This window comes from Vicugna pacos, chromosome 3 (genome assembly GCF_048564905.1).
Source record: "Vicugna pacos chromosome 3, VicPac4, whole genome shotgun sequence".
NCBI lineage: Eukaryota > Metazoa > Chordata > Mammalia > Artiodactyla > Camelidae > Vicugna > Vicugna pacos.
Genome location: NC_132989.1, coordinates 2,216,160 through 2,348,262, shown reverse-complemented (window position 1 = coordinate 2,348,262; position 132,103 = coordinate 2,216,160). Strand labels below are relative to the sequence as shown.

General features: G+C 53.4%; 7 protein-coding genes and 2 long non-coding RNA genes across 25 annotated transcripts in view; 3 read left to right on the top strand and 6 right to left on the bottom strand.

Moving 5' to 3' along the window:
- The window catches only part of IBA57 (iron-sulfur cluster assembly factor IBA57), a 9,270-nt gene extending 6,936 nt beyond the window's left edge, over positions 1-2,334 (bottom strand). The window contains exon 1 of one of the 2 annotated variants that reach the window (XM_031672110.2): positions 1,801-2,334. In XM_031672110.2, coding sequence (XP_031527970.2) covers positions 1,801-2,330 — 530 coding nt within the window. In that variant the 5' untranslated portion in view covers positions 2,331-2,334. Of the gene's footprint in view, positions 1-1,551; positions 1,692-1,800 lie in introns of those variants that run through there. The other variant, XM_072952456.1, reaches the window with a different exon arrangement.
- Positions 2,335-11,205: 8,871 nt separating this feature from the next.
- Positions 11,206-21,980, bottom strand: GJC2 (gap junction protein gamma 2). 4 transcript variants are annotated; one of them, XM_072952414.1, is made up of 2 exons: positions 21,883-21,980; positions 11,206-13,453 (listed from the first exon to the last, which is right to left on the bottom strand). In XM_072952414.1, the coding sequence occupies exon 2, from the start codon at positions 13,433-13,435 to the stop codon at positions 12,146-12,148; it is 1,290 nt and encodes a 429-aa protein (XP_072808515.1). In that variant the 5' UTR covers positions 13,436-13,453; positions 21,883-21,980; the 3' UTR covers positions 11,206-12,145. The 4 variants fall into 4 exon arrangements, with proteins under 4 accessions (XP_072808515.1, XP_072808505.1, XP_072808513.1 ...); XM_072952404.1 differs by lacking the exon at positions 21,883-21,980 and adding an exon at positions 14,780-14,835; XM_072952412.1 differs by lacking the exon at positions 21,883-21,980 and adding an exon at positions 14,780-14,831 and having other exon boundaries at positions 11,206-13,479.
- A 94-nt stretch (positions 21,981-22,074) lies between these two features.
- On the bottom strand, positions 22,075-31,401 carry GUK1 (guanylate kinase 1). 4 transcript variants are annotated; one of them, XM_015251611.3, is made up of 9 exons: positions 31,244-31,299; positions 25,770-25,852; positions 25,250-25,363; positions 25,026-25,067; positions 24,304-24,400; positions 22,971-23,109; positions 22,806-22,890; positions 22,537-22,622; positions 22,075-22,399 (listed from the first exon to the last, which is right to left on the bottom strand). In XM_015251611.3, the coding sequence occupies exons 2-9, from the start codon at positions 25,789-25,791 to the stop codon at positions 22,364-22,366; spliced, it is 621 nt and encodes a 206-aa protein (XP_015107097.2). In that variant the 5' UTR covers positions 25,792-25,852; positions 31,244-31,299; the 3' UTR covers positions 22,075-22,363. The 4 variants fall into 4 exon arrangements, with proteins under 4 accessions (XP_015107097.2, XP_031527975.2, XP_072808528.1 ...); XM_031672115.2 differs by lacking the exon at positions 25,770-25,852 and having other exon boundaries at positions 31,244-31,401; XM_072952427.1 differs by lacking the exons at positions 25,770-25,852; positions 31,244-31,299 and adding an exon at positions 25,966-26,378.
- Positions 31,402-31,436: 35 nt separating this feature from the next.
- On the top strand, positions 31,437-35,429 carry MRPL55 (mitochondrial ribosomal protein L55). 6 transcript variants are annotated; one of them, XM_015251614.3, is made up of 4 exons: positions 31,437-31,594; positions 32,349-32,439; positions 34,572-34,776; positions 35,203-35,429. In XM_015251614.3, exons 2-4 carry the CDS (start codon positions 32,414-32,416, stop codon positions 35,353-35,355), a joined length of 384 nt encoding a protein of 127 aa, XP_015107100.2. In that variant the 5' UTR covers positions 31,437-31,594; positions 32,349-32,413; the 3' UTR covers positions 35,356-35,429. The 6 variants fall into 6 exon arrangements, with proteins under 6 accessions (XP_015107100.2, XP_006218820.2, XP_015107101.2 ...); XM_006218758.4 differs by having other exon boundaries at positions 31,439-31,594; positions 32,352-32,439; XM_015251615.3 differs by having other exon boundaries at positions 31,453-31,700; positions 32,352-32,439.
- A 1,215-nt stretch (positions 35,430-36,644) lies between these two features.
- LOC140689274 (uncharacterized) lies at positions 36,645-37,155 on the bottom strand. The gene is made up of 2 exons (XR_012064166.1): positions 37,041-37,155; positions 36,645-36,877 (listed from the first exon to the last, which is right to left on the bottom strand). It is a non-coding gene; the product is annotated as an uncharacterized lncRNA (long non-coding RNA).
- A 40-nt stretch (positions 37,156-37,195) lies between these two features.
- C3H1orf35 (chromosome 3 C1orf35 homolog) lies at positions 37,196-39,480 on the top strand. The gene is made up of 8 exons (XM_006218759.4): positions 37,196-37,388; positions 37,478-37,628; positions 37,751-37,796; positions 37,892-37,971; positions 38,193-38,265; positions 38,452-38,537; positions 39,071-39,196; positions 39,279-39,480. Exons 1-8 carry the CDS (start codon positions 37,295-37,297, stop codon positions 39,334-39,336), a joined length of 714 nt encoding a protein of 237 aa, XP_006218821.1. The 5' UTR covers positions 37,196-37,294; the 3' UTR covers positions 39,337-39,480.
- A 1,233-nt stretch (positions 39,481-40,713) lies between these two features.
- ARF1 (ARF GTPase 1) lies at positions 40,714-67,872 on the bottom strand. 5 transcript variants are annotated; one of them, XM_072952389.1, is made up of 5 exons: positions 67,730-67,872; positions 42,582-42,766; positions 42,391-42,501; positions 42,161-42,285; positions 40,714-42,004 (listed from the first exon to the last, which is right to left on the bottom strand). In XM_072952389.1, exons 2-5 carry the CDS (start codon positions 42,727-42,729, stop codon positions 41,843-41,845), a joined length of 546 nt encoding a protein of 181 aa, XP_072808490.1. In that variant the 5' UTR covers positions 42,730-42,766; positions 67,730-67,872; the 3' UTR covers positions 40,714-41,842. The 5 variants fall into 5 exon arrangements, with proteins under 5 accessions (XP_072808490.1, XP_006218822.1, XP_031527978.1 ...); XM_006218760.4 differs by lacking the exon at positions 67,730-67,872 and adding an exon at positions 57,787-57,910; XM_031672118.2 differs by lacking the exon at positions 67,730-67,872 and adding an exon at positions 57,741-57,875.
- Positions 67,873-72,715: 4,843 nt separating this feature from the next.
- WNT3A (Wnt family member 3A) lies at positions 72,716-117,753 on the bottom strand. The gene is made up of 4 exons (XM_006218761.4): positions 117,480-117,753; positions 99,528-99,769; positions 80,301-80,566; positions 72,716-74,730 (listed from the first exon to the last, which is right to left on the bottom strand). Exons 1-4 carry the CDS (start codon positions 117,548-117,550, stop codon positions 74,251-74,253), a joined length of 1,059 nt encoding a protein of 352 aa, XP_006218823.1. The 5' UTR covers positions 117,551-117,753; the 3' UTR covers positions 72,716-74,250.
- Positions 117,754-118,290: 537 nt separating this feature from the next.
- Positions 118,291-121,908, top strand: LOC140690516 (uncharacterized). The gene is made up of 4 exons (XR_012065832.1): positions 118,291-118,538; positions 118,932-119,683; positions 119,797-119,897; positions 121,432-121,908. It is a non-coding gene; the product is annotated as an uncharacterized lncRNA (long non-coding RNA).
- The last annotated feature ends 10,195 nt before the right edge of the window (positions 121,909-132,103 follow it).

The window sequence follows — 132,103 nt, the reverse complement described above, 5'->3', positions numbered from 1 at the left end:
TCTGGAAAGAACCACCAAGCACATGCCCGGTGACAAGAGCTGCCGGCCCAGCAGCCAAGCAAAGACGGGCCAGACCAGAAGGAAATTACAACAGAAAAAAACAAAAACCTAGAAACGAAAAAATTGTTTTACACTGTAGGGTGACTCATGAGGATATAAATCCATGATAACAAGAATGCAAAGGCAGAAAGATGTAAAGGCAGACTGGAGACTCAAGGAAGGAAATTTGGGGACCAAAAGATCACTAAAACCATGATAAACTAAAAAGTGAAACGACCAAACTAGAGGTGACTGAAAAGAGGTGACACAGAGCTCAAGATAAGCAAAGAATGCAGTTTTTGAAAGAGATTAAAGCAACTACAGGAAAGATAATTATATATGACAGATCATGACAATGGTTTCTCTGAAACAGGGGACACAGAGTAGGGATCACAAAAGTTTCCTGTAAAGGATCAGAGAGTAAATAATTTAGGTCTGAGGCTAGACGGTGTCTACCACGCTTTTATTCTTACTTTTGCTATTGGAAGGCAAAAGCAGCCACACAGTACGCAAACAAATGGGCACGCAGCATTCCAATCAAACTTTATTTTACAGAAACAGCAAAAGGGCTGGATCTGCCCAAGGGTCGTACTGTAGCAGAGTCATAAAGCCCACCCAGTGCTCAGAAACACGACACGAAAGAAGACCCAAAATACAACACACCACCATGGCACTTCAAGACAACAGGATAAAGAAGAGCCCCCAAGAGCTTCCAGAGGAAAAGTAGTCACACACAAAGCCCCAGAAATAAAAAGGCACTAGGCTTCTTAACAGCAACGCCAGCAGCACCAAGTCATGGCTTCAAAACGTTCAGGGATGATTTTCGGCCTGGAGTTTTATGCCCACCCAAGATACTGGATAAAACCATTTGAAGGAGTAAAAGTATCATACCTCCCAGCAAGCCACTAAAGAACGTACTTCCTCCTCCAGAAGGCAGTACACTAAGGAAGATGCAGATGAGAACCCACAATAAAAGAGGGACATGGGAGTTGCCAAGGCAGCCACAGGCAGAGCAACTGCCTGGAACTGCATGAGAGGTTCTGGAGGAACCAAGTCCGAAAAAGCTCAGCAAGTGAAAACCACAAGTTCTATACGACAAAGGGCAAGGCCACCGACTTGGCTTGTTCTTGTGACCAACACGGACAGTCGTGATAAGGTCGGCAGAGACTGATGTAAACACACGCTAATATTACTGAATACGAAATTTTGGAGAGAAACGCACACCGGAGTGTACACCGGAGAACTCAGTGAGCAGTGGCACAAGCGGCTCCCCGCAGTGTGGCTCCAGGTGCCACGACCCCTTTTCCGTGCAGTGGGTCTGAACAGGAGAAGAGGCCAGGTGCAGGAGAGTCCAGGCCCTCCCATGGGTGAGAATCGCAGGCCCATTCGTGGGTGCCGGCTCCAGTCCACCGATGGCTGCCCTGCCCGGGCGCCTACCCCGAGCCCACCCCGTGTGCAGGTCCCCAAGTGTCCCACCATGGGCGCCCCTCCAATCCGCAGACGCCGTCCCACCTCGGCCCACCCTGTCTGTGCACAGGCTCCCAGATGTGCCTCCAGTGGATGGCCTGCCCTGCTCGTGCTCTCCCGGATGTCCATCCTGGGCCACACGGAGTCTTCCCGTAGGTGCCCCGCCTCTGGATGCCCTAAGCTCCGCCCTCAGCCTGCCCCTCCCCCGTGTCTGCCCACCCGAGAGCCCTCCAAGGGAGCCCATCCCTCAGCCCTCCCCCAACCCCCGGAGCCTATCCCCCACCATGCTCTCACCCGTAGAGAATGACGTCATAGAGCGTGCGTCCCTGGACATTGAGAAAGTGGGCGTAGCTCGCGCGCGCCGGGGCCGAAGCCGAGCCGGCCGCAGGACCCGGAAGTGGCAGCTCATTGGTCAGCAGACCCAGGAGAAAGGGCGCCGAGTCCGGTCCGCGCACGCGCACAAGGGCGCGCTCGCCCAGCAGGAAGCAAGCCCAGGCCGCGCCGCCCTTGGGGCCGCCGCCCTGACAGTAGGCGCCGTGGGCCAGGCGGCGCCTCGGAACCGCGCGCAGCCGCCAGCGCCAGGCCGAGCCGCCGCGCCCTGGAGTTGCGCCCCGGAGCAGCGCCGCGGCCGCCATCTTTGGGGGGAATGCGACGGCGGGAAGGGGCGGCCCGGGCGGCAGCTCGGGCGGGCCCCACAGTAGCTGCTGGAGGCAGGCTAGCGGAGCGTGCGCAGCGGGGCGGTGCGCGGGGTTGGGGGGAGCGGGTACGCCACAACAGCCCTTGGCGGCGGGAGCGCGGGGCGTGGGCGGGGCGTGCGCGAGCATGCGCGGGCCGGCACCGCAGCAGCCCCTCGAGGCGGGCGAGCGGTGCTGGCTAGAGAGTGGCCGGGGTGAGAGTGGGCGGGGCGTGCTCGGGGGCGGGGCCTCTGGCTGTCGGTCACCCATACACCCCTCCGAGGCAGGGGGCTACTCGTGTACTTGGCGTGTCCTCGATTCTCAGAGCTTAGTTTCTGCTTGCTTGATTGTGGTGAGGTGCGCATAACCTAAACTTTACCATCTTAACCATTTTTAAGTACATAGTTTCAGGGGTGTTAAGCGCATTCACACTGTGCAGCAGTCATCCCCATCATCCAGAACTTTCTCATCTTCTGAAACTCGGGCCTTTTCAAACACTGAGCCCTAGCTCCCACCCCAGCCCCTAGGAGCCTTATTCTACTCTATTTCTATGAATGTGACTCCTCTGGGAAACTCATAGAAGTGGAATCATGCACTATTTGTCCTTTTGTGACTGGCTGGTGTCTTCCAAGTACCTCTGTGATGTAGCATGTGTCAGTCTTTCTTTTTAAGGCTGAATAGTATCCACTGTATGTATGTATACCAAATTTAGATTATCCATTCACCCATTGATGGACATTTGTGTTGCTTCCACTCATTGGCTATTATGAATAATGCTACTATGAACACTGTGCAAATATCTCTTTGCAATTTTGCTTTCAGTTCGTTATTGTGTGAAACACACATTGCTGTGTGTCCTATACTTTCACACTACTCTTCACTTCTGACACTTCTGATCACTAAATGTGGGGAGGGGGCGGGGGTAGAATCTCCATTCCACACAATTTTCTGACACCAGTTGGGTGTCTTACAGTTTAACTCAATTCTGAAACCATCTACCTGGAGGTAGCATCAGATCCCATAAGACTGCATGCACACTCACTCGCTCTCACGCTCTCTCTCTCTCTCTCTCTCTCTGTCCCTGTCTCTCTATCTCTCTGTCTCTTTCTTCAGATATCAGTTGAAGTCCAGGTTGTCACCTGTGCTTCTGACCAACCAACTATACATCAGAGTTGCCAACAGCCAACAGCCCACTCCTTAGGTTCAATTAATTTGCTAGAGTGCCTCACAGAGCTCAGAGAAACATATTACTTACTAGATTACTGATTTATTATTGTTGGCGTCACGATATCAATGTACACACACACACTGTATGCGGAGAGAGCTGATGGCTACTCTAAAAGTTTATTAAGCTACACAGGCTTATAAAGCAGAAGAGAACAATCTGGAAAATGTTTAACTATGGTATGACATTTTTATGACTCTCTACAGGCACAGACTGTTTTTAGTTGAAGATCGTAAGATCCTTTGACGTTCTTGATCAGTTATGTTCATCATGGAGCCAGTGAGCCTTACATCTTATCAGGGCGGAACATACGGGAAAATAGCTGCTTGATGATACTCTTTCTGACTCAGGCGGCTGTGCCTGTCTTAGGTTGCCCCCCTCTGGGGATCTTACCCGTCATTGGCTAGCCAGCCCTCACACCTCTGAGTCTGCAGCTTTTTATAACTTGTTTACCAGTCCTGCCCAAGACTCATTCCTTTGTTCACCTAATCGGGGGGCTACAATTATAAAAGGGTATAACTCAGGAACATCCAGGTGGAGGAGATGCATAAGGCAAGGTATGTGGGAAGGGGCACACCACTCTCCCCAAATCTATGTGTTCCCCAACCCAGAAGCTCTCCAAGCCCTGCCCTTTTGGGTTTTTATGGAGGCTTCATTACAGCGATGTGATTGATTAAATCATTGACCGGTGGCTATTGATTGAATCCCCAGTCTCTCCTTCCGAGAGGTCAGGGCATGGGGCTAAAAGTTCTAACCCTGGTTAATCACATGGCTGGTTCTCCTGGCAATCCCTTCTCTCACCCGTAGAGAAAGATGTCATAGCGCTTGTGTCCCTGGACATTGAGACTCTTTGGGTCTTTCCAAAATCGCCTCATTAACATAAATTGGTTGACAAGAGCTTGTTAACAATATCAAGACACCTTTATCACCCTTATCATTTAAGAAATTCCAAGGGTTTTAGGAGCCCTGTGCCAAGAATAAGGATGGAGATTAAATGTATATTGCTTATTGTAAGTCACAATACCACAGGTGTATCCCCGGAAGTGAGACTGCTGCATCATATGGTAATTCTGTGTTCACATTTTTGAGGAACCTCCATACTATTTTCCTAAATGTATTAGCTCAGGCTTCATAACAAATTCCATAGACTGAGTGGCTTAAATGACATTTATTTCTCAGTTCTGGAATCTGGAAGTGTGAGATCCAGGTGCTGGCAGGGCTGGTTTCTGCTGAGGCCTGTGAGCAGCACTGCAGAGGAACAAGGCAAGGGGTTAAGACTGTGCTAGCAAATAGCGTGGGGCTCCAGGGACATCCTTGGGTCCGTGCTCCGTCTCCCCTCGCTCTCACCAGCCTCATCCAGCTGCAGAACTTTCCATGCTATCCACATGCCAACAGGTCCAAACTGATGTGTAGTCCATGCATTTCTCCCAAATCCCAGGCCTCATCGCCTGTTTTGACACTCCTTCCATGTCTGATACTCAAACCGTGCATGTACAGGTGTGACCTTCACATGTCCCCAGTGTCCTGCAGCCCTAGCGCCTGGTAGCCCCCACTGTCCCATACCCGGCACACAGCCTGGTGTTGGCCTCCACACCTCGCATCCTCATGTGTCGCTCCAACAGAATTCAAACCCCCACACTCCCCTCCCATCTCATCAGAGTCAGCTCCAGGGCAGAGCTCCCTCTCCTGGTCTCCCTCCCCTGTTCCCAGCCTCAGCAGAACCCCCAACAGCCACAGGGCTCATGCCTCACCTCACTGTCAGACCCAGATGCCAGCCCCTTACAAAGCCACTCTGACCACCTATGTGTGCGTTTCCCCACTTTTCTATTTGAAACTTTTAACCTACAGAAATTGTAAAAGAATAAACTCCTCAGCCCGCCCTCCTTCACACTGAACACTCCTTAGTTGTCATGCCTCTGGTTTTTGCTCTGGAGTTCCAAAGGCAGGGATCTCTGTGCAGCTCCCTGCTGCATCCCCAGGGCCCAGCACACATCAAGGGCACAGATAATATTGATTAAATAAACAAATCCCTGTCTAGGCGGATCCCTGTAAAGGACCCATCTGAGCACCACAGTCCAGCCTCAGCCAGCTGTCCTCCCGCCACCCATCCCTCTGCCCAGCCTCCTCACCCCTCTCTGTCCAGCTCCTATTTGCCCCTCCAAACCCTCCTCAAGGCTTTGCTGCCCAAATCCTGTGAGGTCCCAGACCCTTCTCAGCTGGGCCTGGCAAGTCAGGACTGACTGCATGATCAGGGCATGGAGGGGCCCAGCCAGAGCTCCCCAGGGTCGCCCAAGCCCTCAGTCCCCCTCCTGGCTGCCTTCCTGGTTATGACCAGCCAGGCTTGGAATGTGGCTCCACTGACCTTTCATGGAGAAGGTCTTCCTCTGCTGGGTCTGTGTTCTGAAGGTGAGCCAGCACCTCCCTGCCAACCCTGTGAGGGCAGAGAGGAAACCACTGGAGGACAACATGGGGTGGGGGGGTGCATTCCTCCAGCCTCACGTCAGCCCATCCCTTGGCCAGCAGAGGAACATGCTTCCCACTGGCACAGCCTGCAGGAAGGGCCAGTAGGCCGACCCGGGGCCACCTGGAACCTCCCCCGACCTTCCAATCCAGTGTCGAGCCCAGCCCGCTTGGCACTGTCCAGCAGGTCCACTGCTGAGGCTGTTTAATGCAGATTAACTCAGATGAAGTCAAGTGAAACTTTTAGCTCCTTGCTGCATGGGCCACACTTGAAATGTCCAGAGCCGCTCTCAGCTGGTGGCTGCGTCCGTGGACAGAAAAAGGAAACATCTCCCACCATCCCAGAATCTGCCAAACAGCACTGCCCCAGGTTCCCTCTTCCGGGAAGCCTTCCCGGATCTCTGCACCAGTCTGGTTACTGCTTCTTCTCAGGTCCCCTCACTTTGTCCACAGGTCTGGATGGAGGGAACTGTGGCTTGGCTTCAAGGAACCCCCCCCATTGGCCTGGGTCCAGCTGGGGACATAGGTTGCTGCTAGATCCCATGTGCAGTCTCCTCCCTCTGAGGCCACAGGCCTCGGAGCTGTCAGGAGGGGTGGGGAGCTGAAAGCTGGAAAATCGGCAGGCATGGGGGTCCCAGACCCTGTTTCCCAGCCGCTGCCAAGCCAGGGGTTGTTTCCTGTTATTCTCTCCTCATGGCCTCCTCCCTTCCCAAAGGCAGAAGAAGGAAACTGCCCCCGTTCTGGGGGTGTTGGAGTGCCCGCCTCCCTGTAGCCCTCCACGATCTCCCTGAGCAGCCGGCGAGTTGGCTCCAGCCATGGAAACGGATGAGAATGAGACGAGGCCATTCTGTCTGCTCCTGCTCCAGCCACTCCCCTGGCCTGGCCCTGCCCCTGTACAAACCTAGGTGGGCCCCACACAGCCAGAGGACCCCACCAGGCAGGGAAGCAGGGATAGGAGACCTGGGCTTGGCCCACCAGCCTGCTCTAGGGCACAGAAGATGGGGACAGGAGGGGTGGCTTTGCACCCCAGTTCAGCTCTCCATTCAGCCACTGAGAGGGTTTGGGGTTTTGGTTTTGGTTTTTTTTAAGTAGCTGAATGAGCATTAAGTGCCAAATTTAGTGGTTGAGTTCCATCTCTGAGGGTTAACAGACTTGAACATCTTAGGTACCATGTCCCAGGTGGGCGATCGACACCCTGTTAGGGTATCAGAGCTCGGGCATGAAATCATGTTATGATGGTTCAGAACATCAAGAAATTGGTGTTGGAGGTAGAAACATGGATGACACAGAGGTTGGCTCCCCTGGCCTGGGAGGGCCAGTAAAATCAGGGTTAGGGCTAGGGCCCTGAGTTCCTGAAGCAGGAGGCCTATGCCTTAGAATTCCCTTCTCCTGTGGTGATTGAGCTTTTGGTTGGGCATCTGCCTTCTATTATGGGCTGCACTGTATCCCCCCAAATTCACCTTTTGGAGTCCTAATGCCCAGGACCTCAAAATGGGGCTGTATTTGGAGATGGGGGTCTTTAAAGGGGTGATTACGATAAGATGAGTTCCCTAGGGTGGGCCCTAATGCAGTAAGACCGGTGTCCTTATAAGAAAAGGAGATGAGGACACAGGCACACACAGAGGGAAGATCATGTGAGGTCACAGGGAGAAGACAGCTGTCTGCACACCAAGGAGAGAGGCCTCTGATGCCAACGCCTTGATCTTGAACTTCCAGTTTCCAGGACTGAGAAATAAATGTCTGTTGTTTGAGCCCCGAGTCTGTGGTATTTGTTACACAGGCCGAGCTGACTGAGATGCCTTCCAGAATAGAGCCTCCATTTGCAGCTTCCCTCACAGCTAGGATGCCCTGTTAATAAGCTCTGGCTGGGATGTGTATTAGTTGGGGTTCTCTGGAGAAACAGAACCAATTCAATATATACAGAGAAAGGTTTATTATAAGGAATTGGCTCACTCAGTTATGGAGGCTGAGAAGTTCCAAGGTCTGCCATCTGCAAGTGGGAGACTCAGGAAAGCCGGTGGTGTAGTTCCAGCCTGAGTCTGACTCTAAGGATAGAAGACCAATGTGCCAGCTCAAGCTGTCAGGCAGGAGTTCTCTCTTACTCCATTGATTTTTTTTCCCCCTACTCAGTCCTTCACCTGATTGGACAAGGCCCACCCATCCTAGGGAGGGCCATCTGCTTTATTCAGTGTGCAGATTCAGTGTCAGTCTCATCCAGAATCACCTCACAGACACACCCAGAATCATGCTTGTTCTGGGCACCCCAGGGCCCAGTCAAGCTGATGCAAATTTAACCATTACTGACTGGAGGCAGAATCACTTCTTCTTTGGAAACCTCAGCCTTCACCCATCACCTGATTGGATGAGGGCCACCCACACTGGAGAGGATGGTCTGCTTTATCAGAGTCCACAGACTGACAGTGTTAATCTCATCTAAAACCACACCTCCCCCACAGCATCTAGATTGGTGTTGGACCAAACCCCAGTGCACTGAGACTCACAGCCTGATCCACATCTGACTTCCGAGTCATGGACACACAGCAAACGGATTTCCCCAGCAGCCCCTGGGCAGAGTTCCCCTCCCATTGACCCAACTACCTTAAATTGTATCTAAACCAATTAGGAGGTGGGGGGGGGTATTGAGATGATAGAAACTGGACAGACTACACTGTGTGGGGTGAATTATGGACTGATATCAGGACTGTGGTAAAAGAAGGGGCCAGTGGTTGCAAAAACCCCAAGATCACGAGCCCCTGTGTGGGGGGAAGGTGGGGGCCAAACAGCTTTCCATGTGGCCAGAAGGGCCAACAGACCAAGGGCCCGCAGAGATTCTGTATCCCATATGCCCTTAAAATTTAACACTGACCCGTTGAGAGGGATCCTGCAGGCCTGTGATTGCTGTGAAGTGAGGTGAGGTGACTTCAGGGCTGGTGATAAGAGTCAATTGGCCTTCGCTGGGTCCTCTTGGGCTGCCATGCTATGAGGAGATTCAAACCGCATGTCTTCCAGGGAGGACGACAAAAGTCCAGTCGTTTGGGGGAAAGGATCAGGGAATGGCCATAGGCAAAACAGGCCTTGCAAACCAAAGAACAAAGCCCTGGGGACCTGAGTCCAAGAGACAAAAAACCAGGCTCACAGGAATAAAAGATTAGCTTTATCTCTGTTCCACTTAGAGTATACCTAGTATGCCACAAGACAAGAAGCTCAGCTCTAAATTTTAACCTTATCTTTCTGTGCCTTCTTGCAGAAATTTCTCATGCATTGCTTTCCCCTCACAGAAGCACTCTCTATTCCTGGTGGCCACCATGTAGCCATCTGCTGCTGATCGAAGAAGGTTGATGATTTCTGGAAATCATCAGTAATCATGAGACAAACCCTCCCTTTTGTTATAAAAGCAACTTCCCCCTTCTACTCAGAGAGCTTCTGCTTAGAAAGCTGGCACTTTTTTTTCCTGCTTTCTCCCTTACGAACAAACTATCTCTTTTAATAAAAAGCTTTGTTTGCCTACAAGTCTTGTGGAAGTGACATTCATTTCTTTGATATTGTTGTCTAAGAATCTGGAAAGAGCCTGTAACAGAGAGACCCCAGCGTAGACCCCTAGCTTGGTGAGCGAGGAAATCTTTGAGCCAGCCCCGGCCCCACCTCCCAGGCTGCAGCTACACCAGGGCCCCAGCCTGAGTTAGGGAGGGTGTGACCCTAAAGTTCTTTGTTCAAGAAGGGCTCAGAGAATGAGGTCCTGACCCCTTGACCTTGACCTAAATCTCCCTCTCCATAGCTGGGAGGAGGCTTCCCTGGACACTATCACAGTGAAATATAGAATGTATTTCTCCAAACACAAACCTGTCCGGGGCCTCCCTGTCTGCTGGTTTCAAGGCTTCTTTTCAGGCAGATGCCGAGGGTCCATGCCCTACCTCCTAGCCCTTGTGGGGCCCTGTAACCAAGGGTGCATTTTGGCCCCAAGATGTGGGAGCACTGACTTACGGATTGAGAACAACCTCTGGGCTTGGCTGGGAGTAAACACCTGCCTTCCTCACCGGCCCTCTCCAGCCATTGGGGTGATTCTGAACCCTGAAGTCTCCCACTGTTCCCCGCCTGGAATGCCCACCTGTGTCCCTGAGGGCCTTGTCCTCCAGGGCCTCCACTGAGAGGACACTTGGCTGTAGGAGGCTGGCCTCAGGGACATGGCCGGGGGCAGGCTGCAGGGAGGCTGCAGAGGAACCAGCCAACAGGGTGTCTTGTAGATGTCTTTCAGCATCTCTGCTGCTCAGTGTCCCCATTCACACTGCTGGGAGCCGGGCGTGGCTGCACAGCATGTTCCCGGCCTCAGAGACCCAGTCTTCCTCACAACGACACTGCCAGCAGCATAACTCAAATTCGGAGCTGCCAGTTCCACGGACTTTGGTCTCTTGGAGAGGTGAGTGGTGGTTCCCTGCTCTGGATCTGGATTGGCTTAGCCCCTGTGGCCCTGCTTCCAGCACTGACATCCAGGACTTTATGGGGGTGGGGCTTACCTGGGGGCAGGGATCACCTGGTCTGGGGCTCACCTTAAAGGTGGAGCTCCCCTGGAATCCAGGATCAGCCAGTCAGACCCGACAAAGGGAAGGGACTCAGCCTGCATTTGGCATCTGACCAGAGACAGGCTGGGTTGGGGTTCATGTAAGGCTTGGAGCTTGGCCCCGGGACCCCAAAGAGAGAGGGTTTGCAGTCTGGAGAAGCTGTCAGGGCCTGCCTTGGGCCTGATGGGGGCTGGGAGAAAGCTGGGGTCACCCAAGTCTAGAGCGAAGTGGCTCCTTGCTGGCAGCAGCTGCTTCCCTTACTGTGCTGGCCTCTGCCCCTCACCAAAGCTATCGCTGCAGGCTCTGGCCAGCATCTGGATAATGCCCAGGCCTGAGACAAGACTGCCCCTCTCTCCTTTGAGCTACCTACCTCTTTGGGCTCCAAGCACACAGGCCTGGCCGTGTTCTTTGTTCTCACCATCTGTGTACTTAGCCATGCCTCTCCCGGCTGGGCCAAGCCAGTGCCTGGCACAGAGTGACACCGACTGTTTCCAAGGAGCTGCAGGGGCTCATCCTGGGCCTTGCTCCCCGGATGGTCCCTGCAGAATGGTTTCCTCTCCCAGCCATCCTAGAGCTGAGCCACGTGTCCCTAGAGGCCAGCAGTGGACACATAGACACGTGTCTGTATGTGCACTCACACACGTGTGCACACATCACACACACATACGCACGCACACACACATGCATGCATACACATTCACATACACACGCGGTTGTAAACAAAAGTTAGTTTTATTTTACTCCCTTTGTTTTAGAGGCTGTGTCTGAATTGGAGATGGGGCTGGAGGGCAGAGGGGCGGTGGTGGGAGCCTCAGAACCCCTTCCCCCAGCATGGCCAAAGCCGCAGCCCCTGACCACCATCCTGTTTGTCAGCGTGGCGAGGGGGCCAATGTCTTTTCGGAACTTCAAGTATGTCCCAGAGGGAGGGGCCACACCAGGCCAGTGCAGAAGCTGGATAGGGCATGGTCCCATCCACACCCTCCAGGGCCTCAGCCCCAAATCCGTGTGGGCAGGGAGCAGGAAGCAGGGCGCAGCCCCACCTGGCAGCTCATGTTCTGGGGCTTAGTGCAGATGAAACAGGAGACAGTGTAGACCTGGGCTGGGCCCAGGGGCCTCTGCCTACCCTGCTCTCTGTTTTCCTTTCTGTACAAGAAAGACCTGGCATTTCTTCCAGCTCCGCAAGAACCAGAAAGTGGGCTAGAGGAGCGTGGCTTCTAGGAAAGGAGCCCCATTTGCTGGGCAGGGAGTGGGGACAAGCACAGCATTCTCCTATACACAGGCCAGGCACCCCTGACAGTCACACATGGGCTGCTGAAGGGAAGCAGGGGTGGAGGGGGCAGAGCTCCCACCTGGCCAACATTTTTGTCCTGAGGTGGCCAGCTGGGTGGCCCTGGGGTGGTGGGTGGGAGGCAATGCCCCAGCCACAGTCCCATTCACCTGTCAGGGTTTATGAATCAGAGCTGGGGACCCTTCATGGTTCCCAGGCCTGCCTTTCCCACCCGACCCTAGATGGAGATGAGGCTCAGGTGGGGAAGCGTAGTGATGCAGGGCAGGCTGGTGCCCACGCCCCCACCCCCACTCTGTCACGAGGTGGGGGGCAGCCAGCTGAGGAGGAGGAAGGTAGGTGTTCTGCCTCTTAGGTGTCCAGCCCACATCCTTCCCCTAGCACACCTCACCACCCTCCCTGGTGTGGCGGGAGGAGGGAGAGCAGCCAGGACAGGGCCTCAGATCCACACGGTGGTCTTACCCTCCCTGCTGCTGCTCGCACTGCCCTTCTCTGAGCCCACCCTGGGTTTGGCGCCTGGCCGGCCCTGGCCCCCAGCCGTGCCTCCGGAGGTGGCACTGCCGGACCCGGAGGCGGGCGCGCCGGCCCTAGGGGGTTCCTGGGCAGCAGCTGGGAGGGCGGGGCCCGGTGGGCCGTCGAGGTCCCCGAGCGCGCGCCGGTCCTGCAGCGCCTGCAGCGCCAGGCTGGCCAGGTCCTGGTCGTGGGCGCGAGCGCGCTCGGCTGCGCGCACCACCAGGCTGTAGTCAGGCGGGCAGGCCAGGCCCGAGGGCGCGGCGGGGAGCGCGCAGGGCGGCTGGCGCGGGGCCGGGCCGGGGGTGGTGGGCAGGGGTCGCCGGCCGCGCACAGCGTCCTGCGCGCTGCCCAGGCCCAGGTGCGCCATCTCGCAGAGATTGAGGAGCAGGCAGAGGCAGCTGACCACGTACATGACCAGCAGGAAGACCGTCTTCTCGGTGGGCCGTGACACGAAGCAGTCGACCACGTGCGGGCAGGGCTGGCGGCTGCACGCGAAGAAGGGCCGCACCTCGAAGCCATACAGCAGGTACTGGCCCACCAGGAAGGCCACCTCGAAGGCAGCCCGCGCCACCAGCTGGGCCACGTACACGCGCATCAGTCCCTCGCGCTGGATGCGCCGCCGCCCGTCATGCTGCCCTGCTGGGCCCGGGGCCCCTGCCGCCTTTGTGTCCCCTCCAGCGCCCTTGGCTGTACCCGCGTCCTCAGCCTCGTCTTCCTCGCCCAGGCCCTCACCCGCCCCTGGCTCCTCGTCCTCTTCGCCCAGGCCCAGCATGGGCTCCTCCTCACCCAGGTCAGCGGGATCAGGCCAGCCCGGGTGGGGCGGCGGGGGCAATGGCAGCGGTGTGCGGGGCACCCGACGGCTCGGGCGGCGGCGAGAGGCGCGGCGGCGCTCGTCCTGAGAGGCGCGGGCCAGGCGGTGCACCGCATAGCCCAGGTACATGACAGAGGGCGTGGAGATGACCACTATTTGGAAAACCCAGAAGCGCACGTGGGACAGGGGTGCGAAGGCGTCGTAGCAGACGTTGTCGCAGCCTGGCTGCCGCGTGTTGCACGTGAACTTGGTCTGTTCATCGGAGTAGATGGACTCGCCACCCACAGCCGTGAGCACGATGCGGAAGACCACGAGCACCGTGAGCCATACCTTGCCCACGAACGTGGAGTGGTTGTGGATCTCTTCCAGCAGCCGTGTCAGGAAGCTCCAGCTCATGTTGGTCATAGGGACCGGGGACGGGACCTGCAGGCCACGAGCAGGAGCTCAACCTGGGGCGAAGGGAGGTCAAGGAGGTACGGGGCGGGGACGGTAAGATACACAGGCTATGGGGAGCTCAACCCCTGGCAGGGGTTGGACAGCAGCACCTGGGGCCAGGGTCCCCTCTGGAACACACATCTTTCACCCCAAGGAGCAGCCGCTTCAGGAGCGCCACCCCCACCCAAAGTCTCTGCCCTGGGATGGATACAGGGAGAGGCCCGGGCCTCTGCAGGCAGAAGACAGGCACTAAAAGGACAGATGACAGGACACCTTGCTTTGGCTGAGCACACGCCCCATCTCCCACCAAGACCCGACCCCAGGTCGCTGCGGCCCGGAGCAGTGCCAGTCTCTCCTGCCCTCCCCTAGTCCTCCAGGAAAGCCTGGCCCAGTGCCAGACGCACTCCTTCCCCAACCTCTGGGGACCCCACCCAAGGCCCTGAGAACTGCAGGGGGTCAGCAGGGTGAGCTGCCTTTGTAGGACAAATGGGGAAACTGCGTTTCACTCAGAGTATTAGAGTGTGGGGGCTGCTCAGCCTCAGCTCAGCCTGCCCCCACCTCTCAGCACCCAGGTCGCTGGAAGGAGTCCCATGGAGACCTGTTTCGGGCAGGCTAGGAGCCCACCAGGGGCTGAGTCCCCAGCCTATCTGTCCCCCCAGCTCTTCAGCCACGCCAGTCCCCCAGTGGCCCGTGGTTTCCCAGGCCCCTAGTCCCAGTGGCCCTCAGCCTCCAGCCTCCTAGCCCCTGGAGCTAACCCCATCAGTCCCCAGACCCCACGGCCCTGTCAGCCTCCAGCCCCTTGTAACCCTCAGCTCCATCAGCTCCAGGCTTCCCAGGACCGGTCCCTCCCCCTACCCTTACCCCAAACCTTGCACAGGGGCTCTGGTCCCTCCGCCTCCACAAAGGATCACTGCCATGCTCCTCTGAGAACCTCCTGCAGGTCCAGTTGTACCAGGGGCTGAGGCCCTACCCTCCAGGCTGCTCCTCCCTCTTGTCCCAACACTCCTGTGTCCTATGCACATCCTGATTGGGGGCCATAAGGCACATGTGCAACCACACTTGGGCACCTGTGACACTCAGAGAGAGCCACCTGGCTGCTTACCATGTCCCAGACCAGTGCCCCTTCTAGATCAGCTACCCCTGAGTGGGCCTGTGCCTAGAAGGGGCTCTGTGGGCAGGACCACATGCCCCTGTACCTCTGCGACTCTAGGCAGGGGGCTGCAGCCTCCCAACACCCACCCTCCCTTCTCCACGGTGAACACCAGTACCTGCTTCTGGATAGTTTGAGTTTGGGGGCAGGAGACCCCTGAGTACCTGATGCTGTTGGCTCCCTCCTTCTGGAACAGGCCTGAGAGGCAGTGTGGGCAGGTGTGGGGTGGAACAGCAGGGGCATTCAGGGATTCAGGCCCTCTTTATGCAGCTGGGCTCTTGGGCGGGGGGCAGGATGAGGGGGCAGCCAGGGTTCCTGGGGAAGTGACCCTACTTCCTCACATCTGTGTGCAGTGCCCCTCTCAGAGCCACAACACTCACAGATGCACACACACACAGTTCACTCAGACATGCACGTGCATACTCGCGTGTGCGATGCACTTGTGCACATGCATGCACACAGGTACACAGACTGGCACATGCCCAGCCAGCCCTCCAGGGCCATCTTTGATATCCCTCTGCTTCAACGGGGGAAGAGCACAAGGGTCCTGTGTCCTAGGCTGGCTTTTTCCTCAGCTCTAACCTGAACTCTTTTCCAGGATCTCTCCCTATTCCTGACCTCTACAGTTCCACACCACAGGAGGCCGAGGCCCACGGTCCCACCAGGCAAGAACCCAGAAAAGGGATGGCAGAGCAACCCCCCTCTTCTCTCCCCTCCAAAACAGATCCTAGAGGAAAAATGGAAGGGAAGGTGAGGGTGCCAGGGCAGGCTTGACCGTTCATGTGTGGTTAGTATTCCACAGCTGAATCTCAGTGGGAAAGCCTTGGTGCAGTGTTTACCGATTCCTGTGGTGTAAAATCCTCCACCAGACCCATAACCAACTTGGGGAGACGTGCAGCGGCGGGGCTCTGAGACCAGCTCTAGCATGGTGCTGGGAGGACCCTGCCCTGGGGTGAGGGGTGGCACTTTGCCCAAGGAGGCTGGCCTGGGTGCAGTTAGAGCACACCCTCAAGAGATGAGTTGTGGAGAAAAGAGGGTGAGGGCCCTGCATGCTGTCAGTTGAGGGGAACAGCCTGGGGAGTGGGAAAGGAGAGGGAGCAAACCTCCTCTCTTCCTTCCCCAAGTGCCAGTAGGGGAGCTCTGGCAACCTCTGGGTGTGGGGCAGAGGCAGTTGGTTCTTCAGACCAAGTGCAGATGCCTGCGTGCCATGAACACGTGTGTGCAGGTCCTGGGTCACATGCGCAGTCACGGCCGGATCATTCTGTGGTCTGGGGGCTGGCACTGACTGACCACTTTCGGCCTGGAAGAACCCAGGCCCTGATCTTAGTGCCATGCATAGGGCCCCCCAAATCCAGACCTCTTGTGCCAGTTGTCAGCTTCACATCAGCACGTGGATTCCGGCAGGCGCAGCAAACCCCAGAGGACCAGACCCAAAAATCTCCCTCCAAAGCAGCTTCCATCTTAGATGGACTTATCCTCGAGCGCTCTCTGCCCAGCACCCGCTCCGCTCCATCAGCAGAAACCTTGAACCAGACCCCGCGGGGCCCCGCCGCTCCCTGGGCCTGCCTCGCTTCTGCCGGGCACCTGAGGACGCCCATCCACCCTTGAGACTCCGCCAGACTTCGAAGTAAGATGCAAAGCACATCTGGCGCCAGCGCACCAACACCCCGCAGGTGGAACGCACCCCTGCGAGCGCTTCTACTCTGCCGGGCCCTACAATGTCCACGCCCCGTCCAGACCCCAGCTCCACCCGCCCCCTCGTCCTGTCCCTTCACGGGGCAGTCCCTGAGACCAGCCACCACTCCCCTGTGCGCTCTCTCCTCTCCGTGCACGCGGACTGAGCCACAGAGGGGCTGGAAATGTCCCAACTGGTCACGGGTTAGCATTGGAGACGTGGGTCTGAACTCACCATCGGCTCAGTATGGACACAGGTGGTTTCCTAGTTATACACACACGCGTGCACACAGGTTTGTAGCCCCTTGCCTGTTGGCTGAAAGGGCCTAAAAGGAAAAACGCCCCATAGCCATGAACACACCTTGGTCCCGCTCTACAGTAAAGGGACCTAGGCTTGTGGAGAAACAGCTGGTTCCAGGGCTGCGGCAGGAAACGCGCCAGGAGCATCTCTCGGTGCCAGAGAGGAAGGAAGTGCTCTTTCTCTCTCTCACACACACTCACTGACACTGACAGAGGCGAGTCAAAGGGACACAACGTAGCAAATGAGGGAAGGCACTCCGGGTGTCTGAAGTTGGATCATTTTGGCAGTAGAGTAAGTAAGTACCAGTTACAGATTAGCTCACAGATTATATAGCCCACGGTCATAAATAAATGAGTTCCTACTGATGCAAATGAGAGAGTAACTGTCAGTGGAGAAGAAATTCTAAATAACTCATGTAGCCACTGTGACCTCAAGGAGGGTGTGCTTCCAGAGAGCACAGCGAGGGAGGGAGGAGGGCAGGACAGCCCAGCAGGCATCGGGGAGTGGCTGAGGTCCCCACCCACGGTGAGGAGCCAAGTTGACAGCCGCACCTTGCTGCCCCTGAGGCCTTCTTCCCAAACCCTCACCCCAGGCGATCATGAGACACAATGAGACAAGCTCCAAGAGGGGCTTTTACAAACTACTTGACCTTCAAACCACCAAGGGTGTCAGAAACAAGGGAATCCGAGGGGGTCATCCCCAAGGGAGGCCGAGGAGATGTGAGGTCAGTCACCCTCCCCAAGGGGACCCCAGAAAAGCAGGACACAGGTGAAGAGTGAAGAATCTGAGGGCAGAGTGGGCACTGGTTAATGACAATGTAGTGACACTGGTGCACTGATTGTGACAAGCCTGCTATGGGGGAACTGCGTGTGGGGGCAAGTGAGCACTCTTCCTGGGCTCTTCACAGCTTCTCTGTAAATCACAGGTGTTATAAAATAAAAACCTTATTAAAAATGTTCTCCTAACCCATCATCACTCCAAGTTCCCTCTGCCTGTCTTGTCCGCATCTGGAATGCATTTCTCTGTCTGGAGGCTTCAAGCACGGAGCAGGGACGTTGGTGACCTGTCCTGGAGTTGTGGGATGCAAGAAGGACCCCGATACGGAGGTGCTGCAGTAGGAAGCAAAGTCTAGGCCCATGGCTGCCCAGCGCTGCTGGGAGGAGGTAGCCAGTGGGGGCTAGGCCCTAGGCTGAACCAGCAGGAGGGGAAGGTGTGTGAGGGGTGCTGGCCCCTCAGGGAACAAGGCCCTGGCATTTGCAGGGACCTTCATTCAGAGGAAACCTCACCCAAAGCTACGTGTTAGAGCAAGTGTGGGTGGGGACCACTCAATTGGGATCCAGGGCGGGGTTGGGGGTAAGGGGCCAAGGTGTCCCTGAGTGTCAAGGTCTACAAGGCGGTAGGCCTGGGAGTTGTCAGTAGAAGGTGTGGGATCTGGTGAGGGAAGGTGACTGGCCAGTGTGCAGGGGAGGGCTCCCCACAACAGGGGCTGGGGTCATCTCTGCCAAGAGTCACCCAAGAAGTCACCCCACTGTGGGGAGGGTGGTAGGCAGACAGTGTAGGCTCTAGCGGGCATCAGGATGATATGCCCTGGGGTGAGCTGGGCCCTCCACACCCGGCGCTGGCACAGGGGTGGGCAGCTGGGCTCCCCCCCGCCGTCTTCAAGCCCCTTTCACCCCTGGGTCTGAACAAAGGTCCTGGGTGTGGAGGGGGGGGGGCGGGCACTGAGAGCAGAGATGGCCCAGTGTCTCCTCCTGCAGTACAGTGAGGCCAGGGCCTGCCCAGCTATTTCCTTCCTAACCCTGGCCCGGCTTCCTCCCACATGCCCCTCTCAGGGTGGATGGACTTCCTTTGGCTAAGGTGTGGCTGCCAGGCAGGACAGGATCCACAGCCCCTGGAAGTGCTCAGCTGGCCAAGCTGGCTGGTGACACCCTTCTCTGGGAACCTCAGCATCTCAGGCAGCCTCTTCCCCTCCCTGAGGACTCAGGGACCTTGCATGCACCTGGCACCGGAGGTCCCTCCTCTACATATGAGCACCCACAAGTAGCCCAAGGCGGGCTCAGCCCCGGGAGATGGAGGCCTTAGCTCAGAGACCAGGGCCTGCTCCTACACCCCATCCACCTCCCTGAGCGCCAAGGTTAAGGTCTTTCTTCTGCTACTTGCTCACCACGCACCAAAGTGCCCTGTAGGGAGCGGGCACTCAGAGGGAGGGGCTGCAGCACCTGCCCTTGCTCAGGCCCCAGGCCCCAGGCCCCAGGCCCCAGGCCCTCCTCCCGGCCTAGCCTGAGGGTGCCCGCGAGGTCTCACCCTTGTCAGCTCTGCAGTGGTCCTGTGCAGTGGTCTTCCACTTCCACTTCCTTCCCTCTCTGGGCCCCTGTCCTGGATGCCCCAGTTGTGTTCTGCCTGGAACCCCTGGCCAGTCAGAGGTGTTCACCCCGACCCTGGAGTGCCCAGGACGCAGACTCCAGGCCTAGGGACCCTCTGCCACATCCATCTGCCACCCTCCCCAGCAACACCAGTGCACACAGCCTCCCATGCAGTGGGCACACCGGCTAACGGCCAGGCTCTCCTTCTAGTCCTCCATCCCCATGTTCCCTCCTGTAGGCAGCCCAAGGTGGGGTTGCAGGCCCCAGTGGGTTGGTCCCAGGAAGCCTGGGGCTCTCAGAACAAAATCCCCATCCTCACGGGTCTTCAGGGACTTCCTGACCTGCTCCTGCCCACCTCAGAGCTGGCTTCACCCGTATCTGGACTGTCTCTCTCTCTCTCACACACACACACTTGCACACCCATCCGTGCGCGCGCGCAAACACACACACACCCCTACACACCCATCCGCCTCTCCTCTCACACTCACGCACACACATGCACCCACTCCTGCCTTGGACCACTCCAATGGCCTTCCTCTGGGAAGCATCCTCCATGGCCAGGAGAGTGAGGTGCACCCACTGCATGCTCAGCGTCCCTCATCACACAAGTGCTCAGCAAATGCCAGGGGGATGATCGGATGCCGGAGGGAACGGGCCCTGCTGGGAGCTGTGGGGAGAGGATGGTTGTAAAACTGCGGTGGGAGGCTCCTGCTCCCTCCCAGGGCCTCTGGAGGTGCAGGTGGCCATGGCACCCTGGGTCTGCTGAGGATCAGGAGGCCCTTCTCTGCTCCACTCCAGCCTGGAAGCTGGGAAGTGAGGGGCCTCCTGCAGGGGTGGAGGGTGTGGTGAGGCCAGGCTTGGGGAGTGAGTCATGGTGGCGCGGCCTGGGCTGCTCCTGCAGCCAGGCTGGAGCTGCCGCCCACAGGGAGGCCTGAGCTGAAGGGCCCTGGGCTTTTGGGGGTGGGCTGGGGGGGATGTGCTAGGAGAAGCAAGGGAGTGAGGCCAAACCAGAACCCCTCCGCAAGCTTGGTGCCCTCCCTGGGATCTCCTCAGGCACTGCTGGCCCAGGGCCAGGGTGCCGTGTCCCTCAGACCGCGTGGGATGCCCACACTTGTGACCCCTACTAAACCCTCCTCCCCGATGCTGCCGAAAATGCCCATGCGATCGCCCCTGCGGCCTGCACTCTGCTCTTTCTCAACGAGCAGCAGCGTCACTTTCTCCGCCCTACATACCCCTACTCTGCCCTGGACACCTGCTGCGCCTACCTGCTCCCCCGACAACGGAGCACAACCCAGGGCCGGCTGCTACCCCTCAGCCGTACTGCCCCTTGTTGGAACCCCTGCCCAGGCCACCTCCCCCGGCCCGCTCCCCATTCTTGCCCAGCCACCCTGCATGCAGTCCCCATCCAGACAACTCACTCACATCTGTGGCGCAACAGGGGCCGCTCCTGGAGAACAGGAGGCTGTTTTGCTCTCTGCTAACCTCCAGGACCTAGATCTGAGGACCTAGGACCTAGGAGGCGCCCACAAGGATTTTAATGAAAGGTGCCCCGGGCCACACCAAGGCCCAGACCAGGAGTGCTGCGGACGGAGGGCAGGTGTACTGACCACAGCTTATCGGAAAGGCTCCCCAGCCTCCCCCAAAAGCTGAAGAGCCCCAGCCTCTGGACACACTGCAGCTGCCTAGCTGGCAGGAGCTGGCCAGTTCCACATGGCCTGAAGGGTCCCAGCTGCTCAGGGCCCACCCCTCTTCCGTCCTTGCTCCTCAGCTAGCCTGAGCAGCCCCTGTGGTTGGGGGGTCCAGATTTCTGCTTCCACCTCCCCCTACACTCAAGTCTTGTTGCACCAGAACCACCACCCAGTCAGGCCCTGTGAGGGCAGTGGGCCTGAGATGGAGAGAACCCCAGAATAAAAGGCCACCCAGCTGGACCCAGCACCTATTGTCTCCCGGGGTTGGCTGTTTCAAGAGGTGATACAGGCCCCTGAGACCTTGGGCTGAGTGACGACGGTGTTACTCAGCCCCAAAGGGAACCCTACGCCTGGTCCCCTGGTGGGCAACCTACCTTTTCCAGGCCAGGAAACAAGGCCTTCTGAGCTCTTCTACCTGATGGCTGGCTGGACACCAGCCCTCCTGAGTGTGTACCCGGCCAGACTGACCCAGGGCCACCTCTCACTACCAAGCACAATGCGGGGGGAGGGCCTTCAACGGCTCCATTGTTCCCCCTGAGGCTTGAGGTCTGAATCCCTGATTGTCCCTGGGGCTGGATGGGTCCCAGAGAGGGAACTGGCCTCTCCCAGGCTGCACAGCAGGTCAGGAGGCAGCCCAGCTCCATCTCACTTGCCCTCAGGCCTGCGGGGCTGCCCAGCACCCCCTGCCCACCATCTAGTGTCCAGGCCCAGCTCTCGCCTGCCCTCCGCTGTGTGTCTGGGCTTTTGGATGGAGTCTGGCCTTTCTGACTACTTTTGCCTGCGCTCCCTGCCTCCTCCAGGTCTGCATCCACCATCTGTCTGGGTTCCACCACAGGAGCATGGCCTGAGCATGGGCCAGGGCTCAGGCAAGTGTGTGTCTCCTGTGCCCAGTATACCATGGCTATCCTGACTTGAGACCAGCGGCTTCTGGAGGCATCCTCTGAGACTCTAGAGAGCCTGGAACCCCAACAGAGGCCCCCAGCACTGGCCTCTCCAGGACCATTAGGGCTGGCCAGGCTCAGTGGGCCAGGCACAAGGCCCCCAGACACAGAGGTCCAGCCTTGGTCTGCAGTCTCTGTCCCTTTGCCACTCCTGGCCCAGCTCAGGGACCAGGAGAAGGAATGGTTCGAGCAGGACAAGCCCCTGGGACCTTCTGTCCCCAGGCTCAATGGCACCTCAAAGAGACAGTAGAGATGAGGCCTAGCAGCACCACCTACCCCCAAGAGGGTCCCTACACCCACCTGAAGGGACACTTGGGGAAGCAGTGTGTAGCCTGGGAGCAGCCCTCGCTGGAGCCAGCAGCCCCAAGCAGCAGATGCCAGAAGAATGCTGCTGCCCGAAGCCCGCTGGGGGCCGGCCAGCTAGAGTGGGGTCTGGAGTGGTGGGGTGCACTGCGGCTCCACCCGCCCAGGGTCACGATCCATGGGCTCCAGGACACTCTAATCCAGCAGTTCTTTATTTGGATGTTGGCCCAGCGTCCATAGGAGGGAGGGTGGTGATGGAGCGGGGCAGGGCAGGGAGGGAGCCTAGAAATGGGCATGGGGGGTAGGGGTGAGAGAGAAGGTCCCCCTGCTGCAGTGGAGGGGTGAGGGAAGAAGAGCAGCACCCTGACCCCTGGGTGGCAGCTGAGGTGAGCAGAGCCACTGCTGGGAGACCCTGACCCGCTGAGGGTGGGTGTCAGGCCCTAGGCCCCCACTGGGAGGATGTAGCCGGTGGGCCTTCTCAGGGGTGACCAGCTGCTTGAGCCTTCTTTATTTCCTGTGGGGGAGAGAAGAAGTGGGGCTAGGGAGAGGAAGAGGGTCTCGCCTGGCCTGGGGCCACCATATCACCTGTCCCAGCCTGCTTTCCCCATTTGCCAGACAGAGGTCTGAGGCCCCAGCCCCACCCCAGCCCACCTCGGAGAGCGCCTCCTTCAGGGCCCAGTAGGCCTTGTCCAGATTGTCGTTGACGATGATCAGGTCAAACAGGCCGGGCTCCTTGCCTGGGGGTGGGGGCAGGGTCAGCGGAAGCTCTGGTGACAGAGGAAGGGTCTGGGGACTCTTCATGGGGACCACAGTGCTGGGTGCTGGCTCCAGTCCTCCTCTGCCCCTTAGTGGGTGGGACTGGCCTACTGTGGGGCCTGGGGAGAGAGCAGGGGACACCAGTGGTAGGCGCCCACACTCACTGCTCTCCATGTCAGCCCGGGCGGCAGCTAGGCGCTTGGCCAGGCTCTCCTCTGTCTCTGTGTTCCGCTGCCGCAGCCGCTGCTCCTGAGATGAAGCACAAAGGTCAGGAGGTCAAAGCTTCTGGGGCCGCCTCACCCCCCTCCCCCTCCTTTCTCGGCCCTCACCAGGACATCCAGTGAGGGTGGCTGCACACAGATGTAGATTGGCTGCAGATCAGTCTTCTTAATGTTGCGCACGCCCTGCAGATCCACGTCCAGCACGCAGATGCGGTTCATGGCCTGCACGGCCCGCACGGCCGCTTTGCTGGGGGATGAGGGGGTGCTGCTCAGCTGGGGCCTCCCTGGGCTCCAGTAGCCCCTACAGCCTCAAAGAGCCTCAGTGGGACCATCACTGTCCATCTTCTGCTCTGAGCCTGTCTGCCCAGCCTAACCCTGGCATCTGCTCACCTTTCTGGAGGCACTCCCTGAGCAACCCTTGCACATGGGGGCCCTCTGCTGGTCCAGGAGTGGGAGTAGGTAGCCCTGCAGACCCTGGCCCAGGGCCTCTCCTCCTGGCACCTGCCCCCAGGCCACATCACTCTATCACCTCTATCAGTCCAACCCACCAATCATGCCCCTAGAAGACAATACCCTCTGGATCCTGACCTCAGGGACAAGGATGGCCACCTCTCTCATGTCCTGCAGACTGGAGCCCTGCTCAGGCAGGGATGCCTTGGCCCAGGGCCCCGAGAGCACTACTCGACGCCCCGTTGGGCTTCCTCATCCCCCGGCCGTCCTTTGTAGGCCTTGGCCCCTCACCCTAAAGGTCACCATGTACCACAGGCTCTCCACTGGGGGAACCACCTCTCAGCGGGCACTGAGTGTCCCAACAGTGGCCAAACAACCCCACTCTGGGACCGACCATTCCTTCCATCTGCACCTGGGGGCAGAGCACGATGGGTCTTGTGGGGTCCCTGCCTCACCCAGCCAGGTGGCTCAAGGACAGGCTGTGCACAAAGGCATGTCTGGGCCTGCCTGCCTGTGTCAAGACACTGCTCCCAAGCCTCACAAGCTGTATGGGGAGAGCCACCATGGACCCTGCTCTGGTTGAGGAGGGGGGCAGCTTCTGTTGCCCCAGGGACCCTCCCAGGCTGCCCCACTGGTTGGAGGGGAGGGGGCCAGAGTGAAACCTGCAGACCTGTGAGACCCAGGTTCCCTGAGTCCTCACTACATATCAGTCCCTTGAGCGGCCCATGGTTCCCACAGCAGGCCAGGTAGGGCTGGGCCAGGAGGGAGTGGCCTGAAGAGCCCTGACTGCTGCCTCATCTTGACCCTTGGGGGTTAGGTCCCTTGCCCCAACTGCCCAGATAGATAGCCCGTAGAGAAAACCCCAACCAGGGGCCCAGCCAAGGGTAGACCCGCTGCCTAGGGGGGCCACAAAGAGAAACCCCCTGCTTGGGCCACCCATTCCAGGTCCTTGAGAGAATCGGATGAAGGGAGGGCCCCAAGCATGGCCCACCTGGTCCCATACAAGTTCCCTGAAAACTCAGCATGCTCGATGAAGTCTCCAGCAGCAATGTCCCGCTGCATCACCTCCCTGGTCACAAAGTAGTAATCTGCAAAGGAGGAGGAGCTGTCCATATGACCACAGCCAGGTTACCAGCTTCTTCCCTTCTGGGCCTGTCTATCCCTGTCTGTTCATCCACAATGAAGGCTGCTCAGGCCACAGGGGCAGGGAGATGTCTGGGGGGGAGACAGATGGGCAGGGGCCACTTTTCACACTGTCCCCACTGAGGAGGGCCTGGAGACCACTGGCGACTGCAGGGGAGTTTCGGAGGGGGAGACTGGAGACTGCCAGCTTCAGCAGGGGAGGCTGGGGTGGACTTCCATGCTATGTGTCAGGTAGGCATAGAAGCCCTACTAAAACTATAGAAAATGCTCACGATGCCAGAGAGCCCTATATGGTGCATGGCTATGATCTCAACCACACAGCATGGGCAGCACACACTGAGGAAAGGGGCCCCTCAGCTGCCTCGTGCTGGGATCAGGGCCCCCACCCAGCCTCTCATGTGGACATTGGGCACCAGCATGCACCTTGATGCCTGGTTCCTAATTATGCCCACCCCGCCCGGAAGAGGGACCCACACAGCAGATGGGGATAGGGAGGCCTCATGCATCACGACAGGTGGAGGGCTGCTCCAGCCCTGTGCTGGAGCGCTGAGGCCGGCTGGCTGAGCTCACCTTTGCCGTTCTCCTCTCCTGGCCTCGGGTTCCTCGTGGTGTCTGGGAACAAATACCTGTGACTGACCTGGACACCTGGAGCCCCATGCATCCCATCCCCCGGGCCTTCCCACAGGGCCTGGCTCCACCCTTCTGGGGGCGTGGGGGGGGCTCCAGGGCATGTCAGCAGGGGTCCCTGCCCCCAGCATCCTTGAGACCCTCCCCCACCTCCCCTGGGGCCTCACGAGACACGCTGAAGCCGAAGATGCTGCCATGCTCCTGCAGCAGTCTCTTCAGTAGGGTGCTCTTCCCAGCCCCCGAGGGTCCGCTCAGGACAACAGGCCTTGGTCCTGACATCCCTATAGGTGACGGGGGACAAATAATGAGCAGGGCCTGAGGGACCTGCTTCCTATGGAAGTGGGTGAGGTGGCTGCAGTGCCCCCATCTCTGCCCCAAGTTAATTCACCCCAGGAATTGGGCAGAGCTGTGGGCAGTCACTCAGAGCCGTGCTCAGGCTCCAGCCGTGCCTTCCTTTGGGGCGGGCTACCTGGTAACACATGCACTCACCACGAGCATGCGGCCGCCCCAGCCGTCCCCTCCTACTTTGGCTCCTGGGAGGGGCATGTCTGGGTCCCCATTCCTGCATCTCCTGGCACCAAGCCCCAGAGGTGCCCTTGGTCAAGGTCAGTAGAACCCAAGCCCTGTTCTGGGAACTTCCATTGAAAAGTGAGGGGCTGACTTCGAGGGACCAGGTTCCTGACCTACCTCTCTGATACTTGAGTCTCATGAAGCCAGTAAGGAGAGCAGTGGGGGCCACCCTCCCAGCTCACAGCACAGGGCTCATACACCTGCCACAAGTGAGAACACTGAGGGTAGGAAGAGTTGGGGAGCTCTGGGGGGCATCAGCTTAGCCAGCTCTGTGCTCGTTAGACCACCCCAACACCCTTCACACAGGACCTACCTTCTGGGTGGGGTACAGCCTCTGTACTCAGCCTGGGGCTGCTCTGGATGAGCTGGCTGGAGACTGGTAATCCCTGCCTGTGCCTCACCCTCTGAGCACTAAATCCCTGCCAGCGCAGCCAGCACCACCTGCCCAGCACAGAGGGAAAGGGCTGCTCCTCACCCCAGAGAAGCACACCTCCCCACCCAGCCACGTGAGCAAAACGCGCTGAGGAAGGTCAGGTGCTTCGGGAGCCTCAGAAGATGGGAATTGAGGTGGACACTGAGCAGGGGAGCTGGGAGGTATGCAGAAGGAGATTCCGGGAGGGCATGTGGTGAGCTGGCCTGGCCCTGCAGGGCTGTGTCCTCGGGCTGCCTGGTAAGGTGTGGAAGTCCCCAAGGAGCAGTCGGTGGCCAGCAGACCAGCAGTGAGGCCTAGGAGGGACAGACCACTCTGCTGAGGGACACCCAGCCTGGGCAGCTTTCCAGCAGGGCCCCAGGTGGGCACTGCTTTCTTAATCCACAATGTAGGCCAACCTGGGTAATCTGGCTAAAGCACCGCTATTCTGGGACCATCATGCCATATGCAAATGCCTACAGAAGAATGTGGGAAACATGCTGCACTTCTGAACAGAGATAACAGAAAGAGACCCAGAAGAATTCATCCATACTCTGCCATCTCTAAGTGACCAATTCTTAGCTCCTTTGCCTCTTGAAGTTTCCTACTACAACAGTACATCATTTTCATTGAGTAACAGTCAGTCCCACTAGACACCAAGCTCTTTTCTGGTGTCCGAACTTTCCTACCCAGACACGTGTGCCACCACACACATGCCCACACGTGTGTGCGTCCGACTCCAAGCCCACTGCTGGTGCCTGCCCAGCAGAGCGCAGCCCCCTCCCTCCCCTAAGGCCTGGTGCACGAAGAGGTCTCACCTCTCCCTTGCTGTTGCCCTTTGCAAAGTCCCTTCCTTTGCAGAATGGATGTCCCATGGGCAGCCCAGCCCACTCCCTTGGGTCTGCCCTGACTTTCTAGATGCTGAGCGACCAAGGATGGGGAGAGCTGTGGGGAGGGGGCGTAGAGGGGCACAGGAGGGCAGAGGAGAGGCTGGGGGCCACCAAGTACCTGAACAAGGATGCTGCTCCTAGAGGGGCCCTGGAAAGAGAAAGGCTGTGAAGGCTGTGATCTGCCTACCACATTACCTGGCCTCTGGACTGTGCTGGGTTACCACTGTATACATGTCCCTCCCCACCTTGCATGCAGGGCAGCTATGGTCGTTCAGCCACTTAGGTCTGCCTAAGACCAGGCAGCATGTCAGTGCCACAAGAACGTGAGTTTCTCCAGGGCAGGGGCATGCAACACCAAGTGGACACATGGCAATGCTCAGAGAGAAGGGCCAGAAAGCCTACCTGGGCCTCACTTACAGCAACAAATCCTCAGCCCAGGGGATGCAGCTGGCACCTTCTGGACCCAACTTGGGGCAACCACCTCTAGGGAGGGGAGGACCCATCCTGCCTATGAAGAAGCCCCTCAGGAACGTTCTGCTCTTTTGCCACGTGCCCAACTTGGGCAGGTGCCCCACCCTCACATCCCACACCCCCATGGGCACCCTGAAGCTCCTCACTGTAAACTTGCCAGCAAGACCAAGAGGCTGCATGGTGTCGATCTGCCCTGTACTTCCAGGCTGGCACACAGGCCACTAAATGCTTCCCTAGCAGTTCCTGCCCTCTTCTCCGTGCCCACAGTCATGACCAGATGTTACAGTCATAAGCTCTAACAACTAGACACTGCAAAACTACACAAGGAAGTCCCAGGGCCTGACACCCTCATGGGGCATGCTGAGCACAAGTCTTACTCGTCATCTCACCTCAAAACACTGGTTTCCACCTGGCTCTCTACACCGTATCAGGAACCCTGAGCATCTGGGTCAGAAGGCTGGTCATGCTCCAGCCCCCACACAGGCAGTGTGGGACAGGAGAACCACCCTGGCCTAGGTCCCAGGTGTTCTGTGTGTGGCACATGTCCTGGCCCAGTGACCTTAAGAAGCCACTTAACCTTCAAGAACCTGGCTTGATGTGGGACAGCAACAAAGCAGCCAGTGATTTCCTTCTCACATCCTCTTCCCACAGTGGGGTGAGGACGGTGCCTTCCCTGAGAGGAAGCTTGGCCCTCAGAAGTGCTGGCTAGAAGCCACACTGTGGAAGACTTGGGCATGTCACGGCACTACACAGCTGCATCTGGGTCTCTTTCCATCGAGGAGAAGAAGCAGGATTCAGTTCTACACGAGATCTTCACTCAAGTCCCACTGGAAGGCAGAGGGAGCAGGAGAGAGAAAGGGCTCTAGGGCAAACACACCATGCAGCAGGAAGAAGCCCAGGCCTTTCTGGGTGGGGCAGGATTCACTCTCACGGAGGGGAAACCACAGCCAGGCACACCCAGGGTCAGCCAGGAACCAGCACACACAGGATCAGAGAGGGACCCAGAGGAAGCCGAGGCTTAGCACATACACAGTCAGGGAGGGACCAGGGGAAACAGAGGCCTAGTACATGGGTTCAGTCAGGGACCAGAGCCCAACTTCAGGGCACCTGCCCCCACACCAGTGCTCCAGCAGTTCACCCTTTGTGTAGAGTCCACAGACATCTGGCAGATTCCTGTTCCAAGGCCCATGCAATGCCACCAGAACTGGTCACAGCCCCCTACTGGAGTCATGTAGCCCTACCCTTTCCCGATCTTCACTTTCCCTATTATCTCAACATCAACCAATGAGAGACTTGTGCACAAGCCGATCACATGCCTTGTGACCCTCTGGCACCTGATGTAATCCGCCATAATAAAAGACCTCAGTGGCTTGCAGAGCTCACACAGGCATCTCTTGTCTGGTGGCTCACTGTTGTCTATGGAAGCGCACCTATTAAATGCCTTTTCTATTTTCATCCTGTCTTTGGTAAATTCTTTCACTGCCTGTGCGTCAGCCCGCCAAACCCCACAACATTCAGTGCTTTCCCTTTCCTCCTGGAGGACTGTGGTCACCTCCTTCCCCTCACAACCACATCATAAAACCCTCTTCCTTCCTGCGCTTCCTCAAATCCTCTGAATGTGTTTCTTGGGCTATGCTAAACGTGATGCAAAAGATGTAGATTAACAGTTCAGGTGTTTTTTTTTTAAAAAGCTTGGGTATGGATGAGGAAAAATGTACTTCTGAACTCCCAGAATCTGCTACTCAAAGAAACCGTTGATCTTAAAGGTCAATGACTGGGTCAACGTGTTCCTAGAATCTAAAGGAAAGCCTGGGCAAACTGCACTTATCAGAGGTGTGGCACCAACCTGGATCGTGAGTGGCCTGGTGTGTGCTGGCAAGTGTGTGCAGTTATTACAAGAAGAGGGGAGAGCTGGGGCTCTTGAGGCAGGAAATTTCCGTCAATGATAAGACAGGAAGCCACACCCACCCCAGATCCCTCCTGGTGGTGAAGGTGAAGGTTTTCCTGGGTCCTTCACCAGTTGTGGTCTGGGAGATCTAAGAGTGAAAGAAAAGCCCAGAGAAGCCCACATTCATGTTGTGTGACACAACAGGGCAGCCAGTCAGTGAGCCAGTGACATAGTGACATGGGTTGGTGAAAGAATTTACAGAGATATAAAGTATAAAAACAGAAAGGAGTTTATTAGGGTTCACTGTCACAGGCAACAGACGGCCACACAGGTGAGGAGTGCCTGCATGAGCGCCGAGGGCTGGTTGCTGGTCTTTTATAAGGTTGGTCCTGATCAGCTTGTGCACAAGTCTTTGGTTGTAGGTGAGGTAAGAGGTTTAGGGTCCGTGAAGGGTGGTGGGGTTTGACACTGATAAGGTGGGCATTACTTGGGGCTATTGGTTTGTTAGGGAAAACACGCCCAGGAAAGAATGTGCTTTATCTGAGAGCCCAGAAATGGGGGTCGTTGGACTTTGAAGGCTATCAATTAGCCCAACAGTTCGGACAGGTGTGTTGCCAAGGCGTGCTCACAGGGGACTCATTCAAGGCTGACCATGAGAAGCACATCCTGGCCCTGTGGGACCCATCCTACACTGGCCAACCATCACCTCAGCTTCCACCCCACCCCCAATCAGAAGGCAGTGATAACGGGTGAGGGGGCACACCTCACTGTCCCTCCCCAAACCAGCACCTGGGTGAAGGAGGCTCACTCCCTCTCACTGCTCCCAAAAGCATGTCTAAGAACAGTAGATGGGCAGCTCCAGCAACCTAGGCTTGAGGTCTCTTATCCTGAGGGAAGGGGAACCACAACTACCATGCCCACCAGTCAGGAAGGCCTGCCACTAATAACCAGCTCCTGCGTGGAGCACCCACACCTGCAACATCCAGCAGCGCTGAGCTGTGGGGCAGGCCAGGAATCTGCAGCAGTCCCCCGGGGACATTCTAGCTGGGAGTCCTTGGAGAAGTCAGCTCCACCCACCTAAGGCCCCCTGGGTTTGCAAAATGTGGTGGGAACCGAACACAGCACCAGAGCTGGACCACCAAGAGGCTTCTCCAACTGTTATCTCTGCTGCTCCCCTTGAGCTCACAGTAGACCACACATTTCTACAGGCCAGGGGAGCTGGTAGGGACTTCAGGGACTCTGCCATTCCAAGGGCCACCTAAAGGCCTCCAGAACCTTGATCTCCTGGGGTTTTCGGCTCTGCTGTGTGGTCCACCTCGGGGAGGGTGTCAGGCTGCTTCCCCTCTCTGTCCCTGAGCATCCTGCAGGGTCCACAATGGCATCCAGCATGAAGTCCTCAGGCTGCAGGGGTTTTACAAGCTGTCTGGAGCTTCCCGTGCCAGAAGAAATTCCTCCCACATTTGGAGGACTGACACAGGAGAAGCAGCGTTTAATTTGTCTAAGTAAAAACAATAACTGCCAAAGGCAATTCTAACACAGAGACACTCGGGATACATTTCAAAACGAAGGGCAACCCTTCAAATGGAGTCAATTTGCCTCCACGAAAAGACACACTACTCTATCCATGTCCACCCCGCTTTGCTCGCCCTGGGACGGAGCTCTGGGAACAACTGAGGGCCGCCGAGGGCAGTTTCGGTGGCTGGCGACGTGACCGAATGCACGAGCACAGCCCCACGAGTCCCTGAGGCAGGTGCACGACACCCGGCTCAGCACAGGTTCGGGCGGGGCCACACGCGCGAGCAGCGGCGGCCCCACCTCTCCGCCTCAGATTCAGCCTGCAAAATGCAAGCCCGGGGCCGGACGCCCCAGGAAGGCCCTCCCCGGGCCTGCGCGCGCCGGGACCTCCGCCCCTCTCTGAGGGGCTGCCACTCACCGTCCGAGGATACCCGGCCCAGGGCGGCTGCCGCCAGCCCGGCCAGCGGGCGCCGCAGCATGAGGGGCCGCCTCCACCGCCCGCGGGGACCTACGTCACAGCGCCGCGCCGCGCCGCGCCGGCCTCTCCCCGCCCCTCAGGAAGTACGTCAGCGCGGCGTCGGCCCTGCGTCTGCCAGAGGGCGTATAGGTCATCGCCGCACGACGCTGCGCCGGTGGATGACGTCACGGCGCCGCCGTAGGAAGACCGAAAGTTTAGTTGGCCGTGACCGTGTGCGGGGTCCTGGCTAGTACCGCACCCACTTGGCCGGAAGCAGCTCGGCTGCTGGTCCTGGAGGCCGCTCCGAAGGCAGTAAGGGTGGCAAACTGGTGCTGGAAAGGAGCTGCGTCGCACGGGCATGGAGGGCTTCCCCCCAAGGGAGGGTCCGGGCCCAGCGGCAAACCGCAGGCCCTCGAGGGTGAGAGGATGGGCAGGCATCAGCTTTCGAGGTATATAGCATTTCGGTTTCCTGCCGAGTCACCTGCTAAGACGGAGGAAGGCCCTCAGATGCCCTGCCCTGACAGGGGACAGCAAGGCAAACTTGCCGGTCGCGGCTGGGAGGGCTCTTTAATGACCGGGATCTCAAGTATTAGGTATTTGAAACAACTGGTTTGTCACCGCGGAAAACAGCACAGACGCTTTCCTGGGAGTCAGGGGTTAGTAAGCAAGCACCAGCTCCCCTTTCGTAATCCTTATTTTGCTGGATTTTGTGAGAGTGAAATGACCTTGGAAAACAAAGTATGAGCCAGGCTTCACTTTTTACATTGTACTCCATCTTCAGAGTGATTTTCCTGACTCTGCAACCCACGAGAGCGGGCCCGGGTCCTGCTTCAGACTTACTGAGGCAGAGTCTTCGGGAGTAGGACAGGGGCATCTGCGGGTCAGAAATCTTCCACAGGTGATGCTAATGCCAAGTCAGGGCTGAAGCCCTGATAGGTTATTGGGAGAGACTGGCACTGAACTGGTAATGTCTCTTGGAGACGGCTTTGTTCTGTCTGGGATTTGGTGAGGTTCAATGAGGTGGAGAAGCCTGCCTTTTAAAAAGATCTTTTATTTCTTTGCCCAGCAGGTTCCACACTGGACTATTGACTGACTCTGGGCCGTCACGAGCTGCAGGGGTTCTCAGGAGGGATGGCGGTCACGGGCAGCTTGCTGGGGTAAGCGTGGACTTCCAGGCCTCTTGGGACTGCTGTAATGGGGCCACCCAGAGAATGCTCACTCAAGAGCCTTAGGCTGTGCTGCCTCAGGAGAGCCTCCAGAGGCAGTGTATCTGGAGAATACACACAAGTACATATGTGTGAACACCTCAACAGTGTTGAGAGAAAAACAGAAGTGACTTGTGAGTACGTAGCACCAAACAGATGTGATGGTGGTCACTGTCCTATTCAGAGCCTGCAGCCCAGCTAGGCTCTGGGTCCTGGAGAATACCATGGCTTTCCTGCTCTTCCCACCAGAACTGCCTCCCCATCTACCTGTTCCTCCCACCCCTTGTGGGAGGAGAGAAAGAATGCAAGTTTTGAACTGTTTGTGCAGAATCTAGGGAGAGGGATGTGGCATCTGAAGCTGTAGGTTAGTATGAAGATGGGGAGGGGACTCTGCAGTGTTCCCTGGAGGGCCCTGGTGCTGGGAAGGGTTCACGGTGGAATTGTAACTGCTGTTACGGTGGGAGAACATCCACTCTTTTCCCCTCTTCCAGAAGTCTCCTGAGTCACCAACATCAGGTTCTCTGGAGTGGCTGCGCCCTGGGCTGCCTCGTGCTGCTTAGGTGCAGGCCCTGCCCAACTGACTGCAGGTTCCTTTGGTGCTGGAGCTCATCCACCATCTCATTTCTCCGGTCATGCACTTGTAAAGGCAGGGACTGGATTCATGTTGCCAAAATTTACTGAGCACTCAACCAGGGTCTGGGACTTCATAGCAAATAAGATGCAGTTCTTACTCCAGGCCATCAGACTAGTGAAGGAGATGGGCCCTCAGCCTGAGGTGTCAGCTGGGAAGTGCAGGGGGGTTGTGGGAACCACAACCAAAGCAGGGGCTGCTGTACTGTGGCTGTGCATGGCATGTGTGCTGGTGCTGGCTGCTTTGTGGAGAGAGAAGTCCTGAAAGTTTGGCTGGAACTACTGAAGTGATGTGAATGTTGGGGTTTTTGAACTACTGCCCGCAGAGCAGGGAAACCTAATTGGAATTGTTATGGGGACCAGATGGGAGTCTGCTGGTGTGGTCTGGGTTGATGTGACTGCCGGTGCAGTGAGGGAGCTGGGAAAAGGCACATGGCAAGTATCAGGATGCCTGTCCACCACAAGTGTTCCAAAGAACGCTGGGAGAATGAGGCCACTTCTGGAGTACCTGACAATTCCAGGACATTCTGGCACTCATTTAGACATTCTTCCTCGAATCTGTGGGGAAACAGATGGACTGAGGCACAGCCTGTGGGGTCTGAATTCAAGTTTGCATGAAAGCCAGGCTGGAAGGGATTTCTGGGGGTCACGGGGCAAGGCTGGGATAGGGAAATCAAGCAAATGAGACAAATGTTGGGTCATGTGGCTGGGTAGAGCAGGTCAGAACAGGGGCTGGCCCTTTCCTATCACCTTGAGTCATGTGCTCTGCTGTGTGCATTCAGAAGCCAAGTGGACCAGGTGTCTGTCTGCTTGGGCTGCTCTTGCAGAACACCAAACCAGGCAGCTTATTTCTCACAGTTCTAAAGGCTAAAAGTCTGAGATTCGGTGCCAGCAGGGTTCTGGTGAAGTCTCTCTTCCTGGTTCACATATGGCTGCCTTTTCGTTGTGTCTTCATATGGAGGAGAGAGTTAGCTCTCTGGTCTCTTCCTCTTATAAGGGCACCAATCCTACTTTGGGCACCTCGCTCTCATGACCTCATCTAACCCTAATCACCACCCAAAGGTCCCACCTCCTGACATCATCTCACTGGGGGTTAAGGCTTCATATGAGTGAGGCCGGGGTTGTGGGGAGGGGAGAGGTGGACACAAATGTCCACAGCAGCAGGTTTGCATTCTCCTGGAAGTCAGCTTTCCTCTCAGTGCTGTAGTCCAGTACCATAGCTGTGGGGCCAAGCCTCACCAGAGAGACCTGCCAGGATCCTGGCTGCAGACTCTGTCCTCACGCATCTCAGAGCCTTGTGGCCTCACCTCTGCAGCCTCTTCCTGGATGTCGAGTGGAGCTGCTCTGACCCCATCCTGCCCTGATGTGGGTTGCTGTGGGCCCCCATAGGAGCTGGGCCACATGAATGCTGTGGTCCCAGCACCAGCCACTGACCAGAGCTTGTATGTCTGCAGCCTGCTGTGGCAGCGTGTGGTGACAGGGGCCACCCTCGAGAGCCGCCGCTGTCTCTGTGTGTCCTCCTGGTGGGCTGACTGCAACAGAGCCTCACTCACTCGTGTACACCGGCAGACCTACGCACGCCTCTACCCTGTGCTCCTGGTCAAGCAGGATGGCTCCACCATCCACATCCGCTACCGGGAGCCAAGACGGATGCTCACAGTAAGTTTCTTTCCAGCACTCCCTGGGGTGCAGGTCTCAGTGGACCTAGTCTGTAGAAACTGCTCCTCCAGGGGCTTGTGGGTTCAGAACCTACTGAAACTGGACAGGGGAGGGAGGGCAAGTCATGGACCAGAATTGTTTGAGGAGGAGAAGGAGGGTGACCTGGAGCTTACTCCACTCACCAAGGTAAGAAAGCAGCAATGAGGTATGTATTTGAAAAAGATCAAGTCTTGGGAAAACAAGTAGGAAAAGATTTTTTTCATTTTCCTTTTTTTTAAGGAATAAAAGCGTTGAAGGGAGAGAAAACCCAACAGAACACACAAAACCTAAACTGTGTGGTAGAGAACAGCAAGGTGAAGTGGCGACCCAGGAGAACGTCCTGGTCCCCTCTGCCTGAGCCGTGTACACACACCTTCCTCTCTGCAGATGCCTGTGGACCTGGACTCTCTGTCTCCAGAGGAGAGGCGTGCACGGTTCCGGAAACGAGAGGCCCAGCTCAGAGAGGAGAAGGAGGAGGAGCCAGAGCTCAGTGACGACTTTGATGTGGAGCAGTACAAGAAGTTTTGGACCAAAAAGTGATGGTGCCTGGTAGCTGCTCTGGCCTGTGGAGGGAGAAGAATCGTGTGTCTTTAAATCATGTGCTTATGAAGTCATCTCTGCCTTGTCTTCCCTTTTCATGTGCCCCAGCCCAGAGGGTTTCTCTGCAACTGAGCTGACTAAAGGGCTTAGAATTGGGTCAAGTTGTAGTTTTAGGATGAGGCCCAAAGGGCATGTGAGTTGTCAACATTATCAAGGTCATGGGTGCGCCTCCTGCTGCAGGGAAGCCTTGCCACTGCTGAGCCTGTCCCTCTGGGTCCTGGAGCCTCCTTGATCTTAGTGTTGTCTTCAGCCTCAGGGATACCAGGGACTCTCCTGGGGGAGCACAGTGGCCACCAAGAGCAGGGGGAGGAATAGGGTGTCTAGGATCCAAGGATATCTGCACCCAGCCTGCACTGGTCTGCCCTGCCCCTTCCTAGGGCTCCCTCAGCCCTACCTGGCATTCAGCAGGCCAAGAGGAGTGGCCAGCCTCCTTTGTTAACTCCACTAGGTTCTGTAGTGCATTCAAGTTACAGTCTGCTAGGCCTTTTGGTCAACTGCTGCCTTTCTGCTCCAGGGGTTGGTTTCAGGACAATTCCCAACCTTTTTTAAGTGCAGCTGACCTGGCCCAGGCCTGGGGCTGCATCTTGTTAGATCCTGGGGTTCCATCAAAGGACCCTGGCTGTCATGCTCTCTCTCATAAACCTGAGTCATAGAGCACTGCCATATAATTGATACGGAGAAGGTGCTCTGGGCATCACCTGGAGGGCAGGAGCCAGCAGCCTGTGGGAGAGGAACCCTGCATCTGTTCCGGGGAAGGATGCTGGACTGAGCACTCACCTTTGGACTCCTCTTTAGCAGGGCCCCCTCCCCGCCCCCTTCTGGTCTGCTCACCACACCAGCACTGTGCAGGTACACAGGGACGTCCACCACGCCTGGGCCTCTGCACTCTAGGCCCTACCAGCCTCCTTGCGTGCTCAAGCGCGCCCCCTAGCGGTGGCAAGTGAGAGTGCCCCAGAAAGCCGGTTCAGAAGAGAGCCAGGTGAAGGGCCTCTGTTCATTTCCCTCCTTGGCAGTCCATCAGGTGAACTCACTGAGCAACCTACAGGAGGGCAGTGTCCGGTACAAAGGGCATACAAATGACATACATGACACCTTTTGTAAATCCCTCAGAAAACACTTGTTCACCCTAAGGTTTCAATTCAGCGGGGGTTGGCCAATGGCTGCACCCTGCTCACGAGAAGTGTTGCCACCGAGTCTAGTCGTCCGCCGTAGTGATAAACGGAACACACTTGCCCAGTAAGCAGCTCACTTTACTTTGTATACTGAACCATCAGCTGACAGCAGCAGAGGAGCTCTGCCAACCCGAGATGACCGAGGCGTTCTCTGCTCTGCCTGGGGAACATGTGCGATGAGGTGTGCTTGCGTGCTCCTTTAGGAACTGGACACAGCCGGTATCCCCTAGGGTGGCAGCTGAACGGTACAAACGCGTCTTGACCTTGAATGCTCTCTCCAGGGCAGTCCGCTACCGGATAGAAAGAAACCTGGAGCAGCTATAGTCGGAATCCTTAGGCCAGGTTTGCAGACACCGTTTCCCCAGTGCCCTCCCCTCTTCCAGCACAGCCCCAGGAACGCGGCACACACTGGGAAAGGTGACTTTGGGGCATCACCCACACAATGTGACTTACAATAACGGCTGTCGTGCTAATGGGGCGCTTGAGTCCAGCCGCCTAACCCTTGTCTGTGCCACTGCGTGTACCCGGCTAGTGTGCAGGCGCTGAAGGACGGAACCGGGTAGGGCGCAAGCGCGCGAGGAACAGTGCGCAGGCGCGCGGGGGGGGTGGCGCGGGCGTGACGTCACTGCTCGCGACGCGGGAGTAGGAGCGGGGACCGGTGGGGCCTGGGTACTGGGAATCCCGGGGATAGAGGGCAGCCCGGTACCATGTTCGGCTCCAGCCGGGGCGGCGTGCGCGGCGGGCAGGACCAGTTCAGCTGGGAGGATGTGAAGACTGACAAACAGAGGGAGAACTACCTGGGTGAGCGGGGCACGGGGACTGGGGGCTCGCGGGCTACGGTGCGCCAGCCCTTGGGCCGTGCCGAGAACTCAGCGCTCCGTTCCCCGCAGGAAACTCGCTCATGGCCCCGGTGGGCCGCTGGCAGAAAGGCCGTGACCTCACCTGGTATGCCAAGGGCCGGGCGCACGGAGCGGGGCTGAGCCGGGAGCAGGAGCTGGCGGCAGTGAGGCAGGCGGAGCAGGAGGCGCTCATGGCAGCGCTGTGAGTGCGCCTCGGGGTTTGGGGGATGGGGGCGCGCCGGGGAGGTCGGGGACCGGGGGTGGTGGGGGCGGGGGCCGAGGCGAGGCCCGCCGCTCCCTGAAGCTCGCGCGCGGCCCCCGCAGAGGCTACAAGAACGTAAGGAAGCAGCCCACAGGCCTGAGCAAGGAGGTGAGATGGATCCACCTGGAGGGCGGGAGCGGGTTGGGGCGGGGGCTGACCTCGCGCTGCGGCGAGCGCTTGCACTCCCTCCTCACCCCCCACAGGACTTTGTCGAGGTCTGTAAGCGGGAAGGCGGTGACCCTGAGAAGGGAGTAGACCGGCTCCTGGGCCTGGGGAGCTCCAGGTGCGGGGCCGGGGCCGGTCTTCCGGGGCTTCAGAAATCGCGAGGGTGCAGTTCCTTGGGTCTTCGCACCGTCAGCCGCCCAGGTGGTAACCGGCACGAATTTTCAACCGGGCGCACCACCTCTAGGGAGGCGAGAGTTGCGGGGATTTGGGGTGGGGGGGGCAGGCCTCGCCACGGGGGTGGGCTCTCACTGTAGGGTGGTTTCACCCGCATCCCCGCAGTGGCTCTGCAGGGCGAGTGGCGCTGTCCCGGGAAGACAAAGAGGCCGCTAAACTGGGGCTTTCGGTGTTCACGGTAATCCCCCCATTCTGGGATCCCATGGTGGGGGTGGAGGCAGTCTGAGTGCCTCTTCCTGTTGAGGGCCACGGGGCAGGCCGTCTCCCGTTGGGGGAACCTTCCCAGCTTTCTGACTGGTTCTTCCCTGTTGGCATGGGCATGCCGGGGTATCCCGCACGCCCCCAGAGTGGCCTCTCTCTCCAGCACCACCGCGTGGAGAGCAGTCGGCCAGGGGCGGCTTCCCTAGCTTCTGCCAAGAGGAAGCCTCGTTCAGAGGAGGTGGAGCCCAGGTAAGGGCTGGCTAAGGGCCCCTCACTCCACCCTGGGAGCACAGAACTCAGTTCTCTCTGCATGTTGGCTACTTCCCTCAGTCAGTGAGGTTCCCAGCTTCAGCTCCCTTTTTCTTCTGGGGAGCTTCTCATGGTCGTGAGCCCTGGGGCGGTCCTACAAGTGCCCGCTGACCCTCAGCTGGGTCAGGGGCCCTGGAGGATGTTCGGATATGGGCCACTTGCACGGGGGTGTCTAGGGGTCACATGAGGGGACCACCACTTTGCCCCATAGGTGCCAGGGGCATCCCAGTGGGAGGCCTGGAAGGGGCCATGAGATTGTCAGGTATTGCCCTGTAGACCTTTCTGCTACAGTTGGGTGTGTCTGTGCTGCCCACCATGGTAGCCACTGGCCACACATGGTACTGAGTAGTTTCCCTTAGTGACTTGAAGTTGAAATGGCTACATGTGGTCAGTAGCTACTGCTGTGGCCCCACCTGTGCTAGGCTCTCAAAGCCCCAGTGGCTATCGTCACTGTGTATCCATCCCCCTTGCAGCCCTGAAAGCCACAAGAAGAGCAGGAAAGAGAAGAAAAAGAAGAAGAGGCACAAGAAAGAGAAGAAGAAGAAAGAAAAGGAGCATGGGAGGGGACCAGATTCCTCACTGCCTTCTGCTTCCACTCAGTAGGTGCAGCTGCCTAGGGGTGGAGGGAGGAGTGCGAGGCAGGCAGAGGATCTCAAAGCAGGTGTCCCCTGGTCTCCCTAGGCATGACTCTGACTCCTCGCCTTGCTGCAAGAGGAAGCGCCGGCACGACAGCGACTGAAGCCAAGGGATCTGGAGGGCTGGCCTGTGGGGGTCATCCCAGGCCCCCAGAGGGGGTTAGCTGTGGCCAAGTACGGCTACTTCCTCTTTTCTTTGTATTGACTCACTCTTTGTACTTAAATAAACTTATTTTAAGTGGAAAGCATCTCATACTAAAGGGAAAGTTGCTGTCACATGTCACAGTAGAAAGTGATGTATGAAAATGTGGTGAATCTCTTGGGTCCCAGCAAGATTACCTGCAACTCCACTGGGAGGGGGCACTGTCCTTTTGGTGGTCAGCATCCTAGGGTCCCATGTGGCCCTGGCCCCTGCATCAACTTCAGGTGTACCAAGAACCCTAGGTCATGTGTGGCCTGCAGGGAGGGCAGTGGGACCAAAAGGTGCTCAGCTTCAAGTGGATGAGTATACTAAGAGGGGTGGCCTGCACTGGCCTGGGCACTTAGATCATTGGGAGGTGGACTTAAACTTATGGCTGGAGCCACCCATCTCTCCCCAGGCCACCAAGTGATCTAACCGCTGTCCCATACCTACCCCTTTTGCATGCTGTAAAGGCACTGGCTCCTTCCACTTGGCCTATCTCCAAGGCTGGAAGGCAAAGATACAACCATCCACAGAAAAAAATGAAAACTTAACCATTTTACAACCACACTGGAATAAAGACAAAACCCAGGCTGGATTCACTATTATGAGTTTTCTTGTTTTGCCTCTGATACTAAAAGAATTGAGAACTGAAGGCAATTCTGTCTTCAGAGCACCGGCACTGGTTTTCAACCTGTTAGAGGAGATTGTTATCTAGGGTGGAGCAGTCTACCTCCTAGGGGCAGGACACCTAGACCTTGGCCTGCCAGTCGCCACCCAGTAGGGGTGCCAAGAAGGGCTCCAGGTCAGAGGGACAACCTCCCCCCAAAGTGGGAGGGGGTCCACAGCACAGGGACAATAAAGCACCCAGCGAGGTTGATCACTGGCAGTGACGTGGAGCTTGGCCAAGGGGTATCACAAAGGGTGGATATTAGGAAGGGGCGGGGGGCCCTCCTCCACACACCACCCCTGGCCCTGGCTTCTCGGGCATACCCCATGTGGTAACCCTGCTGAACCTCTCACGACCTGGCATTCCCAAGACTGGGCCCAGGGGGCTGAACTGCCAACAAGGAGACCAGTGAGGAAGGGGGTCACCGCAAGGGTGCTAGCACATACCCACTCCTTCCCATGGGAAGAATGAAGATCTGATGCTGCTGGCCCAGGGAAGGAGTGGGCAGAGGGAGGGAATGAGGCATCAGGTCAGGGGTCGGCTGCCCTAAGTCAAGTAAGTGGCTGTCCCTGCCCACCTCCCAGGAGGCAGGCTGTCAGTCAGGGGCACCCAAACATGGGAGAGCCATGAAATAGTTAAGAGATTTTATTCTAATAGCTGTAATTACAGTGCTTGTTTGTCGAAATGAAAACTGAAAACAAGTATACAAAACAGTTGATTACTAATCGTGTATTGAAAGCAGTAAGAGGTTCCACGACACCAAATAAACCAGTTCTGAGGTTTTCCCCAAGATAAAGTTTAACAGCTCCAGCTTCTTCAGTGTTTATCAAAATACAAAAGAAAAAAGTAGAGGTTCTCATTTTCAATGGCAAATCCGACCCTTGCAGGCTGAGGGGGTGAAAGCACATGTAGACAGGGGCTCTGAGGGGCTGGGGCTCTAGGGTGACTGCCCACGCTCCTGCTGGTGAGACCCCAGAGGGCCCAGGGCAGGCCAGCGAGAGCGTTCTGACCCAAGTGCCCGTGCTGACCCAAGAGAAGGCCGGGGTCTCTCCAGGGGGTCTGAGAGCGGGGGCTGCAGCCTCCAGCCCATCTCCTGGGCCGCTGTGTAAGCACAAACACAAGCACAAACGCTATGGGGTGTGGGGTGACCCGAGACAGAGCGAATCACAGGGACCCTATTGTGACCATGCAGAATGGATCATGGCTGGTTCTGCCCCGTTTCATGTTCCCAAGGGGAAAAAGACCACTGGTGGACTGGGCTCAGGCCATTACTGCAGAACCTACACTAGGCACATTTCTCCCTTCTGTGTGTTCAAGTGTTCTCCTTATCTTGTATTTGTAACTATTTTAAAAAATGCACTGAGTTTGGGTTAAAAACCAACCACCAAAATGGATCTCAACACAGATCTAAAGCCCAGAGGAGGAGCATCGGGCTCGTCTGAAACAGCGACTCCTGGATGACCCGTGTGCCTAAAATCCCTTCTCAGTACTAAACAGTGGGTTGATTTTCTTTACAATAAAAAAAGCTGAGTAATATTGCATAGGAGTACCAGAAACTGCCTCATTGGAAACAAAAACTATTTACATTAAATAAAAACCCAGTTGCAGGCTGCGTCTGCACATTTACAGCATGGTGAAGCACACTGTGACCAACCATGGAGACAGCTTCTGGCACTCACACCACAGGGGCACGTTTGCCACATGAGAGTAAAGCGAGGGTAGAAGGAGGGAGTGAGAGGGGAGGAGAGAGGAGCACAGCTCACTTCTGGTTCCGGAGCTGATTGGACAGCCAGTCCAGTCCCTCATAGAGCCCGTCCCCGCTGGTGGCACAGGTGGCCTGAATGTACCAGTTCCTGTGGCGCAGAGAGTGTAGGCCCAGCTTGTCCGTGATCTCGGCTGCATTCATGGCATTGGGGAGGTCCTGGTGGGGGGAAAGCACAGCGGCCATGCGTCAAGCAGACTGCACGAACCCTCTCCACCCAAACTGTGACCCCCGTCCTCAGACCCCCAGCCCCAAGAGGCCAGCTGCCTGGCATGAGCTCACCGCCAGCACACAGGGTGGCTCAGTCACGTGTACCTGTTTGTTAGCAAACACGAGCAGAACTGCGTCCCTGAGCTCATCTTCTGCCAGCATCCTCATGAGCTCCTCGCGGGCCTCGTTCACACGCTCTCTGTCATTGCTGTCAACCACAAAGATGAGACCTGCAAGGGAACGGCAGTCAGCAGTGCAGGCACTGAGAACACCCCTGACTCTCCCACAGGCCACGGACCCCCTCCTGAAGGGTGTGATGAGTGGCCCCCACTCACCTTGTGTGTTCTGGAAGTAGTGGCGCCACAGAGGCCGGATCTTGTCCTGGCCGCCCACGTCCCACACGGTGAAGCTGATGTTCTTGTACTCCACAGTCTCCACGTTGAAGCCTGGAAGAGCAAGGCCCAGGGTGAGCCCCTCCACAGAGCACCTGCTGCCCCCTCAGCCTCCCAAGACCCAGTCTCCTCACCTATTGTGGGAATGGTGGTCACAATTTCACCCAGCTTCAGCTTGTACAGGATGGTGGTCTTTCCCGCAGCATCCAGGCCCACCATAAGAATGCGCATTTCTTTCTTGCCAAAAAGGCCCTTGAAGAGGTTCGCAAAGATATTCCCCATGCTGTAGACTGGTGGGAGCAACAATGGCCAGAGAAACCTGCAGAGACAAGGAGTCCCAGGTCTCTCTGTGTTGCCCAGGGCCAGCAGAACAGGAGCAACTCGGAGACCACCCACAGACAGACACACATCCTGCTCTCTCCTGAAAACTTCACAAGGCATAAGCTGACAAAATTCCTGCTCCCAAGCAAAAGAAAAAGAATCCTCCCCACCTGTCTCTTGAGCCCTCAGATCACCCTTAAAAGGAAGAATACGGGACTCTTAGGAACAGGGCTAATCGGAATTTGAACCAGCCACTGACGCTGTCTCAGAAAGTGACACCCAAGGCCACAGGGCGACTTACCTCTAAGTCCTTCAACCTGCCACTGTGGGGCACAATGTCCAACACGTGTGAGGAGGTGTGGCTTTCAAATGAATGCTAGATCCTCCACAATCTAAAGTAGAACTTTTCATGGGACCAGAAATAACCACTCCAAGACTCCACCATGTCTCCCAACTGCCCCACGTTTCAGTGAAACAGTCTAATGTTAAGACAACCAGTGCATGAGCAGCTGGGAGAGCCCATGGCAGAAACCAAAAGCCAACCTTTACTAACATGCTGAGCGCTTAGCTCCTTGCAGGCAGGACTTGGGGAATGGGAAAACCTGGGCTCTAGGCCAGCACACCACAGCATTCAGTCCAAGAATGAGGCCACAGCAGTGGCCCTGGGGAGCCTGTCAGGGGGGTACTTCCCTGTGAGCTGTGGTCAACACTGTGCCAGAGAGGAGGAAGTCCACGTGGTGCAGCAACATAATTGCATGAGAATGTGCATGCTTTGCCTGAGCTCCCCCCAGGCTCCCCTCCCTCAGGAGAGCAGTAACACTGGGACACCATGGAGCTGGCTGGGACTAAGTTTAGAGCCTGGCCCCAGACACCCAGATTTGCAGGAAGGGACAACTGACTATAGCTGTGGGGGAGTGGGCTCATGGAAGAGAGGATCTCCTATTCTAAATGCCCCCAAATGACCAGAACTGCTCAGGCCTGGCTTCTCCATGCTTAGTACTTTGATTCTTCAATTTTTTTTTATTTCCAAAAAGGCCTTAGGGACAAACAGTCACTTTCTCAAATGCTGATTGCTTAGGAACCTGGACTTTTAGCACCTTGAGGTGAAGCCAAGCTGTGGAGGGCTGGGCAACCTTCAACTGGAAAAAACTTTGTTGACAGAAAACCAACTGAACCAAAAACAGCTTGTTCTAAGCAGGCGGGGAGCTGCTCATACCTGACCACTGGGAGGGTGCTGGTGGAAGGGGCCTTGCCCTGCACACCATGAGCTCCCCAGTCTTTAGACTTTGGACGGACACTGCTGGGGTCAGGGGCCAGTTCCATGGAGGACACAGATATGCACCCACCACAGGCAGGCCCCACTGCACCCCGCATGGGGGGTGTGCCCCAGATCCCCACCACACCACATCACCTCTGATGACAGGCTCAGGTGAAGTCGACAGGTCTCCACTGTACGTTACTTTCTGCCTTAGTCATCAGAGAGCACTGGGTGACTACGCGCATCCAACCTCTACCCTCTGGCTTCAGCACTCCAACATCTCCCGGCGGAATTACTGCCATAAGGACTGTCAAATGGTGATTTTCTACTTAGTCATTCCTTCCAGTGCTTAGTTACCATTCTACTGCAAGGAACCACCATTCCGTTCTCCGTGTACTGATAGTGTGTAAACTCATGTATTCCCAGGTTACTCAGTGGGTCAGAACCAGCCACCCTATTGTGAATTAGATGCTCAAATAGTCCTAGGTGTGCCCAGTGGACCCCTTTCCACAGGCTTCAGTGCACTTTTGACACTTTGAAATTATTTTTGGTTTTGAATACTATTTGTAAAATTAAAACTTAAAAAGATCTTTATTATGACATTTCCTTTTCTGCAAACAGCCAATTTTCCCAAATATAAAGGCTAAATTATGGAAGACAGAATGAAATGAACACATATACTCATCTCAGTTTACTCCTAAAATCACTAACAATAAATAAATAAAAGTGATGACTGACTCAAAAGGACAAAGAGAAAAGCTGGGGGGGTGGGGGTGGGAGAAGATAATTTTGGTGGGGTCTGACCATGACCAAGTGCTCACGCTCAGCCCTGCAGGAGTCAAGGGGCCTTTCTGGAGCAACAGAACCAAGGGCTCTCACTGCAATCCAGGCAGAGGAGGGCATGGGCTTGCACTGTACTGGAAACAGAGGGATAGAGCAAAGTCAACAGGGAGGCACGCATGAGACTCGGAGGCCTCAAAGCAAGGACCTATGGATTCTTTAATTAAAAAAAAACAACAAACAAAAAAGCCCACCAACAACAAACCATAGATTCTTGAATCTGGAGGCCCCCAACTCCTTTTAAAAAGCCCCCAATGGGAGCGAATGAAACAAACAAGTCATTTGGAGGGAAGCAAAACAGAAGAGAGACTATTTAAAAAGAAAAAAAACAAAAAACAAACAAAACTCCCAACCCACACATGGTTTTGGCATCAACATGGTGGAGACCTGGTGTCCACAAAACAAAAAGAACAGGACATTAGGACACAGACATGGCAGACCTCACAGCCAAAGTGAAAAAACAAACACACACGCACATAATTAAAAAAAGGGAAAACTGGGAGCAATTTAAAGGACCAACAGCTACCTTGGGTATGGCAATGACTTTTCAGATACAACACCAAAAGACACAGCCCCATGAAAGAAAGAATTGATAAGCTGCACTTCATTAAAACGATAAACTTCTGGTTTATCGTTTGTGAAAGACAAAGCCAGATTGGGAGAAAATATCTGCAAGAGATACATCTGATAAAGGACTGTCATCCAAGATATACAAGGACCACTTAGAACTCAACAGTAAGAAAACAAATTTAAATTAAATTTAAAAATTAAGAAATGGGCCAAAGACCTTAATGAAAACCTCACCAAATAAGATTTACAGAAGACAAATAAGCAATGAAAAGATGCCCATCATGTCAGCAGGGAAATGCAAGTTAAATCAGCTACCACAGCACACCTATTAGAAGGAATGACCAAAGGCCAAAATCCAGAACACCTGCTGGCAGGATGTGGTGCAATAGGAACTCTCCTTCACTGCTGGTGGGAATGCAAAATGGTGCGGCCATCTGGAAGGCAGTTTGGAGGTTTCTTACAAAACATACTCTTACCAGTATGTTTTCAGTAACCATGCTCCTTGGTATTTTACCCAAAGGAACTGAAAAGTAACATGCACACAGACACCTGCACACTGATGTTTAGAGAAGTTTTATTTATAACTGCCACAATTTGGAAGGAACCACAATGTCCTTCAGCAGGTGAACGGATAAACAAACTGAGGTACATCTAAACAACAGAATATCCTTCAGTGCTAAAAAGTAATGAGCTATCAGGCCATAAAAAGACATAGAGGCACCTAAATGTGCATTACGAAGTGAAAGAAGCCAATCTGAGAATACTACATACTGTATGATTCCAATTATGTGACATTCTGGAAAAGGCAAAAAACGGTGGGGACGGTAAAAAAAAATCCTTTCAGTGGCTGTGAGGGGTTAGGAGGAAGGGAAGGATGAATAGGTAGAGCATAGATTTTTAGGGCAGTGAAACTATTCTACATGGCACTGCAATGGTAGATACATGTCATTATCCATTTGTTCAAACCTACAAAATGCACAACACCAAGAACCGCAAGGTAAACTATGGGCCCTAGATGATGGTGTGTCAATGTAGGTTCATCAATTGTGACAAATGCTCCACGCTAGTGGGGGATATGAACAGTGAGGAAGGCGCTGTATGTATAGGAAATCTCTGTGCCTTTCCCTGAATTAGGTGGTTAACCTAAAACTGCTCCCCCAAAAGAGAGACATAAACAGTGCTTTCAACCTGTTATTCTGCACCAGCCAAAGTATGGATTCAGAGAAAGGGCAGAACAAAGAGAAGGTCAGAAGTGCAAGGCCTCACACACGCCTTCTTGTGGCTGCTGCCACTGGCCAGGGGAGCCCCCCAAGGTGACGTAAGGAGAAACAGAGGCAGGCAGGCCTGAACAGCAGCCAGCACAGGTGGAGCAGGAGGAGGGCCGTAGGAAAAGAGGAACATGTTACCTATGTGGTTTAAACATGGGGTTTGGCAATTCCAGGGGAAATGGAAAAAGCTAATGACAGGTATGCAGAAAAAAAAAAAACACGGATGAAAATGAAAAGAAGTCATTTTAAGGCTTCCTGAGGAAAAACATAAGCCAGTCACTACTGGACTCAGCAGTGAGCAATATTTATTCAATCATGACACTGTGCCTGTTGCTGCTGTGTATCAAGAAGCCGAGGCCAGAACTTGGGGTATCAAGGCCAACCCTCATCCTCCAAAGCTGACACACTGTGAAACAGTATCAGCATGCTCATTTAGAACAGAGAGGCATGAAAGGGGCTGTCCCTGGGAGGCAGGATGAAGACTGCTGTTTATGCTTGTTTTAGGCATTAAAGTACACTGTTCATACAAACTGACACAAAAACCTTGGCACTAAGGTATGTAAAGGTTATCTGCGTTCTCCTCAACCCCCACATGGGACTAATGTAACAGTCTAGGTAAACTGGGCACAGCAGCTGGCCCACAATCTGTATGTCAGCCTCAGAATGCAATTGGGCAGAGCTGTGACCCTGAGCAGTCTGCCAGCCTCCTCCTCCTGTCATGCCCTTGTCAGTTCCCCCAGAGCCCAGTGTGTCTGCATTGGCCCAGCAGTCTGCTGAGTCCTGATTACCAACGTGGTCCTGGCCCTCCACACACGGTTTTTCAACTTACCTAGGTCCTGGATGCCCAAAGGGGAAGCGGGCCACATATCTGGTGGCCAAACCTGGATGGGGATGAGCACAACTTCTAGGGTTTAAGATGCTACCACACATAGCACTTGGTCTCTCCCACTCTACAAGCATCTATACCCACCCTGCATCTGGTTCAGGGACCCTGGCAGCTTCTGACCTAACACAGTATCTGTCTCTGTGGAAAAGTTCAACAGTGACCACTGGAGTTGCTCTGGGGCCTCTCAGCACAGGTTCTAACTTGCAGGACACCCAGCCTAGGCCTGTTTCACCCTTTCCTCCACCAGGATCCCTCACACTCAGGTCAAAACCTGTTTTTCAGGTTCATCATAATGATGGTATTTGTGAGCAGTGAAAACCCTGACTTTCTTAGAAGAGCCCTTCCTCGTGCCCGCCTGAGTGTGCACCTTTGCGCCTGCCCACCAGAAGATGCAATTGTAACAGCAGCACATCTCTCCCCCTGAAGACAGAAAGCTCTAAGCAGTGGCAGCCCCTTAAGAACAAGTTTTTTCCCTTTTCTGGTTAGGACCAAAAACAATGATAGGGTGGCATTTTGACATTACAGCAAAGAATGGGACACAACTAGCTGGTTACTTTCTTGAATGCAAGGATCTCCTAGGCCTAGGCCAACCACAGGCTTCCCTGGCAAAGCCGGTGCAGAGCTGTGAGTTTACACCCATTCCACTCCAATAAATGAATCCAAAGTAACTGGTTTAGCCACTGAAGAGGAATAAATGTATCCATGACCTCTACCTGTGCCCGCTGTATCTCCTAACAAGCCTCAGAGTTTCAGGATAAGCAAGGGACAGCCCTCCCCTACATTCAGAGCTGTGCAGCTTGCCTATGTGGAAGGAAAGTTGGTCATGTTTTCTGAAACTGTTAGAGCTGGTTTATTTAACAAAATCTTTTAAGCAACGATATCAAGATGACCCAAACTGCTGGGAGTCACTAGGAAGAAGAAACCACCAACCTAGAGCAAGGCTTGGAAAATGTGCCCCAGGGAAGCGAAACAACCAAGGGCTTGGATTCCACTCTGTGCTTCAGACATGATGGGAGGCTACGGTCCCTCAGTAAATGAAGGTCACAAGGATAAATCCCCCACTCAAATGAACAGCTAGGTGACATCAGAACTGTTTTTCTCTTTTTGCCGTTTTTAAAGTCAAGACTTTTTTGTCCATTAACTTGAGACTCCAGCACATCATCTAAATGAAGTCTTAAGCCATTACTCTGCCTATTAATCCAACACTTCATTTCTGTAGCTCTGACATTTTCCTGCAATTGAGTTGAGCATTACATACTGTCACTATTTTATAAACTTCAGTGTTAGGAGAAAACTGTACACATCAATACTAGTGATAGGCGGATACACCTCGCAGGCCTAACACAACTGTGATGAAGGTAAGAATCAACAACATGCTCAGGAGAAAGAATATGCAGCCTAAGACACTCAATGGATGTAATTAAGTTGACTGAACTTTCTTTTTTTTCTCTTCAGTTTTATTCAGATGTAACAGACACACACATGGCATTATTTTCAAGTGTACAACATAATGATTTGATATGTGTATATATAAATACTGAAATGATCACCACAAAAAAACCTAGTTAACACCTATCACCTCACAGAGTCACAAACCTCTTTTCCTTGTGATGAGAACTTTTAAGGATTACTGTTAGCAACTTTCCAATATACAACACAGTATGGTGAACTACCAGGACTTTACATTCCTGGACTTACTTATGACTGGCCACCTTCACCCATTTCACCAACCCCAACTCTAAACTTTTAATACAAAGAAAAAAAATAAACAAAAGAACATGCAAAAACATTCCAGAACTGTGTAATTCTGGTCTACATCTAGAAGTGAGTTTCAGTGAGACTGTTTTTTGTGTTTCAGAATAAAACTTCCAGAATGTTTTGCAGGAATCAATTAAGCACCAGACCCGGCCTTTAAGCAGCAGTCCCATACACACAGCCCTGAAGGAGGCTGTCTGCCAGAAACCCAGAGGCCTCTATGCTAATCCCGGAGGGCTGGTCTTCAACCCAACAGCACTGCTCTGCAACTGGCCTCCTTTCAGAGCTCAAGGAAGGGGCATTTCCTGTTAGGTCTGATTCTTAGGAAGAGCAACCAGTGAAATGTAATTTAGATCACTCTTTGCCAGCTTAAGATTCAAGATGAAATCCTTAAAATGACAACAAAAAATGAGTTTTATTTATGAATCCAGCTCTTGGTCTACACTAACATGAACACCCAAGAGCCACTGCCCATTGTCTAATGGAATGAGCACACCAACCACAAGGCAAACATGGAAACAGCATAACTGTAATCAATCCTACTTACCACTAACTACAAAAACCAAAGCATTTAACTGATGGACATGTTTATTTGTTTTGTAACTGTCCCTTATTCAGTCTTAAAGTTTTATTTACTTTTTTTTTAACATAACTGTCTTCAAAGCACATTACCAAACACGAATCATTCAGAAATCTACAGATGGGAGCAAATATCCAGATAGACTAGCCCATGAAAACGATAAACATGGTCGGTCGTAGGACCTCTTAACACAAGTATCCCATGGCCTTCAATAGGAAGGAAACAAGGAGCTGATGATACACACAAGTTGAGACCTCACTCAGATGCTGTGTCAGGAGCATCGCTCACTGCTCTGCACGTTTGTCCTGGTGGTAGAGGCTGGCTGCTCCCTGATTTGCTCCTTGATTTTCTTCTCCCTGAGCTGTCCCTGGGCAAGAGGACTTCCTTCCAGAATAAACCTACATTCCTGGCCCCCTAAAGCTATGCAGGACCATCTGAGTATGCTAGCCCATGGGATGGGGTGACAGTGATGGAACGGCTTCTAGGTGCTACAGAGCTGGTGGTGGGCACCTGGGCCCCCACTGTGAAGCAGCCAGCAGTCTGGACCCTAATGAGTACTTCTCTGGCAGTAGGGACACAGATACCCTCTATCTGACTACAAGTACAATTTAGTCTGAAGAAGTTGTTGCTGGAAAAAACTCAAAACACCAAAAACACAAATTTGCATCAACCTCACAACATACAATGTACAATAAATTCAACTGAAAATGGAAGAAACTAAAGTAATTTATGACTAAAATGCAAAGTAGAATTGAAACCACAGGCAACCTGAAACCACACAGACATCTTGAAAAGTGTCCTACCACCCACGGGGTCCTTACTAATTCTGCAAGTTAGTGGCCCTTTGGAAGTCAGTTAGATTTGTACTTCAATCCAACCCAGCTGCAACCAGAGGATCACTGGTTTGGAACTCCTCAGCAAGTCGCTCAGCCCCATGTTCTGACCTCCACTGTGCTCCCAGTCCCCTCTCCACGCTGATTCTCCGTGCTGGGCCCTCCAAGCCCTTCACTCAATCTCTGAAGGCCACCCTCCACAAGGAAGGGTCCTCTCCTCTCTTTACTGTTCTCAGCGCACCCCTGACACATCATGGGGCTGACAGTCATCACACTAGCCTAAGGAGTAGCTGTGTAATGAGAACAGCTCTGGGCACACAAACACTCAACAACACTCTGTGAATCCAACCAACAGACGGTGAAACAGAAATGGAATGGTGACAGTGCTCACCCTTCCACCTCATCTCAATGACCAGTTCTTAGAGGCCTCTGGGTCCAGCAATGTCAAAGGCTGATCCAGTTACACTGCAGCCCTCTCAATGCAGCCAGAAGCTTCAGCATGCAGACACACACACATTCACAACCCTCGGGCTGCTGAAGCCTCAGTCTCTGTGATCCTGACAGAAACGGCAGGAACACCGGTCAAACAGCACAGGCCTGTGTTTCAGTTCTGGTAGGGAGAACAAGGACGAGAAGGCGATCCAGGGTTCTGATTTCTGCTGTGAAGTAAATCACATTAATTTGTTTCTGTAAAAATACCCCACGTCTTCAACTATGTGATCACCACGCAGAAGCCCCTGCAGTTTCTGTGCTGGGGCCTTTTCCAAGAGGTCACTCGCACCCACGATGCAGGTGCAGAGCGCTCTCTGGGAACCAGGGTGGGGCTCTGGAGGACCAGCGTTGCTGAGTCCCTCTCCACACCCTTGAAGAAAAAGGGAACTGCGACCAACTACGAGTTGTCAGAGTGCCCAGTTCTTCTTCCTCAAAATTCTCAGAGTGGCAGGCAGCCTCCTGAGGCTTTCTCAGCACCGGGAACTTTCTGAGTGGTTAAACCAATCTGCAAAACTTGATTTTTGTTTTCAGGGAACTTTCATTTTAAAAATAAAATTTAAAAAATTTGACTTTTTCTGAGAGATGGGCTTCTGGAGAACACAAAAAGGAAAGTGCAGCAGTGGCCGAGAGCCTCTGTTAGATCCCCCTACCTTTAAAGCAAGCCCCCTGCCAGACCTGCCCCTCCTGTGACCCTCGTTAGGAGCACCTAGAGGTGCACCAGCTTGGAGCACTCGGGACTCCCTCTGCCTGACTCTCCAAGAAGCTGGCCTTGCTGGCAGGCCCAGGGCCTTGTGGGAACTTCCCATGTTTGGCCCCAACAACCACAGCAACCTCTCAATAGGCCTCTTCCTACCTCTGGTCACATTTCAAATCCAGGGCAGCCCTGGAGTAACAGAAACGTCATTTACACAACTGCTCATGCCATCCTCTGCTTAAAACCTCCCAGTAACCAGCAGTCCCACCACACTGTCTCACATTTTCACTCCCTAGCTCTGCACCTCTCCAGCCATTCACCCCCAGGGGAACACAGCCTCCTATATGGGACCCCAGCTGGACCCTCCTCTCACCTCCAGACTTCTACTGCTCCTCAACATACGGATGTCCCTTGGGAATCCAATACTCAAATATAAAGGACTCACCCTTCCCTACTCTAACCCTGAGCAACTTCCTTCCAGTTCTCCAGACCCAAACCCTGGAGACACCCACAATCCCTCTCTGTCCCTCTCCTCTCCAAAACTATCTGCTTCACTGGCAAGTTCCATTATCTCGCCCTTTGAAAAGGTGCTTCCCCACCACTATCCCCCTCTGCCTGATCCCGGCCACCTCACCTCCCCTCTGTAGCTTCCACCCCACAAGGTGTTCTTGCCAGCAAGAGGGGCGTGTAAGGAAAAGTCAGATGAAGTCAGTGTCCTTAAAAAGATCCGAACTGGCACGCCATGGCATTTCACAGCACCACCTCTACCATCCAGAAAGGAAGCTAGCAAACAATACAACCAACATACACACCAGACTGCACAAAACCCCCTGTTGCCCCAACTAAAATGTAATAGGGAAATGAAAGACGGTGACATATAACAAAATGTGGGCTTCAGTACTAGTCACGATCACACTGTAAATTCAAGGGAGGCAGTCCGACTACCACCTAATGAAGACTGCCACAAACGCACACTACTAGAGCATGTACCGGCATCTCACGACACTCAGGGCCTGTTATGTCCATGAGGCAGTTTTTTTGGTTTGTTTGTTCTTTTTCCTGGAAACAGAGAACAACTCTTGGTAAGATTCTGCAAAAAAAAAACAAAAAAATCACCCTTGATTTACACAATAGATTCACTCCTGGAAGATTCAGAATATCTATTAAAACCATGAAAAAAAAAGGTGACTCTGTACATAAACATAATTAGGTTCAAGATATAAACAGATTTTTCACCTACATGAAAGTCATGCAGACAGAATGTATTTTTGCTGCTAAATGTACTAAATACCAGCATTGCCTCCCCTCTTTGACAGAGCCTCAAATCCTCCCACAAATTCCCAAAATACCTTTTCTCTGGGGCTACCCCTCCAAAGACCACTGGCACACACCGGCACACTTCTTTCCCCTCCTCTGCTCCTGGCAGGTCTCCAAAACCATGATATGCACTCCCACCTCAGGGCTTCTGCCTTTACTGTTCCCCAACCCGGGAGAAGCTTCTTATTTCCCCCAAAGACTCACAAGGCCCCCAATCGTTTACACCTCTGCCCAGATGGCACCCTCTCCCCCATCCTCCTGATAGGTCTCACTAGCCACACTCAGTGCCCATTTGTGTTCCTGTATCTTGCTGGCCTGCCTTTCCATCCCACTTACTGCCATGGCCCTGCATCTCCACCCAGCCTTATACTCTGCCAGTAGCATCTCCTCTACCCAGAACTCATCCACCTTCCTCCATCCATCTCCCTATCTTCCTCTGCTGGCCACCCTTCTGGGGACCCAAGGAATTCACCATCAGGGAGAGGAGAAAAGAATCATAAAAGAACATTTATCAAGGCCCTTAGGGATCAAAAAGTAAAAAGATTAATCATACACATCTACAAATATGCTTTCCCTAAAAATAAGTCTGTCAGAAAAAAAAACCTATAAATCAACAACGAATTTCATACTGGTTTAAAAGTAAACACGGATGTGGTGAAATCTGAACATTCCTTTGACATCCTAGTGAGGAGGAAATCAGGGCTGCAGAGATACAGTTAAGTACTCAGGACAAACATGTGCATCTCAGCCATGTCCAATACACCAGGAGGGGTGTGTACACAACCTGCTTCCTAAACCTGCCCTCAGGTCCCTGAAACTACTAAGAATACATTTTCAGTGATCTCCCCAGGAATTTGCAATATCTCATATCACTTTGATAGAAGAGAAATGCTAAAAGCTGTAATTATTTTAAGCAAAGTTACATCACCCAAAATGACAAATGATATATAGTATTTTAAATACAAATTAATGGATTCAATCAGTTAATTAGGAACTGCATGCTCATCTATAGATGACAGGAAACGTCACAGGAAAATGCACTGTTAAAACAACAGTTTTTAAAGACACCTTTTAATCTGAATCCTGTAATCAAAATGCTGACACATATAGCTTTGCCTTCACTCCTACTCTTCATAAATGAGTCTAGACAGAATCTTGAAATTGTTTTCTTGTCCATTTGCTTCTAAGTCAAAACTGACAGGATACTCAAAAACTTCACGCTAAAAGTTTTCAGGATCTCAGAAACCTAGAACCAGTAAGCTTTCTGTTTAGCTCCCACACTGGCACTGCAGAAATAATTTGATGTACAATACAAATAGAAAGATGTTAGCTATTTTCCATATGACTTGCCCTTTGGGAAACAAACTCTTCTAGCTTGCTAGTATTCCTTTGAGGAGCAAAACTTACTAAATTCTGATTAAACATTAATTTATGTTTCTAAAATATACATTTCTAACGTCTGACAATTCATAGATCATAACTGGGGTTTCCATTAATTTATGCTGCATACAAATAGTCACCCCTGTGGTCTCAGGTGTATAAATGTTTGCCTCCTGAACAGAGTCACCCCCATTGCTATGTGTATAAAATCTGCCTGCCTTGTATGGTTTTTCCTTTCTCTTGAGTCAGTAAGAAGCCCCACTCTTCCTTTTCTATTTGTTGATGACAGACTGCTAAGCTCTTGCTTCCAATGTATTCAAAAACCAGGAAACACGGCTTTGTTAGGAATATGGAAGTTAGTCCCTTCAAAAGGTAGCTTCATCATTCCTCCCCACTCATGTAAGGAAGCCGGGGTGGTAGGACTGAGTAAGGGCCTAAAAGACTCTCCTCAGAGTAAGGAGCTTTGATGTTTTTGTGTTAAATTTTGCCACATTTAAAATCTGATCCATCTAAGAATGCTGAACTACCTTCCAGAATAGTGATACCATTGGATAGCTGTAACAGATGTGGCACAACTCTATTTTAAAGAATTTATAACAATCACGAGAGGATAAGAACCTAAGGATAAAGCACCACCCATCTCGCACTTACACTCTGAAATCATCCCCCTCAACACACACTCCCCCCACCAAGCTGTCCTTTACTTGCCTTTACTTAGAAGGGTTACATATAACCCACTATTAGGCCAGAAACATTTCCAAACACCACTTCACATGGTGCCGGGAAGATATCTCGAACACCATCCACACCAATGAGGAGAAAACAGATGACAAGAGGCAAGTTCTTGTCTAATTTTAAGATCCCAACTAAACGGAATTTTTCATGTTTCCTTCCCAACCAACTCTGACAGATGTGCATTTTATTTCCTTCATTCTCCTAATTCTATAAAGGTTGGAAGGTTAAAGGGGAGAACATCTATGGGACAATATGCACAGAGATGGTCCTAAATGGTACAGCAAGCCCAGGCCATCCAGGGTCTGAACATTAGGTCAGTAAGTGACCACAACCCCCAGGAAGGCTGCAGAAATGCTTGGTCTGTCTGACCTGTGATCAAGAACAGATTTAAATTGATATATGAAGGCGATATTCAATTTGAAGAATACGAAGAATATGGATTCAACTCTCTCAAAAATAATACATTTACGAACTTGCACAAGAGTTTTCCCCCTTCGTTAGGTTTATTCCTATGGCCATTTGACTCTAAGGATCACCTCAATGGCTGATGGTCCGCACCAAACTTTACTAAAGTAAACAGAAAAATAGACATACCTTCCTGTAGTTTCAAGCCTGTCTGGTCTTTGACAGAGGTGGCTGAACAGGTCTGAGTGTCCTCTTCACATTGCGCAAGAGGCAAAGCAAATAGCTAGACCACATGATTTAAAAACCAGAACTGTGAGGAGCGCAGAACCAGCTTTTGCTTTCTACTAACTTTCTTACAATGATGAGCGGATAGCATGTGAGTCAGCTACTACCCAAACCAACTATTTTAAATCTTTTTGAAGTAGCAATTTTGAATACTGCCCTCACAAGAAATAGCAGATTTCTAACGTCCAAGTGATACGGATTTATTTTCAGCAGGACATTCCTGTTGAACAGGGACACTACCCATTAAGCAGAGAAAACCTTTATGGGAAGGAGACAGCACACTCTAACAAAGTGGCTAGATTTGTGATGAACGCATACACACTCAATTCCTCTTAATTTTGGACCCAACTAGCAACACCATGTATTCAAAGTTCTTAGTTTGGGCCACTCCTGATGGTTGATGAAAACTCTAACGACAACACACAGCATGCACCGTGGCATTTCAAACTCCTTCAGACACACGCAGGCTGCCAGAAACACAGGATCAACCATGCAAACAGCTGGCAGAAAAAAATGCTGACCACTAGTTCTGAAACAAGAACTAGAGCTGACCACTCCACCACCAGTAGTGGCATCAACTACACAGCCAACAATGACTTCCGGGACTACTCTCAAAGCGTCCGAATTCCCTGTCTCCTGTCAATGACTTCTTGTGCAATTTTGCTCCATTCATTTAAAATACCAACTTGGTGTTCTGAGGAGCTCAAAAATGCTCAGTTAATTAACAAATATTTTAAGTATTTTGTAATTCATTGCCAAGTCTTACTACAAAGCTACCATTTTACCTCCCATAACCACTTGGATCGGGCAACAAGACAAGCTTTAGGGCACTCTGCTTGGGAGGCTGCCTTAGCCCCAGATAGGTCGTTTCACAGCTAGGTTAACGATTTACCAGCTCGGAAGAGTGTTCTTATCCACGCCAAAGGCATCCAGGAAACAATCCCGGGGTTGCAGCAAGCTTGGATAAAGGGGCCCTACAAAGCCGACGGCGCGTCGCGCGGGTAGCGGGAGCTTCCTGGGACCACAGGCGCTCCCACTCAGACCCCAGGACCACAGCACCCGCCCAGGAACCCGGGCCCCGCCCCGCCTCGGAAGCTCTGTTCTCGGAGCAAACAGGAATTGGGCTCAAACCCTGGGCATCGTGTGACCTTGGCCGCGTCCCGGGCCGCGGGCCTCAGTTTCCTGGTCCTCGCGACCCCGAGGCAGGAGGCCTCGCAGGCGGAGCAGGAAGCTGGGCTTCCTGGAGAGCCCGCGATGCGGCCCGGACTTCCGGGCGCCTGTCCCAGCGGTTCTGGGGGTGCGGGCGGCGCGACTGACCCCCGCCCTGCCTCGACTCGGCCCCTGACCCGGCTCGGCCCCGACTCAACCCCCGTCCCAGCCTCGAACCCTGGCCCAGCCCTCCGCACCACCCCGCCTCGCCTCGGTCCCCAGCCCGGCCTCAATCCCCGACCGGGTCCAGTCTCACCTCAACCCCGGGCCTCTATTCGACCCTAGTCCCCGCCCGGCCTAGGTTACCAGCCTCGACTCCGCCTCACCTCGGCCTCCCGCCTCGACCCGCGGTCCCCCGCCTCGACCCCCCGGCCCGGCCTCATCTCGGCTCTCGCCAGGCCCAGCCTCACCTTGGCCCCCGTCTCTGCCCTCTCCGCCCCAGCAGAACCTCACGCAGGGCCTCACCTCGGCCCCCGCCCCCGCCTCCGCCTCGGCCCCGGCCCAGCCTCACCCTCGGCGGCCGCGGCGCTGCTGCTGCTCGGAGGCAGGCGTTGGTTTCGCTCCCACAAGATGGCGGCTCTGACGGCGGCCACGTCAGTGCCTGCTGCCGCAGGGGACGCTGGGGAACAAGGCGGTCCCGCTCGTGGTCCCGCCCACTCCCCATTGCGGCGCGCACGCGCAGACTCCGGACGGGAGGTGGGGATGGACCGCCGGCAGGCGCGGGGCCCTGGGACTACGCCTCGCCCACCGTTGCGCTTGCGCGCACCTCCGCCCCCTTCCTGCTCCCCACTACCCCTTCCTCCCCGGCAGAGTCCGGTTGCGTCTGCGCGCAGCTCTCAGTGGACGGCCAAGGGTTGAGTTCACACGTCCATTTCGCGGTCTCGGAGACTGAGGCCGGGAAGGGCTCTGCGGCCCTGGGTCGGCAGCGCTGGGGTGCCAGCTCCTCTCCCCGGCCTCGGCCCGCGTGACCGCAGTGACTCATGCGGCGCCGTGCGCCCCGGAGAAGTTGACCCGGGGAAACAGGCGCAAGATCAAATAAAGAAGGCGTCTAGTGGCACGGGCGGAGCAGGGAACCACAGCTGGGCAGGGAACAGCGCTGTCCCGAGGTGGCCGCTGAGCTAAGGTCCAGGTGGCTGACAGGGAAAGCCCCCTCCTCTGGGAAGCCTCCCTGGGCTGATCTGAAGGGAGAGGAGGCCTGTTGCCGTCCCTCTCCACGTTCTCCAGGTTCAGGGGCCTGACTGTGGCCCTTACTTGGGACCTCACTGTGGCCTCTCCCTAACGCCGGGTCCCTTTACCCTCCCCCCTCCTATCTACTTTTCGAGCCCCCTCCCCTGCAACCCGTCTGCTGCTATGAAGGGTCCCCCAATTAAGAGGCATTGGTGACATTACTAGGGGTGGGGGACATTACTGGGGGGGGCTCTTCGCCCAGTGTTCTGCTTTTTGTGCAGGGCTCAAAGCAGGGCCATCACCTGAGCCCTGGCCCAGGGGCCTGCCTGGCAGAGGAAAGCCTTGAGGTGTTGTGCAGCGTGCTGTTAGCCTCCTGTCCCCTTTCTGTGCCCCTCACCCATCTACTCCTGGACAGGGCCTCCTTGCTGGCCTTGGGTGGATGGGGCTTTACCAGCCCTCCCTGGGGCTTCCCAATCCTCTTAGGTAGCCCCCCTGTCCCAAACATGATGACCTCCTCTCCTGAGAAGCTGAGGGCTCTTGGCCCTGTGAGTCAGACCCAGCCAGTCCCCTGTTTCGAGCCCCAGCCTCCCCCAGAACTCTACACTTTCAGAAGAACTAGTCTGTGCTCTGTACCTTAGCCTCTGAAGGAGCATGTGAAAGATATACACACAGTTTAAAAAATAATATGGATTCCTATGTACCCACCTCCAGGATACCTAATTTACCTTCCTCCTGATTCTGTTCTGGTTTGGTCCCCCTTGGGAAAAGGGGGCTTTTTCAGACCAGATGAGTATCTGGGGTCCAGCATGGGCACATCAGGGGAAGGACCCCTTCCCCTGGCAGGAGACCTGTTAAGGAGCCAGGAAGTGCCAAGAAGTTACCTAGGGAAAATGAGGCCCTGGTGCCCACACAAAGGGGCTAGGACCTTCCTGCTCCTAGGTCCCAGAGATGGACGCACTGGGAACTGATGGAGCAGAGTGCCTTCCCAGCTTTGGCCAAGAGGGGGCAAGGTGAGCAGGCTAGACAGCCTGCCGCTATCCCAGCCCACTTCCATTATCAGGATCAAAGCCCCCAGCCCAAACCCTCACCTGCAGCCTGACCATGGGCAGGGGCCTGGCTAGGGTCTGCAGTTGAGATCTTCCCCTCTGGGGGTCCCTGAGTCTAAAGACAAGGTCAGCCACAAGGATGCTGAACAAGAAGGCCCCCTGGGGAAGGTGACTGGAGGGACAGAAGGACCAGTGAGAGCAAAGGGGCAGAGGCAGGAGGAAGGGGGAGTAGGAGATTACATCCTCCAGGACCCCCCAGCCTGGCAGGTACCTCATGCAACTTCTGTATGTGGCACCTGAGAGGTGGGCAGCATTCATGCCAGGCTACTTATGGTCAGAGAGGTTACAGGTCCCCCCAAGGTCACACAGCTAGGATTGAGCCCCTGGAACTCAGACCCCAACATGCCTGTTGCCAGAGCCTTCACTCCTCCCCTGGCTCTGGGGCATTGGGCGTTCAGTACACCTGAAGGCTGCAGCATTATCTTGGACTCCTCCAGTGATAGGGGGCTCCCTGCTTGGTTAACAGCATCCAGGACTTAGGTGCAGAGCTTTATCCTCTTAAAGACATCCCTGGATGGTGGCGGGGGATGGGGGTCCTCTGCCTACCGGCACTCACCCACGTGCTCCTGGCTCCGTTTGGCTGTTCTCTGTTGACTCCCTGTCTCCCTGAGACAGGCTTGTGTCCAGACAGGGGTGGGGTGCAGAGAGGGCCCCACCCTTCCCTCTGCTTAGCCCCAGTCCCTTCTCCTCCAGGCCCATTCTCAGAGCCCATCCTCCTGCATGTACTTCCTGGGGCAGGCTGCAGGAATCATCACAGCTGTTCTGATGGTGTGGATCCCAGGAGGGGGGCTGGCACAGCCTCCATGCCCGTGCCCGTTTCCCCACCCTACCCCCAGCATCCCTCCCCTTGTCCTGGGCCTGGTCTGAAGTCTGGGGCCAGTTAGGTCATGTGGGAAGCCTGTGGTTGGCACAGGGGTGGGCTTGTCCGCAGCCACACAGCGGTCAGGCGGCAGTGTGAGGACCATGGCCCAGTTCCACGCATGTGAGAGGGTTAGTTCTGGGGCCTCTCTCACCTCAGGACCCTTTGAGCCTACCTGCTCTTGCCTCAGTTTCTCCATCTCATTCAGGTCCCTCCCTTCACTGCAACTCCTCAATGGCCCCCTCACCCTGGCCTAGCTCCCAGGGCTCCTTCGCATTCCTGGGACAGGCCAGGACCATTCCTGTCCCAGCGCCTTTCTCCCTCTGCCCAGAACATTGTCTGGAATGGGCGGTTCCTGCAGGCTCTTGACTCACCTGGACACTGTGGTCCTCGCTGGAAGGCCAACTCCACTGAGCAAGGGTGTTTCCTGCCTGGTTCTCTGTCTCATTCCATGTCCGGGCAGACGGCAGGTAAGCCGAATACAAGGGGCCCCCATTCAGTGGGCCTCCCACTGGCGTGCTAAAAGAACACCTTTGTTTTTAGGACCCTTTAACTGACATTTAGCATTCCTCCCACTTCGAGTGTAGGTGACATTCCCAAATAGCAGTATGCACTTGACCGATGCTGTTATCGGCAACAGCAACATCAAGACATTTTCACGTGAAATCGCAGAGCTTGTCAGCCCGCAGCCAACCTTGTCATCTTGGGTGCTGATAACTCAGGGGAACATAGAAGACACTGCTTCATTTTGTGTCCCCTACTGCGCAACACTTCATTTCCATGTCTTCTGGCTTTATGGAGGAAGGGGACTTCTGAAGCACACACTGGAGATGTGGAAAGTTCTAACTGCACTTTTAGGGAGCTGTCGCCCCTATCAAGGTAATAGAAACCTGTCACCCCCAGAGTCACGTGGCACAAAGGTCTTAAAGCTTTTGATAACTGGGTCTGTTTTGTTTGTAACGCTGCACTAAGTATTTTAGGCAATGATGAAACCTTGTTCTGAGAAGGGGCCCATGGGCTTCACCAGCCTAATAGGGGGTCCCTGGTTCCTATACAGCTTCTCTGCTCTGGCTTCTGGATGAGGCCAGTAGGGGTGGGAGAGAGGCCCCACTTGGGGATGTGATAAGGACAGGTGCAAAACAGCAGGGCCAGCAGAGAAGTCCGGGCTGGAATTTGAAGGGCAGGAGGAGCCCCGATGACTCAGGGGCTTTCCCTGGTGGTCCCTGCAGTGTGGCTGGGGAGGCCAGGCAGGCAGCGGGAGGAGGCCACCAGGGCAAGGCTGACCAAGGTGTGGAGCCACAACACCCAGTAAGTTGGTGGATGGGGGGTTGGGGCATGGGTCTCGGTGGGGGACACGCAGAATGTGAGGGGTGCAGCCCTAGACTCTACCTGCACCAGGCTCTTCTCTTGGAATTCACCCCCAGGTTTGAGGGGGCTGGAATCTCTGCCCTTCTCAGGGGGCTCTTCTCCCCCTTTTGACCCCAGACAGAAAACAGCAGAAGGGAAGGACCCCCACTTGGGCTGGGGGGCATCTAGTGAATTTGGGGTCCCAAAAACTCTGGAAAGGGAAAAGATGATTCCCGTTCTCTGGCCTGGTGACAAGTTCTACAAACCTCAGTAGCTTAAAATGACAGTCCTTGTATGTGCCATCTCACGGTTCTTGGGGGTTAGGACCTACGGGCATCTTGGTGACATCTGCTGGCCTGGAGTCCTTCATGAGGTATAGCAGTTTTACCCCACAGGCCTTGCAGTGGGTAGAGTTGTATCCTCCCAAAGTCACATCCGCCCGTAACTTCAGAATGGGATCTTGTCTGGAAATGTCTTTGCAGCCGTGATTGATTAAGACCTTGAGATGAGATGATCCTGGATTGGGTGGGCCCTGAATCCAATGGCAAGTGATGACAAGTGTTATAAGAGAAGGGAAAGGAGGATTTAAGACACATACATGGAGAGATGGCCACATGACAACAGAGGTAGATATTGGGGTGATGCAGCCACAAGCCAAGGGATACCTGGGGCACCAGTTGCTACAAGAAGCAGAAAGGATCTGCCCCTAAGCCTGTGGAGGGAGCATGCCCTGCCAACACCTCGACCTCAGACTTCTGGCCTCCTAACTTGGGAGAGAACAAATTCCTGTCGTTTTTAGCTACCACGTTTGTGGAAATTTGTCACGGTCTGCCCAGGGCCTCATACAGGCTGGTTCCTGGGGCTGAAAGGATGAGGGCCCCTTGGACAACCCCCTTTCCTATCACCTGCCTGTCCAGGTGATGTCTGCACACATCTTGCAAGTAGCCACTTGGCCTGCCCAGCTGGTGTGTGTCCACCACTGGGCATGTGTCCTCTGATGTGACCACCGTACCTTGTAGTGGTTCTGGCTTTTGGAGTGAGACCAGTCCCCTCCTGGGTGCCCCCTGCCCTGCAGCCCCGAGCACGACCAGGGAAAGGACTAGAGGCAGCCCCGTGCTGATACTGGAAGACACCCCCCAGCCCTGCTTCCTTCACTCATCGCTCCCAAAGCCCAGTGTCTGGGGGAAGCCAGGCGTGGAGAATATCGGCCTGCAGCTGCAGTTATTGCAAAACTGCCCTGAAGAAAGACAGGCAGCTGTGGGGCAGGACTCATGCCTGCCCGCCACCACCTCCCCCAGCCAGCTGTAGGCCCAGGCCTTGGTGGAGACCATCCTCAGAAGCAAGAGTCACGGCTCACAAGGACTTCCCATCCCACTGATCAAGCAAGGCTAGGGAGCCTGGATGACAAGCAGAGTGGGGACTGGGCCATGGTGGGGGCAGGCAGCCTGGTTACTGGCACCTCGCAAATGGCCCTGCTCAGAAGCCCCATGTGGCCCTGTCCCCCTGAGTGAAGCTAAAAGCCCCTCATGCCTGTGGCCTTCTGTCACCTGGCTCCCTCTCGTTCGATTTTGCAGGCATCACGCAGCTCAGCTGGGCCCTGGGTCCTGTTCCAGGGCCTTTGAACTGACTGCCCCCTTCCAAATGAGCTCAGTCCCTCTTTCCTCCCTCCTTCCACGGACCTGTGCTCCTCTGCCCTACTCCCCAGCTAAAACAGCCCTCCCTGCTTCTCTTGGCCCCTCACTCCGCTCTCCTCCATTGCACACGAACATATTCGATACATTTATTTGTTTGTTTCTGTCCATCACCTGCCACCTAGCTGGGCCTTTGCAGCGGACACACCATGGACACTCACTATGTGGTTGATTATTCCAGTGCAGAAGGTAAGAGGGAGAGCAGGGGGACAGCCAGCAAAGGACAGTGGCTCAGAGAGGAGCTGCCTGATCTTGGGCCACACAGACTGGATGAGAGGTCTCAGGCCCTGCGGGGGCCACGCTCTGTCCTGCCCAGCCACGGGCAGGCAGTGCTCACTCTGAGGTGCACCACTGCCCTTTGGAGCAAGACTGGGGCAAAGGCAGTCAGGTGGGGGCGCTCCTGCCCAGGCCACGCCACCCTGGCTGGGAACCCTTTGTGCTTTAATTAAAACCCATCCCTCTGCCTGACCCCACTCTGCCATCACATTCTCCACTTAATTGGGGCCCTTCAGAGTGGCTGAGGTTAATTAAAAACCCAGCTGAAGGCATGGTGGTGTCTCAGCCTCTGCGGCCAGGGACTGTCTGCGTGCACCCTGCCTTGTGCCCTGGAGGGCTGCCCCCACACCTGTCACCCTGACTGGGCCTTAGGCTCCGTGCCCCCCGCTCTGGTCTCTCCAAGAGTGTGAAAATCCTGCAGAGATCCTAAGGCTGTAAAGTGGCTTGCTGTTCCCAGCGAATGAGAGCAGGCTGTCTCTGGGGACACCAGCCTGTCTGTGCCAGGTCCTGACTCCAGCCTGGGGTTTTGGGCACTGCTTCTGGCTCCCAGGCCAGGGTGGGTGGACCCTGCCCTTTAAAGCAGCCTGCCTTCTACCTGCAAGCCCAGCTGGGCAACTGCCCTGAGGAGCCCTCTTCTTGTGGGCGGGGGGGGGGGGTGTCTCAAGCCTCTTCCTGGGCGGGCTACACCTCCTACCACTCCCTGTTAGGACTGCTCTGGAGGGCTCCTAGCTCCCCGGGTGTGTTAATTGGGGTGGACAGCCCATGAAGGAGACCAGCAGGAAGGGAGGCTCACAAGGTGAGCAGCTAGGGATGTCCGAGTCTGTGATTTGAAACTTCAAAGGCCTCATGTCCCCAGGCCTGGCTGGAGAGAGAGAGAGATGGACAGGTGAGGAAGGCTGAGTCCTTGACAAAAGCAGGCCTTGTTCCGCTGTAGACCAGAGTGCCTCGTCACTGCCCAAAGGGACGGCTGCCTGCCTGCCTGCCTGCCTGCCTGCCTGCCTTCCCAGAGCCTGGGCATCAGGGCAACATTCAGAGTTCAGGCCCAGAGGCTCCAGCAGAGGAGCTGATGGCGGGGAGGGGAGGTCTAGGGGAGCCTGAGCAGGCTGGCCAGGTGGTATGAGGAGGCCTGGCATTGCTTTTGGTCCTAGAGAGAAATTGTTCCTCATTAATGGGGCAAGAAAAATCTAAAAAGAACACCTGACGCTGGAATGGCCCCCGAGTTGGAGACTGCCGGCCGTGCCGGCGGCCTGTCCGGGCTGGGTATTGTCTGGGCCGGTCCTCCTGCCTGCCAGCATGTCGGGCTATGCTAGGTTCGAGCTGCAGCTGGAGTGCTGCAAGGGGGGGGCCCTGGAGAGGCCCCCAGTCCTACTCCAGGGCCTGGGTGTGTCCTCACGCCCCTCAATCCAGGGGCCCGCTCAGGGACTCCAGGCCCCATAGGAGGGGAAGCAGGAAGCAGTCGCACCTGCTCCTAAACCTGCTGGCTGAGGGAGCGTATCAGAGTGGGTGGTGGCCTGTCCCACTTCACATCTCAGCAGTGGACTGAGCTGCAGGAGCATCCCTGTGGACCTGGCTTGGCTCAGTTCACAGTTGAGGGTCAGGCCAGGGGAGGGGCTAAAGCTGGGGTCAGGTTCATTCACCCCCAGAGGTCAGGCCTTGTGACAGGGAGAGAGGCAGAGAACGTGTGTGTGCCCTAGCCTGAGGCATCCCACCTGTGCTGCGTGCAGCACCACCTGTAGTGTGCTCTTTTGTGTTGTCCCCACCTGCAGCATCCACCCCAGCAGTGTCCCCACCCGTATCCTTCCCATTTGCATCCTTTCCTTCCCACCTGCGTCACCCTCACTTGCAGTGTCCCCCTCACCCGCAGTGCCCCACCTGAGTGTTACCCTCACAGCCACCTGGGAGCTGGGCTGCACCCTTGTTGCTCAGAGGGAAGTAGAGGCTACCCTGCGGCGAGCTGAGCTGAACTGTCTGCCAGAGGTGGCCACACTGTCCTCCTGGGCCTGAGTGGGTAGGTGCTGGCCCTGAGCCCCACCACCTTCCCCACATCAGCTGTAGGCTGGGGTGTCCATCCTCCCCATCTGAGGGGCAAGAACTCTCCGACCTCCACGCCCCCCCAGAAATAGTGTCAAACAAGCACTGGCAAACTGTGTGCCGCTGGGCAGGGCCAGGGCAGCCCCCCGATGGCCCAAGAAGTGCCCAGCACTCTGCCGGGTGAGGGACTTGGAGCTGAGGGGGTTAGGCGTGGGCTAGGGGCCAGGGAGCTGGTGCTGCGCCCACAGGGGTGTCCAGGAGTCTGGGCGAGGCCACCCATCCCCCACACCATGGGGGACATCCATGAAGATCAGCCCTCTGGAGACAGACGAAGGGCAGACTGACCTTCCATCCTCAGATTGACCTTCCATCCTGCCCCAGGCCCAGTGCTGATCTGCCATTCTGACCTCTGACCTCAGGCTGACCCTGATCCTGTCCCAGGCAGAACCTGTCCTTCCTGAGCACTTCCCACCCAGACCTGCTCCCAGGGTAGGAGTGACCCAGCACACAGATCCCGCCCATCCTCAATGTGCTGTTGACTCTGAGAGGCTCAGACAAAGCCTGTCCTGGGGCGCCCTTCCTAATGGCCACCTCCTGGGGACCCTGATGTGGGAACAGGGGTGACACTCCATGATGGGCGTGCATATGGGGACTCCCCTGGGATCACTGTACGGCCAGCTGATACTGAGGACACAAGTTGTAGAGCTGGCCCATTACAGGTGCCCCAGTCACTCCCAAATCTCCCAGGTAAGGGGACATTACCCTGAAACATTCTGGGGTACTAGTTTGGCTTACTCAGACTGGCCTGCCCAAGGGCTGGAGTTGGGGAGAGTGCTGGGCCCTAGGAGCTGGCCAGGGCCCCTAAAGAGGCTTAACAGCCCTGGGGATGGGCCAGCTTGGCACCAGAGGCATCCCCCGCCCCATATGCAGCACATACACAGCTCCTCCTCTGCCTTGCATGGGCCCCTGAGGTGCAGCAGGCACTGACTTTCCCGGGCCCCCAGGGGACACTAATTCAGGAATCACCAAAGATTATGGCAATATGGTGGTGAGAAGGCTGCAGCAGCAGCCAGGGGGTGTCTGAAGCTGGAAGGATGGCGGCAAGGATAAAGGAAGATGAGAGGGAACTGCAGGTGGGACCGGAAGGTATGATGTGAAGGCTCAGCTTTCCTTAAGACTCTGTCCTGACTAAGGTGTTGAGTACCCTTGGGCAAGTCGTGTCTTGCCCAGGTCAGTTTCCCCATCCATGGGTTAGAGGCCCCCTTCAGCTCAGAGTGGGACTAGTTTGTCAGAGGTGCAGGCTAATGCACTCCAACTCCAACCTGTGGGCACTGGGGAGCCATGGAAGGTTCTTGAGCAGAGGAGGGAGCTGTCTTGGAGATTTGCGACCTGTATCCTCTGTTCCTGAGGTTCTTGTTCTCTGGCCCAGACCTGGGAACTAAAAGCACACTGGAGGAAGAAGCACTTGTGATCTATGGGGCTCCTTCCAAACTCCAAACATCAAACAGCCTTCCCTACGGCTCCTGGCCTCTGTAGGCTGCAGGCTCACAGGCTGAGCAAGCCACGGAGCCAGGTGAGGTAGAGGACGAACCCCTGCTGTCAGCAGTGGAGGGAGCTAAAGAATCTGGGATGGCTGTTGAGCCCTGATGGAGGTTCTGCCTGGGCCTGCCTGTCTCTCTGCAGTCCAGTTGTCGAGTGAGGGGCAGACAGGTGGGGAAGTCCCCTTCTCACAAAAGACCTCCCCACTGCTGTCTTGGGGTTCCACAGTCCAACCCCTTGCATTAAGGCCGGGGCCTCCCCACATTCCTGTCTTCAGTTCTGCAGATGGCCACTGTGGTTGGGAGAGGATATTATATGTAGAGTCCCAACTTCTGCCGTAGGGACTTGGAGGAAGTTGAGGGAGATGGAAGCTTTTCCCCAGAGCTGGGGAGTCTGAGGGCCCTGGTGAGCCTTCGTGCCTCTGCCATGGGGACTCACCTCCTCCTAGAAGCCCTCCTGGATTAACTGCAATGCCTCAAGTATTGGTCCCCTCCAACCACACAAGCACCCAGTTGACAGGATTCTGGCCAGTGCTGGCCCAGTGCTGGTGGGTGAACCCGATGGCTCCTCACCTCAGGCTGGACTGCAGGCATCAGGAGTTGTGGGGAGCAGACCTGCCTCCTCCTTTAGAATGGAGGAAAAGCCCTCCCACTGCTGGGCCTCTAAGGGCGGGAGGGCATGCCATCCCTACCCAGCCCAGTGCCTCCCTCCCAGCTGGCCGTGTTTGGGTGGAGAGTCCTGGTCCTTACACCATAAACACCAATTTGCAGGGCCCTGAGAACCAAATGACTGTTTACTGTGTGCTCCAGAGACTCAAATAAAAAAAAAGAGAGAGAGAGAGAAAGACGTGATTGAGGAGCCAGCCTGGATCTAAACATCAATTAGCACCTTCTGACTAGCTCCTGTCCCAGCTGGCAGGACAGGCGGTGGCGGCTCCCAGGCTGGAGCCCTCCCCAGGGCTTCCCCAGCACCCTGGGCACCCTGCCTGGTCCTGACATCTGCAGGGACCGACCTCTCAGAAGTATGAATGCAGAAGGGGCCAAGACTGAGGATGCTGGAGCCGTAGAAACTGCACCCTATGCTCACCTCCTCTTGGAAGCCCTCACAGATGACCCAGAAAGTAGTGAAGGGGCCATCACCCAACTCTCCAGGGCCAAGGTCACCTGGGAGGTGAGGGGTAAGGCGGGTAGGAGTGTCCTCTGCTAGCTGTTCCCCATCCTTCCCCTTATGGTGGGCCAGGGAGGGAGGAAATGGGGTGGCCTTGCCTTCACGAACTCACACTGAGGAGAGTGGCCTCATCTAACAGGTCTCAGTTTACCACTCAGTGCCTGTGAACAGAAGGACTGGCAGCAATAGCACCCAGTGGGATGACAGAGATGCTGTCCCATTCCTCCAAGCTTTGGATGTCACCCTGGGAGGTCATCATCCAGATGGCTGGACTTGGGGCTGGAGGGCAGTGTGGGTGGGTTAAGGTGCCCTGTTCCTGCTCAGGCCAGGAGGCCAAGGGGCTGCTGGAGAGAAAGCTGCTGACTGCCAGGATGCCCTGTCCTTGGGTGTCCCAGCCAGAGGGTTTCATGAAAGGAGACAGGGTTCCAACAGGGAAATGAGTGGCAGGCAAGAGGGCCAAGCGGCTTGGGAAGGGCCGGGAGGCCTGAGCTGGGGGGAGGCCATTAAATGGGAGAACAGAGGGAGTGGGGCCGGACCTCAGGATGGACTGTGTCATGTCCCCCAGATAAAGCATGGGTAAAGGCCGGGCCAGCAGCCCACCTAGCCCAGGGGGGCAGGGGGCCAGCACTATGTGGGGCCAGGGAACCTGGCTGGGCCTCCTCAGCTCTCTGTACCAGGCCTGCCGCCCAGAGCTGGCCCTGCACCTGTTGCCATGGAGGTCCCAGCCCTGGAGGTTCTGGCCCAGCACAGGGGTCTGGGGATAGGATTCTGAGCATCCCTGAAGGGTGGAAACTGAGGCCCCAGGACCCAGAAAGTGGGAGTGTTGCGGGGAGGGTCTGTGGGGGCCCCAGGAGGAGGGGGCTGGCCACATTCCCTCCAGGACTTCAAAGCTGCTGCCCTGGGAGTGTGAGATTCGCAAGGGGCTGGGCCCAGGGGGGCCCTGGTGGGTTGAGGCCCCACTACCTCCGGGCCTTTAATATGGTTATTCCTCTCCCGTCTCAACTACCTGTGAACAGGCCCACCAGGCCCATTTCCTCCTTCTTCAGGGCTGGCGGGAGGGGCTGTAAACTCCCTGGAGAGGTGGCTTCTGAGGCCCAAGCAGGCTGCCCTGTTCTCTGCCCTCCCTCTGAGTTGAGGGTAAAGGGCAAGTGGGGCGGGGTGGGGGGCTGGGCCAGGGTTCATGGGGACGTGCTGATCTTGGCAGGTGAGGGGGGCCAGCTGGGCTCCAGAGGGGGCCCCAGATGGAATATCCCACATCAGCAAAATGCAGGAGCAGAGAGGCCCTGGGAAGCCGCCTCATCCCACAGGCTCTTGCACCGGGGGGAAACTGAGGCCCCGAGAAGGATGGGGCTTACTTCCAGCCAGCAGGGAGTTGAGGGTTTTGCCCCCTCACTCACACAGGCCCTTGCTAGCTCCCCTTGCCCATTTACCGGGGCCTGTCCTGTGGACCCATGGGCATCTTCTGGTGGGGCTCTGCCTCTCTCTGCCCTGGAGCCATGGTGATGGGAGTGGGTGCCTGGTGCTTCACCTCATGGAGAGCTGGGTCCAAGTAGGCAGAACCTACTTCTGCATCAACTCCCAGGGTAGCTCCTGTTTGTCTCCGGTGTCTACGCCTGCTTTCCTAGGAGGCCCAGCCCTGCCCCTGCGTCTTCTCTTGGTATGTCACCTCTTTAACCTTGTGGCTGTGCCCCTACCCCCCTGCCCAGCCTGTCCTGCCCTTTCATGGTGGAGTCCCTGGCGCCTGGATGCCGGGCTCCTGCCTGGGCCCTAGCTCAGAGGTGCTGCACTGTTTGTGCTGTCTGTGCGTTGTGGATGTGGCCCATAGGCGGCTCGAGTAGGGCACCTGTCACCTCTCCGCCTCCAGGCCCTGACTCCTGTGTGGAGTGTCTGATCTGGCCCTATTGCCTGGTGACTCACACAGGTGGGTGAGATGGGCCACCTGCGCTCCGGCCCCAGACACTGCCCTATGCACTTAATCACTGGCTCCCTCTTTATGGAGCATCTGCCCAGAGCTCGTCTAACCCCAGCTGACCCCTTGGAGCCCCAGTTGGGAATCCCTGGTGGTCAGCTACAGCCCTGGAGCAGTGGGTGACCCAGCCCGAAATGGCCTGGTTCGGGGAGTAGCGAGCCCTGAGCCAATAAGGCCTTGGGCTTGGGGTGGGATGCTGGTGTGCCAGCCCGGGGAAGCTGATGTGATTTGGGGTGTGAAGGTGGGAGCTTTGGGAGTCCAGAGCCCTGGGTCTGTCTCCAGTCCCTCAGTCTCGCTGGGCCCCATCAAGCTCTGTCTTCAGTGGCTTGGAACCTCCAGTGAAGACTGCTATGGCCAGGAGGGGATGGTAGGGGAGGTGTTCTGGGGTCCTGTCTTGAGGGATGAAGCCATGACCTGCCATCACTATGCTTCCTGTCTCCTCCCTCCCTCCCTTGATGGATTCCCACTCTATCCACCAGGCAGCTCTCTATCCCCTACCACAGCTCCCTCCTGATGCAGGACTGTCTGGAGTAGATACGCTTGGCCACCTGTCCAAGACCCCCTGTCCCGCCAGCTGTGGTTCTGTCAGCAGAGGGTAGCGCTGCCTTCCTCTGCTCTCAAGGACACCATGTGGCCCTGAGGCTCTAGCCATGGAGCCAGCTGAATTGGGTGTCCCTCCTTCTGCTCTCAGGAGGCACAGGCCTCCCAATTATGGGCTTCTGGCAAGACCTCCTCCTGTCTGCCCCGTGCCCCGCTCCCTTCCATCAAATGGCCCATGGAGGGTGGAAGTCAGAGGGCCTGACCTCTGAGAGGGTGGGGGCTCGGTTTCCTGTCCTCAGCTCTAGCATCATGTCCCCTCATGCCCCACCTGTCCCAGCTGCCCCTTCATCCTGGCCTCCTCCACTGACCCCATCCTGGGGGTCTAGCTGGGTAGCAGGGCAGGGCTCAGAGGTGGTGGTAGTAGTCGGGGAGCAAGAAAGGCAGAGAGGGGAGCAAAGACTCTGCTCCTGGCTTGGAGAGGTGAAGGTGTGGCCTTGAGAAAGCCAACCTCACCCCCTGGCTCCTGCAGCCTCAATTTTCAGAGTCCCTCCCAGCTCCCCACACCCTGTACACCCTGAGTGCGGGTGGATGTGGGCAACAGCCATGGAGGGACAACGTGAGGCCCTGGCCAGCAGGATGTCTTGTTTGCCTGAGAGCTCTCCCTGCCCGGCGTGGAAAGGCAACCCCATCTCCATCCCAAGGTTCTGAGCATGGTTGCGGTACCTGGCTAACCATACAGTTACAGACCACTGATTCCTGCCAAGGCTTGCGCACCTAGCTGTCGCCTGTGTGGAGGGGAGGCCGGGGGTCCAGGGTCAGCTCTGGCCTCTGGCCTGAGGATGGACAAGGGCAGGAGAGAGCCCCTGGGAGTTCTCAGCTTCATGCAGCAGGTCTCTGCCAGCGAGGGATGTCCCTCATGACCTCCAAACTGGATTCCAGCTGCAAGCGCTGTGACTTCTAAAGTGACCTTTGTAGGAGGTGGGAGGAGGCCAGGCCCAGAGAGAAGCACCTGCCTGGTTTCTAGGACTCAGGCTGGTGAGCCTTGGATCAAGGGAACATGTCTTGCCTACTAGCCAGAGTGGGCTCCTAGAACACCCCGTGGCGGGGCCTAGATGAAGACCCCACACAGGGGCCATGGCCCCAAGCCCAAGGAGCACAGCCATGCTGCTGGTGCTCAAATGTCAACTGAGTGCAGCGTGTTGTAGATGTTTGGGAAAGTGGCTTTCAGCTGACTTGGTGGATGTCCTGCTGCACCACTGACATGCGTGGGGTCTCTGCCAGCTGGGGCTGTTCACAGTGCCCTGCTCACTGCACTGCACATTCCTGCAGCAGGCAGGCCTCCTTGCCCCTTTCTCTGCATTTCCACTGGGGTCTTCTGTCCTGGTCTCTAGCCTACCCTGCCCCAGACTTTGAGACCACTGGATTGTTTCCTCCTTTCTTTAGAGTAACCAGCCCTCTTCCTTTCCCTGGAATTCTGGCTCTGGAAGCCACTGCAGAGGCCCCAGGAGTCTCTGAGCTCAGCAGGCTGACCACCTCCTCCCGTCTGGGCCCCTCCCAGAGGGCCATGACTGATCCAGGCCCCACACCTGCTGACCCACCACCAAAAATCCAGCACAATCCACAGGCTTATTTGGTTGTTTCTTCTTTTTGTTTTTTTGTTTGTTTGTTTGTTTTGTTTTTACTTTCCCCATTGTTTGAAACTCACAAGCTATGACTAAAATAATTTCTTTCATAGAAAGAAAAGGAAAACAAGAACACCATGTCTGTTTGTCCAGCTCCTGTGTATGGTGGATATAGCAGCATCAGAAATAAAATTAAAATCGAAAACGCAAAATTCAAGGCAGAGGAAGGCCGCGTCCCTAGTGGGGCATGCAGATCATCCCTCCCCTCACTGTGTCTTCTCCCCCTGCCTGGAGGGCAGGCCCCCCGGGGCCAGGGGACCGGGCAACGTTTCACAGTGGCAGAGGCTGAGCAAGGAGAGGTCTTGGAGTGGCAGCACCTGGCAGGAAGTCCCTGTGGGCATTGGCTGAGGGGTCCAGCAGCCTCCCTCATTCCCAGACTAGCTGAACAAATCAAATGTGAGGAGGACTGAGTGGCCAACCAGAGACTCCACGACAATGGAGTCGTGGACCTGCCAGTGGAAGGCAGGTCTGGCGCATCATGACTGCAGTAGCAGGACCTGAGGGTCAGTCCTGACCATGAGGGACTGGGAGGAAGACCACCCCTCCGGGGACTGTGGGTCCTCTGTCTGCAGCACCAGTGTGGGCTCACCTCACTCCCCCCACCAAATCTCCCAAACAACCTAAGCCCACTCAAAGTGAGCTGAGTGTGGCCCGGATGGTAGTGCGGGCCAGTGGCTCTGGGCAGCTTTGGAGTCTGGACCCTTCTTGCCTTTACCTTGCAAGGGACTGTGAATGAGGGAGGTGGAGAGAGCTGAGGCCAGGAGAGATGCAACAGCAGGACTGGAACAGGAGGCTTTGCTCCTCTCCCATGGATGGGATGGGTTGCAAGTGGGAATGCAAAGACAGGGAGGAGGGAGAGGACTTTCTGTCAGCTGCAAAGTAGAGGGCACTGCTGACCAGGCCAAGAATGGCGCCTCGCTGGGGCCCGGGTGACTGATGCCCAGCACAGGGCAGCCAAGACAGAGCCAGGTCTCCGGTTCCAGACTCTTCCTCGGCCTGCTGCCACCAGGCCCCATCTTTTTCACCCAAGCCGAGGCAGTTCGTGTGGCTCTGCCAGACAGAGGCTCTCCTGGGTAGGGTCCCCGGTTGGGAGCGTTGGCAGATACCAGGCTGAGGGAGGAGTGCCACAGGCCTTCAGGCACCTGAATCATTGGAGTGGCGGGGGAGGGGGAGGTGGCAGACCTCATTGGAAAGGATGGGGGAACAGGATGCACCCCACAGGTTCTCCACAGCTCGTTCTGCCAGGGGATACTGCTCTACACAGACGAGATCCGGTGGATGGAACCGTGTGGTCTTCTGAGGATAGTTAATAGCAGGCTAAATCCCCAGCCTGGGAGTCCTGTGCCCAGAGAGGGCGGTGCCCCCGTCCAGGACCCCCATCCCTGGAGCTTCATCTTGAGAAGGGGCCCCGCACCTGTTGGGAAGAACTCCACCCCCACTCAGGAGCCTCACCCCTGCGCTACTAAAGAGGACTCCGCCCCCATCCAGGAACTCCACCCCGGAGCTCCGCCCCATCCAGGGAGAAGCCCCGCCCCCCAGAGGGGGCCGGCCTCCCCGCCGGGAGGAGCCCCGCCCCGCCGGCGCCCGGGGGGCAGCGCCCACTACTTGCAGGTGTGCACGTCGTAAACGCGCGCGCACTCCTGGCAGCTCACGTAGCAGCACCAGTGGAAGACGCAGTGGCACTTCTCCCTGCGCCGCTCGGTGCGCGCGTTGTGGCCGCGGCCGCAGCACAGCAGGTCGCAGCCGTCGATGCCGTGCGAGCTCACATTGCAGGTGCGGTCGCGCGTGCCGAAGGATCCGGTCTCGGCGTTGGGCTCGCAGAAGTTGGGCGAGGCCTCGTAGTAGACCAGGTCGCCCTCGGTGGGCACCTTGAAGTAGGTGTAGCGTGGCCGCAGGGTCTCCACCCAGCCGCGCGACTCGCGGTGCTTTTCCACCACCATTTCCGAGGCGCTGTCGTACTTGTCCTTGAGGAAGTCACCAATGGCACGGAAGTCGGGCTGCGACCACCAGCAGGTCTTCACCTCACAGCTGCCCGACAGCCCGTGGCACTTACACTTGAGGTGCATGTGGCTGGCGATGGCCTGCAGGAGCGCGTGAGCAGGGGGGCGTCAGGGCCGGCTCTCAGTCTCCCCGCCTCCCCAGAGGATGGCTGTGCTCCTCGCCTGCAGCTGCCCCTCTGCTCACCTGGCAAACTCAACCCGTCCACCTGCTCCATAGAGCTCCCGCAACTCCCAGGCTTAGTGGGTGCCCTTGCCCAGCGCCACCCTTCCCTGTGGTGCCAGCAGGCTCTTGTACCATGTGACTCCCCGGGGCCGACCCAAGATCCCCAGAGGGCAAGGCCTGAGAGGCTCCCCCTTCCCCTCCTTGGCTGGGTTTACTTCTGTATCATCTATGTTGGGTGAAGGAAGGAAGTAACTTGTGGCATGTAAGTGTCCGGGTGCAGGAGGGAAGGAGTTCATTTTGACTGAGAGAATCCAAGACCTGGCCCAGATGAACTGTGCCTGGGCTGAGTGGCGAGGCTGGGGGAGGGTCACAGGAGTGGCTTGAGCAGGGCACCTTCAGGGCCCAGGAAGCTGGGTTTAGTCTACTGTTTGGAGAGTGGCTGAGGAGTATGTGTTTCTCCCGAGGGCATCTCACCATCAGGTTCTCTTCCTTTCTCTCTGTGGGGAAAAGAGTCGGGGTGGGCGTGGGGTGGTGAAAGGGTCCTGTGACATAATCAGAACTGAGACTGCACTGTCCACTACGGTGGGCACCAGCCACCTGTGAGCCCCTGACATGTAGCTGGTGGTCCAAACTGAGAAGTGCTGTTTAATTCAAACTACATGCTGGGTCACACTAAATCCCCAGATTCACATAAGAAGAGGATGTAAACTATTTCATTCAAAATTTTAATATTGATTGCATTATTGCAATGATAACATGTTGGCTATAGTGGGTTAAAAAAGATTTATCATTAAAACAAATTTCACTTGTTTCCTTTTTAAATGTGGCTACTAGAAATTTATAAATATGTATGTGGCTTCCATTACTCTTCTGTTGGACAGTGCTGGCCTGAGGCTTCATGTGGGCTCTGTGTCCAGCTGCTGCCTCCACCCTGTCCCTCACCCCCGATTATTTCTTCACTCCTTCCCTCTTATACTGGCCCTTTCTTAGGGGCATCTGTAAATTACTCACTCCCCCAAGTCCAGTTCTGTCTAATCTCCATTCTCTTCTCTTTTGTGGCCAAGCTTTTCCAAAGAGGAGCTACCACTTCCCATCTCTGCCTCCCTAGTTGCTTGTTTTAGTTCTACTTTTGATCAAAATTACATATGCATACACTTTAAAGAGTCCAACAGTGCTTAAGACCTGTTAAGAAAAACAGGAGTTCTGCTCCCACACACTCACTCACAGCACTTTCCCGACCACTTGAGGCAGTACTTTGCACCTCTAATAAAATATTTGTCTTGCCACTTCTTGATTTTTCAGTATTTGGCATTGTCTATGGACCTCTCACCATGGAGGTCCCATAGACTTCACCCCACAACTCTGATGCACACTTTTCCCAACCCCCTTTCCTACTCTAAAAACTGTAGCATAATTCCAGTGAGGTCAATATTTAGTGCTGACAGTATTGGGGCTGTGTTAAATGTCATAGCATCCTCAGTTGAGCCATGTGACATGATTGCTTTTCCTTTTCTACAAAACGTTTTGTTATTGTTATTTTTAATGTATTTATCACAGATTCATTCTCAAGCTCTCCCTTAGTTGCCTAAATATGCTCTTCAAGACTTTCAAACACATCAGGTTTTCTATTAATTTCAGCTTCTTGGAGATTTCTTTTTCAAAGGCCTTCTAGCAAATTTTGTGAAATGTGCATGTCTGGAAAAAAATCTTTTCTACTTGAAAAGTTGAAAAGATTGTTGAGTATAAATATTTTTCCCTCTCAGGATACTGAAAGCATTGCTCTATTTCATTCTAGCTTTCACTGTTGTTCTTAGAAACTCTGATGACATTTTGCGTCCGGATCCTTTGCATGAAACCAAACCTTCTTCTGGGAAGACTGGAAGGTTTCTGTGTGTCATAGGCTGTGAATTTCACAGCAATGAGTTTTGATGTGGGTCTTCCTCTTTCTTGAGCCAATCACTTATGGGGCCTGTGTGGTCTGAACTTCTGCTCTTCAGCCCTGGAAACCTTCTTGTCTTACTTCTTTGACAATTTCCTTATCTCCACATTCATCATTATCTCCCTTGGACAGATACTCCACATTTTCTAATTTTTCCTATTTTCCATCTCTTTGTCTTTTTTTCTCTACTTTGTAGAAAGGGTGTCTCAACTATCTTCCAACCTTTCTGCTGAGATTTTGTTTATGCTTTCCTATTTTTAATTTCTAAGAGCTTCTCCCCCCCCCCCCCAATGTTCTTTTAAATTAACATCCTGTTCTAATTTCATGGATTCAGTGTTTTATCTCTCTGGGAATAGTGATAGTTTTTTGAAGTTTTCATCTGTCTTTACAATGTATCTTTCCCATAACTTCAGTTTTTGTTTCTTTATTTTGGTCTTTGCCTTTGTGGTTGCTGGAGGCCTTCCTCAGATGTCCAGTGATCCTTGGCTGTCTGGTCATACTTAAAAGTGGGGCACCAAAAAATCTTGTTGGAATCTCCTGTGCAGGGACTCATAACTTGGGCCCTCACTATAGAGTGATCTGGCCACATTGTTTTTTGGGGAACCCCACATCAATATCTTCAAGTCTTTTCTCTTGGGTTGGTCTGATTCTCAGGGGGGACTTTTCCATTCTCCTTCCTAGAGCATAATCAAGCTTCACTGTGGCATTAGGAGATCAGGAAGAGAAATGTGTATGTAGACAGACCAGTTTCACTTGGGCAGTCTCACCCTCAGCTGTACTTGGTGTCCTTCAGCCCAGACACCTTCTGCTTTATTCTTTCTAGGGAATAAGCTTCCAGACTTCTGCCATGGTAAAGGAGGGGTGTTGCCTGGATGCAAGGGGTTGGACAGAAGAGCTGGTAGCTTAAAAAGTGCTTTGAAAATAGATTTCAGCCAATCTTTCTGTTTCCAATGCCATATTTATCTCTACTTCTCAAGATATCTGCTACTAGAAATTCCTGGTTCTCAGAGGTCTCTGCTGGCTTAAGATTCAGCTTTCCTGAGTGTACTAAGATATTGAGTATTCATCTATATGATTTTTGCTTTCAAAGTTTGTTGCCATTGTCACCTCTTCTGTCTTCCACGTTCCCAGTTGTTTATTTATGTATCTTAAAATTAATTTATTGTCATTTTAGTAGGTTTCTAGGAGAATGCAGAGGGGAAAGTTTGTATTTTGTTTGTCATCTTTAACTGGAAGCCCCCATTCATTCTTCAGGTCTACAATTTCTATGTGATTCTTTCCCAAATTTATTATATTACATTTTAGCTTTGTCAGCATACGTAAGCTCAGTTTTTCATAATCTACGACTAATAATTCCAGTATTCAGAGTCTTGTTTCTGGTTTCTCTTTTCCTTTATCTTTCCCATTTCTGCTGGTTATCACTCACTGTATCATCAGCTCATTTAACAGGTTATCTTTGATTATGTATTGGATATTGTGTTTGAAGAATTATTTGTAGGAAATAACTTCAGCCTAGCATAAGGTTACCATCCTCCAAAGAAGATGTATCTGCTTTTTCCAGGTGCCTGGATATACCAGCAATTTGGAACCATATTCAGCCTTGAGATTTTTCTAGCCTGCAATGTGCACAAGGGTTCGTCTCCTTCTGGTTTTCCTCTACTCCTCAGGGTCCCAGCCTAAACTGAGGAGTTATTTCCTAAACATAGCACCTTTCGTGGGCCCCTTTTAGCTCTGTGAGGCTGCTGAAAGTGCAGCTCAGCATATGCACTTCTTTCCACATCAGCAAATGACCCTTGGACAAAAGCTGCCCCAGGTACCAGGCTCAGAGTCTTGTCTTCTCCTGGACCTTGGACTGCTAATCCTAACTATATGGTTAGTTATTTGACACCTGACAATTATTTTATGGAAGTGTAACATACATACAAAAATTTATATGTCATAAGCACAAAATATGACAAAGTTCCACAGATTACCCGCCCCAGAGCATCAGCTCCTAAGAATCTCCCAGCATGCTCTCTTCCAGTTGTTATCCTCTCCTTTCTCCAGGGCATGCATTCTAACAGCATTTCCTTGATGACTAATGATACTGATCACCTTTTCATATATTTACTGGCCATTTCTAGATCTTCTTCTAAGTGGCTTTCCAATTTTTAGACAACTTTCCTACTGGGTTATCTTTTTTATTGTTAATTTGTAGAGATTTATTTATTTATAGAAAAATTTAGAGTTCTTTTTATAATTTTCATGTGTTTGTTGGAGATATATATTGTGAACACTTCCTCCTGTGTGGATTGTCTTTTTAGTTTCATGGAGGTGCCTTTTTACAAACAGATGTTCTTAATTTTAATATAGTCCACATGATTACATTTTTTCCTTCATTATGATTGCTTTTTTGGGGGCCTTTTTAGGAAATTTTTGCCTAATTCAAGGTCACAAAGATGTTTTCTTCTAAATTTTTTTTCTTTAACCGTTTCCATTTGGATTTATAATTGATTTTTTAAAATACGGCATACGGTAGGGGGGCAAGATTAAGTTTTTCCATATTGTTATCGAGTTGACTGAGGACCATTTATTGAAAAGCCCATTTCCCTCTCTGTACTGCACTATCTTCTCTATGATAAATTAGGTGACCGTATACAGGTGAGCAGTCTATACTTTTAAAGGGTGCTTCGTACATTTCATCCTCCATTTATACTCTTCCTTACCAGGAAGAGCCATCTGAGTCACCTAGTTCCCTGTTTGGAAGTCATATGTCCCTGTTCACTCTTTAGCCCTTCACAATTCCCCAGTTCCACTGGCCAAGGCCAGGGCCCTTTTGGTGTTGCTAACTCTGCTGGACACCTCTCAGTCCCTATATGCATCACTTCCTAACAGAAGTTCCCCACTGACCTTCTGACTAAGTCCCTTTGCAGTTTGGTCCCTACCAGCCTCTCCACTCCCCAGATCTCTTTCCTCCTCTGTTCTCCATATTCTTCCCATATTTTTCCTGGCCTAACTCACTTGCATTTTTTCACCTCTGGGCTACCCAGAGGCTCTCCTGGCCTCCCCTCATCTAGATAACTGCCAATTACTCTGCTTGTCCCCACTCATCACCTCTGCCAGTGTAAGTCTGTTTCGAGACTCCAGCCTGGGTCTGACCTCTTGGTCTTGTGTGTACATTTCCTCTTTATAGAACTTACCGCACTGCGGTGTGGTGGCCTGGCTGTCTCCCTCCCTGAATGTGATGCTCCCTGAAAGCTCCTGCAGGGCGGGCCTTTGTCCCATCCCAAATGGGCCCGCCATCCTGTGGGAATGCCGTAGACCTTGTGGGAGCAACTGCACAGCTCTGTTTCAAACATCCCTGGTCAGGAGGCGAGCAGACCCCCAGCCGGGCCACCATAGGCGTCCCTCCCGCAGCCCACTGCCCTGCCCCCACCGTGGGGTGGTAACCCCTCAAGGGACCAGAGCACAGGCCCTGCTCTGAGAGTCTCTATTTCCCGGGACCTGCAGGGGTGTGGTCTCCGGGCTCTCCAGTTAACACCGCGGGACGAGAGGGGGCCGAGGACGTACCTGGCGCCCAGCCTCATTGTTGTGGCGGTTCATCGCGGAGCGAGCATCCGGCCGGTTCTCCCGAGCGTCTGCGAACTCCCGAGACACCATCCCGCCGAACTCGATGTCCTCGCTGCAGCCGCCCCACTTCCAGCCCTCGCCCGGCGAGCCCTGGTGGCGGCCGCTGCAGCCGCAGATGGCAGCCGAGCCCTCGGCGCACGAGCGTGTCACAGCGAAGGCGACGCCGGCGGAGGCGATGGCGTGCACGAAGGCGGACTCCCGGGTGGCTGCGGAATGACGCGACATGGTTGGCAGGACCTGGCAGGGCGGGATGGTGGGGCTGGGCGTAGGGGCGTGGCTGCCTCTTCTCGGGCTGGGTCCTGGGCGCCCATGGTGGGCGTGGGGGGCTAGACTCACACCTCGGTAATCGGTAATCGGTAATGGGAGTCGGGGAAGCCTGGCTGAGATGCGATAGCAGCTTGCGTCCTGAAGCAAGGACCCAAGGAGGAGGGAGAGCGTCCACCAAAGAAAGTATCCTGAGGGCCAAGGAGCCCAAGAAAAAGAAAAAACTGGACATCACTTGTCATGGCGAACCACAGGGACAGCTGTAATCAGAAAGTCAGATCATAATCAGTGGTGGTGAGGATGTGGAGAAATCAGAACCCTGTACACTGCTGGCTGGAAGGAAACTGGTGCTGCCCCTTCGAATCGGTTTGGCACCTTCTTTAGAACATACACTTACCCTACGACCTGGTCATTTGTTTCTGAAGTATTTACCCTGGAGGAACCTGTGTCTAGGCAAAGATCAGGAAGCAAATGTCACTGCAGCTTTATTTGTAATAGTCCCAAACTGGCTGCTCCAAAATACCCATCAACAGGTGAAAGGATGGAAAACTGTAGCATAAAATAAAAAGTCGTGGGGATGTAATGTATAGCACAGTGACTAGAGTTAACAATATTGTATTAACAGCTCATACAACTTAATAACAAAACAAACAGACAACCCAATCCAAAAATGGGCAGAAGACCTAAACAAGCAATTCTCCAATGAAGACATACAAATGGCCAATAGGCACATGAAAAAATGCTCAATATCACTAATTATCAGAGAAATGCAAATCAAAACTACAATAAGGTATCACCTCACACCAGTCAGAATGGCCATCATTCAAAAGTCCGCAAATGGTAAATGCTGGAGAGGCTGTGGAGAAAAGGGAACCCTCCTACACTGCTGGTGGGAATGTAGTTTGGTGCAGCCATTGTGGAAAACAGGATGGAGATTCCTTTAGAAACTGAAAATAGAGTTACCCTATGATCCAGCATTCCCGCTCCTGGGCATCTATCCAAAGGTAACTCTAATTTGAAAAGATACATGCACCCCAATATTCAATGGAGTACTATTAGCGATAACCAAGACATGGAGACAACATAAATGTCAATCAACAGATGACTGGATAAAAAAGTTGTGAGATTTATATATAAAATGGAATACTACTCAGCCATAAAAAGAATAAAATAATGCCACTTGCAGTAACATGGATGGACCTGGAGATTGTCATACTAAGTGAAGTAAGCCAGAAAGAGAAAGAAAAATACCATATGATATCACTTAAATGTGGAATCTAAAAAAAAAATGACACAAATGAGCTTATTTATAAAATAGAAGCAGACTCACAGACATAGAAAACAACCTTACGGTTACCCGTGGGGAAAAGGATTGGGAAGCCATAAATTGGGAGTTCAAGATTTGCAGATACTAACTATTATATATAAAATAGACAAATAACAAGCTTATACTGAACAGCACAGAGAACTATATTCAATGTCTTACAGGAACCTATAATGAAAAAGAGTATGAAAACACATATATGTATGTACATGTATGATTGAAACATTATGCTGTACATCAGAAATTGACACAACATTGTAAACTGACTATACTTCAATAAAAAAAAGTACTGTACTGTATTTGAACGTTGCTAAGAGAGAAGGTCATAAACGTTCTCATCATAAGGAAAAATCTTGTAACTGTGTGGGGTGGTGGATGTTAACTAAACTTATTGCTGTGATCATTTCACAATATATACATAAATATTGAGTCATTATGTTGTACGTCTAAACTAACATAAGGTTATATGTCAATTATATTTCAATTAAAATGTTGTGGTATAGCCATAAAATGGAATTCTATTTAGCATATAGCAGGGAACGGAGTGTGGATAAATCTCAAAATAGTCAAACCGATTAATAAAAAGACAGACAAAAAAGCCTCCTGCTCATGTCCCAACAGCCCATGTTGAAGACTCCTGCCCAGATGTCTCGGTTGGAAGCTTCCAGCAGCCTGACAGCTCAGCCCAGAGCGTGGCTCCTGGCCCACATACCGCCCACCTGTGCCTCTTTCTCTGTCTGCACACCCTCTTTTGCTTCGGACACCAGGCACTGAGAGGCCCAGCTGAAGGGCTGCCTCCTCTGGAACTTTCTGAAGACCAGTGCCTCCTCACTCCGTGCTGCCCCTACATGCTCGGGCCTGGGAGCTGCAGGATGCCTGCCAGGAATTGCGTCCAGGCCATGACTGACCCCAGGGGCTGGCTTTGGAGCTGCCGGGCCCCTCCACAAATGGAGAAACTGAGTCAGGGAACGTGATATTGGTTTTGCAGAAGTTCAGAAGGTGATGGCTGGAGCTTGGGGAGAAAGCAGGTGGAGCTGATCTCGATCAGACAGGCATGTAGGGGAGTCAAGGGAGGCTTGCCTGCAAGAGGCCAGCTGCAGGGGGTTGCTGGGTTGGGGAGGGCCTAGCCTGGTAGACAGAGGCCTGGAGGAGCTGATCTCAAAGGACAGGCAGGAAGTTGACAGAGTGAAAGCACGGGGCAGGGGTATTCTGCATGGGGGAATCCACAAGAGCAGGGCCCCAGCAGGGGAGGGGGTGGGCTGGCAGGACTAGAGGGATGTGCAGAGCATGTGGGGGACAGCCTGGACTTTGCAGAGGGTGGAGCACCAGCCAGGATTCTCCAGACAGAATGAATGAATATATCATACCTGCGGAGTGTGTGCAAACATTTCTTCAAGGGAACCAAGCTATGATCCGCTGTGGGTGGAGGATAAGGGCCTGGGGGTATCGTGGGTCCTGTGTAATCTGATAGGCCTGGACTCTCATTGCTCTCTGGAAACTTCCAGGTGGCAAACACCCAACCACAAGTCCAGAAAGGGACTCCCCATTTCTTCCCTATCAGCCTCCCACTGTAGGCTTGGCTGGGGACTGCCCGAGTCTGAAGGCTGCCCTGGCCTCCCGAAGTGACCCTGGCCCCTCCTGCCCCTCCTGGTCCTTCGCCATGAGTCCAGTCCGCAGCATCCTTCACTTGTACCAGAAGTTCTTAGTTGGGACTGGCACCCCCAGCTTCCATCTTCCCCCAACCATACACATACACACAGACATGCACACACAGACGCTCTCACACTCACCCACATATACAAGCAAACACACACACACACACAACACACACACACACACAGGAGGATCGTTTTGTCCAGTGCCCATCTGGCCCTGCCCAGCCCCTTCTCTACTTCTTGCCACTGTGTCCTTGCTTGACTCACACTCAGGCTGACTCCTGCGCATCCACCGGACGCCCTTTCAGCCCTGTCCACCACTCCCTGGCCTCCAGCCACATTCAGCCCTCATCCTTTCCTTGGGTTCTTTCCAGTTGCTTCTCTGCTCATGTGCATCTGCTGTGTCCCCATCTCTGCTCTTTAGGGCACAGGCCAGGGTCCTGGCCGTGTAGTCCGGGCGCAGTCCATGCCCAGCAGAGCTCTTTGGGTCCCAGGCACTGGGAGCGCCCTCCTACACACATTCGGCCTGAAAGTTCCCTGAGGTGGAGATTGTGTCCCGTGCAGGTTTTGTTTCTAATCCGGAGCCTCAGGCTCATCCCACAGATGGCGGCTTGGGAGCAAGGGCCTGATCAGAGGAGAGGGCAGGGGCCCTGAGCTGGGGCAGGGAGTCCAGAAGGGTCTGAGCCCACCTGGGCAGGCCCACGCCCCGGGTCCTGGCTCTCTGGCCCTCCCTACCTAGATTGCTCTTGAACAAATTCAAGACAGCTCCTCTCACTGTCCCCTTCCCCAAAATCAGCCAGGTAGCTGCCTCCTCAAGACACTTGAAGTCCTTGCCCCATTTTCCTTTTATAATACAGCTGATCAGTTGCAGGCAGGCCTGGAGCCACCTTCTGCGGGCCCAAGGCACCCATAAATAAATACTGGCATGGACACAGACCCTTTTCCTTCTTGTCCCTCCGCTCAGCAGAACCCCCGCCCTTATTTTGTCTTCTCAAGGACTCAGGCTGTCCCGCACCTCCAGCTCCTCGGAGGGTGGGCTCACCTCCTGATTCTCACCACTTCAGGGTCCCAGTCTGGTGCCACCCCTCCTGTCTACGCAATGACCCTGGATTAGGGGCTGTTAGCTGGTGGCCTGGGGTCTTCTCACCCCTCGTCCCAGGGCAGAGCAGAGCCAGTATGTCTTGGGCATTCCTGGAATCCACTGCACACAACCTGGAACCTCTCTCAAAGCACCCACTCTGGTGGTCCATCTTAAGGCTCAGATTCTCCAAGGCCTGAATATGCTCCCCCAACTCCCTTTGAGCCTGTCCCCCAGGGCCTAGGGCTGGCTAGCTCTTACAGGAGGATCCTGCCTCTGTCCCTGCCTCTGCTCTGCCCCTTCCTCCACTCCTCCAGCCCCACCCCACCTCCCTTTCCCCAGGTTCTGAGATAAAGGGAGAGAAAGGGGGCCTGGGGCTTTGCCCTACCCTGAACAGGGCTTGGAGATCTCTGCTTATCGAGCTCAGGCAAACAGTCCAGGGCCGCCAGACACACTTGAGGGGAAGGGTGTGTGGGGTTGGGAGGGGTGCTCCCCCTTGAACTTGGTGGAAAAAGAACTCATTCCTGCCCTGCTCTGTCACCAACCTGCTGTGTGACCCTTCACATGTCTCTCTGCCCTGTGGGCCTCAATTTCCTCTTCAGCCAAATGAGGGGGGCTCCTCACAAAGTCTAAGGACACCTTGAAGCCAGCCTTCAACTCACTCATGAGGAAAAGAAGCCTTTGCAAAGACCATGGGCCAGAAGAACGTGAATACGGTTCATTCTGGCAAAGAAAGTCCCTTTTAAAATTGAAGGCATAGGTCTTTAAGCAATTCCCAGAGATATTGATCAATCACAAAGGGAAAACCTGAAACTCTGCATTGGAGAAATCTGGTAGACCCCAAATTATCAGAGAAGTTTGGGTTGCAGTCATCAGCAGTGGGACAGATGACAGACGGATGGACACCACAAGCCTCCTGAGACGATGCTCCAAGGACACCCCTCCTCCTTTGAGACGTTTCTCACCAAAGATGCATAACCTGCATCTAATCATCAGGAAACATCAGACAAACTCAAAGGCCTGACCAAGCTCCTCCCAGCCTTAAGGCACAAAGGGCCAGGGATGGGCTAAGGAGCCTAAGGACCTGGGATGGGATCCTGGACAGATAAGGTGGAAAAATGGGCAACATCTGGGTAAAGTCTGGAGTTAGTAGCGATGAATCTTAGTTTAAATGGATATAGCTGAGTTTGTGTGATGTCAGCACTGGAGGAGGCCTGGGAGGGGATCTGAATTCCTGCAGTTTCTATAAGTCTACAATTATTTTCAAAGGAGAAGTTAAATACATCCTGAGGCCATGCAGAAGGAACACAGCCAGAATGCCCAGCTGACATCCCACAGTGGTGGGGTTAACTCAGGAATCCACGGGTAGGCTTCTGGGGGTTCACAACCCTCTCAAATCATGAGCAGGGATGCCAGGGCATGCCTGAAAACTTGTGTGTGTGTGTGTGTGTGTGTGTGTGTGTGTTTTGTTTTTTGTTTTTTTTGAATAGAGGATCCATTGCTCTTATCAGAGTTCCACAGGGGTTTGAACCAAGAAGGTCATGACCAACGGCCTGGAGTAGCCTCAGCTTACAAAGGAAGGGAGACAGGGCTCCTCTGAGGTCGTGGGTGGGGAGGGCACAGCCAGGACTCATACCAGGGCCTGAAGCCCAGCAGCTGCCCCAATTACAGCGAAGTTTTTAGCCACAGACAGCAGCTTTCTAGAGTTTTCGGCTTCTGTTTATGCAACAGAGGCGGCTAAGGAGGGAAACGGGGAACCACCCTGCCCTTGGGAAGGGAATTACATCTTGGAGGTGAGACTGGAAATATCTCTGTCACCAGCAAAATCCCTTCTTTTGAATGGGCTGCGAGAGGTCAAGATAGGAGGAGTGGGTGTAGGCTATGGGAGGGGTGCTTAAGGACCAATGGTGCCAGTTTGCCAAGTTGCTGGGGTAGAGCCTGCATGAACATTTTGAACATCCTCTAGCTTGCTCTGTTCCAGCCCAGAAGACTCTTATTCCCACACTGTGATCAGGGGTTGGAAAAAGGAAGAAGAAAGGCAATCTCGTGTAAGAAAAGCATCTTCTAGCAGGAAAATAATCTTCCCCAGAAACCTGATGTTGTCTCATTAGCAATTATTTATTGAGTCAATGCTAAGTGCCAATGATCTAGCCTTCTTTTCATCCATCTACCAAATATTCATCCATTCAATCCACTTACCCACCCACCCATCATCCATCTACCATCTATCCACCATCTATCTATCCATCCATCCACCAGTGCATCCACCCATCCATTCAGGACCTGAGAGTCTATGAGTACCACATTAGGCTCACAACTAAGAATAAAAGATAAGTAAAAGGCAAGGTGCCCATTCTCAAGAACCAAGGTAAGAAATCTGCAAGACAGTGGATTGCTGCTTTATCTGATGAAATTTCTAACAACTCAGGCTTTCTGACAGTTGAAGGAGCTCCCCATGCTGGTGATAATTAAGCATAAACTGTGTGACCCACTGTTAGGTGGAAGAAATCCCTGCACTGTGAAGGAGGATGAACCAGAGGAATCCTTGCATTCCTTTAATGGGAGGCTCTGCTGTTGCAAATCAGGTTCTTTGCTTTGGGCTGTGCTGAGTCACCTGCCTTTGGGAACTTATAGATCATGGGGATGAGAATAGGGGGAACATGGACACACAGCAGGCTTGGCAACATGAGCTCTGGGTCAGGCCTGGGATGGATGGATGAATGGTGAATGGTGGAGAGTGGGTGGATGGGTGAGTGGATGAATGGTCGGACGGATGGATGGCTGAATGGTTGGATGGATGGATGGATGGATGGATGAATGGTTGGATAGATAGAAGGGTGGGTGGGTGGGTGGGTGGATAGATGGATGAATGGGTGGATGGATGGATGGATGGATGAATGGTTGGATGGGTAGATGGGTGGGTGGGTGGGTGGATGGATGGATGGATGAATGGGTAGATGGGTGGGTGGGTGGGTGGATGGATGGGTAGAGATAGAGGTAGAGTCTGGGGCAAGTGAGGAGTAGTATTTAGCAACAGCTGGGCATTTGGAGGCAGGCAGGGAGAGGTGCCTGGCAAGGATCCATTGCTGCTGAGGCCAGAGCAGCCCTAGTGAAGAGGCTGAGCGTCACATGTGAGACAGGCTTTGGTAGTTACTTCACCTCTCTGGGTCTCCGAATTTTAGAATCAGAGGGATCTTAACAAATCTTGTTTCCAGATTTGTATTTTATGGGCTTGGCAAGTATGGAGATCATGTGGGGACGGAAATGGGACTACAAAATGTTGTTACTTTTTTGAGAGAATAAGACAGACAAGAAAGGACCATCACAATTTCAGAAAAGGACCTTTTAACATTAAACAAGTACACATTTCCAAAGTCCTGTATGCCAAAGAAAGTTAAGAAAAAAATCCTTCCAAGGACCTCATCTTTGACATTTCACCACGAAGCTAGTGGTTTGCAATGATTTACTGAGCACTGGCTCTGTTCTAAGTGGACAAGAAGGCTGAAGCCTCTGTCCCAGGGCTGGCCTTCCCTCAGGGACATCACCCAGGGGGCCATTTCATCAGGGGTTGACAGGAGAGTACTGCCTGGAGGCCGTCCTGTCCTGGGCCCCGCGAATCCTTTTTTCACTGCTGAGAGAACTGGCCCAGACAGAAGGAGGGGAGCTCCTCTCTGCTGAGCTGCCGCTATGGGTCCGCTCAGCCCCAGAGACGTGCGGAGGCTCAGAATGTCAGCCCCAGGCCCCGGCTGCCCAGCAGCAAGAGCTGAGTCCAGACAGGGTGTTGTAGGAGAGGCACCTACACCCCCAGCAGGGGGTCCCGCAGCCACCAGACTGTTCCCACAGTTGCTGCTTTCAGGTGGTGGAGCGCCCATCTGCCCTGCTGGGTCCCACACCTCCCCGCCACGGGGAAGAGGGAGAGGCCTATTTGTCCTTTCCTGGGAGGGAAGGCTGTGGGGGGCTGACGCTGGATGAGAAGGAGGAGCTGATCCAAGGCTCCTGGGACAAGCCCATTGGCCTAAGGGGGCACTGAGCGCTTTTCTGAGGAATGAGTGTGACCCCGGGCAGTGGAAGTTCCTGGAAGGGAACTGTGGTTCAGATACGACCACTGACCAATGAGATCAAGCTCCCGAGACGTTCTGTCTGTCGGGTCCGCCCAGATGGATCCTTTGGGAAGCTCTTCAGGTAACCTGGTGTCGGGGGCTGCCCCAGCAGTGGTCACTGCAAACCCACCCAGGGCCACAGTTTTGGGGTGGGGGGGCCGCTATATCTGTAAAGGGTTCCCTGGTGGTTCTGATGCTGAACCCCCAGGCTCCCAGGTCTTAGATCCCTAAGCCCCCCTCCTCTGGAAGGTGGCCAGACCCAGGAGGCATGTGGGAGGGAGGCCCAGGGACAGGCTCCCGCAGGGAGAGGGGAGAAGTTCACTTTGGGGAGGAGGGTGGTCTCTGATACACCCCCCCTTCAGAGGGACGTGGAGGGGGCTAACATGGAGGGCCTCACATAGTCCTCCTGCCCCGGGCTCCCACAGCGGACTGTGAAACTCTGTCCTGGCCCCTGTGTGAAGTGAGGCCCCCTGTCCCCAGAGACTGGGACCCGAGGGCCTAGCTGCTGTCATCTGGGACTCAGCCTGGGGCAGGGTGCGGTGTGACCTCCTCCTTGTAGGACCTGCCTGTCAGAGCCTCCTCCTGGCTGACTTCTGGCCTGACTGACAGCCCTCCCTCACCTGGGTGTGCCTCCCCTGTGGCTCTTTGAGACCCAAGGCTCCACCTCTTCCTTGGATACTGTTGACCTTGGGGCCAAATCTCCTGCCTTGGCACTGAGGTTGGTCAGCAGAGCGGGTGTAGCCATGAGACAGGCCCTTCTGCCTCCATGGAGCGCCCCCTCCAACCCATCTAGGACCACGGCTGCAACCACAATCACCCGCCCGGGGTGGGGAGTCCTGCACCCTAGCCCCAGCCCCACCGCTTCACTACCTTGCAGGGAAGCTTCTCCATTGTCAGGTGTGTGGGGCAGATCCCCCATCCCACAGCCTTGCTTCCCACTCAGCTTAGGCCCCTTTGTGAGTCCTCCCACTAATGTTCCTGGTAAGGAGTTCCTCGTGGCAGATGCTGGTGCTCACAGTTCGATGGGCCTTTAGAGAGGCCGGGGCAGAGCAAATGGCTCCTGCGGGCACTGAGCTCCATGGGGACCTCTGAGGGGCGTCTCTCTGCTCCCACCTGCTCACAGAACACCACTGGTGGGACGCAGCAAGAACGCAGTGCCCTCACACGTGTCTGATCCCGAGCGCACACTCCGGGGCAGCAGCTGTGGCTCCCTCTCAGGCACCACACGGCCTCCCTGAGCCAGGCCTGGGGTGTCTGCCCACCTGACAGGTGAGGGGCTGTAAGAGGGAGAGGATGCAGAGAGGCAGGTCCAGGGATGGCTGCCACCTCACAAAGCAGACAAGCGGCTCCTGCAGCACCTGCGCAGGTGCAGAGAGGTCACAAACGCCCTGAGTCTGCCCCCGTAGCCCACGGAGGCCTCAAGGGAGACTGTAGAGCGCTCGGGGTTGGCACTTCGTCTCCCTACCAATGCCCAACATGAAGGAGGGACAGATGGAAGACCAGCCAGAGCCCCCAGCCAGCAACTTCCCCCTCTCCCACACAGCCCACCTTCCCGGGTCTCAGAGCTAGCGGGGCGGCCAGGAGGGGGTGTCGCAATGGGCAATGGTATTTGGTAATCCTGTTGGCCCGTCCTGCACAAAGGATGGAGCCACCTGAGAGCGGAATGCGGCTTGCGCCCCACTGTCGCTGCGGCCCCTGACACTGCCCGGCCGCCAGCACGGCCGGCGTCCTGATTACCTGCTGGGGCTAATGAATCTGGCTTTGTGAGCCACTGTCACGCCGCGTTAGGCCCACAATGGCCTGCGATATTTTATATGAATTTCCCCCTCGTCGGCGATTAGGCCATAGCAAGCCAGTCATAGCAACCGGGAGGTATGCACGGCCCAGGGGCCTGGGGCGCGAGGGGAGCTCACTATTCACACGCTTTAACACAGCACTCCCGAGGGCGTGTGAATCGCCAGCAGCATTTTCACTTTTCTCTTGTGCTTAATCTTGTCGTCGTAGCAGGGACATTGTTTTCTGAGCCGGGCACGGCAGGGTGTCGCCAGGGTCTCTCCTGGCCCCTTTACACACCTCCCCAACTGGGAAGAGTTAATGATATACGGGGGAGGCCGCAGAGACAGTTGGAGCCCCCCAGCCACCGTGAACCGAAACACTTTCCGATGGGGGTCAGGGGTTGCAACCTGGATTCGGGGATGCGGGTTCCCTCAAGGGCCCCTGCTTCTCTTTGACCCCTCCTAAGCCCTGAGGCTTGTGTCGTCCTGACTGCCCTGCCCCAGCCCCGTGCCTGCATGCTGGCCCTCCGCAGACCAGGCCGGACACACAGGGAGGCGGACAGACCACCCCCTGGAGCCCGGCCAAGGGAAGGGGTTCTGCCGGGGAGGGGACACCCTGCGCTGTCCCCCACCTGCTCCCCCCCAGCCCATCCCCCCATGGAGAACGGGGGGAAGAAGGCAGGCAGATGCACGTGCTTGTCCCAGGGCTGTCCGGGGGCACGGGCAGGAGGTTGCAAGGGGATGAGCACCGTCTAGGGGGACAGGGCAGGTGCTCATCCTGCTGAGACCTCAGCTGGCACCCACAGACCCTGCCCCAGGGTAACCAACCAGGACTATGGCATGACATGCTTTGAGGGGGTCAGCCAGGGCCCCAAACTCAGCCACCCTGTGGGCAAGGTCCAGGTGCAGACACCACAGCAAGGGTCAGCCCACCTCTACCAGCAACTAGGCCCCCTTTGCCACTGGGAACCACTGGGAATGCTCGCCTGGGGTGCAGATGGGCAGGCCCTGTGTCCTCCAGGGCCTGAGACCCCTAAGGAGCCTTGGAGGCACACGTGCTGGAATCAGAGGCAGGGCTGGGTGGCTCCCCCAGTCTCCTCATTAGGGAAGCCACTGTGGCCCAGAGCTCCTGGCTCTGCCTGTACCGAGGGCACTAAAATAGCGATGGATACAGGCTGAGGCCGTGTCTAGGGGTCACTGATGATGAAGCTGGGGGCACCAACAGGAGAAGCATCAAGGTCCTTGCTCCCCTCTGTGGTTGACTCACCCCCTTCTGGCCGCTTCCGTTTCTCTAAGGTGCAAATGCCCCATCCAGCTGAGACCCAGGTCCCCGCAAAGTCATGTGCCATCCACAAACCCACCAGCCCGGACCTTGGATTGCTGTGCCCTCTGTGCTTCCCCAGGGGCGTGGTCCTGGCTGGGCTTCCTCCAGGCCCGTCTGCTGAGGCACTGAGCTCTGGGACCTGCCTTCCTTGCCTTTTGGCCTCCCCACCCCTTCACCTCATCCGGGGTTAAGAGTGGGTATCGGCCAGCTCTCAGGGAAAGCAGGCGCTCCAGGTGTCCAGCGGCCGGCCTGGAGGGACAGATAAGCTGCAATCCTGTGCCAGCCTTTATGCACTCAAAATTCCTCAAATGCTTTCTGCCCAAGGCAGGTTAATGGTCCTGCTGCCACGGGAAGAAAGAGTGGTACTTCTTCTGAGCCTGGGCTCGCCTCTGTCACCCAACCCCATATTCCTTGCTGACAGCTTCTCAGGGGTCCACGTGGCCAACCCAGTCCCCAGCCCCAGGCCAGGCAGATGGCGGTACACGTGTGTGTATGTGTGTGTGTGTGTGTGTGAGCTGGAAGTAGGAGGTATGAGCTCTTTTCCCCACATCCTCCCTCACATCCCCCTACCCCTACCCCAACACGTGCTCACACACGCACATGCTTGCACACGTCCACACAGGGCTGGGCCCCTCTCCTCAGCTGGCCGGGCGGCGTTAAGCTCTGTTCAACTAGGCCGCCTCAGCAGGGGTGGCCAAGCACCCCATGGGCCCTGCCACAAAGCCTGAGTGACCTCTGACACGATTAGGGTCGCCCTGACCCTAATCCAATCAGATTGATTACTGCGAGTGTGGCCCGGTGGGCAGGCAGGGGCCTCCACAATGACCTCGCAGAGCTGGCCTCTCTCTGGGGCACCTGGCAGGCTCCTTCCTCCCGGGCCATTCAGCTCTGCGCCACAATGAATCCGGCCAATTCTCAGCCCCGTGGCAAGTGAGGGGGGAGAAGGGGCTTCCTCTTTCCCATTAGACCAAGTGGTGAGGACGTGGGGGAGCTGAGATGACTTTCATTCAGCTGAAAAGGGAAGAGGGAGGGAGAGAGACCAGGCAGGGGTGTTGGGGGCAGAGGGAGCAAAGGGCAGAGGAAGGAGCATGGACATAGGGGAGCAGACATGAAGGGAGGACATGGGGGAGAGTGGACACAGGAAGGGTGGGCATGCGGGGAGAGGGAGGCTGGGACACCAAGGCCACATGAGGGTCCCAGAGGCCTGCTGGTGTCTGGACTCCACCTGAGAGGCTTTCGAGGAAGTGATGGAGTGCAGAGGAGGAGGGGGAACTCCCTGGGCCCCCAGCCCAGAATCTAGTGGCTTGTCTGCTCCTTGGGGCAGGCCCTGGGCACCTGTAGGGACTGCTGTCCCCTGGAGAGCCCCTACAGACCAATACACAGGCTGGCACACCCTCAGGAGTCCTGGTCTGGCCCCTTTCTTGTGCCTCAGTTTCCTTACTTGTAACCATAGTGCTGGCTATTGGATGGGTTGTTAGGATGTGATTTGATGCTGTGTGTAAAACACTTAACACACAGCCCCAAAGCACTGTATACATGTTTTAAAGAAAGAGAGAAAACCCTTTAAGACCCTCCCCAGGGAAGCCCACTCACATGGGCACTCTCAGGCATATGTGCTCATCCCTCTGTCACTCACTCAGCACATCCTTATAAAGTGCCCATCCTGTGCCAGAGCACACCTTGGGTCTGCCATCTGTGCCTGCTGTGTGTACCTGCTGTGCCCCAAAGGTCTCCAGGGCGGGACCAAGTATCCCTAGAGGTGCACAGAAACAGAGCAGGACACTTAGAACAGCACAGGTACTTCCAAGGCATCCTTGCTGGCATCCTTGCCTTCATCCTTGCTTCTCCCCCCACCTCTCCTGCCAGGACCCCCCATATCCCAACTGACCCATGAAGAAACTCCCAGTCTTCTTGGTATATGTCTATCCCAGGGGTCATCTATAAAGATTAGGCCACCAAGTCCTATGCATATCAGGTGTTTCCAATTTCTTGCTTCCACAGAATGAAGGAGGACCCAGTTGAATGATGAGCTGACAAACTTTAAAAACTTTTTGATAGTAGATCCTTGTGTGATTTTTGGCACATATAACTCAGACAAAATTCAAAGAATTGAGAGAGACATTATATCAAAACTCTCTCTTTTAATCTATTTATTTTTGTGAAGGATGATCCTCACACCTAGATCTTTAAAATTTAAGAACAGCATGGGCCCTGAAAGATGTTCCTCTAACATCAGAAGGAAATCAAGGGCACCTGCTCTGCTCACTGCTATTCTACATTGTCCTGTAGGCTCCAGCCAGGGCAACTAAGCAAGCAAAAAAAAAAAAAAAATAAAGGATGTTCAGATTGGAGAGAAGAAGTAAAACTGTCTCTATTAGCAAATGACATGAAAATCTTAAAGAATGCATGAAACATCTATTAGAATTGATAAACTTTCAGTAAGGTTACAGAGTATGAGATCAGTATTTGAAAATCAATTGTGTTGTTATACACCAGCAATGAACAATGCAAAAATGAGATTAAGAAAATTATTCCACTTATAATAGCATCAAAAAGAAAACATGCCTAGGAATAAATCTAACAAAAGAAATATAAGATTTGTATGCTGAAAATTGCAAAACATTATTGATAGACGTTGAGGACCTAAATATACTGAAAGACATCCAATGTTCATGGATCAGAAGACTTAAAATTGTTCGGACGGCAATATTCCTCAAAGTGCTCTGCAGATTCAGTGCAATCCCTAAAAAATCAAGCTTTTTTGCAGAAGTTGATGAACTGATTCCAAAATCTATCCGGGAGAGTGAGGGGTCTCAAATAGCTAAAACAAGCTTGGAAAAGTGAAACAAAGTCGGAGGACTCACACTTACTAGTTTTAAAACTTACTTCAGGGCCAAAGTAATCAAGACAGTGTGACCTGGGCATGGGACAGATTAATGAACCAATGGGGTAGAACAGAGCCCAGAAATAAGCCCACATTTCCTTCTCTGGCTTCCAGGTGGAGCCAGACCCCCACCAGACAGAGACATCCTCCACCACCAAGATGGCAGCCTCCTCAGGTGAGACTGGCTTCTGCCTTCTCCCCAAATCCCTGACATTACTTCTTACCTGGGGGAGTGGGAACCCTAGACACCCCCATCAGGCTCTAGACTCAGGAACCCAGACAGCACCATGAGCCTGTCTGGGCCCTCCTGGTCATTGTGCAAATAATGAACATATCTCCCTGCCCCACACCACCACTGACCATGGCACAGCATGGGACCTGTACGGGTGGCAACTGCACCACACAAACGTACATACGTATATGTGCACACCACACACATCAACATGAAAACATAGGCAGGCACATGTGAACACACAGGTGTGTGAAGACATGCACACATGCACACACACATGCCCACACTCACACAGATGCACACACATGACCCCACGTGCCCTTGTATCATACACAGTCACACACATGGGCATGCATGCACACACACACACTTGCACACACTCACACACATATGCCCACACACACTCAATGTGCACATCACCTTGTGGTCCTAACTTCTCCCACGCATGGCAGCGGCCATCCCCGCAGGAGCTGCTGTGTAATTACCCCAGCCAGCAGCTCTGTAAAGTTGGCTGAGTGGCAATTATTCTTCCATTTTATAGATGGAGACGCTAATGCTCCAGGAAGTGAGCTGACCTGCTAGTCAAGGTCACAGGGCATGACTCTCCCCTGGCCCCTTCCTGCTTCTAGAGAACACAGGCCAACCTGGAGGGGCATGACCATGACTGCCTGATGTTGGGGAGCCCTGACCACTTGAACAAACACTATCAGGCCCCACCTACCCTCAAAGGACAGTAATGGAAATAAAATGTTCACTATAAGTTTTCAACAGCAGAGTTGAGCAGGTAGAAGAAAGAATCAGTGACTCTGAAGATAGTTCAGTTGGAATTATGCAGTCTGAGGAGCAGGGAGAAAAGGAATAAAGACAAATGAACAGACCTGTGAAACACCATCAAACGTAGCAACACATTGTGAGAGCCCCAGAAGGACAGGATAGATAAAGGGACAGAGAGAATATATGTAAAGAAATCATAGCCCCGAAGTTCCAAATTTGATTTTTAAAAATCTTGAAAATTCAAGATACTTTCAAGAAGCTCAATAAACTTCAAGTTGGATAAACATAGATCCAAATTGAGACATTTTAATCAAACTATCAAAAGATAGAGGCAAAGAGAGGATCTTGAAAGTAACAAGAAAGAAGTGATTCATCATGTACAAAGGATCCTTAATAAGACTAAGAGCCAGTTTCTTATTGGAAACCAGAGACCAGAAGGCAGTGGGAAATCATATTTAAAGTGCTGAAAGAAAAACACTGTCAACCAAGAATTCTACATCTGACAAAACTGTCTTTCAGAAATGAAGGACTAACCTAGATGAAATGGAGAAATTCTTAGAAACACACAAACTACCAAAACGGACTCAAGAAGAAATAGAAAATCTGAGCAGATCTATAAAAAGGGAAGAGATTGAATCAGAAATTTCAAACCTCCCAACAAAGAAGACCTTCACTGGTGAATTCTGCCAAACATTTAAAGTGGAGTCAACACCCACCATTCTCAAACTCTTACAAAAAATAGAAGAGGAGGGAACAATTCCTACCTCATTCTATGAGGCGGGCTTTGCCCCCATACCAAAACCAGACACAGACGTCACAAGAAAAGGAACTATAGATATTGATCCGTTATAAATGCTGATGCAGAAATCCTCAACAAAACACTTGCAAACCAAATCCTCTAGCATATTAAAAGGATTTTAGTGACCAAGGGGATTTATCCCAAGAATGCAAGGGTGTTCACTGTAAGAAAATCAACCAATGATACTATGTCACGTTAATAGAATGAAGGCAAAACCACATGATCATCATCATTGATGCAGAAAAAACATCTGATATAATCCAACACTCTTTTCATGATAAAAACCACTCTACAGACTAGATTTCCTCAGCTTGATAAAGGGCAGTTATGAAAAACCCATAGCTAACATCATATACTCAATAGTGAAAGACTGAAGTGTTCCCCCTAGGATCAAGCAAAAGACAAGAGTGTCCACTCTCATTTCTTCTATTCAAAATAGTACTAGAAGTGCTAGCCAGAAGAAAGAGAAATAAAATGCATCCAAATGGAAAGCAAGAATCAAAAGTGTTTCTATTCATAGATGACATTTATGGAAAATCCTAAAGAATCCACAAAAAACTCTTGGAACTAGTGAAAACATTAAGCAAAGTTGCTGGACACAGGATCAAAACACAAAAATCAATTATACTTCTATATAAAATCAATGAATAATCTGAAGAGAAAACAATTTCATTTATAACATCATCAAAAAGAATAAAATACTTAGGAATGCGTTAACCAAAGATGTACAAGACTTATTCACTAGGAACTACAAAACACTGCTGAAAAAAAATTAAGGAAGACCTAAATAAATGGAAGACATCCCATGTTCATGGATTGGAAGACTTAATATTGTTAAGATGGCAATAATTCCTAAAGTAATCTACAGGTTCAATGCAATCTCCATCAAAATCCCAACAGCTTTTTTTTTTTTGCAGAAATGGAAAAACTGATCCTAAAATTCATACGGAGTTGTAAGAGATCTTAAAAAAGCCAAAGCAGTCTTGGAAAAGAAAAATAAAGTTGAAGGACTTACACTACCTAACTTTAAAACATACTACAAAGCTACAGAAATCAAAACAGTGTGATACCAGCAGAACGACAGACACATAGACTAATGGAATGGAATTGAAAGTACAGAAATAAACCCAGACATCCATGGACAACTGATTTCTTAAAAGGGCACTAAGACCATTCAATGAGGGAAAGATTTCAACAGATGGTACTGAAATAGCTGGTTTTCCTCATGTAAAAGCTGGACCCTTACCTCATACCATATACAAAAATTAACTAAAAGTAGATCAAAGGCCTAAATGTAAGAGGTAAAACTATAAAACTCTTAGAAGAAAACATAGGTGTAAATCTTTGAAATCTTAGATTAAGCAATGCTTACTTCATATGACATCTAAATAGGCAAGTTGAACTTCATCAAAATTTAAAACTTCTGTACATCAAAGAACACTGTCACAAAAATGAAAAGACAATCTATTCAAGGGAGGAAGTATTTGAAAACTGTGTATCTGATAAGTGTCTAGTGTCTAGAATACAAAAAGAACTCTGACAACTTGACAACAAAAAGACAAACAACTCAGTTAAAAAGTGGGTCAAGGACGTGCATAGACATTTCTCCAAAGAAGACATTTAGATGTCCAATGAGCTGATTAAAAGTTGCTCAACATCATCAGCCAGCAGTGTGCAAATAAAAATCATGACATATCACTTCACACCCACTGGGATGTGGCTAAAGGGAAAAAGACAGAGGATAACAAACACTGGCAAGGATGTGGAGAAACTGGAACCCTGTGTTGCTGGTGGGAATGTAAAATGAAGCTTCTGTGGAAAACAGTTTCGTGGTTCCTCATAATATAGAATTACCATATGATTGAGCAATTCCACTTCTAGGAATATACCCAGAACAACTGAAAACAGGTACTCAATCAAATACTTGTACAAAAATGCTCACAGCAGCATTATTCGCAACAGCCAAAAAGTACGAGACAACCCAAGGGCCCATCAACAGATGACTGAATAAGCAAAGTGTGATCCATCAATACAATGGAATATAATACAGCCATAAAAAAGAATAAAGCATTAAAGTATGCTACAGATGGATACATCTTGAAAACTTGACGCTCAGTGAAAGAAGCCTCTCTCCCACTTTCTCTCTCTCTCTCCCTCCTTTCCTCCCTACTCTCCAGAGGGGCTCAGCCACCATATTTAAGGGAGCCCAGGCCACGTGTAAAGACCACTTGTGGGTGTTCCTGCTGATGGCAGCATCAGCTACCAGACATGTCAGAGGACCCAGCTGAGGCACGGAGACCAGCCCTGCCTATTGGGCTGCTGGACTTCAGTGTGCAGATGTTGGGATGTATGACATACGGTTATTATTGTCTAAACTATGATGTTTTGTGACAATTTGCTCTTCACCAAAAGCTAACTAACACCCAGCCCTCCTTATCTTCCTCTCCTTCCCCAAATAACCTCCTTGGATTATCCAAGGTCCTCCTCCAGGACCTGGGATAACTTCTGCTGTGTGCCTCTGTGGTCCCCAAGCCTCTCCCTTCCTGTGTTTTTGTTTGTTTGTATTTTCTCCCCAAGATCTGCCAGAAGTCCTGGCTCCCACAGAAAAACTGCGACGATTAATCTTACCCCAGTGCAACTGCGTAATTGCCTTTTGGGGAAGGAGAAGCAGGATCCTACATCCTTCCCAAACTCTAGGAGCAGCCTACAGAGCAGGAGAGAGTTGGAAAGGACCCACGCGGGAGTTCGTACAGTAACGAGGTCTGTGCAGCACTGCTCCCCTGCTGGAGCTGCTGCTCCCACGCCTGGGCATAGGTGAGGCACGGAGGCAGGGAGCGATGGAGTGGCTTGTGGCCTGTGCCCATCCCCACTGATGGGGGAGCAGGCTTGGACCCTGCTGCACCCGTAGCGCTGGGCTGCCGCATCTGCCCTGAAAGCCGTGATGGGTGCCGTGTGTACCTTTGTCCAGCACAGGGCCAAAGATGGCCAGGCTGTCATTGATGGTGGTGCAGTTCCACCGGCGGCCGCGGAACTGGTGTTGGCATTCCTGGATGCTGATCTTGACACCCTCTGCCACGCTGGGCATGATCTCCACGTAGTTCCGGCAGAAGCGCAGCTGCTTGGGTACAAGACCGGGGATGCTGGCGCAGAGGATGGGCTGCGTGCCCAGAGATGAGTACTGGGGCCCGACAGCCAGGGACCTGGGGGAGGAGGACAAGGAGGCCTGGTTAGTGGAGGAGGTGACTTGCTGGCCCACGAGACAGGAGCAGCATCCAGGCCTGCCTTGGGGTAAACCTTCCTTGGAGGATGCACGCAGGCCCTTTCCTTCCGGACACTCATGCATTCCAGGGTGCTTCTACCTTGGAGGAAGTCTGTCCCTACCCTGTACTTGAGACTTAGCACAAAACTCAAGATGTGCACATGGATTGACAGAAAGGAAGCGATGGAGGGCTGTTTGCTTCTCTGCACAACTGCAGGGTCCCTCTGCTCTGCTAAGGTGGAGACAGCAGTACCCTGGAACTGTCTGGGAATGCAGAGACCACAGCCGGAGGAAACAGTGTGACACTGGGTCAGCCGATGGGTGCCCAGAGCGGGGGCTGCTGGGTCTGCGGCAGGGGGAGGAGGACTACTTCCGAAGGCACAGCAGTGGATAAAACACACAGGCGAAAATCACCACTGAACTCATTCCCGCCGTGCCAGCCGGCTTCTGGCTATTTACCCAACAGACGTAAAAGTATATGTCCACGATAAGATGTGCTCAAGAATAGTCACAGGGCTGTGATCATCAGAGAAAAACTTGGAAACCACCCAAGTACGCACTCATAGAAGTATGGATGAACAGCCTGTTTACCCTCGCAGTGTGATGCTACTTGGAAATCGAGGGGAGCGGACTGCTGAGGCAAAGGGCAGGGATCTCCCTGGCAGGGTGGTGCACAAGGGAGCATTTCTCAGCCTGCGCTTTGCAAAATGGTTCCCACTTGCCCCACATGCCTATGTAATTTTAGTTAAGCTAAATGACAAAAGAATGAGAAAAAAAATTGGTTCCTTACCAGCTATGTGTGGCCTGTGGCTACCATGTTGGATGGTTAGACATGGAACATTTTGGTCACTGTGGAAAGTTCCACTGGACCACACTGGTCCAGGGTGGTGAAAGTGTTCTGTGTTTGATGGAGGCGTTGGTTGCACATGTGTTTAGGTGTCAAAACCGACTGAAGCAGGGTCATTTTACTACATGTGATTGCACTTTGATTTAAGAGGAAGAACCACCAGGTCCCTTTGGGGGCTCCAATCCCATGGTGACATGTCGTTATATTCATCCAAGCCGACGGATGACCCGTGGTCCTGCCACCTCTGGTCGTGTTGGCCAGTTTTGAGCGTGACCCATGGTCCTCCTGTTTATGGATGCGTCTCTGCGGTAGGGGGATGGGCTCTCATCGGCAGAGCTCTGCTCAACTCCTCCGCATCTCAGCGCTTTCTTCGCCCCTGGTTGGATGCTCCATGTGCGTGACTGTGTGGCAACCGCTGCTTTTCAGGGCCGGCTGTGGAAGCCTGGCTCGCAGCAACCACTGATATCACAAAGGCTCTCCAGGGCCTCTGGGAAGGGGCTGTGCAGACTTTTAGGTGAAGACCAAGGCGTGAGAGGCCCTGTGGATCCAGGAGGACCACTCGGGGTGCAGTGGTCCCAGAGGAACAGCATCCTGTGGCTTCTCACACACTCCCCAGACACCTGCGGATTCTCGTAGTGCAGAGAAGCTGCCCACGCTCGCTCAGGCCTTTGGCCTCACTTGCTCTCTCCTGCCCCTCAGGGCGCCCCCTCTTTCCTCTGGGCCGTCTGGTGTGGTGCGCTGTGGGCCCAGAGCGGAGCAGATCCCCAGAACGGCCCCTCAGCCTGGCAGTATGGTCCCCACTTGCCTGGAAGCTTGCTCCGCTGGGATCCAAGTGGAAAGGTCTTCCTTTGTTTGGTGGGGAAACCAAGGCATTGGAAGTTCTATAAATGTTTCAGCTGGACCCCCAGAGGTTCTTGTTTGGCACCTCCTCTCCCCTGGGAAGGCTGAGGACCCCTGAGGAGGTGGGACAAAGGTTTCTGTGTCCCTCAGCAAACCACACACCTGCATCATGATGCTGACTTTCAGTAAGTCCCACTTTGAGTCTAACTCAATTTCATCCAGCTGTGGTGAGAATGACAGGAAACAGGAATCATTGTCTCTGAGAGAAACAAATCTGCCCTCTGGAAATAGAGATCAGATCCAATCATTTTTCCCCTCTTAGTCTTCAAAATCTTCAAAGGTTGCCTTGCCTGGAGGCACAAAACCCACACCCTTCAGCATCTGGAGATGCCCCACCGGACGACCCAGAGAGAGCATTCCTTACTGCGGTCCTGCTAGAATGCGCATCTGTCCAGCTGGCCCCTTCCTCCTGCAGCCTCAGCCTCTCCACACACTTCCTCTGTCTCTACCCACATCTCAGATGTGGGGCTTTGTCCCATGCATCTCCACAGCCACACAGAGTGCTCTCTCTCCCCCACAGTGCCCCTGTCCTCCTGTGTGACCATCACCCTCCCCACCTCCCCTCTGCAGCATGTACGTAGTTCTGCCTTACTTGGCTAGCTGGCTGGGGAGAGGGCGACTTCTTGGAAATCCTGAACATAGGTCTTCCCGTGTATGGTGTCCTCTCATCTCTTGCCCTCCTGCCCACCATTTCCAGGCATACCAGGCAGCCTCTGTCCTCTGCTTGCTCCCCCTTCAGAATCAAGCACATTTCTCAAGAGTTAAAACCTGTCTTCCCCCAAGGAGTGTCCACGGCACCTTGCAGCCAGGTGCCCAAGTGGAGCTAAGCCTCCTTTCTGTGGGTGGCCATGCCCAGTGTCCCCTGTCCTGCGGAAGGCCTGAAGGCTCCAGACCAGACTCCTGGCCTTCTAGGCCCCTCTCATATCCATGCCCCAGTATCTGATCCTCCTTCCTGGACACACTCTCCATCCTGTCCATCCTCTGCCTCAATGCCTTGATGAGCCCAAAACCAGCCATGACCTCATGCCAGATATCACAGACCTCCCCAGGGCCCTGCCCGAGTCTGCGCTCCCAGGGTGGCACGTGACTGTGGCTGGCTGGTTCCCCTGCATGATCCGTCACTACCTGCAGAGGCTACTGAGTGCTGGGTGCCCAGCCGGGCCTGATCCTGCCCAGTGTTCTCTCACACCCACCCCACAGTCTGGGCCCCCCCAGGTTTGCAGAAAAGGCAGCCCTCTGATGTCACCCAGCTGTGAGGCCTTTCCTCCAGGAAGTATTCTGTGACCTGGGCCTCACCCTGCCCTGCACAGATGGCTCTGAGTGGAGACTTCAGGGGGCCACCTCTGATGCCTCTTGGGGACCCCTGTGCTGACTTAGGTGCTCGGCTTCCTGGTGGATGAAAGCATGGGTTGAAAGATCGGGGACTGACGGGGGAAGCGGGCACTTGGAATGAGAGGTGGCATGCAGGCCACTGTCAGTGGTCTCTGCTCTTGGGGGCACCCAGCAGGCAGGGTGAGAGAAGGTGAGAAGATACATCAGCTCTGCTCACTCCCAGCTGAGGTCCGATGTCCAGGGGAGGGTGGCGGGAGGCAGTGGGGGAGGTGGGCCGTGTCTGAGCTGTGTGCCCTCTGCCACTCTCAGCCCACACGTTCACGGAGAACCTCCCACCTGTAAAACAGAGGGCAAAAGTCCCCGGATCTCGGATCTCCTTCAGAACATCATCACCTCTACTTCCTGCCCGACCGGCTCCAGCCAGTTTCTACTCAAAACCCCTCCCCTCTCCAACTGAGACATTCCTGTTTTGGCCCCAGTGATCACGCTGTCCATGTCGGCCCATGTGCCACATGTGGATGGCTCTGCCTGACCCTGGCTGAGGTCAGCTGTCTGTTTCCACCATGTGGTGCTTTTCACAATGACCTCAAATGTCCCTACCTCCCACCTTTGCCCAGCATCATGCCCCCACCTCCCACGGCACTGGCAGGATGTGACCTGGGAGTTTGGGATGACACCCTCTGCAATGAACGGGAGGACTCATAGGGAGGGGCCCTGAGAGCTGAGCAGCCAGGTGGCCTCATGAAGGCAGCAGCTGGAACACAGGGCAGGGGCGGGGTGGAGCAGAACCAGGACCCTGGCTCAGGATTCTTCAGCAGCTTCTATGGTGCCTCCGATAGCTCGGAGTCCATCTCTCACCTCCCTCTGGCTGGCTCGGCCGGTCACTCACCAGGCTCCTTCAGCCTCAGACCAAGAAAGAGCTGCTGTGGCCAGTCCTGAAGGCCTGGGCAGAATGCCAGGCCAGAGAGGTGACTGTGAGGGCCAGGCCAGTGGTTTCCAATCTACACACCTCGGAGTACACAGGAGCCCCAGCAGAGGGGCCTCAGAGACTGGCGGGTGAGATGGGGCTAGGGCCAATGGTCCCAGTTGGCCTGGGACTGAGGGGGCTTCCATTCACAAGCAGGGATGAGCTGTGACTCCAGGCGAGGCTGCCCTGACAGGCTCTGGTTCCTCCACTCTGTGAGCCAGGATGCTCCACGTCCACTTGTTCCACATTTTGATGCGCCACAGGGGATGTGATTTGCAAACAAATGTTGAAGTCTACTTGACGATTACCCCATAAAATTGTTCAGGGGCACAATGGATTGAGGGCTATATAAAAGCGTGAGATGAATAGTTGGGTGGATAAAGGGGTGGTTAGACATGGAATAAACCAGGCCGAGTGAAATGTGAGCTATGGGTACATGAATGTTCTCTGTCCAAGTCTTGCATCTTTCCTGGATGCTGGAATATTTTCTGATGGAGCGTTAGGGAAAGGTTTGTCCTGCATGGCTCTGGTCTTGGAGCCTTTCTCAGGGAGCTGGCCCTTAGGGCTCATGGGGTTCCCTCTTTCTTCTTTTCTGCTGCCAGTAGCCTGGCTTGAACTAGAAAAGAGACAAAGAGGGTCCACCAGAAGGAAAATCCACTCAGGTGACTTTTCACTGGTTGAATGTACTTGGAGACTCGGAACAAGTGGGCAAAGAAGGGGTCACTGAATTCAGACAGAAAGAAACAGAGGGCTCAGTCTCTCTGTCCTTGCCAATCCCAGTCCAGAGGCCAGGACTCATTCTGGGGGAGGAGTGAGGTGCTCATCCCCAGAACCCCACAGCCTCCCACAGAAAGCGTAGAGCCTGCTCCTCCCTTGGCCCCTCCCCACCTCCCTTCATGCCGTCAGGCCACGGCTCCAGGGAAAGCAGAGTGGGACCCCCCAGTTCACAGCTTCTCCCCAAGCTCATTCAAGCTGAGTCAGTTCCCTTACCCCCGCCTCCTCCTGGCCGTCCTCCTGGTCAGGCCCTAGATCGCCACCTCCCTGAGCACCACCAGGATGCTGGTGGCCAGCCCCCAGCCCAGATGCCCCTCCAACTATTCTGGCCTCCACCAAGCCTGACTGGATCCCTCTCCCACCCTCTCTGGACCTGATGGCTCCTTTAGGTTTCTCTGTTCCAGAGCTGGGCAGCCAAGAGGATCTGGGTGATGCAGACCCACCTGAAGAGGGCAGAGAGCTAGGGGGTTCCATCAGACAGGGAGGGGCCAGTGTGTGGGAGACAAGAGGCAGGGAAGGATCAAGGGGGCTCATCAGGTCACTAAATTTTCGCTGAGCCTTGAGGGATAAATTGGTTCATAAAAAATATCATATTAAAAATCCAAATGTGTTCACCAACTTTGTGTGGTAATCATTTAGCAATGCATCCATCATCATTACATGTATATACATCAAATCATTACATTGTACACCCTAACCTTACATGATGTTATATGTCAATCATATCTCTGTAAAGCTGGGGAAAAAAAATCCAGACTGGACATATGCTATCCCCTCACCATCCCCAGGATTCAAATGTTTCATATGAAGAGACGGTAGATGACCCCAATTGATCAATACTTGGAAAACCAAGATCTGTAACCCCTCCTCCCACTCCCTTCTGGGAGGAAGTTGGGGGCACTCTGACTGAGGGCTGGGGGCTGAACAGGAGGGTGCGGAGCAGCCCCAGGCTGGGCCCCAGGCTTCAGGGACAACCACGTACAGTCCTGTCCGAGGGTCTGGCCAGGGACTAGAGGCAGCTTAGTGGGAGTGGGGTGTTCGAAACTGAAAAGTCCCGCACCTACAGGACACCATCACCTTCGTGCTCTATGTCTCCCCAAGTTCCCAGGGCACGTGAAATGCAATGACATCAAATGCAAACTGATTTCCCAAGTCAGATCTTGGAACAGAGAAAGGACGTCCATGGAGAGACTGGTGGAGTCAGCCAGTGTCTGGCTGATGGCAGTGCGCTAGCGTGGTCTCTCCGTTCTGAGAAAGGTACCAGTCATGTTAAGATGTGAACACTAGGGAAGTGGGTTCGCCCTGCAGAAACTCTCTGTACTATATAGTCAAGTCATCGTCCCACATCATGCAGAGAGGGAAACAGTTACAAGGGAACAAGCGATGGGTACAACCACGTTACAACAACAGGGAACAAGCTTGTGATTCAGGACGATGTGTGTGTTTCTTTATCGAGCCTACATGGTGGGCTGAGAGCGTGATGACACTTTGTAATCTCTGAACCAACTGTCATCTGAGATGAAAGTATCTGCTTTCTCTTAGTGATAGCATCTCAGAAACCAAACGCTGCTACAATCTGTCACCTCCATTCATAATTGAAGGTGAGTTCAACTGCGGTCAGTGGTAGTTACATATAAAGATGTCGCTTCCTTGTCCCAGGGGTCTGACACCCAGAGGGAGGCTGCTCAGGAGCATTTGGGAGGGGATGTGTGGTTTGAGGGGTGGGACAGAGGGCAGCTGAGCACCCCCAGAAGGAGGCGGCCACTCTCCCGCTCTCCCGCTCTCCGGCCCACCAAGCCCAGATTCTGACGTGGCCCCAGGAGTCTCCCCTCTCCTGACTAGGACTGTGAATACAGGCAGATCACACTTGCTGTATCTGTGGGACCTGCTTCGGACATAAATCAGGGCCACCAAGCGGAGTTAATCTAACCATACATATGCTTTCAAAGCAGACCCTCCAGCTTTAGCCGAATCTGAAGCTGCTGCTGGGTCTGAGATGAAGGGGCCGAGTTCCAGGACCAGAAGGTGGCCTCCAGGAGCCGAGACCCACCCTGGCAGACAGCTGGAAGTACATGGGGACCATAAGGACCAGAATTTGACAGCTGGGTGAGATTGGGAGCACATTCTTTCCCAGACTGGCCAATGCTTTGAATTTGGCCTCGGGAGACCCTGAGCAGGGAACACAGACCAGACACCCAGACTTTAGACCTGAGAGCTGTGAACTAATGCACAGGTGCTGTTTGAGGCCAGAAATCTGGTCATTTGTCACACAGCAAAGTCTAAATATTCTCCGTCTCCCTCCTCTGCTCACGCTGGCTCTCTTCTCTCACCCTCCAAGCTGCTCAGGCCAGAAGGAACAGAACCTCGCAGGGTAGCAGCCCCTCCATGTGTAGCTCAAGGGTTCAAGCCACTGCCACCTTCAAGGGCCAATCACCTTGGCCTTTAGACAGCTCTTCCCTCCCCTCCCCTTCTCTGCCTGTGTCCCCAGCACCACCCCTCCCCATGTGCCAGCGCCTCTCTCTTGGAGGCTGGTTACTTCTTCCTTCCGAGCCCTTGGCAATGCTTCTGCCTCCACCTGCCATCTGCCACTGCCTACCTGCTTACCTGGCCCACCTGGCCAATCACCATCACCCATGTCGCCCTGGGCCCAGCCCCGCCCACTGCATAACTCTCTGCGACTTGCACAACCTGGTAGGTGGAGCCCCGGGGAACCTCTTGGACTGAGAAGCTGGGGCTGGAGGAAGACCTGATCAACATGAACGAGTTAATATGACAGGATGGAGGTCTCCACATGTTGCCTTCCCAAGGCTCCCCACCTCCACTTTCCTATACACTATACTGCTGTTTAAATGCATTAAAAACAGTACACACAAGCTAACATTTATGAACAACTGTCTTGGTCAGTGTGGCTGCCACAACAAACAGCACAGACTGGGTGGCCGAAACAACACTCGGTGATTTCTCACAGTCCTGGAGGCTGGGGGTCTGAGATGAGGGTGCCGGCACGGTGGGGGTTCTGGCGAAGGGCTCCTGGCTCACAGACGGCCACTTTCCCGCTGTGTCCCCACATAGCAGACAGAGAGCTCTAATGTCTCTTCCTCTTCTTATAAGGACACTGTTCTCATCACAGGGGCTCCGCCCTCATGACTTTATCTAACCCTATCACTTCCCAAAGGCCCCACCTCCTAACACCATCACATCGGGGGTCAGGGTTTCAACATACAAATCTAGGGGGGACATCAACATGCAATCCACAACAGAGACTAAGTTAACATATTAATAGACAAAACCCATACAGCCACCACTAAACCCAAAAGACACAGAGCATCACAGGTCTCCTGGATTTGATATGACCCCGTTTCTACCACAGAACTGTCACCGAGGGGTGATGTGGGTGGTGGCCCCCCTCTGTCCCCTGGCTCGTCGATTTTGCTGCTGCTTTAGGACCCTTTGCACCTTGGTTTCCCAAGCCAACGTGCCGGGCAGCTGGGTGAGAGCTGGGTCCTCTTTGGACGGCCCCTGGGCTAGCAGCATGTGCACCATATCAGAAATGCAAGTTCCATCCCAGACCTGCTGGATCAGAAATTTGTGGCTAGTGCTCTATTTCGACAGGCCCTGCTGGGGAGGGAGGGTTCTGACGCTTGCTGGTGTTTGAGAACCACGGACTTGGGGATTGCTGAAGGTAGGTCCAGCTTCCAGTTCTAGGACTTCAAGACAAGGGAGCCTCCTAAAGCTTCAAATCCAAATCCTTTGCTCCGGCAGTCAGGATTCACCTTTGGTTTCTGCTTCTAGACTCCAAGAAACTTCCAGTGAACTCTTAAATTTCCCTTTAAGAACATGAGTTTAGTTATAGACAGGGGAGGGTGTGCTTTGCCAGGCTCCAGAATGGGGCCAGGACGTGAGGCCCGCCCTCCATGGGCCCCATCTGTCTCCATAGGGCTGGCCACTCGCCTCCTTCCAGCCCAGTGTCCCAGAGCCAGCGAGGAGCAAGGCCACCAGGAGGCCAGATGCCATCACTCCTCTAGAGGTGGCAAGGATCCTCAAAAGAGCAAGGTGGAGACAGACGAAGGATGTAGCACCAGTGAACAATCCAGACGCGTTGTGGTGGGAAGGGTGATGCTGGAGCAGGGCACTGGCCACCCATTTTCAGGCCCCGAGGAGGCAAACCCGGGGCCATCTGTCCAGTGTTGCTAAGAGGGGCCCTCTGGAGGGGTCACAAGTGTGGACCAGGCCACATTAACCTCCCAGGAACCCACTCTGAGCTCCGGCCTGGGTGTCTGGGGCTTCAGCCTGGGTTAGTTCTCCAATCTCTGCCCCACCTCCACAGCCTCTCACATGCAGATGTCCAAGCTGGGGTCCAGCTGGGGACAGGAGGTGTCTGATTTAGGGCTACTTATATGGGGGGGTGTTCGGGCAAGCACTGGGGAAGGGGCCCATGATCAGTCACCCCTTGTTTACCCTCAGGCTCCTCTATGTGGGTTGCATTGAGGTCCTGACATTGCCTCGGGGTCACGATGCATCTCTTCCTCCTCCACCGAGGGATGTTCCAGGCAACAGTTGGCCCTGCCCTGGAGGGCAAAAGCCATGTCCTGTAGCCCCAGGGAAAGCTGGGGGGAAGGGGGATGTGCTGCCATCCCCTGGGGTGTTGGTCCTGGGGGCCTGGGAACCACAGGGGCACAAGGGCCCTGCCCAGCCTGCAGGGAGAGGCCAAGAGGCCAGCCTGCCCTCACTGCACCCATTTCCTTCACCCTGCACCTGGCCACCATGATTCAGCCCTTGAGGAATTTGTTCCATTTCTCTTCTTGCTGCCAACCCTGAAGTGCAGGAGGGCACCCCAGGAAGTGACCACGCCCACACCTTCAGCCAACACCTGGCTGGGGAGCTAACATTTTCACTGTCTGGCTGGATGTCACATCCAATGTCCCAAAGGCCCCTCAAAACCAGAGTGTTCCAAACTGAAAGCAACCCTCGCCCCCGGCTCTGCCCCAGATAATGGCGCTTCTTTCCCCCTCCAAGTCCTCAGCCTGTATCCGGAACTCCAGCTCTGGAGACGTCCTCCTTGCAGGGCCGTCCATGTCCATGCAGCAGGAAGGGCCAAAGGTCAGGCAAACAGATCACAGCCCCCGCCCCCCCCCCAGGCCTGAGTACCTGCAAGTGCCGTCACTGAGAAGGTCCCAGAGATGCAAAATGTTTAACGGATGATGGTAAGCCTTAAAAGAGTAGAACACAATCTGTTCTGCACAGTTTTTATGCTCATGAAAAATGTGTGAGTGAAATGAGAACCTATAGTGAGGGAAATGCCTGTATGAAGCCGGTAAGATAATGAACGCATTTCCCCCCTACCACCAGGTTTTTGTGAATGTTATTGTTGGCTAATTTTTTAGTGATAATTTTTTTCAGGACCAGGGGTGGGAAGGCATCATTTTCAAGCCAGAGCACACACGTGTGAAGTTTGCAAAGTGGCCCCTCTAGACTCCGGTTCCAGCCTGTGGCTGGGGCCACGTGAGCCACGCCTGCCGCCCAAAAGCTCTAATGGTTTTTCTCCCTCCTCCCTCCTTAGCTCCTGTTGAAGGACTGCGCTGTTGAAAGGCCAGGCGCCTTGCCAGACAGTCTTGCTCAGGATAGAGCAGAGGCGCTGGCTGTGACATGCAGGGGAGGGAGGCCGCCCGGGACCCAGCCTGGACCAGCTTTGCCCCCCACCCCACCCCCGGGCTGATGGCTTTCACGCAAGTGGATTTTACTACAATTGTGTGGCCAGGCCAGATGACAGAAGTCGCTCCTTGTGGACGGAGGCTGGGAGCAAAGGCAGTCCCTTCTCCCCCACAACCCCTGTCCGCTCCCGGCTCCACCGCGGGCAAACACACAATCAGAGAGGCTAAATGCCTGTGTACCGTTACCAGGCAGGTCTTAATGGGGTGGCAGCCTTTTAGGTTTCTTGAGTTCTAGTCTGATTTCTTTCTGTAAGAAAATTCAGCAAACACAAGGTATCCATGACCTGTAGGCACAGCTCTGCCCTTGCCTGTGGCTGTGTGCATTTTGAGGGGAGAGCTGGGATTCTCAAAGAGCACAGTTCCTCAAAGAGAGAGGGGTTCTACACAGGGAGGGCTTGGCTAGGGCTGGAGGCAGGGTGGGGGCAACAGCTGTATCATTCACTGATATAACTGCTTCTATCTGCCCCTCCTGAGCCTCAGTTTCCCCGTCTGGCCAAGGAGGTAGCGGACCACACTCAATCAGAGGCTCCTGGAGGGGAGGGAGAAATGGGCACGATGGCTCCAGCCACACCTCGGCGGGGCACATTCTACCAACACGTCATCCAGGGCCATCTCTCCAGGAAGTGCTCTGTGCTCCCAGCCTAGCTGGCCGCCCTCTCTGGATCCTGCTGAAGCTTGCCGCCTCCGCCTGCACATCCTCTCGTGTCTGGGCCAGAGGGGCCGACCCTGGAGAGCAAGGTCACATCTTCTCTTGTCCTTCAAGGGCACAGATCTCTGTCCAGTTCTGATCTGGTGGCCTCTGTTGCCCACCCTGCCTGCAGGGTCCCTACCAAGGAGGGCTCTGGCTGGTCCCAAATGTCTCCCTCTTGCTGACACATGAGGATTGTCCTGCCCCCAAGACTCTCCACAGCTCTCCACAGCTGGACCAGGTTTTTGTCCTCAGACTGGAGGTACTGAGTGTGGGGCTGGTTGCCGTGTGGGTAGATGGCTTGATGGGTAGGCTCGGCCCTTTCTGTATGGAGCTGTCCCGGAGGCTCCCAGGACCGAGACTCCCCCAGGGGTGCTGACCTGGCCCAAGGCCTTCCAGGCTCTGTCTTCTCTTTCTCTCTGCTGTGAGGTCTCTAGGAAGGGCCCACATGCATCCACGCTCTCTCTTTCCTACCTGGAAGACCTCGCCCCAGAGGTTAGAGCACCTTCTGCAATAAGAAGACCTGTGGGGAGGGGTTCTAAGACCTGGGTCCCTGGTCTTGGGGGCCACCCCTTCCCAGCCCCTGGGCGGCACAGCCCTGCCTGCAGCCCTCCCAGCACCCCCTCCTGCCCCACCGGGCCGAGCTGGGATTACTGACACATACTTTGCGCAAGTCCCAGCAGGCGGGCAGAGGCTCCCGTGCCCGCGGCCATGCTTTTGCCCGCTTCCCTGGGCGGCAGCGGCACGTTTCGTTGGGGAAGGAATGTGGAAGCACCAAAGTGTGAGACACCTCCAGGGTGTCACCTGGAGAGGAAGGGAGGGAGACCAAGGCAGAGCTGCCGAGGTCTATCAGGAGGACCCAGCCCCAGAGCCGGGGGGCTCAGTCGGGGGGGGGAGGTTTAAAAACAGTTAGCTGTGTCCTTATGTCCCCAAGCACAGGCCATCTGATACACTTTCTGTTTTTCATAGGAAAGGTTCCATTCATTCATTCCTTTATTCATTTGTTCAACAAAATCTTATCTAGCAGCTACAAGGGGTCCAGAGGGGAGGAAGGAGAGCGAATACTCCATGGGACTTCATAGCCTGGTGATACAGGTGCCATCCTTGTGGAAATTCTACAAAGGGAGGGGCAGGTCCCACTGGGAGCAGGCAGCCTGGCTGGACCCACCTCTCCGTGACACCTGACCACATACATTTCAGCCTGGTGAGGAGTGAGGAGTGGGGCATGGCCAACTCTGGGACCAGCTGAGCCAGGCTGGGGGAAGTGTGATGGGATACAGGCGCGCGAGGTGGGGAGGACACGCTGCTGGTGGTGAGCGGAAAGGAACCCCAGGATGGGGCCATGGCTCCATGTCTGTGCCAGGGGCTTCTCTGCAAGGCTTCACCCAGGACCCCCGACACGTGTAGTGTGTGTGTGTGACAGTAACCGTGAACCAAAGTTCATGAACCAAAGTTCCAACTGTGCATGGTGGAGTTTGGGGGACTTACCAGGACTGTTAGCTGCAGTGCTGACCACGTTGGGGGTGGGAGGAGGAGCTGAGCCTTGTCAATCTCAGATTCTCAGCCACTGAGCTGTCCATGGGAACCCCCAACCTGGGGCAGGCTGTTCCTTCCTCAGCCCCTGTTTCTACCCCTCCAGGGATGGGCAGCTCACCACCTTCCAAACACCGGTAATGGCATCACTCTCAGATCCAGGAAGCCTTCCCTATAACTGAGCCAAAATCTGCTTCCTTGCCACCAGTAGCCTCTGCTCCCAGCCTTCACTGGTAATATACAGAAGCCTTTCCTCAACCGCCGCACACAGCAAACAGCAGCGGGGTCTTCCCCTGACACGTCTCAAGTGGCCCCAGCCCTTCAAGCACACTTAAAAGGGGCAGAGGCCCTCCTGGACAGGGCAGTCCTTGTCCCTGCAGACTGGAGATGCATGCTGGGGACTGCCTGGGGAAAGGGCGATTTTACAGCCCCTCCACACTCTTCCTCCATGATTGCATCTTCTCACCCTCTTCCCTGTCACAAAGAATTCTAGCAGGTTTGTGCAAATAAAGCAAAATCATTTTTAATAAAAGACAGCAAGCCCAGTGAAATGCAGGCTTAGCCAGCCTGGGAGAAGTTGCTTCACTCGGCAGAGTCCTGGGGGTTTGGTGGGCAAGTCAGAGAGAGCCGGACGTGAGAGGTAAGTGATATTTCTGTGCTCTGGAAGGAGCATGTGCTATGGTGGGCTTTTTTTTTTTTCTCTCTTGATGGTGATGGATATTTGACTTAGTGGTATAGAACAAGTTTTCTGACCGTATGTATTTTACCTGCGGTCATTTCTAACATAGCTCTTCATTAAAAGATGTCCACTGGTGGTTCTGTGGAGGAGTATCATTCCCAGCACCCTGAGATTACTGGGGGTGTTGAGCTGGTGTCTGAATTTCTCTAGCTCTGTGGGCTACCACTACCATTGGTAGTGCAGCCTCAGGGTTGCAGAGAGGCAGGGAGAGAGACAGAGACAGACAGAGGCAGACAGACAGACACAGAGAGGTAGAGAGACAGATAGAGATAAACAGACAAACAGGGCAGGGTGAGGAGAAAGGATTGGAGAGAGGGCTGTCCTGCGGAGGGTCTCTTAGGAGTACAGGTGCACAGCGGCAGGGCGGCTCAGGAAGTCTTGCTTGCTTGGGTCCTGCCTGTCTGAGAAGACTCAGAGCCTTGCCCAGCTCCCCCAGGTCCCGCGTCATCTGACATGGGCAATCTCTCACCCTGCGTGGTCACTTAGCCCTCCTCTTCTCCCTCCTCCTCGCCCACCTCACCCGCCTTTTGAGGCTGTGGGTCCTGGGTAGTGCCTCCAGAGCTCCTGTTCACTGGCCCTGAACTCAGCGTGCACCGGCACCCTACAAAGAGTGGGACCCACTCAGGGAAGCCTGTGTCCCACTTCAGACTGAGAAGACCCTGTGAGTGAGGACCTGGTGGGTCTGGCACCAGGGAGAGCTGTGCAGAGAGGAGACTCTGGAGGCTAGGGGCAGGTGATGGCTAAGTTGGCCTTCCTTGGGGCCGGGACCAAGCTCAGAGCAGGGTGTCTGCTTGCACATGAATGGGGGGGTGCAGGGGGCTAGGGAGGAGGGTGAACAGGCAGTGAAAGGGGGAAGAACCAGGGAATGCTGCACTGGGATCATGTCTCAGGCTACTGAGCTGGTCCAGGGGTGGGAGAAGACTGGGTGTGGCCTCACATCTGGGGGTGATGCCCACTCCAGGGACCACTCAGGGCTGGGGAGCCCGAGGTCCAGCAGAGACTGGCAGGAAGGGGGTCCTGACAAGGAAAGGCAGGGAGGGCTCTCTGGCAGGTAGAGGCAGGACAGCAGCTGACCATCGTGCTGTAACTCCAGCAGCAGTGAGAGTGTGCACTGGAGTGGAGGGTGAGGGGGTGATGAGGAGAAAGGCAGAAGATGGTGGGAATGGAGCAGTGCAGCCTGGTGGGGGAAATGGAGGGGCCTTGGCGAGGGGACAAGGGAGAAAAGAGGCTGACCTCCAGGGCCCCTGGCTAGATGACGGGGGATTACAGGATGCCATCAGCCTAGACACGGAAAGCGGGATGAAGATGCCCAAAGCACATCACGCAGCACTGGTACCTACTAGGTATTGCCCTTCAAGGGTTCTGTGTGTCCCCCTTCATCATGATGCCTGTTCTGTGTTCACATGGACCCTTCCGATTTAATTAAGCAAGAATTCAGTCTGGACAAGGAGAGTGATGAGTGGGGGCCGGCACCTCCCTGTAGGTCTGCAGTACTATGGGACACTGGTGGCTGGCCATGCTGTGCCTCTGGGGTCAGATGCCCAGGTCCTGTCACTTCCCAGGTCCCTTCTCTGGATCCCCCCCCAACCCCTACTGTCACACAAGGAGCCCAGAGCACATGCTCTTGGAGGTCTCCACAGCCCTCATCGTGTGGTCTAGGGCTGTCTGCCTCTGCTGGGACCCGCCTTTGGACCTTGAGCGTCTAGGATGAAGGACCTTCCGAGACGCTCCTGGGGAGGCAGTTGGCTCTTTAAATTCCCCGAGGATGCAGCACCACTCCCTCCCCCTCCACCCTCCCACCAAGACCACACCAACTTCAAAGCCTAATTACTCCCAATTTGGGCTGTTTCCTTGTTTCTCCAGGTGAGGAAGTCCCTGTCACTTCCACTTTCATATGCGAGGGGCTGGGGTGGGGGGAAGAAGGGATGGTAGCAGTGGCTTCATTTGGGGGAGGGAAGGTGAAACAGAATGCCAATTAGGGAGGCTGAGTGTGAAGGTGAGAACTTATACAGAGAGGTTTGGTCCCAGGCCTGACTGGGCTGCTGGGGGGAAGGGTGGCCAGAGGAAGTAGAAGCCACCTGTGGGAAACTCCACCAGGTATGGTGCGAAGATAGAAAGCCTTCTGCCTGCTATTAAACTCCATTTCTTTTTTTTCTGTGAGCCCTCCTCTTTACGCTGCCTATGTGCGCTGTGGAGAGACCATGTCCTTCCTGCGTCCGGCTGGCCTGGGGGCAGAGAGGAGGGAGGAGAGGAAATTGCTGATCCTCAGTGAACTTTGAGGTTGCGTCCACCAGAGACATTTCTCAGGAAACAATCACGGAGAGTGCGAATCCCATGGAGAGCAAAGTGGGCGTCCCAGGCACCCTCTTCATTTCTGGGGCCAAAGGGCTGCTCTAGACTCTTGACTGGGTGGGTCACTGAGATGGAGGGGGGTGGGGAGAGGACGCCCCTCCCCACTCTACCTGAAGAATGCCGGACGCACCCAGCCTGTCTCAGGATCCTTTCAGATGGAACACAGATGGCCCAGGTGGAGACAGTGGCATATGTGTGTTGAGGGGAGTACGGCCAGGGACCCTCGGCGCCAACAGGAGGACGATTCCACGGCCCAGGGTGGCCAGAGGCTGGTGGCAAGGCCCTTCTTTACAGAAGAAGCGCGGGGGCGACGGCGCTTCCACTAGCGCCCAGGAATGCGGCGGCGGCGGGTTCTAATTAGAAGCCTGCGCGGGAGCTGGCGGCCGCGGGGCTCTCTTTGGTTCCCCGGGCGTCAGTGTCCCCGCGTCCGAAGGCACGCCCGCTGCAGCCGGCGCTCCGGAAGGCGACCAGGCGCTGCAGGTGCCGCGCGGGTGCCGGACGCGCGGGGGTCCCCGAAGCGCGTGCCCGCCGCCCTGCCATCGCTCTCAGGCCCCGGTACCCGCCGGGGCCGCCTTCTCGCCCCGCCCAGTCCCGCCAGGCTGCGCCTGGACCCGCGCCCCACACCCGGGGCGCCCCAGCTCCTGAACCATCTCGAAGAGAAAAATTATTATCGGATTAGATGTACTTCGGCGCACTCAGTCTCTCCCCCCACCCCCAACTTCCCCTCGGCGTAATTATTATAATTCCAGGCAAGCCGTCGGAGAGAGTTCCTGGGTGTGTGTGTGTGTGTGTGTGTCCGCGCGCGCGCGCATGTTTGTGGAGAGGCTTCTCTCCTGTCTGGGTCTCCTCCAGCGACGCACTCAGGCCCTTCGGCTCCCGCGTTCCCCCGAGTTGTGTTCGTCAAATCTTGGGCATCTCAGGGCGCCCTTCCCTCTCCCTCGGCGAGCTGGCGTGGCCCTTGCCTTTAGGGACTCTGCCGAATAGCTGCCCGTAGGGATGGTAACCTTGACTTCCCTCCACCTGCACGATTTGTGCTGTAGATCCTGGGGCTCCTTCCCTTGGTTTATCTGCACTTCAATCGCCACATTTAGGACGGTCTCACCGGGATCTGTCTTGACTGGAGTGGAGGACGGTGCGCCCCAGACTTCTCAATATGGATTCGAGGAGCCTCTCGCTCAGGAGCCCTCAAACGCAATGCTTTCTCCCTCTTCACCTCTCCAGAAGCCCCTCCTTACCATCACGGTCCGGACAGCGGCGGGAAGGCCGGCCCTCCTGCTCCTGACACTCCCGGCCGCGTCCCCGCAGTCTTTACGTAACTGCGCTGCTCCGAGCTGTTCTGTTCGGTCTTGTCTCCCTGACTTTGTTTTAAGGTGTGTTTTGTGTGTGTGTCTGTGTGCGTGCGTGCGTGTGTGTGTGTGTGTGTGTGTGTGTAAGACACGTCCTTAAAGAAAGTCTCCGGCTAATCTCCTCTCCTTATCTCGCCCTCCCGACTTTTCTTGGCCTCCTGCTGCCCGAGCGTTCGTGCCATCTGTGAGGACCCACTCCCCGCCTCTCCCCAGCCCACTGCTCGCCCCGTCCGACGCCGGGCCCCTCTATGCCCGAGGGATCGATGTCCCCGGAAACTCCGCCACCCGCGTCCCAGCCCCGGCCCGAACAGGTCGAAAGTGGCCGCCAAGGAAAACAAACCACCCGGGGAACAGGAGGGCAGGGCAGAGCGCGGGCTCTGGGCCACCGCGGGGCCCTGCCCGAGGGGACGGCGGCCGGGGTACTCACAGACGCTGGGGCGAACGTGAGGAAGAGTCACTCACCACCAGATCGGGTAGTTGCCCAGCGCTTGCTTCAGGCCGTAGAGGAATATGAAATATCCGAGCGGGGCCATCGCCGGGCGGGAGATCTCGGAGGGCCAGGAGTCCACCCCGAGAGCGCGGGCGCCGGAGCGGGCCGGGCCCTGGGAGCTCGCGGGTGGCGGCGCTGGGCCCTCCTGCGGCCGCGGGGTGCGCGGGGTGCGCGGGTGTGCGCGGGTGCGCGGGCTCCGAGGGCGGTGCTGCGCCAGGTGGGCCGGCGGCCGGGCGGCGGGCCGGGGCCCGGGGCGGCGCGGGACGGCGGGGGCGGGGCAGCGCCGCGGGGGGCGCCCGCCGGGGCCGGGGCCGGGGCCGGGGCGGGGCGGGGCAGGGGGCGGGCGGGGCCCTAGGAGCTAGAGCGGCGGCGGCGGCGCTGGCCCCTCCCGTGGCCGCGGGGTGCGCGGGGGTGCGTGTGTGCGCCGGCTCCGAGGGTTGCGCTCCGCCAGAGGGGCATCTGGCCTGGCGGCCGGCGGGTATCCGGGAGTGCATGGTCCGCAGGTGTCCCTTCTGAGCTCCCGGGTCGCGCCCCCGCAGGACTCAAGGGCGTTAGGTTTGGAGGCCCGCGCACCCTGCGCTCACCGTGGGACGCGCTGTCCCGCTCTCGCTCCTGCTCTATCGCGCGCTCTGTCCCTTGGCCCCAAGGTGGTCGGGCTGCGGCTCCCTTTCGTCCATCTCCTTGCTAGAGAGGTCCGTTCGTTCGAGGCTGGCTCTTCGAGCTACATCTTGCTGGTCCGCTGGGAGCTGGGCGGACGGCGAGCGGCCAGGATGGAGGTGGCCTGTCTGGGGACAGCTGCAGGGTGGGCGTGTAGGGTGCAGCCACGTGTCTGAAGGGCACTATTGGGAAACAGTCTGCCTCTTCTTAGGGCCCAGGTGTTGACGCCTCCACTTTCTCCCCGCACCCCCCAGAGAAGGGAATTGGCAGCTTGGGCGCTTTGGGCTGTGAGCGCCCTCACTCTGGGCCACAGACCACGGAGTCTGCCGAGGGCTGCTAGCCTCTTAAACCAGAAGGGATTTCTGACAACTTAGGTAAGCCTTATGATTTTTGCTGATGAGGAAAGGTAAGATCAGAGAGGGAAGGCGACTTATCCAAGGTCACAAAGAGTGGCCAGTCAGTTGTCCAGCTCCCAGCCCACTGCAAAGCTCTGTTTGCATATCTGTCTGTAGCCCAGGGAGACAGGGGCCAGGGTGATTTGGGGAGAGGAAAATCATCGAAGTTGAGAAATCTCCCCAGCTTCCCCACCTTGTGCCAGCCCCGTGCCAGTGGGAGATCCCATCAGTTTCAATGACTCTAGGAGGAAAGGGCAGCGGGGATCCATGCCACTGTTTTGCAGTTGAGGCGAGCAGAACTGTGAATAAAAATCCCAACTGCAGGCTCTTCTATGATGTCTCTCCTCATGTGGACCATCTGCTCCTCCACAGCCCCTGAGCCTTGCCTCACCATGTGACCTGCAGAGTGTGGGGGCCCCCACGGAGAGACCTTGAGCTGGCAAGTGGCTGCTTCTTGAGGTAGGGAGTGGCTCAACAACCCTCCAGTGTTAGCACTGGGCTGGAAAACAAGAGGCAGGCTGCACCCCGCATCACGTTGCCCCCATCAACCTTCGTTCCCCTATTTGCAAAGGGAGCCTGTGGGGTCCTGTGGACTCTGGACCAGGGGTCACCTCAGTGACTGTGTTAGGAGCCCCTTCTTCGATGTGTAGCGAGAGCCATTCTCTTTCAAGGAATGTTCCTCTTCCTCCCCACTGCCAATGGGATCCAGCTGAGTCTACGCATGCCCGGTCCTTCTACCCCTCCTCTGAGTCACTGGGTCCTTCTACCCCTCCTCTGAGTCACTGCATCCCCTCACCCGCAGAGGGAAGGAAGGAAGAATTCTGGAATGAGGCGGGGTGGGTAGGTTGGGAGCTGGCTCATCCTCCTCTGGACTTCCCCTCTCTCTCAGCGAAAATCCCACCCAATTATAGCATTACTGGGAACCTGGGCTGTGGGAGTGGGGTGGGGGCCAATGCCAAGGCAGCAGACTCCTACCCCCGCCTCCCCAACTGTGGGGCCCTGGGATTAGAGCTATGAGGAGTTTTCCCCAAGAGGCTGCTGGCTCCTCACACACAAAGGGGGTGGCTGTACCCTCCTGAAGGACAGCTGTCCCGCCGTGATGGGCTCTGCAGAGAATGGAGCAGGTGAGTGCTGTCCCCTCAGTCCTGCCTCCTGCCACCTCCCCTGCCAGGCCCCTCTAGTCTCCTTCCGTTGCTTGCTTCTCCCTCATTCAGTCCCTACTCTCTGCCTATGCCAGGTGGCTGGGAGGCAGAGTGAGCTTGACCCTGAGCTCGGGCAACCTTCCATGGTGCAGGAAGAGAGGTGGGGAGCTGAGAACTGCCTCGATTCTGCTCCCAGGTGAGGACTCCTGTTCTTTAATGAAGATGTGCATTACAGTGTGCCTTTGGGAGAGCTGCAGCCCGAGCAAGCTGTGTGTTAGGTGGCACTGGGCTGGGGGCTTCCAGAGCTGGCCCTTTCCACGTGCTGATCTTGCACGGGGCTCCTTCTTTGCCCCCACCTTGTGGGTTTTTTGAAAGCCTTGACCCCAAACAACCCATTTGAACGCAGAGAGGAGGGGGAGCGGGGATCCTTAGATGGGTGGCAGGACCTCAGAGGGACTCCTGGCGTGGTGGCACCTGAGTCCAGATGGCAGGGGTTGCCAGCCCTCCAAAGACCCTGTGAGGCTCATATAGAGGTTGTGGCAGGGGCAGACAGTGGCCCCACCCCATTTTCTGGGCATCAGAGATGCCCCCTGAGACTGTTTCCCAGAAGCCCAGGAGCATGGGAATGGGAACTACTTCCAAACTGGCATAGAGAGGAATGCAGATGTCGGAGGGAGATGTTTCTATCATAGCTGAGTGAGTGGAATTCTTTCCTGATTGCTGATATTCAAATGGAAATTCTGCAACCTGACTTGAGGATAGAGTCAACCCTGTGGTGTGGTGTGTCTGCTCCACACCGCTGCTTGGCACCCTCCCTGAAGATGATGGGGAGGGTGACTTCCAGGCAGCGCCCTCTGCTGTTTCACAGAGGGAGCTTCCATAACTGACCCATGGTCACAGGTCTGATTCAACATTCTCATTTAAGGATGACCCTGGAGAAAAGATGTGGGTTTTTTTTGTTCTTGTTCCACCATAGGCATTCAGAGGCCCCATGGGGCTATGTTCCTTCCAGAATAGTCCAGGAAGGGAAGGAAGGCACAGTCCCAGGAAATTTGGTGGTCCCTGCTGGGAGATGGGTGGCAGGGAGGAGGGCAAAGACTGGTGTGTTTGATGGGGTTCGGGGTGGGGGCAGGAAGACAGATGAGCGGGCACTTTGCTTTCTGAGGTAGTGAGCCCCCATCTATGGCATTTGAATCCCTGCCTGCTAGGTATCAGGTACCGGGGTCGGGAGCCAGGCTTTTAGACACCAACTTTCAGACACTAACCAGCTAATCATTCGTTCACTTCTTTCTTTTCCAAAAAGCTGAGGGGAGGCAGGAAGGGCTCTGGGCAGCCAGGGGCTGGAGGCTGGGGAGTCCTGCAGCTGTGACCTCAGAGGGGCCACAAGCAGACAGGATGAGAGTCTGGGGTCAGAAGAAAGGGTACTCTTCCTGCCCCCAGGCCCGTTTGGTTCTAAGCCCGTTCTGGAAGCTTCCCTGAGGCGCTGTGCAGGAGATATCCTCCTGGGACACCTGCTCCCCAGGGTTGGAGTGTCTGCGCTCTGAGGCAGACTTTCTGTCCACGTGCAGTCATCTTTTCAGTGTCACAGGCCAAAAAAAAAAAAAAAGAAAAAGTGCCAAAGTTTTGTTTAGCAAGTAATTAGGTCTAAACAACGTAATAATTAGTAGCTCTTGGGAAAAATTCATATAACTTAAAAGAAAACAAATACTATTTTTGTTTCATTTCTACAGAACTGAAGTTACTTACTTGTGGGAAGCATGTGCTGGTGGGCCCGGGGAGGACACCTCACTTTCGGCTCTTTGTTGATTTTCACTTAATAGTTGCTTTTTTATCATAGTGAAAGCTAGAAACTCAACTTCTCTGCAGTCCAGATCACTGGTCCAATTTTTACCTTCTGTTGTCTCTCTGGAAGGTTCTCCATGTAAAGAAAGGCAGGCTGTCAGAGCAGATGACTTCCGTAAGGCTCTTTGAAATGGCAACACTACCATATACTCTGGTTGTCCAGGGCTCTGCCCAGTGCTGGGGGGGCCGTGGTCTCACCCAGTGCCCCCTGGAAACGTCTGTCTTTGCCTTCCGGGCCAAGAGGCTTAGTGAGCCTTACAGTGCAACTCTCCCTAGTTCCCTGGAGGGAGTCGAGGCAGGATTGGGGTCTCAATCTCCCTGATACTTGTGTGTTTGGACCTTACGTGTTTCATGCAAGAGTCAGTTCCTCCAAGATTTGAATTCTGAAGGCCCTGTGACAGAAACCTGAACAGCTAATGGCCAGGACGGAAGGGGTATGTATGGTGTGGGGGTTGTCCACAGGAGAACGCAATTGGTTTGTGTGTGCTCATCTTTCTGAGCTGGGCCCCGTGGATGGAAGGTGAGGGAGGTACCTGGTGGGCTGGGTTTCCTGCCCTCCGGAGTCCCTAGAGAGCTTCTGCAGAGGTTTGGGGGAGTCCCTTTAAAAATGAATCCATTTGGCTGGAGAGACTTACCATATGACCCAGCAATCCCACTCTAGGACATATAACCAGAGGGAACCCTAATTCAAAAAGACACCTGCACCCCAATGTTCATAGCAGCACTATTTACAATAACCAAGACATGGAGACAGCCTAAATGTCCATCGACAGATGACTGGATAAAGAAGTTGTGGTATATTTATACAATGGAATACTATTCAGCCATAAAAATGACAACATAATGCCATTTGCAGCAACATGGATGTCCCTGGAGAATGTCATTCTAAGTGAAGTAAGCCAGAAAGAGAAAGAAAAATACCATATAAGATCACTCATGTGTGGAACCTGAAAAAAAAAAAGACAAATGAACTTAAATATAAAACAGAAACAGACTCACAGACATAGAATACAAATTTGTGGTTGCCAGAGGGGAGGGGGGTGGGAAAGGACAAACTGGGAGTTCGAGATTTATGGATACTGACAGGTATATATAGAATAGAAAGACAAGTTTATACTGTATAGTACAGAGAAATATTTTCAATATCTTATAGTAGCTCATGGTGAAAAGAATATGAAAATGAATATATGCATATTCATGTATGACTGTAAAATTATGCTGTACACTAGAAATTGACACAACACTGTAAACTGACTATAACTCAATAAAAAATTTTTTAAAAAATGAATCCATTTGTCTCAAGATACCATCCCACAGCTGGCTCTTCCCCGTCTTGATTGCCTCTTCTAAGTTCCCCTGAGAGGTTCCATTTTGATTTTTATCAGAGACTTTGATTCGTGGGAGTGGCTGGAACCTGAGGTCAGCCCCCTCCTTGGGTAGAGAAAGTAGGCTCAGAGTGAGTGGCAGAGAGAGAGGGCTGATGGACGAGGCCTTGACACTCCAGGGATCCTCCACACCTTTCAGGACGTGTGCTCAGGGATCACCAAGCACCCAGCCTGTGTCTCTGGATGCCATATGGGAAGCCATCATTAAAGACTTGTGGAGCAAACATCCCCCATAACCCAGACTCCTGTGTACATTCCTGGGTGTGCAGCCCCAGCTCACGTGTCCTTCTGTGTTGGCACCCCAACCTTCCATCCCCCCCGCCGCCCACCCTGGCTCCAAGACCCTAGTCTCTCTGTTTAGGACTTGGCACACAAGAGGCATAGTTGATTCTGTCCTGGTTGCAGGTTGCACTCTTCTTGAACTCGCTCTCCTTAGACAGACTGAGGAGGTCTGGTGATATGGGAACTGTGTATCTCTGCCCGTGGCGGGGGTAGGTTGGGGAGGATGGAACCCAAGAGTCATGGAAGTACAGCTGCCAACTTCTAACTCCTTAAGTAGCCATGTGGTGAATTCTGCTTAAGGGAACAAAGGAGCTCTGGGAACGCTGGTGTCACTCAGTCACAAAGTCACAGAGCCCAGAGCAGCTGAATCAGTAGAGCTGTCGGATTTTGGCATTGTATGATTCTCAAAGGAGGGAGCCACAGATGGAATCTTAGAACCATAAGAAAAATAATTTTAAAATCAGGGTCATGGAATTTCTAGAATCCATCTAGGATCTGTAGATTATTTGTCCTGGAATCTTGGCTTCCAGTGGAGCCCAGAATCCTGACTCAGGATTGCTCACCTGTAAATGAGTTGTTAGCCCAGCCGTTCTGTCTAACGTGCTAAGTTTTTTGACAGCCTCCCAATTGTGCCATGAGTGTCTGAGTGGCCACCTGCCAAAATTCTGCTTCTGGAACAACACTGCCACCACGTGGAGATGTTGAGTGTGGTGGCATGGATGGGACACTTGAACCACTCCTAAGTCCCTCACACACAAGCAGTGCCCAGCTGGGCTCAGCTGTGGGTCAAGCAAGCCTCAGACCCTCCCCACCTTTTGGTGTTCCCAAGCCTTGAGTGCAGATGATCCTCCTCCTGGTAATGGTATTGACCATGGTTTGAGATGCAGGATTACCATCCACAGGACAGGGGTCAGAGTTGAGGCTCAGAGGAGTTAAGAGCAAGATTCCTGGGGCTGGCGTTCAGAACGTTAGGGCTAGGGTCTGGTGGCTCCAATGTGGCATCCTTCCTGCCTCCTGGAGGCTCACAGTCTCCAACTCTCTCTTCACTCTAGACTGCTCTCTCCTTTGGTGCACTGAACCCTCAGTATTACCTTTGGTGCCTCCATCAGTGATGGAGGAAGCACGCCACCATTGGCCACCGTCTCCCTGGACCGAGGGAGGCTGTGATGTCCCCTCCCCACACTTCCAGGTTGGGTGCTGTGGTTCAGGAAGTATGAAGTGTGATCATGGGAGGATGTCAGTAGTGAGGGGCAGGGGGGCTGAGGCTGTCCGAGGTCTTCTCTGGCCACTCTCTTCCCCACTTGCTGTTTTGGCTCCAGTGTGTTTCCTTGGAATCCTTGATGATGTATTTCATATGCATCCATCGGCCTCTTGGTGGGCCATTTCCCTTCCTCCCTGCTCTGCACAGCCTTTCCACCCAGCATCCCCACCTCCCCCTACCAGTGCAGCTCCTTCCCCTTACTGTCCATAGGCATCCTTCCTCTCTCATGTTGTCCAGGGAAATCAAGGCCATCAGCTTTCCCAGTAGAACCTGCTGTGGGGCCTCCATCTCCCCTGACTCAGAGGATGAAATTTCCACCAGCCCAGCTGGTCCAGAAGGCTTAGCAATGCATTTGATCCCATACTCTCCAGGCTAAGCCACCATCTCCTCTCTCTCCTAAATCTTCCACCTGGCCTCTAGACCGGCTCATTCCTCATAGTCTATAAGCTAGATGGCATTTTAAATGATATTGTTTCTTTCAATTTCCATTTCCATGATTTGTTGCTAGTATGTAGAAATATTGATTGTAGTACATTGATCTTGTATCCTTCTTAAACTCACTTGTTAGTTCTAGTGTTTTTTCCCATAGATTCTGTAGGATTTTCTACACAGATTCTGTAGGATTTTCTACATAGACAATGGTGTTATTTGTGAATAAAGACACTTTTACATATTTCTTTCAGTTCTGAATACCTTTCATTTCTTTTTCTTGCCTTATTGCATTGGCTAGAAACTTTAGGACAATGTTAAATAAAAGTAGTGAGAGTGGATATCCTTTCTTTGCTGTTGATAATGGGGAATAGACACACAGTGTTTCATTTCAGTATGATGTCAATGGTAGATTTTTTTTTATAGATGCCCTTTATTGAGTTGAGGACGTTTCCTTGTATTCCTAGTTTGCTGAGAGTTTCTATCCAAATGTCAGAATTTGTCAATTGATTTTTCTGTATCTACTGAGACAATTATATAGTTTTTATTTCTTAGTCTGCTAATGTATTGAATTATATTAATTGATGTTCAAATGTCAAACCAACCTTGCATTTCAGGGAAAAGTCCCATTTGGTCGTGGTGTATTGTCCTCTTTACATATTGTTGAATTGGATATGCTAAAATTTTTCCATCTATGTTCATGAGGGAATATTGGTCTGCTATTTTGTTATAATATCTTTGTCTGATTTTGGCATCAGGATAATGCTGTCCTCATGGTCTTCTCATGGGTATTCCCACTTCTAATTTCCTAGAAGAGTTTGTGGAGTATTGATATTATTTCTTTCTTGAGTGTTTGATAGAATTCACCAATGAAGCCATCTGGGCCCAAAATGTTCTTAGGAAGAAAATTTTTTATAGGAAGATTTGTAACTATATATTTAATATCTTTAATAAGCGTAGGGCTATTTTGGTTATCTATTTCTTGTTGAGTGAGCTTTGGTGGTCTGTGTCTTTTAAGGGATCTATTCATTTCATAGAAGTTGTTAAATATACTGGCATACAGATGTTAATAATATTTATTTCTGTTTTTAATATCTGTAGTGTATTTATAGATGTAACCTTTCTAATTCTTGATGTTATTAATTTCTCTCTCTCCTGCTTAGTCTGGCTAGAGTGATCATTTCAAAGAGCCCATGGTTTGAATCTGCCTGGGATCTTCTCTTTCTGACTTTCTTTGGATTTTGGACTTTCTTAGCCTCCACAAATGTATAAGGTGATTTCTAATGGTAAACCTGTGTCCTGCCTTCAGGGACTCTAAGTACGCAAGTATTAGGCTGCCTGATAGCTCACTGACTCTCTGTTCATATTTTCAGTCTTTTCTTCTATGCTGTCTTCTAGTTCACTAATCTTTCCTGCCGTGTCTGACCTGCCATGAATCCTATCCAGTGTATGTGTCATCTCAAATACTGTAGCCATCAACTTTAGAAGAGTGATTACCTTATGTGTTCCTTGTCTCTAAATAACCTGTTCAGCCTTTCCTCTACCTTCATGGGCATGTGAAATAAACCCCTACAGACGTTGTGTTGATGTGCCTGTCTACTCATTTTCACATCTGCATCATCTGTGTCTCTTTCTGTTTCTTTCTTGATTTTTCTCTTCCTTGTGGGTCATTTTTCTGCTTACTTGCATGGCTGGTAATTTTCACTTGAGAGTTAGACATTGTGAATTTTACCGTATTTGGCTGAATACTTTTGTATTCTTACAGGCATTCTTCAGCTTTATTCTGAATACAGTTAAGTTATTTGAAAACTGTTTAATTCTTCTGAGACTTTCTTTTAAGTTTTGTTTGACAGGACCGGAGCAGCATTTAGTCTAGGGCTCGCTTTTCCCCAGTGTTGAGGCAATACACTCCTGATGATTCTATTTGATGTTCTCTGAATTATGAGGCTTTTCTAGTCTGGCTGTTAGGAACATAAACTGTTGCCAATCTGGGTGAGCTATGGAGATTATTTCTCTAATTCTTTCAGGTGTTTCTTTCCCTGACTTTTAGTGGTTTCCTCACATGCATATGCTGATCAGCACTCACGGATGACTTGAGGAAGCCCTCTGCAAGTTTCAGGAACGCTCTCCATGCAGTTCTTTCCACTCCACTGCTCTGTCTTGTGAATTCCAGCCAGTCTGGATTCCTAGACTCCAGGTTCTGTCTCCTCAGCTCAGGAAGACCCCAGGATCCCGCTGGGTTCTCCTCCCTGCCTCAGAGCAGACTGTCCCCAAACAGTCAACTGGGCAAGTTTAGAGCTGACCTCGCTTGCTTCTCTTCTTTTAGGGATCACTGTCCTGCACTGCTGGACACTCGCTAGCTGTTGTTTTATGTATTTTCTCCCTTTCTTTTCTTTTCTATTCTTTGTTGCTGTTGTTGTTTTCGATAGGAAGGTAATTCCATTCTGTGTTACTCCATCTGAGATGGAAGCAGAAATCTTGATGTTAGTCATTCATTTAAATTTTTGTTCTGTTAGTGGGTGTGAAGTGGCAGCTCACTGTGGTTCTAATTTACATTTTTCTAATAACATTGGTATATAGTCTTACTTTCAAGTATCTGTCTGAGTGTTTTACACATTGTTTTATTGAGATGTTGCCTTTTTATTTGTGACTTGTGAGGGTTCTTTTTTTTTTTTTTTACATTTTTTATTGATTCGTAATCATTTTACAGTGTTGTGTCAAATTCCAGTGTTCAGCACAATTTTTCAGTCATTCATGGACATGTACACACTCATTGTCACATTTTTTTCTCTGTGATTTATCATAACATTTTGTGTATATTTCCCTGTGCTATACAGTGTAATCTTCTTTATCTATTCTACAATTTTGAAATCCCAGTCTATCCCTTCCCACCCTCTACCCCGCCCCCCCCAGTAACCACAAGTCTGTATTCTCTGTCCATGAGTCTATTTTTGTCCTGTATTTATGCTTTGTGTTTGTTTGTTTGTTTGTTTTTGTTTGTTTAGATTCCACATATGAGCGATCTCATATGGTATTTTTCTTTCTCTTTCTGGCTTACTTCACTTAGAATGACATTCTCTAGGAGCATCCATGTTGCTGCAAATGGCATTATGTTGTCGGTTTTTATGGCTGAGTAGTATTCCATTGTATAAATATACCACCTCTTCTTTATCCAGTCACCTGTTGATGGACATTTAGGCTGTTTCCATGTTTTGGCTATTGTAAATAGTGCTGCTATGAACATTGGGGTGCAGGTGTCATCCTGAAGTAGATTTCCTTCTGGGTACAAGCCCAGGAGTGGGATTCCTCGGTCATATGGTAAGTCTATTCCTAGTCTTTTGTGGAATCTCCACACTGTTTTCCATAGTGGCTGCACCAAACTGCATTCCCACCAGCAGTGTAGGAGGGTTCCCCTTTCTCCACAGCCTCTCCAGCATTTGTCATTTGTGGATTTTTGAATGACGGCCATTCTGACTGGTGTGAGGTGATACCTCATTGAAGTTTTGATTTGCATTTCTCTGATAATTAGTGATATTGAGCATTTTTTCATGTGCTTTTTGATCATTTGTATGTCTTCCTTGGAGAGTTGCTTGTTTAGGTCTTCTGCCCATTTTTGGATTGGGTTGTTTATTTTTTTCTTATTGAGTCGTATGAGCTGCTTATATATTTTGGAGATCAAGCCTTTGTCGGTTTCACTTGCAAAAATTTTCTCCCATTCCGTAGGTTTTCTTCTTGTTTTATTTCTGGTTTCCTTTGCTGTGCAGAAGCTTGTAAGTTTCATTAGGTCCCATTTGTTTATTCTTGCTTTTATTTCTTCTAGGAGAAAATTTTTGGAATGTATGTCAGATAATGTTTTGCCTATGTTTTCCTCTAGGAGGTTTATTGTATCTTGTCTTATGTTTAAGTCTTAAATCCATTTTGAGTTGATTTTTGTATATGGTGTAAGGGTGTGTTCTAGCTTCATTGTTTTACATGCTGCTGCCCAGTTTTCCCAACACCATTTGCTGAAGAGATTGTCTTTATTCCATTGTATATTCTTGCCTCCTTTGTCGAAGATGAGTTGACCAAAAGTTTGTGGGTTCATTTCTGGGCTCTCTATTCTGTTCCATTGGTCCATATGTCTGTTTTGGTACCAATACCATGCTGTCTTGATGACTGTAGCTCTGTAGTATTGTCTGAAATCTGGGAGAGTTATTCCTCCAGCCTCTTTCTTTCTCTTCAGTAATGCTTTAGCAATTCTAGGTCTTTGATGGTTCCATATAAATTTTATTATGATTTGTTCTAGTTCTGTGAAATATGTCCTGGGTAATTGGATAGGGATTGCATTAAATCTGTAGATTGCCTTGGGCAGTGTGACCATTTTAACAATATTGATTCTTCCAATCCAAGAGCATGGAATATCTTTCCATTTTTTAAAGTCTTCTTTAATTTCCTTCATCAATGATTTATAGTTTTCTGTGTATAATTCTTTCGCCTCCTTGGTTAGATTTATTCCCAGATATTTTATTACTTTGGGTGCTATTTTAAAGGGGATTGTTTCTTTACTTTCTTTTTCTGTTGATTTATCGTTAGTGTAAAGAAAGGCAACTGATTTTTGAACATTAATTTTGTAACCTGCTACCTTGCTGAATTCTTCGATCAGCTCTAGTAGCTTTTTTGTGGACCTTTTAGGGTTTTCTATATATAGTAACATGTCGTCAGCATATAATGACACTTTTACCTCTTCTTTTCCAATTTGGATCCCTTTTATTTCTTTCTCTTGCCTGATTGCTGTGGCTAGGACTTCCAGGACTATATTGAATAGGAGTGGTGATAGTGGGCATCCTTGTCTTGTCCCAGATTTTAATGGGAAGCTTTTGAGTATTTCACCGTTGAGAACTATGCTGGCTATAGGTTTGTCATATATAGCTTTTATTATGTTGAGATATGTTCCCTCTATACCCACTTTGGCGAGAGTTTTTATCATAAATGGGTGTTGAATTTTATCAAATGCTTTTTCTGCATCGATTGAGATGATCATGTGGTTTTTGTCCTTTCTCTTGTTGATGTGATGTATTACATTGATTGATTTGCGTATGTTGAACCAGCCTTGTGTCCCTGGGATGAACCCCACTTGGTCATGATGAATAATCTTTTTTATGTGTTGTTGGATTCTATTTGCTAAAATTTTGGTGAGGATTTTGGCATCTATGTTCATCAGTGATATTGGCCTATAATACTCTTTTTTTGTAGTGTCTTTGCCTGGTTTTGGTATCAGGGTGATGGTGGCTTCATAGAATGAGTTTGGGAGTATTCCCTCCTTTTCAATCGTCTGTAAGAGTTTGAGAAGGACTGGTATGAGTTCTTCTTTGTATGTTTGGTAGAATTCCCCGGTGAAGCCGTCCGGTCCTGGACTTTTATTTGTAGGGAGGTTTTTAATTGCTATTTCTATTTCCTTTCTAGTGATCGGATTGTTCAAGTGTTCAGTTTCTTCTTGATTCAGTTTTGGTGGACAGTATGTTTCCAGAAACTTGTCCATCTCCTCTAGGTTATCCAGTTTGGTTCCATATAGTTTTTCATAATATTCTCGTATGATATTCTGTATTTCTATTTTGTTTGTTGTAATTTCCCCATTTTCCTTTCTTATTTTGCTAATTTGTGCTCTCTCTTTTTTCTTCTTTGTGAGTTTGGCCAGAGGTTTGTCGATTTTATTTAATTTTTCAAAAAACCAGCTTTTGGTTTGGTTGATTTCTTCTATGGTCTTGTTAATTGCTATTGTATTTAATTCCTCTCTGATCTTTATTATTTCCTTCCTTCTGCTGCTCTTTGGGGCTTTTTGTTGTTCTTTTTCTAATTGATTCAGGTGGTGGGTTAACTTGTTTATTTGAGATTGTTCTTCTTTTTTGAGGAAGGCCTGTATCGCTATAAAATTCCCTCTTAGCACTGCCTTTGTTGTGTCCCATAGGTTTTGAGTGGTTGTGCTTTCATTATCATTTGTCTCAAGGTATTTTTTAATTTCAGCTTTGATTTCCTCATTGATCCATTGTTTTTTCAATAACATATTGTTTAATCTCCATGCTTTTCTTTTTTTCTCCTTTGTTTCTCTGTTGTTGATTTCCAGTTTCATGGCATTGTGGTCAGTAAAGATGCTTGAGATAATTTCTATCTTGTTAAATTTGTTGAGGTTTCTTTTGTGTCCAAGTACATGATCGATTCTGGAAAATGTTCCATGTGCACTTGAAAAGAATGTATATTCTATTTTTGGGGGGTGTAAAGCTCTGAAAATATCCACCAAATCTAGTTTTTCTATTGTAGTATTTAATTTCTCTGTTGTCTTGTTTATTTTCTGTCTGGAAGATCTGTCTAGTGATGTTAATGCAGTGTTAAAATCTCCAACTATGATTGTATTCCCATCAATATCCCCCTTTATCTCTGTTAGTAATTCTTGTATGTACTTAGGTGTTCCTATATTGGGTGCATATATATTAACGAGTGTAATATCTTCATCTTGTATCACTCCTTTAATCATTATAAAATGTCCTTCTTTATCTTTCTTTATGGCCTTTGTTTTAAAGTCTATTTTGTCTGAAATCAGTACTGCAACACCTGCTTTTTTGGCTTTTCCATTTGCATGGAATATCCTTTTCCATCCTTTCACTCTCAATCTATATGTGTCCTTCTCCCTAAAGTGGGTCTCTTGTATGCAGCATATTGAAGGTTCTTGCTTTATTATCCACTCTGCCACTCTATGTCTTTTGACTGGAGCATTTAGTCCATTAACATTTACAGTAATTAATGATAGATGTGTGTTTATTGCCATTTTGAACTTATCTTTGCAGTTGAATTGGTATATCCTTTTTGTTCCTTTCTTCTTCCTTTTGTGGTTTGGTAATTTTCCTTTGTATTATCATGGATTTTATTTAATTTTTGTGACTCCCTTGTAAATTTTTGACTTGTGGTTACCCTTTTTTGTAAATCTATTAACCTATACCCATTTTTAATAAACTGATAATAACATGATCTCAAACCCATCCTACTGTTAAAAAAATTTTAAAAAGAAAGAAAGAAAAATTCTATATTTCCCTGCCTCCCTCTCCCACTCTCAGTGATTTGTATGTCTTCCTTTATAATTTCGTGTTTTCTTTATTTGTAATTCATGAGTTATCACCTTTCCAGTTGTGAGTTTCTCATTTCTGTAGCATCCTGCTGCTTTTCTATTTAAAT

Coding starts and splice junctions, on each gene's coding strand:
- GUK1 (XM_031672115.2), bottom strand. CDS start 31,304: ATGCTGCGGCGCCCGCTGGCCGGGCTGGCGGCAGCCGCCCTGGGCCGG. Junction 23,110..24,303: donor GGGAACTTGTATGGGACCAG/GTGGGCCATGCT, acceptor CTCATCCCCCAG/CAAAGCGGCCGTGCGGGCCG. Junction 22,623..22,805: donor CCGGGCTGACATGGAGAGCA/GTGAGTGTGGGC, acceptor CCCCACCCCCAG/GCAAGGAGCCCGGCCTGTTT.
- C3H1orf35 (XM_006218759.4), top strand. CDS start 37,295: ATGTTCGGCTCCAGCCGGGGCGGCGTGCGCGGCGGGCAGGACCAGTTC. Junction 37,797..37,891: donor CCACAGGCCTGAGCAAGGAG/GTGAGATGGATC, acceptor CACCCCCCACAG/GACTTTGTCGAGGTCTGTAA. Junction 38,538..39,070: donor TCAGAGGAGGTGGAGCCCAG/GTAAGGGCTGGC, acceptor TCCCCCTTGCAG/CCCTGAAAGCCACAAGAAGA.
- GJC2 (XM_072952414.1), bottom strand. CDS start 13,435: ATGACCAACATGAGCTGGAGCTTCCTGACACGGCTGCTGGAAGAGATC.
- ARF1 (XM_072952389.1), bottom strand. CDS start 42,729: ATGGGGAATATCTTTGCGAACCTCTTCAAGGGCCTTTTTGGCAAGAAA. Junction 42,502..42,581: donor GACCACCATTCCCACAATAG/GTGAGGAGACTG, acceptor TTGCTCTTCCAG/GCTTCAACGTGGAGACTGTG. Junction 42,286..42,390: donor CTACTTCCAGAACACACAAG/GTGAGTGGGGGC, acceptor GTTCCCTTGCAG/GTCTCATCTTTGTGGTTGAC.
- WNT3A (XM_006218761.4), bottom strand. CDS start 117,550: ATGGCCCCGCTCGGATATTTCATATTCCTCTACGGCCTGAAGCAAGCG. Junction 99,770..117,479: donor GGCAACTACCCGATCTGGTG/GTGAGTGACTCT, acceptor CTCCTCCCCCAG/GTCCCTGGCTGTCGGGCCCC. Junction 74,731..80,300: donor ACAATGAGGCTGGGCGCCAG/GTACGTCCTCGG, acceptor GCGCTCCTGCAG/GCCATCGCCAGCCACATGCA.
- MRPL55 (XM_015251614.3), top strand. CDS start 32,414: ATGGCGGTCACGGGCAGCTTGCTGGG. Junction 32,440..34,571: donor GTCACGGGCAGCTTGCTGGG/GTAAGCGTGGAC, acceptor GTATGTCTGCAG/CCTGCTGTGGCAGCGTGTGG. Junction 34,777..35,202: donor AGCCAAGACGGATGCTCACA/GTAAGTTTCTTT, acceptor TCCTCTCTGCAG/ATGCCTGTGGACCTGGACTC.